The sequence below is a fragment of the Nesoenas mayeri genome (genome assembly GCF_963082525.1).
Source record: "Nesoenas mayeri genome assembly, chromosome: 19".
NCBI classification, from domain to species: domain Eukaryota; kingdom Metazoa; phylum Chordata; class Aves; order Columbiformes; family Columbidae; genus Nesoenas; species Nesoenas mayeri.
The window spans coordinates 3,966,327-4,110,505 of NC_137568.1; positions in this window are offsets into that span (position 1 = coordinate 3,966,327).

Sequence of the window (144,179 nt, forward strand, 5' to 3'; positions counted from 1 at the left end):
TGGTGTGGGGCTGTAGTTATTTCCCTACTCTTCCCGCTTCTATGGATGGCCTCGGGGAAGTCCCTTGAATTCTGTGCTGCAGAAGGCACATTTCTATAAGGAAAACTGACTCCTTTGGGGTGGATGAACCATCCTTATCTTCTGGTATAATGCTTATTTTATAGAGGATTCGTGACAATAAACACAATCATAGTCTGGCAGCAAAGTGCTAGAGATGTACAGAAACAATTCTCCTGGTTAAGTTTGGATGCTCCAGGTCATCTGCCTGGATCCCCCATACTTCTAGGCAGACCTATAATGCCAGGTCCCAACAAGAGAATATGCCTCTCCAGAATTAGGCAGCTAATTCATAGGAGCCTAAGGATAGGGAGGATGTTGAAGACTCATTTGTTGCATCTCTATTAATTTTTTCTCAGAGCACAATTAAAAATGTGACATTATTTTTAGAAAGTTATTGTTAACTGTTCTTTTCAGCAGTCACGTTTTCCATTTTCATATTGTTGTGACATCTCCTGTATGGCTATGGCAGTTGCATGAATTAAGTTAAGTGCTGTTGTTCAGCTTGATTACCAGGAAACTGAAATATACCCCTCATGGGTATCATCTGTCACATCGCTAAATACAAAACCAACATAAAGCTCTGCTTGTTTGTGTAAAAGCCTTTCACACCGTGCTCTGAATCTGCTTCTGTGAGGAACTGAATGTCTCCTCCTGCTGCCAGAGCCCTCTTGGTGCTACACTGATGTCCTGCGATACAGGAATTTTGCTGTTTTGGACTTCTGAGGTTGCCAAGGTCTTTCATAGGAAGTCTCCTCAAATTCTCAAATTCATCCATCTCCAAACCTAGAAATGACTTTTTTGTGCTTCATCTGGGGAGGAATGCAGAAAGTGTAATTCATAGACTCTTTGCAACTACAGACACATGTTCCTCTCAGTTGTAAAGCACGACAAATTCATAATCCAATTGCTAGAGCAGAACTGAACTTTTCCTATAATCATTAATTCCATTTATGCCCCCAAAGTCACAGTATTCATGTTGGTGAAACACTTGGAGGTAAAAATAGAGATGAAAATATTGTGGTAATTCTTTAATGTGCCACATCTCTTCAAAACTTTTGTGACATTATTTCCCTTCTGTCCTCCTTGTGTCATCTTCAACATGGCCTGTATGCTCGTGCCTTCTGTGCATTGTTGATTTAATACTTGTCCTTGTTTCACTTTTATGACTCAAGTGCCTATTTTAGGCTTCTCAGAATCTGTTCTCCAAGTGGTTTGAGCTGTGTTAGTTTGCATGCCCTACTTTGTGAACATGACTCAAGAATGACTCAGGGTCTTGAAGAGTTAGAACATGGAAGAGTCTCTTAGACTTAACGAGAAAATTGGCTGCTATCAACTCTAAAAGCATGCTTGTACAGAACACACACGCTAACATCACCTAGCCTTATATTCTAAAAGAAAAAAGCTTCTATATGTTTAGCTATTTCTTTGAGAAGCTCCAATATCTCTTTTATAAAAGATCTGCATTTTAAAGAGCATACAAGCTTAAAACAACAGATAATTAATTCTTTTCATCTTAAATCAACGTTTGGAAGATTATTTTATTTCCTCTTCCATATCTTTCCTCTCCTTCCCCAATTAATACAGTCGTGATTTCACACAGTCCCCTGATCAGGCACTCATGATACCTTGGGCATTGTCTGCTTTTCAGGGTAGGACTGAGACCTGAACCCTGAGTGACTTTTATGTAAGTGTTGACTAAATTAGTTGACCCAGCCTGCCCTCAAGAATGCTTCTGAGGTGCTCAGAAAATACAACAGTGTATGTGACATACATAATAAAAAGAGACTTTTGTCCCTTCAATGCTAGGATTCCAGGAAATGAAAATTTCACCGTGACCTGATTAGAAGCCTACTTCTTTATTTAAAGAAGTTGCAATTCAAACAAGCTTTGAAATGAATAAAGAAGTTCATACTTTGAATTTTCTGTAGGAACTGCTTTCATTTTTGATGTGTATGGTTAATAATAGCTGGACAGACAGCAACTGTGCAGTTATATTTGAGAACTAATGGCTAGTTGATAATCATTTTTAGTGAAGAGCACAGAGGTATTGCTTTGTTTGTAAATCAGCCCTGAAAAAGGCTATACTGAGAGAAGTTTCACGTCTCTGCTTTCCATCTGAAAAGGAGGGAGTAGCAGCAACAAGTTGTTGCTTCCTCTGCGTGGGTACATGCGTGTGTACGTGTTTGTCTCCTGCCTGTTGGTAAGAGGATGGCACCAAGAACTTGAAAGCTGCTCCTGAGTGCTTCTCAACGTGTTTATCTTCAGAACGTCCCCTGGAATTAGGCTCGTGGTTTTGTTCCCACTTCCCACCCAGGCTGACTGGTGGTCTGTGCCATGCAGGGCTCTCCAGTGGTACTTGAGCTCCCTGGAGTGCTGGGGGCCCCATCAGAACAGTGATTCAGCCTCTTTCGGAGGAGCGGGGCACGCTGACCTGACAGACCTATGCAGAACGACTTGTGCTGCTTCTGAGGTGTCTCCCATGGCACGGTGCTAAGCTGCTTGATTTGCCCCAAAATCACACTGAAAGTCTGCACCAGTGTAAGAAACTCAGCCGCGTCCCCAGCTCCCTGGGCAGTGCGTGGATCCCAGAGCATCCTCCTGATGCTCCTGTCTCATGCAGTCTTGCAGCCCGGGAATGCTGCTGTGGAGCCTGTTTCTTTCTCCATGCAGAAAAAACAGGCCTCAGTTCCTCTGTGTCTATGAAAAAAAGTCCTCACACAGTAGCAGTTATGGTGTTGACTTCATGAAAAGGTTTTCATCTTACCCGCTTACAGAATTAAGTAGGAATCTTAATGGCAATATATTTCAATAGGTGACTTAGAATACTGGTGTTAGTTTTCTGAGGAATAACCCATCGATCCTCCTGAAAATCTCTCATGCATTTAATTCATAATGACCTGTCATTTTAGAATGGACTTGTCCTTTTATACAGTTAACTTGACATCTTGAAAGGCCTTTTAGAAACAGCTATGTTCTCACTCTGTGAATCAGTCTTCTGCAGTGGCTTAAGTTGGACTCTATATAATTTCAAAAATCTAAATGATGATCCTCAGAATTTGGGGAGTGTTTCTACAGATGTGTCCTTTTGAGCCTACTTGGAAAACACTGCGGAGAGCCAGCTATGAAGCTGAAAAGGAAACTAAGTAAAGGACTGTGTTACAGCTATTAGCTACCTTCAAAAAGCATAACAAAAGGTGAAATAAAACACAAAGTGTTTTATAATACACAGCATAGTTTCTTAGCCAGTCACGGATATTTACTTAATAAAAGGTGTCCTTGATGTGGCAAAGAAACTGCTGTATAGAGTTACATATTTTTAGACTGTACCCTGTGCTTTAGTAGTTTTAAGATAAACTGTTGAGGAAGAAAGAGATTATGAGAAAGCTCTTATGCCAAAAATTAATCCGGTGCATTATGATAACTTCACATGCCTCGAGTTATGCTTTTTGCACACGAGTAGATGATCGAGATATTCTGCTATGCAAAGTGCTTTATTTAAAAATAAAATAAAAAGAACAACAAAAAAAGTTTAGGGTGAACATTAAATTTCTGCTTGACATACAAAGGTTTCAAGGCAAGTGATAGGCAAAATTTATGCGATTAATATTCTTGCTTTCATGCTACACTCTCTGTCCTGTGACCAAAAAATTGGAGTACGTGTTACACACCATTATGCAGCAACACAAGAGCAGGGTCTACATTTTTTTGAAAGCTTGTCTATCCACTCGGCATTTAATATTCCTTTTATGTAGTGCTCTGGGACATAAAACCACACCATATTCCCGTAATAGTTGTATAAACACTGAAGGTTAAATTGTACAAATGGTCTATGTCTAAACACTTGATATCAAATCTATGCAGCTGACTGAGGAAGACGCTTTAAAGAACCAAACAGATCTCTCAGCGTGCAAGAGTATTGTCGATGTGACATGTAAAAAATATACTGAGCCTATGATATCTTCAACAAGGAAGGAATTGCTACTTTCTGTACTAAGGAACTAGTTTTGCCAAATGAAGAGGAATCAAGATCCACGGAAATTGGACTTTCTCATCAATGCACTTTCTTCACAACTTGCAAACTTGTTTTTAGAAAACATCTTTCATTACATAATGGGAGAAGAAACTTCAATTGCAGCCACTGTCAAGAGTGTAGAGTAATAGCAAAATAAAATGCAGCCAATGTCCATTCTGGTCAAGAAAGAAATCCAAAGATTTACTGTTATTTGAGTTGCAAAAATGTTCCTCAAAACTTTCTCTCTGTGGGAAATACCATGGGGAATATATTCTTTAATAGTTCTTGGTATTTTTTGTAAAAGAGTTGGCATTGGGTTTCAATGACAATTTATCTTCAGTGCATAATTATTTAATAATTTGATTAGTTATGTTTTATTGATATATTTTCACATGTAAAATCCTTTTGTTATATATATCTTCCCAGCAATTATATCTATATAATTACATTATGGAAGATATAAGCTGCTACAGGACAGCCTTTTGTCTGCTTGAATGTTACTATTTTTTCAAAACAACTGCACATACAAGCATTAAAATAATTAAATTGCCCTCATTACAGTGGGACTCTGGTTAACAATTTTCAATTATAAGACTAACAAATTCAATGCTGTTACAAAATCGTGGGTCAAACATAACTGATTTCAGTTGTTTTACAAAGTAATTTGTATGCTCTTTTTAAAACAAGTAACTTTTTCATAATATTAATAACCACACACAGAATCTGACCTTACAGTAATTTGCTTTACTTGGTTATGGATTATTGCAAACTATGACTTGCAGTACACTAGCAAATTAAAACTACCTAATGTAATCATTTATATGTACTCTATAGCAAGCTGCATTTTCATTTGATTTTAATTGGTTCTTGTTGTCAGATCAGGAGCAAACAGAGCCCAAAATGTGTAGATCTTGGAAACACTAAGCAGCGAAGTTTCCAGCTCCAGCAGATTCCCTTTGATGTCGTTCAGAACTGGGTTAAGGGCGTTTGCGCGCATTCAGAGCTCTTGGAAATCTCCTGGTGCTCGAAATCCAAATCCTGCTGCAAGTAGTTAGCAAATAAATCCATTCCCTCCTCAGGTAAAATATGTGGTGTCTATATCCTTCCTTGTGGCCAGGAAGGCCAATGGCATCCTGAGCTGTATAGAAGGGGGGTGGTCAGTAGGTCAGAGAGGTTCTCCTGCCCCTCTACTCTGCCCTGGTGACGCCACACCTGGAATATTGTGTCCAGTTCTGGGCCCCTCAGTTCCAGCAGGACAGGGAACTGCTGGAGAGAGTCCAGCGCAGGGTGACAAACATGATGAAGGGAGTGGAGCATCTCCCGTGTGAGGAAAGGCTGAGGGAGATGGGGCTCTGGAGCTGGACAAGAGGAGACTGAGGGGTGACCTCATTATGTTTACAGATATCTAAAGGGTGAGTGTTAGGAGGATGGAGCCAGGCTCTTCTCAGTGACAACCAATGATACGACAAGGGGTAACAGGTTGAAACTGGAACATAAAAGCTTCCACTTAAATCTGAGAAAAAACTTCTTCTCCGTAAGGGTGCCAGAGCCTGGCCCAGGCTGCCCAGGGGGAGTTGTGGGGGTTGTGGAGTCTCCTACTCTGCAGACATTCCAACCCGCCTGGACACCTTCCTGTGTAACCTCATCTGGGTGTTCCTGCTCCATGGGGGGATTGCACTGGATGAGCTTTCCAGGTCCCTTCCAATCCCTGACATTCTGTGATTCTGTGATCTCGTAAGTCAGGATTTGGCCTGTCATTGGATCTTTTAAACCACAATCCAACTGCCCTAATTGTGAGCAGCAGTTTGCTACAGCAACTGTAAACTTCAGTGTTTTGTTTTGTTTGTTTTTTTTTTTGTTCTTCACTATTGTTGATTCGGTTTGTCTGTATAAATGAGCCCAAAAATTCAGATTCAATAGTCAAAAAAAAAGCACAAACGCATTTCAGTATCTGAGAACATCAGGCACCAAAGGGTGGTTGAATCTTGGTTCAAGAGGGGCGCTTATGGCTCTTGGATTCAGCTCTTGGATACATCCTCTCTTCATGAGTTACACCAGTGCGGTTGTTGGACTGTGGTGCTGCCACTCGGAAAAAACAATTTAAAAAAAGAAAAAAATTGATTTTCCGTGATTTTGAAAACAGGGCTGAGGATAAAGGTAGATGTTGAAGTAATTCGGTGCTCCAGGTGAAGTTTCAGGGGGAATTACCCTCTCTTTCCCTCTTTGTAACAATGCAGATTCAAACACATTATTCTGTTTCATATGTGAGTTTAGCATGACACAAAATCCAACCAAAAACCCACAGCGCATCTATGATTTATTTAGCTGAGATCAAAGACATACAGCTGCAAAGAATCTAATTAAAATTTGATGATGCAGCAGGCAGGCTACATCTATTATTTAATTTGGAGGTTGTGATCTTATACAAAATTAGCTTCCAGATTTCACTTGCACTCTTGGGCTGCAAATATACTTGTACTCAATCATTTTGATATGAAGTTGAATCACCAAAAATTTCACAACAGATCCTTAGGGTGTCCTATGTGGAATTCGTTGTGAGGAAAGGAGCTAATAAATTCCAACTTTGGAGCAGCTCAAGCACATTTCTGCCCACATGGTTGCTTAGCACTAGTAGTTAAGCTCGTTTTGCTTGAAGGGCCAAGACTGGTATATTTTGGAAATTTGAGTGATTAGAGAGGCATGTTCAGGGTGGACACAGACACAGCTTTTGACCTTCTCAACCTACTTAATGAATTCCTGAAATAAGCTTTAGATTTTTTTTTTTTAAAGGTTATTGGCTTTCTGAATAATTCTGTTTGTTTCATGAAACAGAACAGTACAGAACTAAACAGTCTAATTAAAGTTTCCTTTTTCTTGTTTAAAAGAAAAGAATCCATGTCCTTTCTGTCATCTTGTTGATAGAAAATTGGGTAAGATATTACTACAATAATTAATTTTAATGGGAAATCGTTACAAATCAACCAGGTTACGCAAAGTCTCCCTTATAAAAGTCAGAATGCCTTAAGCTGATGTTTTTGGCTGATCTCTACCTTGCTGGGTGCCCATGTTCATAAGAAATGATTTTCACATCAACAATGGAATTTTATCTGGAGCTTAAGACTGTCAATTTTAATTCTGGTTATCTGTTCCACTGCTATTTTAGTTCTTTTATAGTACTTTCAACTATTTTCAACTGCAGACTTTGACTTTTTCTGGATAGTGGCGGTGAGGGCCACAGAGAAAGAGTAACAGGACTCTTGGCTCTGAGATTGAGGGAGGAGAACAAAAGTAGGCTGAGAAATATTGATCTCACTTTCTTTAATGCATTTACTGTTTGGTCTGGGAATCAGTTGTGAAATACAGAAGATGTACACTGCCAGAATCCACAGGGTTTACTTGGGATTTGGTATCTTCACTAAGAGCACCAGGGGAGTCTGGAGAGAATGTCTGTCCTTAATTATGTGCCGAGATACTTCTCCATCTATCGTATTTCTTTTATGACCACTGGTGCGTTTGCACTTCTTTTTTTTTTCTAAGGTACCCAGTGGTCTAATTCTGGCTTTTTTCGACTTAAAAAAACAAAAGACAAAACAAACCCAAATATCCAAATATTTTTTTTTTTCCTTCTTAATAAATAAGGTAGAAAGTTCTTTATGCTGTTTTTAATTGTATTTCACTACAGAGAATTTAGCCAAAATATATCACAGACAGATTAAAAGGTTGATTACTTATATCAATACCATCAACCTTCAGATTTTGGATTCACCTGCTTTGTGATGAGTTTGGATGTGAATATGGCTTGAAAGTCATTGAGTTCTCAGGATTAAAAGTTTCAAACTGGAGTAGAAGGCAGAAATAAACGTACATGAACTATGGAAGCTCCAGTTTTGAGGAGGATTTCACTAACTGGCAGACCAACTACTTCTAAGTCAGTCTACTACTGATGAAGTATCATGCAAATGATTGAAATGAGAGATTTTAATAATGCAGAGTGGGCCTAAGATGATACATATTTTTGATTACTGTGCTGTCTGTTTGGATTTTTTAATATTAAGCTTAATCAAAGAAAAAACAAATTTCAGTTAATGAAAGGGGAAAAAAATGTGATCCAAATCTTTAGGGAGATACAGCAGTTAATTGGATTTCAAGTACTGTAGCTACATGCTCAATAATGTTCCATTTTCTTTTCAGGATTTGAGTTGTTTAGTTCCATTAGCCTTAATGTACAGGGTCAGCTTTTAAATTATGCTGCACTAGTCTACTGATTATTTCTTTTGCCTCATTCTTTCTCTTTTGCCTACCTGGCTTCTCAAAGCCATGACCTGCCTTGGCAGAGGTCGCTTGCCATGGCCACCAGAGAGCCGCTCTGGGATCATGGGTCCCTTTCCTAACGATCCCATCATCCTTCCGAGCTCAGAGCTGTGTCTGTGGCTCTGAAAACAATGAACCGAAGCTACTATTTTCTTCTTAAAATCAGCGTTTACCAATAAACCGAGTCTTCGAACTGCAAAAAAATTTGAAGAACTTCAGTTGGCAACATTCACTGTAACTTCTGAATACAAATGAACAGATCCTGAGGGTTTATTTTAAATTTCAGGTTAACAAAAGAAATTACTGCGTGTGATGCTGGGATAAATTCATATTCTAGGGGAAGCGTTTTCAGTGTTGGGAAGGAGAGAGGTTCTGAAGCAGGGCAGGTTAGGTTGTCAGGTTGTTTTTATTCACACAGGATCAATCTCCTTCCTTTCTTATTGACTGAAATTTCAGCATGCCACTATTGTTGCTGTTTGTGTCTAGAAAAGCAAATGTTAATGTGGCTTTAGCTTAAAAACAGACTTGCTAAATGTAGGTGGAATTGGGTGACAAAATTTAAGTGCCTATTATGGCTTCCCACATAATGGGATTTGTTAAAAGCATTGACTTCACTTCTTTGAAGCTTGTTGGCATTTGATTTTGATGGGTTTAGGTAGACAAATACCAAGTAATTTGCCGAATCCAATTTTTGACATGTGTTTAAAATCTGATGTGTTCTCTGGGTTTGAATTGTGAATGCTTTCTCTTTACGGAAATAAGCCTTTTTTCCAGTGAAAACCAGAGTGACAGATTAGAGTGATGTTGGCCATTACATCTATATTACTTGATTAATTACAAAACAACGTGACAATACACATAGCATTACTTTTGCACTCAATTCTACCCTCAAATTTCCATATCCTTCAAAGAAGAAAAGCGTTCCACCAGTATGACTAGGAGTAAACAGAGGTAGCGATGAGAAGTTCCAAAAGCACTATGGAAATGCCAGTCTCCAGAGACAACATTTAGTTTACCCCAAGTTTTAAAAATGTGTCAGCGTTGTTTCTCTTCCAAAGAAACACACAATGCTTCAGTGAACCTGACATCTTTTGGAGCTGACCCTATTAATTATTTTTGACTTACAGTGTACTCTACATCCACAGGGATTTGCTGAGGATCAAGTACACTATTGTCAAGGGCTTTTATTTCTCTTTTAAATGTACTTGTGTGTGCTAGAGAGTTTATATGTAAAACAGTCTATTAGTGGATGCTATGTGATAGATAGGTTTAGAGAAATGAATGCATCCATCTTGAGGGAAAAACATGCATCGGAGATTATTAAAACACACTGTAAATATTGTATCTATACTGCTCAAAAATTCAGCATATAACTACTACGCACGGTATCTGATTTTCCTGCAGATCTTACAAGAATCCTGTTCTCAATTACAAAAATATCACATTTGAATTCCTGCACTAAATCTGGAAGACTTGCTCTGCATTAGCACTGGTGTTACAGAGCAGATTCTCAGCCTGTACATTGTTTGTTCCTTGGAGACCACAGGCAGTGAGAAGGTGATAAAGGGAATGGCACGTTAGTTACACAGCAAAAAGAAAGGTACTGACAGTTGGGGTGAGCAGTGTGCTGAGGAGAAGACAACATAGATGCTGAGAAAATTCATCCTTTTTCTCATTCTTTTTCATTCATCCAATGGAGAAAAGATGTGAATGATAGAAAGGATGAAGATAATAAAAACGTGCCTTTGTGCAATGAACAGTCATTTCCCCATTGCCCACCCATGTCTTAAGTTTTATGGAATTATTAAAAAAAAAAAAAAGACAGAGAACAAAGTTTTTGGTTTGTGGTTTTTTTGTTTGTTTGTTTGTTTGTTTTTTAAATAAACCCATAACTTCTCAATAATTCCAATAATTTTGCTTTTATCAAAAATTCAGCCGAGGTCTAAGGCTCCATGGTAAAGCAGCTGCTACCCAGGGTGATTCTGAGTTTAAAGCCAAGCCAGACACATCCGTGCAGGTCTGGTCTGAGACAGACCCTGCCTGCACAGGAGCGTTTGGTATAGAAGGTAGCAAAAAACTTATTGAAAATCAGGAATCACAATGAATTGCCTTATCATTGTCAGAGTTTTATGTTGCAAGACTGAATTTAGAAGACAGTGGGGGGGGGGCACAATTACCCTAGAAAGTGGTTTATCTCTTGCCCATGGTAATACGCCAATCTCTAGATTAGACCTTGCAAACTCCGGTCAGAACTCTTGACTCTTTATTTTGCTCTATCACCTTAGGCAGGACATGCCAATGTCTTGTACCTCTGTGGAGGCCATTCTTGGTGTATGAAATACTGATGTGAGACAGATGCAATATCTACAGAAAACCTGAAAACATTTACAACTTCAGGGTGCACCTGGAACCTAAGGGCAGCCTAAAAATGCATCTTCATTGCCCCTGAGAACGAAGGATCTTTTCAATGAATATGTAAAATGCAAATGCCGTGACATGTGCAAGCAGAAGCCAAGCTGGTTGCTCAAATTAGTTTAGACTTCACATACTCCACCCCCACCTTCTGTTTGACAAATGGATGCATAGATGGTAGAAAAAATAAAAGTTGAACCCCCCCCCCAACCCTGAAACCAAACACCCCCCCCACCCCCCCCCAAAACCCAATCAACCATGGGAATGAACTAATTCTCCTGTCACTCAAGTAGTTATAAAACAAGCCAAGCATGTACTGAAGGTGAATGTTAATGACTACAGAGGCAGACAGATGGTCTGAATTTCTTTAGGTGGTTCATCACACTTTATTATTCTCAAAAAAATTGTCTTTGATAAATGGATGCAACGTTAAAAAGATATTCAGGCAACATACGGGTCACCTTTTGATTATGGTCAAAGAGTACATTTGAGATGTTTCTGCTACTTTCTGATTGGTTGCAAATACAGGCTGATTTTTTTTTTGGTGGTGTATTGTTTTTGTGGAGGTTTATTTGGTGCATTTTTGTTGTTTTTGTTGTTGTTGTTGTTGTGTGGTTGTGGGGTTTTTTTTGTTGGTTGTTGTTGTTTGTTGTGTTTGTTTTGTTTTGTTTTTAATGAGAGGTAATCAGTATGAAACCCCATTTCTTTCCTGAACTCACTAACATAGTTGCTGGTACCTCCCAGTCCCTGCTGGGAAGTCCAGTGTGTTCTGGATCCTTCAGGAAATGCTTTTGTGTCCCAGATCCCTCAGCCAGCCCCAGGCAGCTGTTCCAGGAGCAGGAACTTTTTCTTTGCTATGTTGAGTAATGATTATGAAAAATATATGCACATCCAACTAACCGAAGGAGAATGAAAATGAGCTGGCGAGACACCAGCTGCTCACACTGATATGGTAAAGGCTTTTCTTTGCTCTACAGACAAATCGAATGGTGTCTCAGGAAGAGAAGGCGGCTTGTCCCATGACATCCTTCTCTTCCTGCCCTCTCATAGGAGAAACAATTTGTATGGACAATCTGTATTTGCACAGGGGGATACCAAGTCAGCTCTTTAACTCGTATCACCACATCCTTGAGTCTCCTCCCTACTTGATCCAAAAATAAGAAACAAACACCAACTCAGCCAACCCCAATTTTGCAGAGACACAATTCTTTATGTTCTCAGCAGTTGTGTGTTATTCACCAAAAATATTAAAATACTGCTGCTGCGTAGTGTGTAACTTGTATTAGGCTTCCCATTAATATGTAATAGTGAATCAAGCACACTATGCCTCGAATTCCATTATCAGTTCACCTGTGTAATTGACCACCATCCCATGGGAACAGATACTGCGTTTCAGAGGAGTTGAACTCCTGCAAGCTGGACAGTCAGATAGTTCTGGCCAATTTAATTATGCAAATGGAAATTCGGTTTCTCGGGAATATATTATCAGCATTACTTCAAAGACTTGCATAGAATTCTCTCCTATCATCTTTTTATGGGTTCTTTTTCTTTGTTGCACAAGTGAAAATGAAATATTACAATACATGGAGGAAATTTGGTGAGAAAATAAATGAGTTAGATACATTTGCAAATGTCTCTTGTTCCAGTTAGAGGCCGGTAAGCCAGGAGTAAGGAGAAAGAAATTCATTCTTTCTCCCTCTCCTGTCTTGCACAAAATGCTTTTACAGAAAAATTCTGTGGAATTTCAATGAAAACAGCATTACAGGTATTTTAAATCACATCAAAGAATTTAATAGAATGTCTAGCCTGTAGCATTCTAATATGTATAAAAAAACCACCTCATTGTAAAAAGGAAATTTTCTCATAAAACCTTTTATTTTGTAGAAATGATTTCTTTACAATTTTAAAGGATTCTACATAACGCTCTAGGGGTATCATAGCTTAAACATTTTATGCCCTTCAAAAGTTAGCGTGGTGAAATTAGTCTAGGAATTGAAGAACGGGTGGCATTTTGCACTCTACTGGGAAACATGAAAGTTGTATGTGAATGCGTGTAAAGTTCGAGGCACCTGAAAGACTCTTTCCATATGAAAGTCTAATCGAGAACCTCAGCACACTCTTGGAGTCCCTCTAATGCAATTATATTAAATAAATAAGGGTACTTAGACAGTTATTTTATAAATTCCTTTTAACATTTTGATGAGTTACTCTTCTGTTTCCCCACTTTTGGTCTTTTCTTGGGTTCACTAAGAGGAGACCCCACAGGAGCAGTCAAGTACAAGACTTTCTACCCCCCCATCTCTTTTTCGGCGTTAGTATAAGGCAGAAGCACTGATCTGCATAAACATCTTCTCAAAGCAAACTTATCTCTGGGACTGGCTTTTAATTTTTAGAGTTTTATTTAATTAGTGCATAATTTCTTTTTGAAAGAGAATTCTTTGAAGTAATTTCTAATCTCTCATAGAAGTGGACATATTTATAACTTCAGGTATCATTCCCAAGGAGCGATGGTAACTATGACTGTAAGTGCAGGTCAGAGCTTCTAACATATCCCAATAGCTTTGAGTGTTAAAAAGCCATAAAATAGGTTCACATTTCCATTTTTATAGTCTGAGCACATCTTTCTACGATGCAGGACAGCTTGTGGGCAATCAACCTGTCTCATGATCTCAGACAAAAAGTCGACTTCTGGAAGTTCTTAAAGGGCAGGACCAAAATATTAACTCAGGGCAAGAGTTTTTTGCCATCATGAAACCTACTGCAATAGTCCTGCCATTGAGGCTGAGCTGGCTGCAGGCCTCTCTCTTCTCTTCTCTTCTGTTTTCACAGTTAACCCATTTTTGGCCAACAAAGTTCTGCACTGAAGTCAATAATTACTAGTAATATTAATTTCCTTTAATTTTAATGATGTAAAAATAAATTATCTGAAAGAATTGTTTAATCTACTTTAATTGAGAAAGAAAAATTTACACCTCCAAAGCATGGATCATCTCTACCTAGAAAAACACCCCCATTAGTGCTCTCCATTAATTCCACAGAGAAACTAGATGAATAATGTGCAGTAGGATGCTCTAGTTAGGTGAAGGAAATAATCTCTAAATGAGCAGATCTCTGTGCTTTGGTTAAATTACTAAACATCAATATCACACGAGGTCTCTAGAATTGTTTCTGGCCCATCTTCACCTTCATGTATTGGCATTTTATTGTGGTTTAGAATCAGGAGAAATTAAGAAATATGTAGATAAGTTTCTGGCATTAGATATTTCATAAAACAGAGTAAGAGAGAAGTCATTTAACATGTGATTTGCATCAAGATTTGTTCCTTATATTGATCTGTTTAATCCTTACTTATTGCTTTAGTTCAAGTACATATAGATGCAACTACTTGGTTATGTAGAGACCTACTTGGTCTGTGTCTCTAATGTGACAACCAGGTCTGTTTTGTCCACATGACAGCCAGTTTTCCAGGTTTTTGTGTTTTGTTTGGGGTTTTTTTGTTTTTTGTTTGTTTTGGTTTGGTTTTTTTTTGTTTTTGTTTTTTTTGTGGTTTTTTTTGTTGTTGTTGTTTTGTTTTTGTTTGTTGTTGTTGTTTTCTGGTTTTTTTTAATGAATAACAACTTCCCAATTTCTGCCCATCACTTAGTGACTAAGTCACTGACTTCTGGGTCCTTTTTCTTCTCTGCCACTGCCTGCCTCTTCAATCCTGCATTCCTTTGTCTCTTTTGTCTACGGAGCATGAGACTTGTCAGCACAATGAATCATCTGGAGTACTTAGGTCCTTGTTGGCTTTTAATCAATCTTCCCATTTTTATTTATTAGCCCATTTTCCATTGACACCGTACAGCATAAGGCCTTCCCCAATGAGCTGGTAATGAAACCAGTAGGAACTGTGGATAATCAGTCCTTGGTTGAGAGGTAGTCACTGTCTCAAAGAACTGTGCTAAAAAAGTAATTATAGCCCAAACTGTGAAACTCTCAAAGGCTTTTTATGAACACTCTATTCTACATGCACATTTCAATTTACAAGGTTCATTTGAATCAGTGGCTAAAAAGAGTAATGCATAACATGGGTGATGGACACCCAGCACTTCAGATTTACACATTCAGTTGATTCCTTAATGTCACAATTCAGTGACACCATCCATTTCTTCATTGTCTAATTCATTGGTGTAATACTTTTGATTGAGAGACAGTTTGACACTCTTGCGGGTTCCATGGTATGGGATTCTCTTAGTGTCTCATACTCCCTCTTCCAATTTCACACCAATAAGCAGTGCAAAATTGAGAGAGAAAAGCACAAAACGAAGTCTTCATGAACGCATGACTGAAAATGTTGACGATCCAGTCACAGCTGACAAAAGCTTGCTGGTGGGCTGCTCTTTAGCATTAAGAACACAGCCTGTGCCATATCCATTGTATCAAAGAAATTCTATGCGTTGTCTGGCAATTAATCCTCTCAAACCACTGCTTGGTGGTTTATATGTTAAAACAAGATTTAGAAGCCAAAAATCTGCATACCGTTTCAAGTAAACTGCATGTGAAATAGCATTGCTGCCAGCCTTTCAATTGGCAAACATACCCATCCAGTTCCTGTTAAATGTCATTAAAAAATTATGCTCAATGCAAAGTATGCACGTTAATACTTCATGATAGCAGCTACAAGTGCCAGGCTGCAGACTGAACGTCATTTGCCAAGGCTGTCTAAACACAGACCACAGAGAAAAACCTCTCCAGAAAGGCTTACAGACTAGGAGGCGGGCTAAAAAAAAAAGCAGAGAGAGAGAAGAGAGAATAGGTAAATCAAAAAAATAATATTGGTCAGAATAGGTGATCTTCACCCAATAATTGTTTGATTTTGGTGGGTCTAAGGCATAAACAGAAGAATCTTGAGCTGAGAAATTTTACTCAGTTTGTTGCTAATCAGCACAAACTATGAAGTTGGTCCACTTGGGTCTGAGGTGACCACAGGCCTCAGCCCCTCAGGGCTGTCGCTGCCCATCGTGGGTCCCTCAGGCCATTGTCCCTGAGGGGTGTCTGCACCCATCATGGGTCCCTCAAGCCATTGTCCCTGAGGGGTGTCTGCGCCCATCATGGGTCCCTCAGGCCATTGTCCCTGAGGGGTGTCTGCACCCATTGTGGGTCCCTCAGGCCATTGTCCCTGAGGGGTGTCTGCACCCATTGTGGGTCCCTCAGGCCATTGTCCCTGAGGGGTGTCTGCGCCCATCGTGGGTCCCTCAGGCCATTGTCCCTGAGGGGTGTCTGCACCCATCATGGGTCCCTCAGGCCATTGTCCCTGAGGGGTGTCTGCACCCATTGTGGGTCCCTCAGGCCATTGTCCCTGAGGGGTGTCTGCACCCATTGTGGGTCCCTCAAGCCATTGTCCCTGAGGGGTGTCTGCGCCCATCGTGGGTCCCTCAGGCCATTGACCCTGAGGCGTGTCTCTGCCCATCATGGGTCCCTCAGGCCATTGTCCCTGAGGGGTGTCTCTGCCCATCATGGGTCCCTCAGGCCATTGTCCCTGAGGCGTGTCTCTGCCCATCATGGGTCCCTCAGGCCACTGTCCCTGAGGGGTGTCTCTGCCCATCATGGGTCCCTCAGGCCATTGTCCCTGAGGGGTGTCTCTGCCCATCATGGGTCCCTCAGGCCATTGTCCCTGAGGGGTATCTGTCCCCATCATGGGTCCCTCAGGCCATTGTCCCTGAGGGGTGTCTCTGCCCATCGTGGGTCCCTCAGGCCATTGTCCCTGAGGGGTGTCTGCGCCCATTGTGGATCCCTCAGGGCACTGTCCCTGAGGGGTATCTCTGCCCATCATGGGTCCCTCAGGCCATTGTCCCTGAGGGGTGTCTGCGCCCATTGTGGATCCCTCAGGGCACTGTCCCTGAGGGGTGTCTCTGCCCATCATGGGTCCCTCAGGCCATTGTCCCTGAGGGGTATCTGTCCCCATCATGGGTCCCTCAGGCCACTGTCCCTGAGGGGTGTCTGCACCCATCATGGCTTCCTCAGGCCATTGTCCCTGAGGCGTGTCTCTGCCCATCATGGGTCCCTCAGGCCATTGTCCCTGAGGGGTATCTGTCCCCATCATGGGTCCCTCAGGCCACTGTCCCTGAGGGGTGTCTGCACCCATCATGGCTTCCTCAGGCCATTGTCCCTGAGGCGTGTCTCTGCCCATCATGGGTCCCTCAGGCCATTGTCCCTGAGGGGTGTCTGTCCCCATCATGGGTCCCTCAGGCCATTGTCCCTGAGGGGTGTCTGCACCCATCATGGGTTCCTCAGGCCACTGTCCCTGAGGGGTGTCTGTGCCCATCAGGCCACTGTCCCTCAGGCCATTGTCCCTGAGGGGTGTCTGTGCCCATCATGGGTCCCTCAGGCCATTGTCCCTGAGGGGTGTCTGTGCCCATCGTGGGTCCCTCAGGCCATTGTCCCTGAGGGGTATCTGTCCCCATCAGGCTACTGTCCCTCAGGGCTGTCCCTGCTCAGCTCAGCCAGAGCCCCTGCAGGCCATTGTCCCTGAGGGGTGTCTGTGCTCATCGTGGGTCCCTCAGGCCATTGTCCCTGAGGGGAGTCCATGCTAAGCCCGGGTCCCCGCAGGACACAGCCCCTCAGCACTGGCCATCTCCCTCTTTCAGCCTGGAGTCTCCCCCAGGTGTTTCCACAGCCTCGCACAGCTGGCAGGTTATTTCTGAAATATTTTTGCACAGGGAGTCCCTTTGCTTCTAATTCAGGCCGAGCTGTGGCCGGCTGAAGCTCTGCGTTTTCACCCTGCTGCGTGTGGTGGTCTCAGATCCGGCGGGAACCGGTTCTGACCGGATCCCCCTCAGCAGCTCCCGCTGCCCCGTTCTGCTCAGGGGCGGGACTTAAGGAGGAAATTGCACCAGGGCAGTGACAACACGGACTCTCAGCTGTCTAAATAGACAGTGGGGATTATGAGAGATTCTGAGAGGCTGGCTAAGAAATAAAGTAGAATTGATTATGGTTAATTTTGGTAAAGCAGTTTCCCAATGGAAAGAATTGTCACTCTGTAAATGTTGGACTATTTAAGGCTTTTTCTTCTTGCTTTTGGGTTTATTTTGGCAGTACTACCTTAAGTACTATTGGCTTGCATTTGCAATGCCTACTTTAAAACACATTAAAGCAAGGAGCATACAGTCCAGCAGTGAGCAATTAGTACAGTCGTGCCCTACTGGTATAATGCTCTGGCTCAGCTAATACACAAGCTGCCATTATAGTGACAGGCTGTATACATGATAAAATAATCCACATTTTGACAGTTACTTCATGTAATAGCATCACACAACATTAGGAGTCAAAGGGAGAAAACAGCCTGAAAATCAGCAGTAATTACTATGAAGATTTTAATACAGAGCAAGATTTTTCAAGTCTTTTTATTTCCATCCTCACCGCGTTATTAGGTTAACGTTGAGGATTTTTCGATTGGTGTTCATTTCAGTCACTCGCTCCTCATGATGCTTGTGGTGAATACTGTAAATACCACAACAAGAGGATTTCTCTTTAATATGTGTATTTTGCAGTGTGTTGAGTGACCAAAGTCAGCTGTAAACCAGAGGCAGTCCAAGGTGGAAGGGGTGGAAATGGTGAAGGGGAAACAGCCACAGTGGATCTGTTTAAATCATTTCTTTCCACTGCGGTAGTGCCAGGGACCAGCACTGAGCCGCATGTTCTTGTGGCAGGTGTTGGTGTGGGCACAGATCATGAGATTGTCCCTTCCCTGCCAAACTTACCAATTCAAATAACAGTAGAGACAAAGGGTGAGGGACCACACATTGTATAGGTGCCGAACTGCAATGCAGAGATTAAATTACATGCTCTTTACTGTCTGGGCAGCAATGGGGTATTTCCAGTGCAAACTCAGCCTGTGCTGGGACCCCTGGGCTTTCCTGAGCTGTGTAAAGCATCCGGAGCAGACACATCCACGTATGCTGCTCAGATAGAAAGGAAAGCTCGTCACTGGTGCTATGATTCAGAATTTATTTTAAGAGAAACTGTAAAAGATACTTTAATTATATTGGTATAGATTAATATTAAGTCATCCAGTGAACCATGAGACAATTACTTTTTATAGTTTTATCACTTTATGGTGATTTTTAAGTACATTTCAGCAGCATCCACTGGCCCCAAGTGTCATCAGGCAACCACTCAAGACATGTGCCATATACAGGAGTAGCTAATTGGTCCCTACTCTGAAGACCCTCTGTAGTAAAATACAACATTTTGTAGGTGTGAGGAGGAAAAGAACCACAGGTTGAAGTGGTTGTGCTGTGGCCAACAGGTGTTCTAACACAAATAGTTACATATCCTGGTTCTGGCACTTGCACATTCTACTTTCATGAATCATTTGCTCCCTAGTGAGTAAAACAACTTTTCTACAAACGCATTTGTCTCTTACAACCTATTTTTGCTAAATAGGTTTCAGCTAAAGAAGTGCAGTTTAGCTATGCGTTTGAAAATGGTTTTCTTCACGTGGGATTATGTATTAGGCTGTTTGATATCACATGATTCTGCTGTGTGTCTGGATCACTTTAACAAAAATAAAGTGTGTGTAATAAATAATATGCTTTATTCGGGTTTTGAGCTAAATTATATGTTAAATTCAAGTGTAGGAAAGCTTGGAATTTACTAATATTTGCATACATGTTCTGGTAGTATTAAATAATACAAGCAGTGAGTTCACCACTTCTGTTCATAAAAACATAAATGAATCAATCTTCGTATCATACAGCCAGCCACAGTCCTGAAGTTCATTAAGGATTTCTGATATTTATTTTACATTAAAGAAGAAGGAGAAATTATGGAAAGATTTTCAATAGAAAAGAAAAATACAGGAATACATACAAGAACATATATTGTGGCGTTTTTCAAGTGTACAGTTCTATTGATTTAAGCAACTTGTAAAAGGAAAATGAAGAAAAGTGATACACGAGCCCAAGCAGTAATTATATACTTACACTGAATTGCTTGTATTTGCTTGTGAAAATTCATAACCTGAGAGAGAACTGGACAATGAAAGAGAAAAATCAAGCATATAAAATCAATTGATATGCTGGCCAGCTACCAGAACAGCTTTATTTTCAATAACCACGTTCAACCGTGGTTTATATCTATTTATCACTGAACTCATTGGGCAGAACAAAAAAGGTGCTAATGTTAATACCTCATGAATATGCACAGAAAATGTTCCCTTTTGGTTAAATATCAACATTTATACTAACCTTTTTGTTCTTTTGTGTTTAATAAGAATGACAGATAGTGGGTGCTGTGGGCTAAGACTCTTCATTAACATTCTTCTCTTGGGTATTCTTGACATTTAATTTCAAGACACATGTGAAATGAATGTAGATCCCGTATTCAGTTTTTCCATATTAAGCATTTCTAGAAAAAAAAAAAAATAGTAGCAAATGTGGGGCATGTCCTCAGAAATACCATATACTTTTTGAAAGCAGACCCTCATATTTAGGGAGAAATAGCATCTCATGATTGAAATGAATCCTCACAAATGCTTGTTTGCATTCAGAAGAGAAGATGGAAGTTCCAGATAAGTGAAGTACCTGTTCTGGCCGTGAACATGAATGTCCCATCAACATCAAACCTACTTAGCTTATAGACGTGATTTATGCCGTTCAGTTTGGGGTGAAAAACCTTCTGAATATATAGAAAAGATGTGGATTGTCCTTCAGGAGTGGAAGACAGAAGGAGCAAAGAGACAATGTTAAGTAATTTAACATATTACAACAACTCAGTTGTAGCAGTTTTGTGTTTGATGAGTGTAATTTAAGCTTATTGTATCAGCGCAAGTACATATGTCTGCCTGTACACATATATTTAATGTAAGATGTGAAGGTTGTTTTCATCTTGGAATATTTTGGTCTATTCCAATGCAGTGCCTACAAAGCTTACAGCTACCAAAGCTGATTACATTGAAGTTAACCCTATCCATCCATGTACAGAGACCCCTTTCAGTTCCATCAGCAGAAAAGCGTCATGCCTTGAGACAAGATACATGTAAAACACCTACTTGCAAGTGATGTTACTGTCAGAAAGGTGATGAGTGGGCCCAGAACGTCCAGTTCTGTAGATAATAACATGCTTATTCTTACCTGAATTTGCCCAAAGTTCCTCAGTCTGTTTTATGCAGAGCTCTTCTTTCATGTGCTTAGGTACCAAATACCTGTTAATCCGCTTTGTCTCTATATCTTCAGTTTGATTTCTAGAGAGAATGGAGCAGTTCTTTGAGGAACAATGCAGGACAGTAATCACTTATAAAAGTTTATGTGTATCCCAAGGTCATTAATAATTTGCCTTGACCCGGGAACCTCAGAACTGTTTTTTTTAATCTTATATAACAATTGTGGATTTCAACCATGTTTTCAAAAGAGCACTGGGCATTTAGAGTAAGCACTGGTTTCATCTGTATGTAATAGCTGTGCTCTGGCAAAATTACTGTTCTCTTAGCAGAGAAGATAACCAACATTAGTAAGGAGTCCTTGCTGCAGCAAAGTTTGTTTTTATGAGAACCCAAGTAAATTTAACAGTTCTGCAATGTAGGCAGAGAACTGTTATCCAGAATGCCCCAATTCTTCTCTAGGAAGACTTTTTTCTTTTTCTTTCCTGAAGTTATAAACTTTTGTCATTACGGTTATTTGAACAGAATAGACTGGGAAGAGTTTTTCTTTTTAAAACACACATGTAGTTGGCAGGAATTTTTTCTCTCCTAGTGTTTAATCTTGGGTTTAACGGAAAGAAGAATGTTGACACTGACAATGTCTTCTGTGTGGGCTTGTCTTGGTTGAATCCTCTTGTGTTCTTGCATCTGTTGTACAGTCTGCTAGTTCATATAAAAGATTTTAAAACACAATCACAAATGACATTGTGTTTTTAACCTTTCTGAAGAATCTGAAGATCTTGCTTGGCGTAAGCAGTAGACTTATTTCTGATATCTTGGAGAAAAACAAAAAAGAAATCTTAGAAAACTGTATAAAGCACTTATAGGCAGGTGAATAAAAATGTCCTTAGGTGACACAACATGTATTGTTTAATTTCAAAGACAGCCATGTGTCATCATATTCAGATATCAGCTTTCAGTGATGTTTGTATTTTCAAGCTTCTATATTTGCTTTTCCTTGCAAAGCTTAGCATGTTCTCTAGAGGAGTGAATATTACTAGTCTCATCGTATACCTGAGAAGGTGAGGCATGAGTTGGTGACAGTTGTAGTCCAGAATGAAACATACTGTTAGAAAAAGAAAGGAAGATTAATGAGATGGTGGCCTAGATGCCTGGGTTTTGCTATCAGATTCCAAGGTTCATATCTGAATGAAAACATCAACATTAAGTGTGGAAATATCCTTCCTAGAAAATGAAGCCAAATGAACAAGGTTATATGGGGTAGGAAGGAGAGTGTTTTTCCTCGAGCTCCCCCAGATAGTCTCTGTATGGACCAGCAGACTGCTGGTGTAATTTTTAAGATTGTGAGTTTGCAAGTTAGTGATTAATAAGATGAGGCTCTTAGGGACATAGTGTAAAGGTGGACTTGGAAGTGTTAGGTTAATGGTTGGACTTGATGATCTCAAAGGTCTTTTCAACCACAATGATTCTGTGATGCTATGAAGAAGGGATAAGGGGGTTATTTTTCCAGTGGGAAATAAAAATAATTTACCTCCATATTCTCTCTTTGCTTCCAGTTCCTTCTTCAACTTGCAGCTGAGAGTTGATAAATATACCTTTGTCAGGAAAACGAAAGAGGAAAGGAGCAGTACTGTAACTTTTAAATTTATGGTAGAAATCTACCCAAAAGATAATAAAGTATCAGCACAGAGAGGACGAGACCATGACTACTGTATCCTGCCATGAAAAACAAGCCTTGTCCTGTCTGTGGTTCCAATACTGAGTGAGTTTGCATCTAATGTGCCATCAGAGCTTCCTGTGTGAAAAGAGATGGTTGTTGATGATCAAGTGTTTGAGAAACACGAGTGCTCAGCAAGTTTTAAAGGAAATCAGGTGGTGTCTTCCTCCAGATGCCACTGCTTCTGTATATGCTGAATCGCAGTGAGAGAATACAGTGATGAATCAGCTGTCATGTCAGTGGATGACACAATATGGTTGTGATGAGTGATGTCCTGAACACAAATTTCATTGCACCACAGTAGAATTTATCCATCTTATCCTCCCCTTGGCCTATACATAGTCAAACCCATCAGGCGTGATTTTGCACAGTGCAGAGGCGCAGCATTGATCCCGTGTTACTGGGATCAGTGCTCCGTGGCCTCTGAATTACCATGTAACAGGATGGAGGCTCAAGAGCTGGAAAGTTCATCACAACCTGAAGCTCCAGCTGTGATGGGAAACTTGGCTAAAACAGAGCAGCTGGTTCCAATGGCCCTTCATTACAGAATAGATAAGTAGAGCATGAGGTAGGGACAGCTGGTGAAGCTCTGGAGTGAAATAGAGTAGGAGCTCTTAGTGTTGAGCTCCAAGAGTGAGACTGTGAAAGAGCAAAAGGTTAGTGAGAGGCTGAGCAGAACCTAGGAAACACATGCACCACATCAGAAAGAGGTGGGTGAAGCACTTTTAGAAGTTTATGTGTGCAGCTGGGTTCACTTGCGTGGTCAGCAGTGCAGCAGGATCATGAGAATTGCTTCTCTGTGTGGAGGTTAGCACTCTGTAGGCACCAGTTTCTGTTCAATGGCTAATTTTAGTGAGCCTTGCTAGTCTAACCAACATTTTGGGTTTTGTTCTCTTTAGTTGATGTGGAGAGTATAGTTTGGGAAGGTAGAGGCTATGTCATTGTATATAGCTGGTTTCTATGGGACAAAAATGTTTATCATCCCTTTTCTTAAATTAAATAACAAATGTGGACTAGGGAGCATCTTCTGGGGGAAGGTGGGGAGGTGTTTTTGATGTCTTCTATTTCTTAAGTGGTTTCAGTGAGCTTCTCATAGGCCTGAACTGTCTGTTCCTAGACAACAGATACTATTATGCCCCAGTCTCCTGCCTGTTCCTAGCAGATGTAGTAGGTTGTCTTTGTGCCTTGGTTAAGACTATACTAGATGGGAATAACAGTATCTGAGTAAGGGGGGGGGGGGGGGGGGGGGGGAAGGGCTGGGCTCGGCTCTCCTCTCTGGGCTAGCAAAATTTTTTGTAAGAGGAAATAGGGGCTGTGCAGTCTCATTTCAACTAATTCAGCCACTCACTAGAGGAGGATTTGGGACTCAAAAGCCAAATGCAAATGAATTTTACCGGGGGAAAAAGGGAATTAAAGGATAAACTGGAACTGAGGGAGCAAGAAGCAGCCACAATTTCAGGTTGCTCCCTTTACCCTTTTCCCTTGTGCCAGCAACAGCTCAGAAGGCAAGGCATTTTACTCCCCATAGCTCAAGGCTATGCCTGGAGGCACCTTTTAGTATTATCCATTTCTACTAAGGCTACACACCTGAGACCAGCCACAGTAGCTGTAAAGATTTCATTGAGGAAAAATCCCAGACTGCCTGTGGTTCTCTAATAAAAAAAAAATAAAAAAAATTCAGCTGGCTTTGATTATAAAGCAAATGTGTCTCATAAGAGTGACAGTTTGCTGCCAACCTGGGTTAACACAGGCTTTCAAAAGCATTTTTAAGAACAGTAACATATTGCCACACCCAGCCTCCCCCATTCTTCAACAAACAGGTGGTTTGTGTGTATTTAAGTTCACTGGACTCCTGATGTTTCTCCTCCTGTTTTCTGATGTGTGTGGGGTGTTTTTTTTGTTAATTTATGCCTATGTAACAGTATACCTGCTAGTGTGGAGATAGTAGAATTCTGGGATGCTTCTTTAGAAGGACATAATGTTAAAGTGGCAGAATGATGGTAAAAGCTATCTGCTTTAGACAGAGTCCCTTTGATGGGGAGAGAAAATTCAATGTGATTCTTGAAAGTGCTTTAACAGAATTCTGTTAATTCTTTCTTGCATTTCTGCCATTTTCCTGAAAGTCTGCAGTTGGCATTTCTTTGTGCTTCTGCTGTACATGAGTGACTTGGGAAAGAGAAACCTACATGATAGTGTTAATTTATTTTTATTTCTTTTTTAAACTACAAAAGTCACATTACCCACTGAGAAACTCTATCTTGGTATAGCATTTTTGTAGCTGAGCCCCATTACAAAATCCTGTGTTGTATGTGAATGACTGGGATCCTGTTCTCTCTGTGTAAGAAAGGGTAAGGTGCATAAACCTGCAGCTGCAACAAATCAATCGCTAAGATGATTGGAAACAGCAGGTCAGCTTTGCAGTCCAAGCTTAAATTTGAAGGTAACTCTTGCTTCAAACCTGGACAAGGTTTCTTGGAAACTAGTTTGCTATTTAATATCCTATGTCCCTAAATAAGCAGTGGTGCAAAACTAGTAAATGTTGGCTGGGAGAACACAAGACCATGTCTGTGCAACATAATGGTTTCCCAGACTAAAGTTGGGAGTTCTTGGTCAGAATAACTTGTTATTGTTTCTTGTCCAGCTGTGATTAATTTGTGCTTTATTACTGTTTCCCCTGGGCTATGATGAGCTTTGGTCAGGGCTTTGTGCTCCTCCATGTGCAGCAATGTTAAAGGTATTATAAGAGGATGGGAAGGTATTGGCCTCTCTTTTTGGGAGGAGCACAGCTGGGTTGTGAGTATCTGAAATCTGCCACAGGCAGGCTTTCCTCAAAAAAGACCATGAACCTGAGAAGCTTCACAAGTTGATTCTTCAAGTGTGTGTGTAAAGGTTCTTTACACCCCTGCATGTTGAGATTGCTAAACTGACTCTTTTCTACACTGCTCATTTTTTCATATCTCTCCCTGAGCAATGTGAACCTCCCAGCTCTGATGTGGCACCTTTCCCCTGCCTGGAGCTCAGCATCTTCTTACCCTTTGGATGATAAAACAACAGAACAAAATCCCTTTATGCAATGCAAATGTTTTCATGCTATGTAGTAACTCAGGGCTATTTTGATAGGAGGAAGGTGGTTGTAAGCAAATTATGTTCTACAACCTAGAGCGAGTTTAATATCACTGTTATTACTAAAGAACTGTGGTTCCTTTCTCATAGGTGGTGCCCAAAGCACATCTCAGCATTACTGCAGTTTTCATTGGGGTTTTTGCTACAAGTGAAAACAAGGTGGAAACTTAAACAGACAAAACCAAAACCAAACCAAAGAACCTTAAAAATCCAAATGCATAAGGAAAAATGGCTCCCTTTGAAGTCAACAGATAGGTTTTAAAGGACTTTCACTGTTTTCTGAAGTGCTGTTAGCACAAACAGTAAGTGGAAATACTGTAGTCTCAGTGCATTAATCTTAAAGTCACTGATTTTTCTTGGCTCAAAACAACAGAAAATCTCAGGTTGTGGCAAGCACAGGATTACCTCATTTCATTCCTTGTTTGGCTTATCCAAGTCCTGCCAGGACAGGGTCCACACAGTTCCTAACTAGTAGATTAAAAAGGTTTTCTTTCCAGTTTCCTCCTTGTATTTAGGTATTGGAAGAGCAGTGATGCCCTTTCCTGGTACCCACTTCAGCTCCTTCGCTTGTCATGTCTGCAGCCTCTTAATGAATCAGAGTATTGTATCTCCTCTCTGTTGTTATTCCAGGAATTCCCTTCAACATTTGATAACCCGCAATGCTCATCGACCTACTCCAGTAGTGCTTTGTGTGTTATTTATTGGTCACTGAATGTGTCCTTTGTGGTTCTCTAATTTAATTGGATTTTTTTCATTTTACCTTTGTTTGTCTCTGGTAGATTGCAAACATAGTTAATTGCATGCAAAAGTATTCCTGCTAGAATAACAGTAATACAAACTAGAATATTATGCCTGTTTTCTCTATCTACTTATCATACAACAGTGTGTTTATATACTGTGTACTTTTTTATTAAGCACTAACACAGCATTCTGTAGGGTGTGGAGATGTGCCATAAACACAAATTGTCTCTATTTAGATTAAAATTTCCTTTTTGAGTATTGCCCTTGTTTTTGTAGTTTAATCCAAGCTCACTCAGCTTTCTGCCCCTTTTTTCACTTTCCAGTATGTCTGCCCTATACTGCATCACAGAAGGTATTAGATCAATGAACTGCTACTTGATTCATGTTCACTTGATGATTCCATTCATAGGAAGGAGGTAAAAGGACCTTTCCATGTTTTGTGGAATAAATCTTGCTCACCTTGAAGCATGTCTGTGGTGCTTCTGAATCCAACCTACAAAGTTCCTCAGATATTGAGGATTGAATGGAAATAACTGGGATTAAAAATGGTAATTTTACGTAAAATGGTTCCTTTTAAAGGCTATGTGAAGGGTAAAAGGGGCTGCTGTAACTACTTGATGGTTTAGCAAAGCTTTTACTATTGCAAAGGGAATTGAGGAGTTCTGTTGGTTGGGGTATTAGAGTAGGACCCTGAACTTTGTGGGAGAGGATGTAGGTCAGGAGACTGGACACAAATATTTCCAAAATGCCTCTAAAAAGCTGCACACTGATGCACCTACATGGAGATTCCAGCCTGTCTTGGTAGGTGCTGCTTTGGTTGAGTGTCAGTAATGGTATTTTTAAGAAATCTTGAGCAGGATGGACATGTTTCTGAAAATGCTGTTGGGCTGGTTCTTTGTTGTATGTAGATGCACAGTAGATGCAAAGAACACAAGACAGGCTCGGCAGCTGGTGCAGTGGGATTAGAATAGTGGAACAAATGTCGGAATGTATTCACCTTTTGCCAGAAGGTGCGATTCAAGAGAAAAATATTATGGAACTACTGTCAGAGTCTGGTGGGCCGGGGACTTGTAGCGTTTGTCATTCAGCCCTTTTGGTGTTTCTAAATGACAGTCAAGAAAAATGAGGCAGAGTAGTGCTTTCACAACAGAAAGAAAATTTGATTTCTTCTTTTCTGAAAAAGCAGGGTAGTGCAAAATTATGTACTGCAGGGCACCTGCACATGGGCTATATGTCCTGATGCTTTTTGAGTTTTTAAACTAATATTATATAAAATGAAGTTGTGTTCATTTTTAGATGGATTGACTGGATCTCAACATAGCTGGGAATGGCTACTGATTAAATAATTCCTATGAAAAGAACAAAACACTGGAAAAAAAAATCTTTCATTAAGCCCAAGCATCACAGCAGCCCAGAGGTGATTGCTCAGAGTTGATTCATCTAGCAAATCCTCTTATTAGGAATGCCCTTAATCTGACAAATGGAAAGATGTTTGGTACTCTGAAGTCTTTCTACCACATATTCCATCTGCTTCACATGAGGAGTTGTCTGGAATTCTCTGAAGGTTTGAAGACTTGGTTAATATGCCTCAAATCAACGATCTGTAAACAATAAAAAGTTTTGGAAACTTTAGACTAGATCATCTGCTATCGGAGGGATCAGAAATAAAACAGGCTTTGGATTTGAGCCTGATAGGTAATAAGGCTTTATCTTAAAGAGAATTTGAAGTCACAGGCCCTCTAATCTGAAACAAAGACAAGCTCAACTCCTTTCCTAGGCTGTATCCACCCTATTGATTGATTCCAAAGCAAAGTTTGCTAAGTCTTCACCAGTTGAGTTAAGATAGAAAACTGACTGCTCTTAATGATTAGAAATTTCTTCATATGGTTTAAGAATGTTTGTTTTAAGAAGAAACTGGAGAAATAACTTTTGACCCTTGTTCCAGCCAGATTGGCATAATACCCAAAACTACAGAAGATCAATCCCTGCTTTGAACTTCTGGATCTATTGATAGAAGGGCAGACATTTTATCTTGATAGAAGACAAGGTCAGCTCTTTTGTAAAACTTGGCTCCTATGTAAATACAAATCTAAGTGGAGCAAAGAATGGGTGGGTTTTTTTCTTGATTTATGGTGTGACCCAAGTCCTGTAATGTCCTTCAGGTCTGATTTAATGCTGGCACAGTCTCTGGGTTTGACTTTCCAGTTATTGGCCATTCATCAAGAAAATAGATGAATTTGATCTATTGTTTTCTCAGATGGGCCACTGCTCCTACTGTGTGCTTCACAGAAGTGCAGAGGGATTCAAGCCAAAAGGAAGGATTTTTCTCTTGATTTCACCTCCCCCTACTTTTGCCTTAAAAGTTTTCAATGTGAAGGGTAAAAAAAAAAAATCAGGAGAAACATTTGTTTTCTAATATTGAGTTATCATTCACATGGACCAGGCTGAAGATATGCTGAACCATGAACACTTTGACACTTCCATACGTGTCTAGTTTCACCACTTTGAAAGAACCACCGGGAAGTAGTGAAACAAAAAAAATAGGAAAAAGACAGGGATTTTTAGAAATATCTTCTTCTGTCTTTCTGAGCACATAGATGTGACCTTTGAATAGTATGAAAGATGTTGAAAGGGCACATGCTGATTTCTGTGGTGAAAGAGCCATAGGAATCAGCCAGTGAAGTGAAGCCATTTCCAACTGTCGCCTTTGAATTAATCAGTTACATCCTGATAAATATGCACAACCATGACGAGGCTACTAAATTTGACACTTAGGTTGAATTGCCTGGGAAATTACCTGCTTGCTCTACCTGGGTTTAATTATAAACATTTAAATGATTAAGAAGTTCACTCCACTTGTGAGAGGGCAAGGGAGAGTTGGGAGCAATGCTTTTGCCTCTTGTTGAAAAGATGGCAGCTCATGCGGCTGCTGGGATTGAATACTCAGCTGCTGTGATTATTCCAGACACTGCTACAGCCAGCAAAATAGCCAAAGTGAGAAGAGTTCCCATACTAGACTACCTAAACTTGACTGTAGAATTGACTGCTGGTGTGCATCCATATGAAGTAGGGATGTAACCTGGGAGAGAGGATCAGTATAATTTCAACCTCATCAAGGAGAAATCTGCTAGATCTGCAATTTAGAGGTCCTTCTAGTCCCTAACCAAGAAGCCTGCAAAGCTCAGTGCTGACAGACTGCATATGTTTAAACTACTAAATGTTTTCACCTCCCACTGCCTTGATATACTTTGACATGGACAACCTTGCAGTATTGTGCTCTAAATCAGCTGGTGCGTTGTCACAGCTCCCTGAATAGATGGCCAAGTGGTAGCTGAATTTTATTAACCTTGCCTAGTTTTAACCATAGGCCAAACTCTGCTTGCTTTGCTTCTGTAAATGATCCCATTGGTTTCACCTCATTGAAATTACTGGAGTATTACTGGCCCTTGAAGTAGTAATCTATGAGAATGAAATAATTGATTATAATTAAATAGGAAGTATAGAAACCTTCAGGAAGTGAGGGGATGTGTAAGAAAATGCATCTGAAGCAAATAACTGCACTCCTTGAAACTTGCTGGAAAAGATGCTTGAACTTTTCTGCTGCTTTTGAAATGCTGTTAGTGTATGAGCTCTTGTAGTGAGTGCTGTGATACTCCTTCAGTAGCCTGGTAAATCTAAGATTACAAGCTTAGAAGGCCTCAGAGATTTAGGAACTGCACCATAATAGATTCAAGGATTAACAAGTATTTTTTACGAAAAGAAAAAAAGTTCTTTGACTTAACCCAGGGCTTGGATATAAAGTTCTTAACAATTTGACAGAAAGCTGCGTGAGGGACCCCTCTCAGCTGAACTGAGCTAAGTGGCAATGAGAATATAATACTTTTACCTGCTCCCTGTGGTAGCTTAAATTACCTTCATGTACCATCCATGAAAATACAGAAAATATTGGCTTGCCTTGTATTAAGAAATGAAAGCTATTTGTCTGGCTTTTTTTAATGCAATTTGACCCCCTTGTGTATATACAGAAAGAAAAGCATTTAGTCTCTTTGCTAATGCAGTCAAGCAGGTATTACCCGCTGAGTCAGAGGTTTACAATCTGTAGTCAAAATTCTGTGATAAGGAGCAAGCTGCACACAGATGGCACAAGTTAATAGTCTGATCCTGCCATCAGGACACATAAAAGAAATTATCATCCATAGGAGACAGAACAGTTCTGATGGCTTGGAATAGATCTGTGCTGCCCTGCACTTTGTACCCTCATTTATATAACAGTGTTATCATTCTGCTGCACTTGGTATTATTTTTAAGATGGCATAAATAATTCCACAAGACTGAAGATACCAGGGGACTGCAGGACGGACCAAGGCAAGGAGTCTGACTTAATCTTTAAAGGAAATTCTCCCTTTCCACTGATTTCAGCTGCAATTAATGAAAGTTATTAGCATGGCTATAGCAATATTTTATTCTGGTCTCAAGAATGATGTTGCCAAGCTGTAACACGTGACTGGTAACCAAGTATTTTGTAGCATGGAGACTTGGAGTTTGTTCCCTTTTTCATATTGCAGGATACTTGCTGTGTTTTACAATTAGAAAGTTCCCCATAACCCTTCTGATCATGTTGGAATCCTGAGGCTGATCATAGTGGTGGAATTTTTTCATATTTGTGTTTCAGTTAAAATATTTTGTATGGGGGCATCACCTAAACCAGATCTCAAATTGCCGCTATTTTAGCTTATCTGGTGATGTTCTTGTAAATAAACTCTTACTTGTCAGACACATTAATTAAAGTCCTAGACAAGTTGCTGTTAGGAAGTACTGCTATGAAGACTTTAATACATATAAAAAGCTTTGCTATTAATAATGCCATAAAGTCAAGAGACAGTTTTGATTTGAAAGAGCACATGTAAATGTCTAATTTTATGGTTATATAAAGATTGGGTGTTGTGATCACTACCATGTCGTCGTGAGATCCAACACCAGGATGCAATCCAATGAATTTGAAAAATTTAGTAATAGTATACAAACCACCATGTGTTCTAGTATCTTCAGTGTGCTCAGTCTATGAAACAACCAAGTGTCTAGATAGTTATTTTTATCTCAGGGACAGAAGATGGGAAGGGAACACTCTAGTTCTCAAGAGTGTACAAAGCCAGTGGAAAGGCTATTCAGTCCAGAAGGATCCATGTCTGTGCTTAATCTGCTTAGTAAGACTGCAGTATATTGTGTAACTTCTAAATAGCAACAATAATTGCACTTAGGAGAAGTCGGTTGTTCATTTACATAATTTTTAAATGATTTTTTATTTATGATGCCAAATAGGTGACAAAAACATCACCAAAGATGGGCCTTTAAATTACTAACCTTTAAATTATTAGTAAAAAAAATTATACTAAAGGCATCTAATTAAAATATGGCAAGTTCATAAATATGAGTTAACTAATGATGCGATTTAGTATGTTTTGTACCATGCTGAAGCAATTTAATGATATGTATTCAAGGCAAAAATAACTGAGTTTAAGCAGCGCTTAATGGGTGCTGGAACTCCTGTTGTAATAGTTGAGGTTTTGGAGGATGCCAGCTGGGAGTCAAATGTGACTTTTCACTTGGAGTTTTGACTGCAAGGAATGGCCCTGTAGCCAACACATCAAATACTAATCACAGACATTTGCATCCCAAGTAGCCTTCAGTGAGTGGAAGGAAAGGTATAATTTCCAAGCTGAATATAGAATGTAGGTATGTTTTTGTCAGGAGGTCTGATCTCCAGAATGAGTGTATGCTATAAATGGAATTATACAGGTGGCTGGGAAGCTGGATAAAAGCAGATAAAAGAAAGAATTAAGAGGCAGATTAGAAAGAAATCTTACAGGCTACTTAAAATGCAAGATTTGGGATGGTTTCTAGGATGAAGTGCGAGGGTGAAATGACGAGCAAAGCCTAATGTTACAAAAATCAGTAGAAATTCAGGAGTTTTACCCAGTATGCACGTGAGGGATATATTGATGCACTAATAGACATCTTTCTGATGTCGGACCAGCCTGTGTTCTGTCTATAAGTATGCCCGTCAGGCAACACTGGCACAGATATCGGTCAGCCAAACAGATGTTCTCTGATAAATAACATTCCTTGGTTTCAGCTTTTACTGGAAGCATTTGCTTCACTGATACTTGTAATGCAGTGAGACTTCTCTTGCTCTTGTTTCAATTTTTATCCCCCTTCTCCCCCTGCTGCTTTATAGAGTAGTTTGTCTTGTAATCCTTTCCTTATTGCTGGAAAATTGGCCATTTTAAGCCCTGATTCTGCTATCAGCTATGCTGGATCAAATCAAGAGCAGCTACCCTGGGGAAGGACATTCCAATCTGAGCACTGCAGTTGTCACATCAGGGTTACGTTCTGTCCTTTTCATCAGCAGTGCCAACCAAAGTCAGTCAATAAAAGTAATTCTTAAGTATTGCTTTTCTCTTACTGGTTTTGTGAATTATATTTAGGCACCAGATTGTCAGAAAAACATGTTTGACCATGGCTCACAGCTGTCCCCACTATTTGCTTAATAAATGCTGTTGCGGGGAATAGCAACCTGCACAACTGTCACAAAATGTGAAAATAATTACAGTAGTCTGATTTTTTTTTAATTGAAATATTTTGCAACATAAAGATTGTTACATCATTTGGAAAACCTGTGTTAGCCATCAAATTGCAAGATAATTTGGGTATAAACCCTAAATTTTTGCTCTTCTTTTGAATGATGAAAATCTGACTTTTCCCCTACCAGTTACTATCTCAGCACTGTAAGCTTGTGTCTCCATTTGGTTTGGCAATGCAATTTGTAGGTCAATTTGAAGGCATGCATTTGCTTACATAGGTGTAAAATTAGTATAACTCTACATTTTGCAGACCTGTAGGAAATAAGTCAATAAATAGGTGTTACTTCAACATCCCAAATGATGTAACATATGAATTTTGTTTTGAATAAGAAATACATTGCAGAAAATCATGCTCCATTCAGGTACAATTAAAAGGCAGACCACTGTCACTTCTGAGGGAAAATATTCATTACAAAGAATTTGTTTGGCTCTCATTAGTACAGAAATGGCAATATCATCTGCTATACACTGTGAGTAAAATTAGCTTAGGAATATTTTTAGTGCACTGCAAAAGTATTTCTGATAATGAGTTCCTAATCATACGGTGGTTGTTGTAATCATTGTGCTTCTGAGTCGCCAACACAGGATGGTGTATCCTGGAAATAAGCTCAGCTGTTTAAGAAAAAATACAGTCCCATAGTGAAACCCCTTGAATAGAGATAAAATCACTGTAATGTGGGAAATGTTTGGACATGTTCCTGTACAGTTCCCTCAGTGTAGTCATTGTAATAATTTGGTATTGAGTTGCCAGATTGGGGCAAATCTTGTTCCAGTCATGCTTTAATATTTTTTTCTTTCATGCTTTTCATAGATGATGTACATCTGGATCTTAACTGCTAAGTTAGGACTCATTCTTGCAAGGCTTCACTAACAATTAGAATGAAAACAGGTTCATTTAAATAAATATTTAAACTTAGGCATTTTGGTAAATTAGGCAAGTGCAGATATGCTGCTTGCAAGATCAGAGTTGTCCCTCTGTGGGACAGCAGGTGTGCCCAGCTGAGATACTTGTTCTGGGTACACAGGCAAATAACCAAAACTTTTACCAAGCCAAATGTTGCGTCTGTTGGTCGTGACAAAATGGTGTTTCTAATGAGGGGGGGGAAATTGAAATTTAAATGGCAATTTTCTCAGGGCTGACAATGCGAAGGAGAACTTGTAGTTCACACACTCTGTGGCAAGAACAGAATTTTCCTGAGATGTGGGGTTTTGATTCATAATCTTATGCAATATTTTAAACTGGTGTTTCAATGTATGGCTCTTGTATTGCTTTCAAAAATCTGGTTTAGCATAGTTTGGACTTCCAAAATAAAATAATAATTATCTCTGTTTCTGTTTTACGTTAATTTTTATTATGGGTTACTGCAAACACTATTGGAATATATGGACAGTATAATTACATTAGTTAATAGCTTCCCAGATATACTGTAAATAGATTGTAAAATAGGTCAGAGAAATTGCTGAAACTTGACTCTACAAAGTATTTTTAAACCATTTTTCTCAGTTATGTAGTTTCAGTGTTATTTAGTTCACTGAAATTTTGGGACTCTGCTCAAACTTGGATGTGTAATTTTAGTGCTGTTTAAAGACCATCATGTCACATAGCACATATGTGGGACATGTTTTAGCTGCAAAACTCCAATACAAGACCAGGCACTCTTATAAAGCACTTCTCAAAGCCTCAGGCCAGAAGATACAGGTGAATTCTTAGGCAGACATGGATTAAGTCAGCAAAACAGACCGGCTTAATGAAGTAAAAGAGAATGAATCGTTATTTATCAACTTAATCAGATGATGGATATTCTGATTCACAGTCACAAGGAGATGAAACATTACAGAGAAATATGTCAAGTGAAGAGCAACAGGAATACAAAAGCAAGAATATTGAAGGGAGATGGTTGTTTAAAAGCACGGAAACTAGTGGAACACCTAATGATCATAAAGCCAAGGATCTTTGTTCCAGTCGTGTTGACAACTCTAAACTATGTGCTTCAGTAAATTGCTGCTGCTGCTTTGTGAATCAGAAACCAGGGCCAAGCGCAGCCTGATCTGTGATGTTGTGGCATCCAGCATGGAAATGGGGCCTTGCCACAAGATAAATGCTAATACTTGATCTGTGCAAAATCACAAGAAGTTCAGTTAAATGGGATCAAAACACCAAAGTCTGCTTGGACTTTGAGAATTTGCCCCATTTTAGGTAGATGATATAATCTAAGGCTTTCTTATGCATTCAGGTGGTGCTGCAGCTGGGATTATATACCCTTGTTAGTGTTGGTTTAGGGGTTGGTTCATTATTTTAAAATAACTCTTAAAGAGTATCTTCACCTCTTTGACAAAGCTCTCTTAAATTTTCTTTCTCCATAGTGTTGCAGATTTTTTTAATGACTTTAATGGTCCTGCTGACAGGAAAAATCAGTTGTTAGTAATAGAGGAATGTGAGTTGAAGGGAAGTGGCTCCCTAAGATGGGCAGCTAATTAGGAGCTTTGCTGTGTTGCATTGAGGATTGGACTGTGGGAAGAGTGATGTACAATAGCTTGTTATTGACACAGATGATATTGTGGCTTTGTGTTAATTAAGGAATAGAGATTGTGGCCTTATGTTAATAGAGTAGTTATGATAGCTAAATTATTTGTCTGGAACATATATAGAATGAATACTGCAATTGTTTTGGTACCGAGGCTAAAATATAATAGTGTAACCATGGTGATGCTGTTGAATTAGGATTAATATAATGTTAAGAACTAAGACTGATGTAGTATTAGATGATTAAATTTCTAACCAACAGATAGGTGTTCTTGGGATATACTACTGGGTACTCTGGTGAACGATGGGCAAATTCCTGTTTTTCTTTTGTTTTCCTCTGCTTTTTTTAGGTATGGGGTGGGGCAAGGGGGCAGAAGGTTTGAGGTTCTTTGATCCTTCCTCTGCTTTGTGTGGGAAGTTTTTGTTTCAGAGCCACAATAATATTTCAAGTATTTTACAGCAACATATGGGTTCCAGGAGAGGGGTTGAGCCTGTTCCTGAATATAGATTCTACCGTGTTGCCTTCACCTCAGAAATCCCATCTTTGCCACACTATCAGAGTGTCTTATTAGTCATGGCCAACTACTTTTCCCCCCAAAAAAGAAAGCTGTAGCAATTAAGTACAACAGTACTGGCTACAGAAAACAAACTCAGTTTAATTTACATTAAAATGTAATTTATTTTTCTAATAAACCTACTCTGCATTAATTTCATATTTGGCATTTTATAGTCCTACTTACCTTTAGAAATGCAGTTTAATTAATCAAACCCTCATATTTCTCCTTATTTCTTCCTGCATTATTTGTTGTCTCTTTGGTTCAGGGTACATCACCACAATTATTTACATCTTTAATTAGCTCTGCATCATTAATCCCTGCTGCTTCTCATCTTTCTTTAGATGGAGTAGCAGTTTGCATTGCTAGAAGAGCGTAACAGTTATAGCTGCTGGAGTTCCCTTGACATCTTATGGCCAATATCTTATCATGTGCTAAGACTTCTGTGCACTTCACTGCACATGCATAGGGGATGTAAAGTCAGTGTATTGCAGCCTAAGGATTTTCTTTAGCATCTCAAATAAAATCATGGACAATAGATAATGGTGCACTTGCATTCATGCACGTTAAATAATGCGCTATCCCTTTAAAGCTACTTGAAGTCCATTTTACTTGGTTAAATTTTGAGTTGGTTTTAGGCCAAAGAAATTGGAAAAGGATGCGGTATTAAAAACTCCACTTAGTTTAGCAGCTCTGTGGATACCTCTTGCTGCAAGAAGTTCCAGGTTCCAATCATGCCATTGTGATGTCCAACTGTGGTGTCAGGTTCCACACTACACTAAGCTTGTTCTGCTCCAAGTGTAAGCCTGAGCTTTGCACTAATGCACAGAAACGGAATTATTTGTTTGGTGCAATTGGTTTCTAAGGAGTCAACTCATGCACACTGGGCTGGAAACTCTAAAGCAACACACAGCCTGTCTGTCTGAAGTCTGGGACCATCTCTGGGTGCTCCTCAGCTTCCCTCTCCCCTTTTACCCAGGCCTGCTCTTCCCTGGGGAGGTTTCTCTTCATGCATTCATGAGAAACCAGGCTCTGTGACACAAGTGTCATAGGTTTTTTTCTCCTTGTGTCATCAAAATAGTTTCTTGTGGAGCTCAACTCTTGTTTGAAGTCTAGTTAGGAATTTTATTTGTCTCTTAAGATTTTTACTTGGTGAGCTGTGCCCTTTTCTTATTCCTTGGTGACTTCAAACTGAGGAGATGGGTAAGAGATCAGTTTTGCTTTTTTTATTTTCATTTTTATTTTTTTCTTTTTTAAAAATCAGACAAGTGCTTTCCTGTAGGGATTCTAGACATCCAGCTGAGCTCCTACCATGGTGGGGTATTTTAGTGTGAAACTGCTGTTACACACAGTAATTAGGCAAAAGAGCATTCCTGGCTCTTATTTTAGAGTGTGACAAACCTCCCTTCTTTGTAGTGAGGAACATGCTGCTGGAAAAGGGCCTGGTTGTACCTACAGGAGAAAAATTTATGCTATATGAGAAACAAAGTACTACCAACAGCTGGGTGCTGTTTTGGTCCTTTGAAATTATTTGCATATTGCAGAAAGAGCATATTGATTTGTTCTGAGACTCTCAAAGTGGTCTCAAGAGGATTAAGATGCGGAGTTCCCATTAATTTAGATTGAAATTACCAACAGTTTAATACCTTAAATGGTTTGGGAAATTGCAGGGTTGGGTTTTTTTTATTATTATTATTGTATAACATTATTCAGTGCAATTAACCTGCAGAGCGGGTGATGCTGAGTGTAATGAGCAGGTGAAATAGTGATTTGTGTTGGTGCCAGCTCTTTTATTTTGACAGTCCTGGCTTGATCCAGGTTTCAGGAGTTTCTGTGTGGCCCATGATGAGAAGCAGCATGTGCAGCAAAGGGTGGCCCAGGAGGGTCAGTCACAGATTGCAAGACCTGCACTCTCAGCTAGAACGATTTCTTTTAGAAACTTCATTTGCCTATTATTTCTAATATTCCAGAATAAATCTATGGAGACACTGAAGCTATGTCTGTAGCTTGATGTGAAAGAGCAATGCAGTCATTATGTTAATAGCCAAGAACTTTAAAGACCCCAATTACATCTCAGGTTTCCTGTAAGATGTTTTGTAAATCACGTGCTCTCTTATGCATTCCTCACAGAAGTTGTGCGTGTTCCATATATGCATATAGTTGAAAGGTAAATTAAAGCTGGTGTGCAAAGTTCTGACTGGAACTGGAGCCAATGTCTTCATCTCCACATCTGTGGGAGTGCATTCTCAGAAGTTATAAACAGTACTGTCAATCTGATACTTAAATGTGACAATAGCTAAATTATTATTTTGCCTTTCAAGTAGAAGTCTGAATTTGAAGCACTTTTAAATGGCAAATTCTTCATAAAGAATACATTAAAACCAGTTTTTGGTGTTAATTTAGTATTTCAGGTGTTAGATGGTTTGAAAAGCATGAGGAGCAGAAAACTACCCTTTTTCATGAATTAACTCAATCTGTCTTAACCCAGCTGAGTAAATTGTATAAGAGGAAAAACATAATTGTGAAGCCCTCACTAGGCATTAGTAAAAAATGTCTTGGAAGATTAGGAATGTTTTAAAATGGAGTTCTCTGTGAGTGCTGCTCCAAGCAAGTCCATGTTGACATAATCTTCATCTATAAATTACTAGGGGAAATGAATAGTGTGAATAAATGGTCTATGGGAATGATCAGAGTGCATTATTTCCACAAAAAGGCAGGTACAGGCTAGAAGCAAATTTTGCATCATGGGTATGAGAGCACTACTCTGGGAAATAAGTACATCAGGGCATGCAGCTTTCTTAGCATCGGCTATTATATCCTTAAAAGCCGTATTTCTGATAGTACATTTCCTTCTTGAAAATTGGGAATTTGTTCTATTTTTGCAGAAATGAGCTTATTGCAAATTGGCATGCTCTGTGGTGTACACAGCTTCCTGTGCCACGCAGGGACCACAGGGCAATTATTAGCAGCATCCATTGAAGGACTTGAGTAATTTGCCAAATGTTATTTTGTTTTCAGATAAAGTAAATAGCTTTAGTACTGAAGGGCATTTAAGCACTCTAACTTTTTGCTTAGTTTATTTAAATTGTTTTGTTTTTCCTACCCCTCTAAAAAAATCCCATCTGAGTTTTCTGTTTTTATGTGCTGGAGCAGGGTTATGTGACTGATTGCCTTTAATGTCTTCTGTGAATCTGAGCATATGGGACCTCATCCCAAGATGTGGCTATACAAGGATGTTAATTTAAAGGAGGAGGTCAGTTAGAGACTTCATTAATAGTTTAAAACACCAGGTCCTCTGTATGAGGAAACAGAATGTTTTATTTTTAAGGAGAATACCATAGTTGTCAAAAACATCGTCTGATACGAATGGTTTCACAAAGGCTTGTCTTCTACTAGTAGTGGATTATTCCCTATATTAACCTGCTGGTACACTGGAGAAAAGGCCCACAGTCCCGCCTATTGCCCATGCAGATCATCATAGGATGACTGGGAGGGTGTCCCTTAATCTACCTAATTTTTTTCTGCCTTCAATAATAATGTGGAGAATGTACATCACAAGCCTTGTAATGCTACCCTCTGCTTGCTTCTGATTTTTTTTTAAATGCTCAGTGTTCTTTTCCAATGAGAATAAGTGCTGCCATGCGTTGCTTGTGTTTTAACGTATGTCTTCAATACATACCAAGCTGTTCCTTGAACAACAGAACTAATAAAGCTTGGTTCCCTCTGTACCCAGACCAGTCTTATCCCAGATGGCTGGTCAGGCACACACTGCTAAGCTGTAGGTAGGTGAAACATCCCTCCCTTTCTTTCAGAGCATGCCTTATCTCTCTCCAGCTGCTGTTTTTCATGCAGCTGTTAGGAATGTGACACCCAAGACCTCCACTGCTTTGTTCCATGTCATTATGGTTGGGCAGGTTCAAAAGCTGTTGCGGAGGACTGGCTGACATTGTGATCCCAGCAGCCTTGTCTCCTTAAGGAACCCAGGCTAAAATTACCTTCCCATATTACATGGCATTGTATCACATTACTTAATGTGTGTCTTCAGGAAATGATAAATGCCAGGCAGCTTTCATTACCTGCAGCACTAAGTGCACTCATTGTCCTTGTTGCTGTGATAGTGCTGTGAATTCCTAACTTCGCCTGCTTTTCGGAAAGCATTGTAGACCCTCCTGTGCTGTACAGCTCTGTTTTATCAGAAAGCTCACTTCTTTGCCTTTTAAGTTCACTTTCCTCTTCTGTTTTCTTTTGCCAGGGGACCATTAAATCTGTCATGACAGAATACTTATTTGTCGCTGCCTCCCAGCTGGTTTTCCGAGAGGAGCAGGTCTGTTTTCTGGGGTGGAAGTGATGCAAACACTTTCTGCACTTGACTTGCTCTTCCCTTTTGCTTCTGTGCAGAGAATTCTCTGTGCTGGCTTCTTCACTCTGTTATCACTTTCAGCAGCAGCCTTACCTAATCCCAGCTTGTGTCAATCGATGATCACTCTTCTCCTGCATTTATATCTTTCCATACTTTCAACTTTTCACTGTTTTCAACACCTCCTTGTGTCCATACTGCTTAGTGCTTTTGAACGGATGCCACACCGCACCTTGTCAGATCTGTTCAGAAATATGCGTCTGGATGACTTTTCTGCAAGCAAGAAAGAGCACTGGCATCCTTACTTAGTCTTCTCTGTATATATGAAATAATGAATTTGATGTAGTTTAATTTGGAACTAAAGAAGTGGTTTGCTGGTGGTCTAGTGATTGAGTTAATTTAGCAGTGATATCTGGTTGTGGTTTTTTTTGTCTTCCTTTGTTATTTTGGTTTGTGCTTTTTTAGAGAAACAAAAACCAAAATGCAAAATCTTGGATTCAGCTTTGGAAACTGAACACAGGACTCTTCTGTGGAGCCCAGCTTAAGGCAATGGGGTTATTTGTGTCCATTTGCATGGAACAGCATTCAAGACTGGGCATTGGTGTAGTCCATTAATCCATAAATAAGTGTTACAGATAAGTTCTCGGGTAAAATCAATGGTACTGTTCATCAGGAAAAGCATTACTTAATGACTCTAAATGTTCAGTCTAGGGGTCTTGGTCTGGGTACCAAGTTTAAACTAAATAAGTTTTTTGTCTTCCTCCCTGTATCAGCAATGTGGTATGAGTAGTGCCCTTGAAGGCAGCCAGCAGACAATCTGATTGCTTTTCAAATTGAATGCCTCACCTGCTGTTTGTAAACGTGTTCTTCTCTCATTTACCCTGTTACTGAACAAACAGGCATTGATTTCTGTTGCGTGTGTTTTTTAAAGCAGCAACATCCAAGATTGGACAGAAATGTGGGGCCTTTCTGCTTAGTGTGGTATCCAGCTTAAAGCTGCAAACTACTTAAACTGTAGCCGGTCCTTTTCCTTGTTATTGATTCTGTTCATAAGGAAAATGAACACAGCTGAAGAGAACACGCAGGGTTATTAATGCACACCTGCCCTGGAAAATGTCAATTTGGAAATTAGATGTGAATTGTTTGAGTACAGGTGAAGGATAGCTTTACAGAAGAAAAGTGGTTAAAACTGTATGTACGTGTGCATGTCATTTCTTCCATTAGAACAGAATAAATTGCAAACCTCCTGATGCTGGTGTTGTGACAGAGGGCAAAGTTTGTTCGTTGTTCTAGAATAGGATGAGTTTTCAGTAAGAAAAAGGAATAGTGGATTTATCAAATGCAGACTTTATATTATGTAGGGATTGTCTATACCCTTAATGGTGTGCGTTTGTTTTTATTTTACTTGTTTTTCATAATTTTTACAATGTGTTTTAGTTATATTGATTTAGTTATGTGTGTACCTGATCAGTTTTCCTGTCCCTGCATCTTTGATTTTTGTAGTAATACTAGGAGGCCTCTACCTCATCCTGCCTGCTGCATTGGATACTGTGCAAATATATAATGGCACATAGTTTTAGTTTCTGCCTAACGTCATTGCTGACACACAAGGTGAAGTGTGGGTAAAAAAGGTTTAAAAAAAAAAAACAAAGAGAAAAACAGAAGTGTAGGCTGTGATTTTTCTAAGGAGGTCCATCTCTTTTTAATTGTTTTTATTTTTTTTTTTTTTTAATTTTGAAGTATCCTTAGTAATTGAAATATGAGTACAAAGGAAAAATCTGCTTCAGGATGAGATTAACTCAGGTGCTGAAATTAATTCTACTTTACCTTCAGATTCCAGAAAATGAAAGTCACTTGGCATTCTGATCTGAACTGTCCTCTTATGTAGGGGCCCAAAATTTCCCTGTGGCTCTCCACTAACTGTGTCTACTATCTACAACTGGCTAATGTAATTACTACCTATAATCAAATGCAAGACCCGAGTTCATCTAGTAATGAGCCTTTTGCATTCTTATGGTGCTTTAATTTATAAATGACAAGATACTGGCATGAGACAGAGCAGTATGACAATATGTTTAATTGCAGCATTAAAGGATGACTTGATTACGCTTGTTTGTAGTTTCCAAGTATTTGCTATTCACAAGCCTTGTGCAAATATTGTAATTCTAAGTACTTCAAGCTAGTATGTTCACTCATAGATGTATCATTTATAATTATTTTGGATATGGGATTCCTGATGATTTAGATTGATTTTTATGGCACCATTAGCAGAAAGAAAGGATGAGGAGCCCTGGTTTGGATCATAAGGCAGACCAAGCAAATCCGAAATAAAGCTTTAAGGGAAATCATACTATTTTACTATAAGGTTTTCTGAAATGTACTATTGAAACAAGTGTCAAAACAAGCATCACTTTCTTTAGTCTTGCACAAAGATCAAAAAGAAAACCCAAACAGAATCAGAATCAAAGAGGTCTGTTAATGCAGCGGGACAGTGAGAGTTGGGGCTCATCTTCCAGCTTCAGCACTGCTTGACCGTCACAAATTGTTGCTGTTACCATGTTCAGTAACACCTGAAATTGTGTCTTGTTCCTTAGCAATTAAATATAGAAGTTTTAGGTATGTATATTATTTAGGCACCATCTAAAGCCACCACTGGTCCTGTTATAGATACTGATTCTGTTGGTGAAATTCAGTATGGATGCTCTCAGGGAATGAGTCAGCGGATGAGACTTGTGCATGTATACTTACCTCCTGGGCTAGCCGTTTAATTGAATCTAAAATCAATTTTCAATTAGTGGTGGTTTGACACCTCATATTAGCTGTTAGAATTGTGAATAAAGGTAAAGAGCAAAGCATGTGAATCTAGAATTACTTTTCCCTTAATGAAATGGACATTAGCAGCATTAGGAAGAGATGTGCTGAGTACTTGAGAGAGTTCAGAAGAATAGTTAACACTGGCATGCCCAGAGATGCTGACCTGTACCAGACTGATCTGCTTGATGTTCATCATGGCCAGGACAGATAGAATTTTGATTGTTTTCTGCTGTTTGAGAAGCTGTGCATCCCTGTGTAATGCACCTATGTTTTAATTTTTTTCCCTTATTGAAATGGAAACAAAACCTCATAGTATGTCAGTCAACACTTATGTCTTAAGCCAGCCCTGCTGCCAGAAAAAAAATCACTGGAAGCCTCAAAGTGCATTTATCTCAATGAGAGACTTGACATGTCTGAATTAGATATATATATATGGCATCTATGTCTGAATGTGCTGGAGAATATAGCAACTACAAGTGGAGTTTCTACTGCTAGCTGTCTTGAAAGTTTCTAAGATCTTCTCCATGGTTTCCAGTTGGTGGAGAATATTTATCTGTGTTTAGTGCAAGAGGCTTAGCCCCTTTCCTATCAGTGCAACATCATCACCTAACAGTTGAGATCTGGTCAATATTTTCTTTGCATTCAGTTCCACACTGCAGGTCTGTTCCAGAGTGACCATTATTTTGCAACCATTGCCTTTTAGGCTATTTGTTTTAAATTGTTGCAACATAAAATCAATACAGCAGAGCAGGGCTCAAATGGTAAACACGGAAAATAGGAATGCTGTTTCTTCTGCTAACCCTCCCACATGTGTATTCATTATTTTTAGCATGAAGGATTGTGTGTTTCTCTTATCCCCAATTTCCAACAAGTTCTACTTCTGTAAACAGCCTTGGTGATTTTCTTTCAAGTGTTTCAGTAGAAAGGTCTGCCCGGGTCATTCACAGGCTTTTGGGAGAAGTTTGATAACTAGTAGTGGAGAAGTAGATGGAATGTTGTAAGGATAAACTGGATGGTCTTCATATTTCGTTACCCATTTGTCCTGCACAGTCCATGTACTACAGAAAAGTATCGTTAAAAAAATGTGCACCACACATGCAGTTCCCGTTACTAAATCACTAGTTATGGAAGTTATTTAATGATGCATGTGAGGTATTTCAAGTATGAATTAGCAACATCTTTTCACTTCAAGCAGGATTGTCTCAGAGCTGTAGATTTTTTTTTTTTTAATATTTACCCCAAACTCTTTAACTACAGTAGCAAGAAAATCCCCAACAATATCTGAAATTGCATAGTCTATCTTACGTAAGTCTGTCTGCCACCCAGGCAGATTAATATTGCGATTACCAACTGCGGCAGCTAGACGTTATTGCTGATATGATGAATCGCAGTATCAATAACAAACTAACTCTCGCTAATTGCTACCTTAAATTGTCATTAAACTAAACCCAAACCTCATGGTTGGTAAGTGGTTTCTGGACAGTGTAGCTAGACTGAAGTTTGGGTCTTTACTCTTTTTCCAAGAATTTGTCTGATGAATACTCTGCATCTACAGTGTCCTGTGGTGAAGAGTTCCAGTGCTTACATGTCTCTTTAGTGGAGAGGACAAAGCATCTCCTTTGCTTTCAGTCTGCAGTCCCACTAGTTCATTTGATGCCTCCTTCTTACCTACAGTTGCTTTTCCTTTTTATCCTTCCAAAGGTTTTCTGCCTTCTTGGGCATTCCTGATGTTAAGTAGTATCAAGAACATCTGTCTATTATGTGTTTTAGGGCTCTTTGACTACTGAGCAGCTGAAAAGGAACCTGGAAATGTCTGGGCAAATTGAGACAGAGGTGCCTGCCTGAGAACAACAGGTTGGGAGCACTTTGCCTGTCCAGTGAAGGAAGCTGGGTTATGTAGATGCCACAGGAGGGGAAAATAGTGCCTGTGTTTCAGTTTTAAATTACGTTCATCTTTTACCACATTTTTGGTAGGATACTGGACAAGGTGCTTCAAAGAGTCTCCTTTACTTTGCATATAGGTGACTGAACCCTGATTTACCAAAATGCTTGATACCCCACTGCAAACAAAAATCTGTGCTACTTGACATGAAACACAAAGCCAGGCCAAGTCTAAGGGACCTCAGTTGATGCTCAGCACTAGATAAGAGTTGAACAGTGGCCCAGAAATGGAGCATCAGGTAATATGGGTGGTGAGTTGGTTTGTTAAAATCTCTTCAGGAGGCTGTAGGGTAGTGCAGCACACTGTGGGGTGGAATTCACGGTTCCTTAGGTCAGCTTACTTCTGGCTTTTTCTGACCTTAGAGTGCTTGGCTTTGCAGCTTTGATTACACTAATTAAACAGTGAGTATTTGTGTATTTGTTTTTCAGGAGGTTCAATGGATAATGATGACTAGGGTTGTTTTGTTTTTCTCCTTGATTTTGCACAGTTGAAGGAATATATTCCAAGAAAGCTTCTGTAAATTATTCTTGTAACTTCTCTTTGGCTTTAATTGGTAAATTACTTCTTGCAAGTCTGTGAGATGGAGAGTCTTGTTTCCTGGAGTGATTTGATTGGCAATTTAGAGATGATTTGTTAAACTGAAAGAGTGTATTTCATAAGATTAAATATGAAATTGCAGAACTGCTCAAGGGCATAATTGCCCTGCTTTCTCCTCGAAACATTATTGTGCTGGAAATGTATACACCAAACATGTTTTCACAACACCGGTGTTGAAAACAGAAACAGATAAGTTCCTTGGAGCTGAGAGCTGAGTACCCACTCAAGCCTTAAATCTGTTCTCTGCTGCAAACCCCTCAAATTCTATCATAAATAAGCCCTGAGCCATGATTTCAGCAGATTTGTGATTGGTCTCTGTACCCCTTAAGGTTTTTATCTGGTTAATGTAAATTCTTTCTTTGTTTCTTAGCTTGTAAACTCATCTTTTTAATGCATACAAAGATCTACTTCATCACTTTTTTCACTAAATAATAAACACCCAGGTCTAGTTGAGGGATTCTAAGACATCTTTAGTTTCAGAGGTATCTGTCGCTGTGAGTTTGTCTCTATTGTTTAATTCATTGTACTTCAATATCACTCAAAATCCTCTTATGTTTAGAATATTTAGAATACATTTATTCAGTTGACTGGTGGAAGATGATGATTTAGGGTTTTTTTTGGTGGGTTCCCTTCTACACCAACCAGCCTCTCCATTGTAATTCTTAATGTATAAAATGCTCAGACTAGCTGAGGGAAGTTTCTTTCTTCAATACACGGTATGGGAATTGTTGTTGTTGAAGTGTTTATGAGTATTTGTTCTAGACAACCTGTTGACTAATGATGTTTATTCCTGAAGGCTGCTCGAAGCTAGCACAGCAGTGCCTGGGAGACTTCGATGCAGATACATTTCTCACATAGGGGTTGTATAGATAAGAGTCCTAATTCACCACTGAGACTCTTTTTCTGTGCTATTGCAACTAGACCAAAATGGAAAAATACAACGGGGAATCTGGCATGCCATCTTGAATATTTTGAAAGCCTACTTGTGCCTAGTACTAAAGTTTGAGTCATTTTTCCTTGCCAAAATATTAAGCTCTGCTAATGTTTCTGAACAACAAAAAATAGTTTGTCCAGCATGGATAACTTGGATTGTTTCTGGATATGAACTCACAGCATCTGAGGCAACATATTAGAAATAGTGTGTGAGAGGATTCTCATGGAGCTGAATATAACAAGGTAGAGAGGAGTTTGGGATGGTTGGAAATAAAGCTCTGAGGGTGCTCATCTGGCTTGATGCTTGGGGAGAAGGCACTGTCACTTCTTGCCTTTAGCACTGGATTTCTCATTGTGTATGGGATGATTTCAGTAAGTGCGAACAAAGAGCTATTAAATCTTGGCTCGCTCAAGGGTTTGGCTGTTTTGTAGGGGCTTCAAAAGAAATTGGAAAATGAGGTATGAACAGAGAACTTTTTATGTGTTATGGGATTTCATCTTGGCCCAGAAGCCACAAATCTCATTGCACTTATTACTGAAGTCCCTGTGGATCTGATAAATAATTGATTTAAGGGGACTTTTCTTGGAGCAAAGGGGAATGGAACAGCAAAGAGGTCAGCGACAGGTTTGCAAATACTGGAGCAGTGACACCTTCAGTGTTGTATTGATCAGTACTGGTGAAAGGGAGAGATTTGTGTGGGGTTGGGAACTACGTTATGAAGGGCATAAAAGCCTCTTTGGCTTTAGCCCTGTGAGATATGGAAGGAAAACACACAATAGGTTTGAGGAATGGCCAGTACTTGGGGAAATGTGGACCTTGGCATTGCACCCAGAAGAAAGTGCATTTATTTTTGTTATAAGGTAAAGGGGAGGATTTGAAGGGGTTTGAAAGAGTGGCTATAAAACCATTTAAATGAGTGGAAAACAGGCTGTTGAAGTCTAAACTATTGCAGTTGTTTTCTAGGAATATTTTCCGCTGGCCCATGTATGATATTCAAATGAGCCTATGGGGTGGCAGCCAGCTGTTCAACTCTCAATGCAATGAGTCCCAAGGTTAAAGCCACATTTTCAGTGAGATTTAAATGATGTTATTAGCTTAGATATCCGTCTTATCCATAGTGTGTGTGGGTTTTCTTTGTGGGGTTTTTTGTTTGTTTGGTTTTCTTCTTTCTTTTTCTTCTCTGTGGGTGAATAACTTATAAGCTAGGACAAGCAAGCTGTCTTAGCATCTGGAAGCTAAAAGCTTCAGGGGTTCTTCCCTTAGTAGCCCAAGTATGAACATTAAACACTTTCCAGTGTTTCCCAGCCTCTGTTTTGCTAGTGGAGATTCATGCTGTCTGGCTGCACTGTGCTTTGATAGTGTGAGAACAGAAGAATAACCTCTAACATGCAACATTTGTTTGGTTTAGGTTTATTATACTTAATTGCAGCTGTTTGTTCTTTAAAGGAATCTGAAAGTTCATGCAGCAAATAATCTTAGGTGGTCAGAAGTCTTGTTGGGATGATCGCCCGGAGCACCTATGGAACTTGTCAGACAGGTCAGGGAACCACACAGTGCAATTTGTCATTATATCTGGTAGGTTGATTGGATTTTCCCCCTCCCCCAGAGAAAATAAGGAGCTATGGATAAAACTCAGAATGGGATGGAATTTGTCAAAGATTGGAGTTATGAAATGTTCATTTTAAATGTAATTTGAGGCAACTGCTCAAAGACTGCACAGTGCTGGTTAAAAATTTAAAGTAGAGACGATTTCATACTTTTTCACAAAAATTATACTAATTTTCATCTAGTTCTTGGAATTCTAAAAAAAAAAATACACTTAGAGAGAGCAAGAGCTGAATCAGAGAAAAACCGTAATAGTAGCGTATAAACTAGCACAAGTTCAGTGTAGCTGCACAAAGAATTACCCTATTAGCAGTGGTGACTGGCAGCCAGTGTCCTTCCCTCCATCCACGACTGTGCAGAGTAAATCCTCCTTCACTGCAGGAGCATTGGGATCTGTGCATTAATTCCTTTATTGTCTTTGGATGAATTTGATGAGAACACTGGAAAATAATAAGCAGGGACTGTCTTGGTTCTTAGAAACCTCTTGCAGTTTTGTCTGTATTTTCTCTCCCTGAACTCTGCTGTCTTGCACACAATCTCCCTCTCCGTTTGTGCCTTGTGTCCTGCACAATATGAGAAATCTTATCCACTTCTTTATCTTCCCCTTCCCTCTCTTTTATGCACCCAGTAACCATTCACTTTCCTTATGAGCAAAAAATGTAGCAGTTATTATATGACACTTGTCAGCATATTTGCTCTGTGTGTTTTGCCACTTCAAGGCCACATTTCAGCTTTGCATTGTAGTTTATAACTTCCTGGGGTCAGGGACTTGCACTGCTGTGCATGTATATATTTATATAAGAGTAATGGTAATATGAAAGGAACCTTTTTGTCAGTTTTGAAGTTATCCAGAGCATCATCTTCAGTAAAAAGTGGTGTAAAGTTTCTAGTTGATGAACTTGATCTGAACTGAACAGCTAGGGAGAGATAATAACAAAAAAAAACCCACCACCACCACTAAAAACCAAAAATAACACCCACAAAACAACTGTAATATTAGAATGTTTTTGATTCTGAAACTGGGACTGTGCAATTAATCTGGTATCCCAGAAGCCAGCAGATACTTCTAAATGTGAAATTATTCCACGTCTGTGGAGATGAAACTATTCAAAAAGGCAGCCTCAGCAGTTTCTGCTGGGACTGTGCCCAGGGTATATCATTTATTTTGTAATTTTTTTTCAATTAGATTATTTTCTCTTTTTCAAAAGAGAATGTCTGACTATTTAATCTAATCTAGTTCATTTTATTTTATATTTTTTCTTGCTGAGCCTCTCACTGTAAATCCAATAGTGCAAGCATAGCACAGACCTTGGTAGACCTTCTGGAAACTTTAGTAGTTCTTTTTGAGTGGCAAAGCCCACTGGGGTCAGCATCTTTATTTTAGTTGTAAAGAATATTTCATCCTTTTCTTGCTAGTTGGCAAGGATTTGGGTGGAAGACAGTGTCGGAATTGTAGATATTTTCAAAAGAGAGGAGCATTTTAGATAATTTCTTGAAGGAGGTCATCTTCATCTGTTCTTTAGCTAATTATTCTGTAGCTGTGTGGTTGGTGTGGGGCTTTTTTGTTGTCTTGATATTCAGCTGCTTTAGGGATCCTTGTACAGCAATGGTGAATATGTCTGGAAGATGATGTAGTACTGGTATAGCTGAATATGTGTCAGCAAAAGATAAATCCTTGCTTACTCTCTGCATTTTGGTGTTTCAGGAAGATCATTAAAATCACAGCGTGCTGTAGTCCTTTTTTGCTGTATGTTGTAACAAACAAGTAAACTGAGGATAAATCCAGACCTTGTGCAAATAAATTGAAAGTTTCCTATTAGCTTCTGTGAGAAGTGGATGAGTTTTTCGTGAGAAGCCAAAACATCTATTGAAAACAAGAATGACCTCCAGATCAGTGTATAACTTAAATGTTCTGTGTAACTTTATCACCATCTGCTTGGAGTTCTGTTCACGCTGCAGAAGGTCACATACAAAATCTTACAGTAGATTTCAGCAGTGCCCTGCTGCCTTCTGAAAGAAAATGTGGTGCACGTAAAACAAAAGGTGCTTGCATTGCCAACCGTATATTGATATGAGTGGGGGAGTTAGTTATCAAGAAAATGCTAGGTATATATTTTTTAATTTGTTTTTTATAGTCATCCTACTTGGAAATCTATATTTTTCTTATGGTTACTTTAGAAGCAAATTGTTCCTGGTTTTGATTAGATGAACAGTAAAACATGCAATAAATGTATACAGAAATTAGACAGGAATCTTCTTACCCGTTTGGGAATTACCAGTGCGATAAGCAGTAATGTTGTTTGCTGCTCTCTAATTTTCAAATAAAATGTTTAGTACATGCAGATCGCTGTGTTCAATAATACACCGTAAGCAATCGCACATGTTTGGCCTGATGCTCTCAGGCCACATTAAAAATTACAGTTAAACTTTGCAATGCTTTGTAAGTTAGGAGAAGGCTTGTGATGCTCGCTTCTCTGATAAGGGAAACACCAGACTCCTCTTGAGTGGGTTATTCATAAAATTGTGGATACATGGAGCACTCACTTGATTCCTCAGCAATCTGCTACCTTGTTTTGGATGCTGAAAAAATAATTAAAATCTATAAAAGAGAATTAAATTACATGACCAGGGTAGATATATCAGTAGTCTCAACACCATCATTATTTAAATTATTTTGTTTCAGGAGGAGGTGACTTTGATATTCTCATAACTGTGTGAACAAAGATGTTTTGTCAGTAACTGCTGATCATACATTGCAGTGGCCCTACAGAGTAAATCTTGAAATCTAATGTCTGCTAGTATGTCAGTGGCAGAAATCTTTCTTTTCCTTAACCCCAGTGATCTGGAATTCACTCATGTTCTGTGTGGAAGTTGGTCATTGGTATAGTATGGGGGTTGCTAAGTCTCACAGTTTATAGAGGAGGAGTGTTGGAATAAAAGGATATGGGCCCTTTAGGGTGGACAGGCAGGGGCGTTGAGGAGGGGATGTCACCTAAAGGGGACCTACAAGAAAGCTGGAGAGGGAATTTTTACAAGTTAACTACAGTTTTGCTTGCCTTTTAGTCCTTAGTTTTGTAGCCTAAAACTGAGAAATTATTTCAGAGATGTGGGGCTTTTTTTTGTGGAGGGAACAGGTGCAAAATGTTCCTTTTGTGCTATTCCTTCCCCTTTTGATTTCCTTCCTTTCATTTTTCTGAGCAGGTTTCACATAAATAGAACATGAATGGAGTTGCCTGTTATAATCCAGATGGGGGGATACAGAGCTGGTATAATTTTAATGTGAAAGATACATTAGCTTTCATTTAAGTTGTGTAAATATGCATGCTCTTCACTGAATAAGTGAAGACAAACTGGGAGGCGTAGATGATAATTGTATATGGAAGGTGTGAGCCCTTGGAATTAAACACACATGCAAGCTTTTCAATTTTGAATGGCTTAATATTGTAGATGAATCACTGACCTGATCTTGCAGACAATTACCCATGTGCTTAGTTTTACATACTTGTGTAGTCTTGTTGCAGGCAGCAGGTTAATTGAAATTTGGAGTAAGTGTACAACCGATAGATTGGAATGAAATTTTATGCCTGCAAAACAATTTCCCTGTTACTGTATATATTTGAATTCAGCTAATTTAGGATCCATTTTATGAAGTTTCTCCAATTATTGCAGACATTTGTCCCCCTCCAGGTAATAGTGTCATTAGAGAGCAGGTGGAAAAAAGCATCCTTGAGAATAAACTTAGCCCTGAAAATCAATCAAAACTTTACCAAGGCATTGAGCCTCTGGAGTAATTTCCTTCTTCTGCTGCCGACAAAGTCCAAACTGAGCCAAATGGATGGACCTGACAACTATACCCCTGTGCTGTGTAGTATTTACTAACCATGCAATACGGACTGAAACTGTACAGAGGGCAATTAAGATTATTTTGAAAGAGTCAAGTCGATGCACAACTGTAACGGGCTTTTGAATTATTACAAAGTAAAATATGATACATGAGCTGTAAAGGGACTCGGGCTCCATTTTGAATAGCAAGTATATTTTTTGTGAGGGCTTGGAGAGAGCTGTGCACAGGTGTGTGTATTCATGTTCCTCATTAGAGAAATCAAATGTGCTCCTTTATTTTTAGCTTGTTTATTTTTATTGTTTGGAACAATACTATTCCCTAAAGAGAACTAAATTTAGGGAATAGGAATGTGACTTTGTCTGCACGTCAGCAGTAGTAACTCCGTTTTGTTTCTCAGCTAGGCCAACAGTATGAACATTGCATGTTACCGTGGCCCAAAAAAGATAGAAAAATCAAGTGATTAATCGAAATAAAAGGGAATGTGTGGTGTTTCCTCTTAACCAGTGGTCTAACATTTGCATGAAAGTCACCTTCATTAGTTGTGGTGAACTTGAGAACTACAGTGTTAGCAGCTATGGAGAAGATCTTGACTTTTCTCCTTTACGGGCACATAAGAGGGAAAAAATTTAAGTAGTCATTCTGACTTAATCACCTTTCAGATATTGATGTATTCTCTTTATGTGTATAAATCTGCTTAGACCAAATACCCTCAGAATCAATGATAGTAATGCAGAGATTTTCATCTTTTTATAGAAACTTCCTTGTATTAATAATTAGAACAGGCTTACTGTTTCTTGCATATTTGGAAGCAGATATGATATTACCCTACGAAGATTGTACAAAAAGCATAATATAGTCTTTCATTAAATATTTATTAGGAAAAAGATATTTTTGCCTTCAAAAATACATGTTTGGAATTAAGAAATCAGTCAGCAGTAGAGAAAAACAATTGCAAAGTTTATTCTGTGTAGTGTTTTTTCAAAATACAGCATTTAGAGCATGCAGCTTGGAATGAAAGACTTATTAAACAATTACACTATGTCAGAGACCAATATAATTGCATTTATTTTAAAATTTACTTGTTTAATTAGAAATTGTTTCCTGAACATGTCTGGAAACTTTTATATTTATAGTCACTTGGTTATTAATAGTTTTTAAATAGTTATAGCATATAGTTAATGAACATCTGAAAACATTATGCATATTTTATATGGCATATATAGTCACCCATTTATAATTTATAACGTATGTTGCTAAAACATTTGTTAAACATTGATATCTGGTTTCATGTTACTACTACTTTCTATTATGAATACCATAAAATCACTCAAACATTCCCACCACCTTTCTATTAACATTTATTAATATTTTTGCAATCTACGGCAGTGTTGGAATGGCCATAATATATCAAATTATTTATGAAGTCATCTCCGCCTTTTCATTTGTCATTTTGGCCATGCATTGCAAACCATTGTTCAACCTCTATGTGAAATAGAGCAATCTGCAAGTTTCAGAGAGAATCCACTGTACTTCAAGGAAATACTGGGCTTTTCAAACAAAACTTAATGGTAACCAAGTGAGTGATTGAGCTGCAATGACCTGGGTTCATCTCTTAAAATGCCAGTTTGTTCAGCAAACAAACCTCATACTTTTCTTGCCTTTGCCTTTCTGCTTTGTTTATAAACCTTATTGCTTTGCAACTGCATCTTTTCTCTAGCCATTTTTCTGGATGCTCCTAGTCTTTCATTTCGTGCTTTAGTTGTGTTATCATTTTAGTCTCCTCCCTGGCAGGTTGGGGAGTAAACTGAAGTGAAGGAAGTTGAAGCTGTTCTGGTGTGAAGTGGGCTGTTTGGACAAAAAGAAATGTGGTGGGAGAGCAATGTAGAGGAGACATGGCCTTGTACCTGGGTGAGCAGAGTCCTTCTGGAAGAAGAGAAGAGCAATAGATTGCTGTTCCCTTCCTACCACTACTTACACAAAAAACCTCTTTAATTTCAATGCTTGAGCAGTTCTTGAAGCAGGGGGTAGAGTTTAGGGCCATGGAATTCTGAGTTGCATGGACAGTGACTCTTGCCTCCATCTCATTAATGTGAATCACAATCACAAACGCTTCTCAAGCCTGGCACATGTGAGATTAACGATCTTCCTCGTGTCTCAAACTCCTTCAAATCTCTCCTTTAGGTAGTGCAGTCTAGCTTGATTTGTGGCCTTTGCCCACGTCCATACATCTCAATTCTGACGGACAGTTTTTATGATCTCTGCTTTAATGTGCCTTTGCAAGTTCAAGTTGTTTTGCTGCACTTTTGATTTTTATGCCTGCAGAGAAGAGAGAGCTGCTGAGGCCTGTGTAGGTAATTGGTAAATGCTGTAGAACATGCCTTAGTTAACTTGCAGTAGAGCTTTCCGCATTGCCTTGGCATCCAGTTGTTTCATTACTGCTGGATCACCTGCTGTGATGCCTTTGCAATGCTGAATGTGTGTTTTGCAAATGGGGTCTCTGGACCATGGGATGTCTACCTCTCCCTTTTGAATATTTAAACTTTGCACCTGAATCAGTACCAGCCATTTTGTGATATTTCATATTATGCTGGAATTCCTTGAGATACACATGGCATGTTACTATTTTAATAGTATTTTGGTTGATACATTGACTTTTTGAATATTACTTATGATTGTGTACACTTAACTCTTCCATTCTATGTGTTCCTAATTCAACTAAACTTTGCTGTCTGAGAAAGGCTTTGCAGCCCTTATAGGTATATTACTAGAGCTGGAATTTATTGAAAATTATGTGTTCAGATATATCACTGTGCAAATGTATGAATTAGTCTATTTTTGGTACTACAATGATAACTAGAATTAGTAAGGACCCCATGTGGTGTTTGAGATTAAAGGGAATAATTTTGGTGCTGTGGATTCTCCCTAGCTAAGTGCAAATTAATTGTTCCATTGTTTGTATCCAGTTTGCAATCTGTAATTTGCCATTCTGAAGGATTTTTTTGTTTTTTTTTTTTTAATAGAGGAGGAGAGTTTGACTTTTTTTTTTTAAAGCTATGGTAAATCTAGGCAAGATATTAAACTGATTTTGCAAGTAAGAGTTCCTACATTTTATGTTTTCATGTAGAGTCCAGAATCTACAAAGCCCATGATTCTAGACCTTGCACCAAGTCAACCTACATGGATTCTCCAGTGTTATCCCAGAGACAGCTCTGAGGACTGAGAGAGTGGTGTTTGTTTTATTCTGTAAGCATTAACTTCTTTCTCTCTGGTGCTTGATTGATGGATTGGAATGCAAAGAAACACATACAGCTGTACTGGCTGATGCTACTAGACTCCATTTCTTCGTCGTTACTCTGTGTAACTAGATTACAAATGAAAGTAATGCTGTTGCTACTCTGGCCTTAAGCACAGAAGTCGGTGTATGTGACTTGAGTTTGCACACATAAATTATACATAAATCTGTTCCAGGATTAAGGAGATTAGGTTTTTAGAAGTTTTAAACAGAAGAATTGTAAAGGCTTTTAAAATGTGGTTTCTAACAAGTTGCTTTACAGAATCTCAAGGCCAAGGCAAGCGATGAAAAATCCATAAAAACAAAACTTCAGAACCAGAGACTGGTATGATACAAACATCCTGAGGCAGTGTTCATTTTGAAGTACTCTCGTTTAAAGTATTTGGAGTGTTCCCAATGCATTCAGATATGTAGTTTGTGCCATCTTTCACCTATTTGATGGAGTTTTTGGTGCTTATACTGTACTCTTTCTAGGAGGAAATCATTGCCAGTGAAGTTTTCATGGTAACTCTCAAACTTCTTTTCTCATATGAGGGAAGATAAATCAAAAGATGACCTAGCAAGGTCTGTACAGATCTGATATGAATCGCTCACTCTAAAGAGCAGACAATTTAAAAAAGGTCCTAATAGGAACCTGGGAACCTTAGAGATATTCAAAAGCTCTTTGGACATTGTCCAGCTACTTGCTTTAGGTGAGCCTCCTTGAGCAGGGTGTTGGCCAAGGTGACCTCTAGAGATTCCTTCCAACATCAAAAATGCTTTGATTCTGTGATATTTTATGAATTGAGTCCCTGATATCAAACCAATGCTTTTTTTTTCCCCCAGCCTTATTTAACAAAGTGTTTGTGTAATTAGGTGCACTGAAAAATCAAGGTCCATTGTAGAATCAAGACCCTTTCCTCTTCATCTGTTTAAGGAAAAGCAAGTGAAAATGGATAACTTTTCCATAGAGGCAAATAAACAGAATGTGGGTAACATCTACTTCAAATCCTATAGGAGGAAAATAGTTTGCATGCCTCACAAATGGTAATTGTGGGAGCAGGCATTCCTGAAGCTACTACTGAACTCTGAAAACACATGGGATACTCTGGTGAAGAGGGCACCTATGTGTGATTGCATTTGCTTTGTTGATAACATGCTGGGAAATCAGTGAGTGCATGGAACAATCAAGTTTGGGTGTTGCTTTCTTGTCACCATTTTAGCTAATTAGAAACTTAAGCTCAAACAAAAGTTCAGTATCAAAGAGCATCTCCAGCGAATTAGAGAACTGAAACCCAGAAACACTGTCTGGCATGCCTGTCTGTTGGCTTTCAACCAACTTCTTTTCAGGTTGGCATTTCTGTTGCAAAAAGGTTTTTGTACTTTTCCTGGGAGGGGATGGTGTTGAGCTGCATTTCTTCAGTTAGGGAGGAAACCACTGACTCATGTAAAGCTTTTTTTTTTCAGTAGATCTGGGTAGTAATGTGCACGACATGAAGCTCTATAAAGCAGGAGCTCTTGAGCCCAAGCTCTCTCCATAACTAACAGCACTCCACTTACGCTAATAGAACTGCTGCGATTAAAACAGCAGTAGCCCACTTTAAGCAAACCCTAGACTCAAGGCTGAGCAGCCATTTTGTAGCATGAAAACTGGCAGTTTTTCAAAAGTATATCTGGGGTGCATGTCTGTCTGTCATTATGGTGAATTTGCAGCTTCAGGTTGACTTCTTAGCATTGCACAAACTGCATCACTCTGTATTTAGCATATTTTCTCAAGCCCTGTTGTTACAATGGTCTCTTGCTGTGTAAATGTTTTTCTAAAATACTAATGATGATTTCTGATTTAAAAACAAAACAAAAGCACAACAATTCCAGGAGGGGATGATGAGTGTGTGTTCTTTGTGTAAGTTGTTAAATGAAGTACTCTTGCTCTTCAGAGTCTCTTTCCCCACCCCCTCCTCCTATTGAGTGCATCTCTAACAAGGCTTCACAGCTTCTGGGAAACTTAACAGCTTTTCACAAGTTAAGACTGCAAACTAATTTACTTGGGTATTCCCTCATTTGGCAAAGCACTTTGGCATGAGTTAAGTTGTAAGCATGTGCTTTTGGTACTGAGGACAATGCAGCCATCGCCATAGTTAACACAAAGTGTCTTCTCAGTGATTTATGGAATCAGTAACAGAGCTCAAGGATAGGCAATACAAGACTGTGTCCCCATGCTGTTTCACCCTTATTTCTAATAAAAGTTCTGACCGAGAGGCTTGTTCTTTCATAAAAATGTAGCATACGTATAGCTTTATATAACACCAGAAGGGGGCAGAAAATAATGAAGATGCTGTTGTAAGAATGCAGCCCACCTGGGTGCAAAGACCATAATACAGCACAGAACTGGGCAGAGCTGACCACAAGAAGTTCATGACCATTGTTGGGGCATTCAGACATGGCTGTGACCTTTCAGTACAAATAATGTCACTGTCCTGCTGGGTGTACCAGATGTTGTAATTTCTTTTGATTAGAGCTGGCTGTTGGACAGTTTCCAAATGCTGAATTTCTCTGTTCACTTTTAAGCCACTTTTAAGCGCATTCTTTGTTAATCACATTTAGCTGGCACATTGGTCACTCACTCCTCTACAAAAGGTTGTGGGGGGGAACTGGCTGTGCTGATGTGATATTAAATCCCTTCATCTGTGGGTGTCTGTGGTGATTTTGACTTTGACTGTGGCTTTGAACATCTGTTCTCTACAACTTTGTAAAGTCAACACTCACAGGGAGCTGCTGGTTCTGGCAATGGGGGTTTTGTGTCCTAGAGTAATTCCTTGCTCCTACTGCTCTTCCACAAACACAGGCTTCTGTGCAAGGCAGAGAGCTTTAAATAGTTTCTGAGTTTTAAATGTTTGTTTATTTTCTTTTGTCATTTTTTGACAGGTTATCTGTGATAATTGTGTTAATTGCCACTTGCAAGGAAGGATCCCACTTACTCTGTTCTCTGTACTTATTCCACATGTATAAAACATCATTTTAGCTTTATACACATTTGCATGAAACTCTCCTGTTGCTTTGCAGGAGGATTAGCTCTCACTGCTTGACAGAAGAGACTACACTAATGTGTAGTATTCATGACAACACATTTAAACATCAGAGTGGAGCTGCTGAGAGTGCGGAGCTGCTGTCAGGGTCGGGCAGGCTGCTCTGCTGGATGGTTGGATGTGAACAATGGGGCACTGGGGCCGCCTGGACCTGGCAGCTCTGGGGACTGTGGCCACTGCGAGCGGGTGGATCAATGTGTCTTGGGAGGATGTGATTCCCTGCCCTGTTCTCCCAGGTTTCTCACTGGTGTAAGGGACTAATGTTGGCAGAAGCTGGAGTGGTGGTAGACTTGGAGCCGGCACCTCCTCTCTTCTCTTTCCCTTAAAGTACTGGGCAAGGAAGTGGAGGGGGTAAGCAATGCATATACAATTAACCTACTGCCTCTTTATCTTGAGAGAGCTCAGAGTTGACAACAACAAGAAAAAGTGCAATTGTGAGCTTATTTACTACATTTGTTAACCATCTGGGACATAAAGCCTCTGAAGTGAAGGAGCTGTCAGATTTCATTCTGGTTTGCTTCCTGTGGAAGTAAAAGACTATTTTAATTTCTTTCATGAGGCGTTCAGTTTAGTAACAACTTCAGACATAAAGCAGTACTGATGGAGGGTGGTCTGTTTTTTTGGTGGTTGGTTTGTTTGTGGTGTGTGGTGGTGTTTTCTTGTATTCTCTTGATATCCCCACATTGTCATAGCAGCCGATTTCTGGCAGAAGTTACCCATGGTCAGCCAGGGCTCCTGCTGGAGGGCAGGGGAGGGAGGAGATCATCAAAAGGGGAAAAACTCTTCTTTACCTCAAGCTGTTAGGTGCTGTGGAAGGTGATGGATCCCATAGCATGGAGGCTGCTAAACTGGGAGAGATGCAACACTCTCCTCCTCCAGTTATGGGACTATGGGAAGCAAATGACATCTGGTGGGTGACATGAATGTTATGTAGCAGAATAAATCTGTTGCGATGCCTGTGGTAGATGGAAAGTAAGGTGCTAATTTGGCCTCTTGAAATGGAGAAAGTGAATACTGGAGAACTCAAAGACACCAGGAGGGGCAGAATACATTGAAAGTGCTGTATCATGCCCTGCAGAATGTTGTGAGCTTTCCTTGAGTTTGCATAGAGAACAACCAGGCTTCATCCTTAGAGCTTCCTGAATGAAGTAGAAAAGTAACAATGAATAATGCAGTAGGAATGGTAAGGTTTGCTACATAGTACTGAAAAGTCTTGCTTTTGTTTTGTGGGGAAAATGGGCTGTGGCTTTTTTTTAATTAAACAGATTAGAGCTATGCTAGTGAGGTTGAGAATTTGTGCTGCTTTTCCCCCTGAACATTAATGAACAAAAGTAAAGAAATTAAGGAAGAGAAATGACTCGAAGGAAGAAACAAATAAGAACAGCATCTTACAGCAGGGAGACAAATTTTACAGTGGAGAAACATTGGCTCCAATGGAGTAAATCCAGTCTAGAGGAGGAAAGTGTGTGTCCCTGGATTCTGAAGGGAACAGGGAGAAAGATGATCCAGTACAGATCAGAGAGAGGGGTGGAAAAAGCCAGTGTCAAGGACAGGACACAGAATGTGTGATTATATAAAGCAGCTGCAGGAATTCCCTGCAAAGCAGGTCCATTACCTTAGTGGGAATATCCTTTATGATGTACACAGATTGGGCTCTGGTCTTTAAATGCTGCTGTTAGGTGTTGAATTACCTCTCAGGAATGTGTATGTTTGCGAGAGGAGTGGTTGCCTCCAGGAAAAATGAATAGTGGAAACAGTAGCCCCTTGCAGTGTGGGAGTTCAGTGTTCTGCACTACTGAGAATCAGCTTGCTTTGCCAAAATATGGATTTAGTTGCTTAAAATTAAGTCTGCCTGTGTCCCAGTTTCCCCATCTGCAAAATGTATTACAGCAATTTCACCTAATCCTATTAAGTTGTAGTACTAGTGTTTCACTATTAATATATCTACAAGGACATGCATCATAGTAACTTTACCCTATGGTGACTAAAATGTCTGTAGTAGCACAGTATAAAATAATCAGGGCCTGTGGAACTCTGGAGCTATTCTTCTTTAATTGGTTGACTAGAAAGAAATTATGCCAATTCTCTCCAAGTAAAGATCTGATCCACCCTTGCCATGAAGGAGGGAAAGCAACCCATTTCTAAGACTGTTTTTTGACTCCCTCTCAACCCTGCTGTTTTAGGGTAATAAGCAAGAAGCATTTGGCGAGAAAGCTTAGTCTTTCCTTTGCACGTTAAACTTGAAGTTTTTTGTGATCTAGCATTGTTCAAGGAAGGACTCAGGTGCCTTCAAAATGCAAAGACTATGTGTAATGAAAAGACTTCCTGCTAGGCAAGGAAAAAGCTTCAGAGGTAATTATAGCTCCCTTTCTTCAGCATTTTGTTCCATTTAGTGTTTTATTAAACCTCTCACCTGATCTTTGGTGTGTGTATGATAAAAGGAAGTTTGTAGTACAGCCACCTCTGATAGATGATATAATCCTTTTAGCAGGCAGGATGTAAAATAGGTCCCATAACGCATCAGGATTTCCTCAGAAATCTCTGGCAAGGCTAATTATTTTTTTCCTAGCCACTGAGCAATCACTAACTCTCCCGCAGTTACTAAGTGCTTCTGACCTTCAATATTTCTTCTTCACTTGTGCAGAGATTACGCCCAGAGTCCCTCAAGGACACGACACCTGGGCTACTGTTTCAAAACAGAGCTCCCCATGAAGGACACAATTTTTGACTGATGCAGTTTCTGCTCGCTCAGTGCATCCCTAGGGGACATAGCATAACATGTTGCATTGTCATAAGACAAAATAAAAAGTCAGTGTTCTTAGAAGTCCATTATATTAATAGAAATCATTAATACCCTGTTGATTGCAGTGGCAATGCAGCACTTATAATATATCTAATATGCCACTGTTGGAAGGATTGTAAAGGGAGGTTATGGCATGAGGTTGGAAGTAGGTGCTTACAGTGTGATGCTTGAATAAATCACTAGAGAAAAGGGGAGGCAGTGTGATCTGGAGAAATACATCCTAAATCCTGGCCGAATGTCCTGGGCTTGCACTGAAGCCATGGTACAAGACCACAGGGTACAGCCTTGGCATTGGTTCTAACCTGGGCTTGTGATCCTGATGATCTGTCGGTGGCCACAAGTCAGAGGTGCTGGGAGAACTGGTGGGGAGGGTGTCCAGAGGCGGCGAGAGCCTGATGTTCAATGTCTGGTTCTGCTGGCTGAGCATGGGCCTCTGTCCCTTCTGCACAGCCACTTTCAGTTTTCTCTGTTTAAGAGCTGAGGTTTAATTAGGGTAAGGCTAAGTAAGTGTTCACAAATGTTCACACTTGAGATGTCCAGATTTTTTTCTGGTTATCTTGAACATGTTCTATTCTTCTGACTGCTTATGGATGCTTGGTAATTATGAAGATTAGTCTTAAGGTCTCCAGAAATATTTAAAATCAGCACTCGTTTGCAAAACTGTGAGGCTTAACCTTCTTGCAGATTCATTGTTTAATAAAATTAATTTGCATTTAGATATCTTTACTGTAATTACTTTAAATTATGTACAAGGGCTGAAATCTGAATGTGATGGGCAGGTGCTAAGAGCTTAAGACTCGGGTCATATCTAATTTAGAAAAGAATATTCTGCCTCTTATTTTTAATAAGCTAAATGTTACCTGTTGTAGTGCTTTATTTGGAATTGTTTTCACTGGAGGCAAGTTCAAAACTATTCGTTCCACCACATCCTCTGAACAAGGAGTTCATCCAACTTGAAGTCTATTCTCTCTACATAATGTTTTTCTACTTCAAACAGTGATTATTACTGCTGGCTTCTCCGTTCTCTCAGCATCTCCAGAAGACAAGTGATTGCCTGGAGCACAACAGTTGGGGTTCCCAACCCCGCATGTACGTTTGAGAACTTCAAGGTTCCTGTAGAAGGGAAGCCAAGATTTAAGCATGTTTCTTGCTGTTGTAGACAGAAATGTTGTTGTCAAGTGTCTGGCTGTTCCATTTAAATAAATAATCACCAGAGCCACATTTTCATTCACTTGACAGCCTGTTTATTATCTCAGGAATTTTTATGGTTCCCCAGCCAGAGCTCAATATACCACATATACAGAATAATTACAATGAAGCAGAGTTCTTTTGCTTTCTTTGAGGGGTACATTTTTCAAATATTCCCTAGGAGGGAGTTTTACCTAACCTAGGAACTTTCAACACTGTTATAGCTGTAACTGAAACTGTAATGATGCAATTAAATATTAAATAATTGATCAGATGCTCTGTGGTGCTGTTTAGTTAGATCAGGAACACCCAAAATCATATGGGGAGGAGACAGGGGGAAAGACAGAATAGGTTGGTAGATGTGTTTAATGATTTGTTGGACTGAAAGTGGAGGAAGCCTCATGCGAGTTTGCTGCCATTAAATGTGACTATAATGAGAAACCTTCAAGAAACTGTAGGGAGAAAACAAAATAATCAGCAACCTACATGCCTGACGTGATATTGTCCTTTTCCAGATGTGAAGAATATAAGTGTTTCTTCATCTCACACAAATAATATAGGCCTCTTATAAACTCATTTGTAATGCAGAGTAGAACAACTTCACAGATGGGAACCTGCAGCACAGACAGTAAATGACTTTCTGAGACTTGAACAGGAAACTTAAACATGACTGAGATTCAAAGCAGGGTCTTGTAACTTCTAGAGATTTTCTAGAAACTAATGGATTATCTTGCTGTTGTGGTAATTCCAATAGTATTTTGTGACAGCAAAAAAGCCTGATGCTCCTGTAAACTATTCCAAAGGCATGTCTGGGATCCCTGCTAAAATGATACTATAACACCAATATAATAAATGTTCTAAATATGTTTCCTGTCTAGCTGCGAAGTTGGCTGCTTCGTGTAATGAAGCTATTTTATGTATTCTGGAATACCTCTTATATTTATAATTTGGGTTTTTTTCCCTAATTGGGGGAGAGTAAAGCTAGAGGAGATTCTCTGAAGTATTACACCATTCTTTACTACTTTTAAGGCCTTTATATTGCTGGAATAGCACAGTAAAGCTCCTGCATAATGAAAACCAGAGTTACTCAAACTATGATATTACTTCTACCAAAGGTAATTTTTAAAAGTGCAGATATGCTCACTAGAGCATGATCCTTGTAACTAATGAGATCCTTCCCTTTCTTTGCATTTACCTGGAGTTTTGTGGTTCTGAGATGCTTCGAGTTCTCTGTAGAGACCTGCTTTACAGGCTTTTACACTGGGGACAGTCTGGTCTTCTCCTTTTTCTCTGACAAAAATTTCTTTCATTATTTTTTGCGTGTTTTCTTTAAAGTAATTCCTGGGCTGCAAGTTCATGTTCTGCACTTTTTTAGTAACAACTTAACTGTTATGACCTCAAAATTTGTCCTCTCATCTTATTTTCATGAGTGCTTGAGCTCCTGTTGCATTACAAATGAGGTAGAATGAATGAAGGCTTACTGCTCCCAGCCCTACTTTCCTGTATAGTTTGCATACAGTAAATGCTTGCAGCTGGATACTCCAGTGGCTGTTGCATTTTAGAGATTCTTAAGACTATCAATTTATAACTGAAAAGCCAGTATTTTGCTATAACCCCAGGAAAGTGTGTATATTGTGATATCAAAATTATATGTGCTGGCAAGTGCATATGTCCTGTATGCTTTTTCTCTACAGCAGAGCTTATTTCTGTTTACTTCTGTCATATTGTGACTCTGGTTTTTGGAAATCTTTGCATTTGGTCAATGTGCTGGGTGGGTATGTGTGACCCGTTACTGATTTCAGGGCTGTTGAAGGTTAGACTGGATCATTCCAATGTATCTTAGCAGGGATCTGTTGAAGTTAAGAGAGCCGTGACAAAGTGAACAATTGATGTTCTGGCCCCAAAAAGTGATCCAGCCTCTTGGAGTGTTCTGGCTGACAAACAGGAGTGGTGTGTTTGTTTTCCTGTTTTGTAGAGTGAGAGCAAAGCGGGCTCTGCAGGGATGCTGAAATTGCTTGCAGCAATATTTTCTGCAATATGAATCCAAATAAATGAAGACACAAAGCTTTCTGTAAGCTTTCCATCTTTCAAAATCCTTTTTTTCCAGTTAATACTTTTTTATGCATCAGTGCAATATGTATCTCTGTGCTTGAGGTGGATCCTCAGCTTGCTGGATGTAGGCTTTGTTAAAGAAGGAACTGAGAAATAGTGGTAAATAGATGTCACCATGAACAGAAATAGTTTCCCATCTGTACACTCCTACAAACTGCTCTGTCTTCAGTCTAGGGCATCAGGTTATGATCACTACGATTAAACTGCAGGAGTTAAAGAAATCAGAAGCTCATAAGATGCAGGAAATAGTCTCTCCATACAGTTTCAAGACTTATAGGTGTCAAAACTCAATTCTTCACATCGTCTTCCAGGGGGAAGGACAAGTACCTCTCCTAAGCCTTCTTGCTAAATTTGGGCTCCTTCAGTTAAGAGCAAGGTGTCAGCAGGAAATTGTATTTCCTCAGTTGTGTGCCAGGTGTTGTATCCTTCTTTTGTCTTTGTTCTCACAGCTGTTAACATTGGATAACTACTTTTTTTGTTGCTTACCTCATTGGGTAACCTAGGAGAGCGATCCTAAAACAAGTGCCATTGAGCAAAGACAGTAATAACACATTGAATTTCTCCAACATGGTTTTATCTCCAAAATGCTTTACAGACAGTAATTGAAAGTAGCAAGTGAATGGAGAAAAATATCACAAGTGTTCTGATGAGTCCCCTGCAAGCTGCCGGTTCAGTGCCTGCGTCACAGCTGGCTGCGTCATCGTGTCACCAGGTGTCAGCCAAGGGCCACTGGTGGCTGCGCAGTTGTCACCTCCCTTGCAGGGCAGAGGAGGATCATTTCAGATGGGGAAAATGTCAGGCTTCTAGATACCAATTGAACTCGATACCTGGGTTTCAGTGGCATGAAGATGTAGAGATGTAGAAAATGTGAGTGCTGCCTTGCAAAGCTCTGCCCGTGGGGTTGGGGCAGGCGGAGCGTGGCTGCGTCACACCGCGCTTGAGTCATCTTAGCACTTGCCCATTGACAGTAACCATGCTGAGGTTGGATTCTTTCTCAGGTGGCTGATTTGCTTTCTACGGCCTTAGGTACAAGGCAACACCAATGCCTATGTCTGACTATATGTGCTTCTGTGATGAGCTGGGTGCCAGTAACCAGCTGCTGTAGTTATCAGTGTGTTCATAGCATGCCAGGGATCTCCTGGGGCTTCTGTACCTCTGAAGATAGAATCAGGGCTCTGTGACATCAGCCTAGGCTCAGACTGCTATAGATATGAGGATGTTATCTGTGCAGTCAGATAGGGGAAATAATGGGATTGAACTCTGCTTATGTTTTATGGACTTCATGTCATGAAGTGTGATTCAAGCAGCTTGAAAGGCCAGAGCATGTCTCGGCATGATAATTTTGACATGCGCTACATCTCTGGGGAGAGAGTACATCTGTTAGCTGCTTCTTTCATGTTGACCCTGTCATAATCAATAAGAATAGCTCATTGCATAAAAATTATTTGCACAGAGGACAAGGATATCTATTTCTTGTAAAATGCCCCCAAAACATTAAAATAATTTCCTTCTGCATTATAAGCAATCATTATATAGTAATGTGCATAAAGCATATCTAACTACAAACTATTGCTATATCTGGTGATTCAAAGATATCTGAAATGCTACCTGGAGACATAATAATGAATCTGATAAAAATTTAGGTTTGTACTGTTTCCTGCCAACATTTAAAAAGTACATTCCACAACAAACAAACCCAAACAAAACCCCAACAACAGCAACAGAACCAAACCTGCTTGTATCATTGTTGGGTGGGGTGGAGTGTGGGTGTGTTGTGTGTTTTTTGTTGGTGTTTTTTCCAGTTTAAACATATATGAAACAGAACCCTTTCATGAATGGTTTTTAGAACAGAGATGGAAATTACCACTTAATTTATACGTATAGAGAGTAAAAGGAAGATTAGGAGGTAATGAAAGTAAGACTGAGTCTTTTGGGTGAGGCTGTAAAAGTGTTCTACAGAAATGTGTAATTTTGAGCTGCAGTGGCACATTCCTTTCCAGTGTTTAGATATTCAAATGCCTTGTTAGGATTTTTTTTCCTGTCTAATCTTAATTTTCTATACCAAAAAAAATCTGAAGAAAGACCTTGTCTCTGTATTTCAACTTGCAAAATAAACACCCTTCAAACTATGGATTCTGCACCAGGCTCCAGCTCCCAGTAGCACCCCTTTCCTGGAGCACTTAGTGAGTAATTCTTTCAACGTATCTCGGTAATGGACCATTATTCTGAGACCTTCAGCACGGGGAAAGAAATCCATCCTTGAGCAGTGGGCTAGCTCAAGACTGATGCGCCTCTTAAATTCTCAAAATAGGTCTCAAGCTTGCTATCCTTCTGTCCAGCAGGGAATTTCAATTCCCAAAGCACAAGCTCCTCCTATTTTAATACAAGGGATGTTCCTGGAAATCAGAACTCCATCCTACTTGTGGCTCTGCTGTTGTGTTTCTCTGTTTAGACTAACAGAGGTTATCTGAGCCTCTAATTAATGTCTCAACTCAGATGCTATTTGGCAATCAAACCTATGATCCTATGCCCGCAGATCCCATGTGTTGGGGTGGAGGTGGATCACAGAGCTCAAATATTTTGTGTGGCCTGACTTTGGATTTCACACTGACTGGGATAGTCCATTGAGAATCATTTGTGGCAAAAGACAAAAATCTGTCATAGTATTCTCCTATACTGTCTCATGGGAGAGCCTGTCATCTGAATACAAATTTATTTGTGAACAAAATGATCATCTTGGCTGAATAACCATTACACCTGTAACCCAGTTGCAGAAGGCAAAGCTAGTGGAAAATGTATTTTAAAATATACTTGTAGAAAGTTGTAGTATATCTAAACTTTATGCACTTTTTGGAATATGGGTAGTACAGAAAATTAAAGTAACGAGTGATCAGACATTGCAGTGGAAAGGTTGGAGGCAAGCAATCATGAGCAACATAAATTTGTTTAAAGACCTGAATGATTTCTAGTGAAAAGTGCTTCATGGTAGTTTGGCTGTACAAAGTGTATAGGGGAACCTAATTGTGCTGTTCTGGCATAATGAGATAAAGGACTTGGATTATTTTTGCATTCAGTGTGGGAATAATCATAATAAAACTCTAGAAAGCATTTTGCAAATATTAAATTAGAAATTATCAAAATACCCTTTTCAGGAAGGAAAGTATTACAGCCTCAAGAAATTGCTAGGTTAAATAACTTATCTAAAGCCAATGAAAAAAAACCAAGGGTCAGACCCAGCTTATTATTGCAAAATGAAAAAGCAAATAATGTTTGGAGTTGCAGTGGAGTTCATAGCCTTAAATTCTTGTTCTGTCTAGAAGGCTCTGAGCTTGATGGCAGCTTTGTCCACAGGACACACGTCTTCAGGAAAGGTCACAAAGACAATGTCAGCTCAGTTGTCAGGGGGATGGAACTGCTTCTGTAAAGCGGAGTTTGCTGCAGTGTTGCTTCATGGCAAGGCAATCTTAGCAAAAAATCCTAATGGAGGCAAAGCGCTGGGGTGGGTTTCCCTGTGCCAAAGCTGGATGGGCTCAACCCCATTTCTACAATCCATCTCCTGTAGCTGCTTTGTGGTGCAGGTTGCAGAACTGCTGCTCCATTGGGATTTGCAGCATGAGATCTGGTGAGAGTTACCCACGGGGATTTGACTCTTTTTGGCAGCAAGTATACAGGGAGGCTTTTCTGTCTCTTGGGGAGGCTCAGTGGTAGCAGTGGGGATAAATTAGTAGGTTATGAGAGTCTGTTACAAAGCTGTCCAATGTTAATCTCATTGGATGTATCTGTATTTAGAATTAATTGTTTCTGCTGATACAAGCTCACACAGGAACTATGTTTGTGTACCTACTCATTTGCATGTTAATGGGGTTCTCCAGGGTTTTTCCTTGATCTTTAACAATAGGAAAGCCTGGCTAATTGAAATTTATTTGAAAAGGGTTTATTTGCCTCTTGGTCTAGGGACAATAGGCTTTAACAGCTGAGGAAGGCTGCAATGCTCATGTGAGCAAGTTACATTTTAATACCTAAGCATACCCACACTGACAGGATAAATTAACAAAGGAGGTGAATGGTTTACACTGATCCTTCTCATGCTAACACCCTAAATTGGTCTTGGTCCAGCCTGTTCATGTAGTGACTGCTTCACAGCAGATGAGGTGGGAACTCATGAATTTTAGTGGAACAATTGACCTGTGTGTAGAGCTTTCCATGTGGCATAGTTGTGTGCTTCTAACAGATGAATCTGACTCAAGAATGTAGGAATGGCAGTGCACAATTATCTGTCCCAAATACCACCACTAACACTCAAGGACAATTCAGATGTTCAAGATCAATTTTATTTAAGTGCCACACATTGAATTCTGGCTTTGTGTATTCTGAGATCTTTGATTCTCTAAACCCCTTATTCCACTGGCACTGGTGCAGGACATTTCTATTTTGGATCTTTGTGGGGTCTTGCACACATCCCCTTGTTCAACATGACTCCTGGCCAGAAATGCTGGGAAGTGCTGGTGAAGCATGACAGTTGCTGTAGCAGCTCGACGTACTCTCAGAATTACCTCTAGGCTGGGACTATAGTGATGGCTCAATTTATCAGCGCTCTCTTTTGCCAGCACCATCAGTCAAGCTGGAGCTGGAGGTCAGGATTTCAGTGCGGAAATAACATTTTGGGTGAATGATGATGATGATTTGTTGGGGGGAAGGCTAGTGTATTTTTACTACTTATCCTCTGTGGTCTGTATTTTCAGAGAGCTGCATGAGAGCTGTTCCAATGTGTACCCTCTGGGGTCCTTCATTTTTAACCCAAATTTTGTGGTATCTGTCTGTCTAGTCAGTGACCAAAACCAAAGCAGGGCCTGATTAACACTTCACTAGTCTCTGTGTTTTAGAACCTGCCTATGATCTGGTAGTCTCAGTCCATCTCTTTGCAAATGTTTAGTTGCCTGGTGTTATATTGAGGTTTTTGGGGTTTGAAGAGCTCATTATATGACTGATAGCACATTTCCTAGTACAGAACAGAGTATAATCACAGCTGAAGCACAGCTGTCAAAATGAAATGAACACAAAGTGCAGCTATTGCTTTAATTGTGTTTACATACTCGTTAACTCTGAAAACATCACAGTCCAAAGTGGTTCTTCCTGCTGACAGTGCAGTAAGCAATGGGCTACCATGCTTCTGTAACAAGAGTCCAACCGGATTTTTTCTTTCTGTTCTGAGACAGAGCTGATTAATGCTTCAAAGGGAGTTTCTCATTGTCTCTATCTTATTTTTGGCTTTGTACAGAAGAAAATTTCTGAAATCTACATTCCTTAAAAGTAACCATGTACGTTTCTAGCAGCAAATGCAGGAAGTACTGTTTAGGGAAAACTCTGGAAATTCCTTAATTGTTTTCATTTGTATTCTGGAGATGTGCATGTGCAATGCGCAGCTCCTCCTGTATGTTTTAAAGTATATTATTTCACAGATAATGTCATACAGGAGAAAACATCCTGCATGAAGAGGCATGAGTATTGCATAGCTACCAAGAACTCACAGATCTAGTTGAAATCAATAAGAATGCCCAGGAACTGAGAATCTCAAAAACATTTATGTCCTAGGTTAGGAAACAACTGACTGGATCATCAGCTGGCAGAGCTCTTTGATGTGAGACCTGCTGAAGGTGACATCAAGCAGGTTGCAAAGCTGGTCCAGAGGCTCTTGAGCATCACAGGATGAACAGCACAGCCATAGAGGGTGGCCAAGTGTTGTGCTTGAGGCAGGGTGGGCTCTAATCACAAAAGAAATGTTGCTCTGCTGTCCTGTTTCTTCTCCACATCTGATAAGTTGAAGAGAATGACAAAGATAAGAAAAAAGTAAATTTGCACTGATGGGGAATGGTGACCAAAGTTATTTGACTTTGAGTTTATTTGCACTTGCCTCTGAGGGTAACTCTTCTTAACCAGGCTACATAATGCATCTCAGAAAAAACAACCAAACAAATAAGAAAAGCAGATACTGAAATTGTCCTGCCCACAGACTTCAGCTTCAGGCTAGCTGCAATTCTTTTATGCATTTTGGCAATATAATATATCATTGCAAATGTCTGGTCAGTCTTTGTGGAGTATAATGGGGGAAGCTCAGTTTTGCTGTAATTGACAGCAACAATGGCAAAGTACGGCACAAAAAGTCTTAAATGCTCTTCAGGTGTAAATCCACTGTACCATGTAAGCAAAGAAAACTATCTAGGAAATGCAAAATAATGTTCTGAGATGGATTTTTTTTTTGCTTATCTCCACATCTCTTTGGCAGGTGTTTTTGCAGTTGACTAGAAATGATGTTAAAGTAAGCAGCAGATGTGCATCCTGAAATATACTGAGATACTCTTAAATCAATCTTTGTTTTCAAAGCCTTTTGGAAAGTTGAGGGAGAGAACTAGAATATTAAAAGCCAAATCGGTGGGTAAACTCTGCAAACACCTTAGAAGTACCCTTCAAAGAAAGAATGTGGTAAACTTTAAATTGGTCCTAAGGGAGCTACACAGGGCCACCATCAAATACAACATTTAAATGGAAGTGTGTCAGGAATATTTCTATTTTTTTCACCAGCTGGAGCTTAGAAGCATGGTACTTCTCAGTATGAACAGGTCTTGCTAGTTGGAACTGGACCATATACTGCAACTCTGTTATTATTTCTATGGTTTTAAGCTGGTTGCCTCTATGTGCTGGTGCTTAAAGTTTACAGCTCCTAAAGGATCTTTCTGAGAGTGTTTTAATGGTTGCAGTTGCGAGGTACCATGTATTACCCTGAATGTCCTGTTTCTCACATTCTTGATTTCAGTTTTTGACCCCCACCTTGCTCCTTAAATCCAGACTATATTTACTTATCTTCTACCTTGTCAGGTTTTCATTGATGTACGTTTTGTTTCCTTGCATGTTGCCCCTTCATGCTTTAGAAGCTTATCACAGATCTTCAGAGTTTTCTTGGAACTCTTCAAATCCTTTCTTGAAATCTGTTGCTATGATGTTTTGTAAAACCTCACACTTAGGGAGCCGCTAGATGGTATCAATAACCGTATCCATCATGCTGACTAAGGATTTGTCTGCCCTGCATGGGGGAGTGTGGGGTGGAGATTTCAGAGTCCCTGTTGATGCAAGTGGCTGTGCGTGTTCCCACGATGTGTAGCATCACACAGAGAAATAACTTTGGGTCCAGTCACCATCTGGCTGCTGTGTCTCAACTAGCATGCCCTGGCTTTCTGCTGCACGCTGATATTTCTTGATGTAGCAGCTCTGCTATGGGATTTAGATCTGTTGATGTTTTTCTTTTTGTGATTTCTTGACTTGAACTAAAAGCTTTTGCTTTCTTTGTTCAGTGCATAACAGAGAATTTGATCCTGCTTAATGACTGGAGGCTTGGGGGTGGCTGTAAGAAACAAAACTAGTGAGGGAGCAACTTGGCTCAGGTTCTGGACATTGGAAGCTGCTGAAGTGGGATGTCAGTGAGATCCTGTGCAGGCAGGAGGTTTAACTTTAGCATTTAGTTCATCACATACTTTATGATGTTTATTCCTATTTAAAAAAATTAAGAATAAAACAAGATTAATACAGCAGAGAAAATATTTCCCTGTACCCCAGAGTTTTAATGAAGTATTGGGAGAAAAGAAAACGTGGACTAGACTGATTCTACTCACCTAGAGTAATGGATCTGGCAGCTGAAATGAGTCTATTTTTTTCTTGTCTCAGTATATTAAGAATAAATGGAGGATTGAAAGCATCAAGAGTCCTTCATACAAGCATTTCAAAAGCCTCATAAGGAAATCTTCAGAGGCATATCCTGCTACAAATTTTACATGAAGTGTTTGTGCATCTATTCCAACAGTTGATTTTTATGTATGTTAGAGTTCATCTATTAAGCAGTGGTTATTATGAGCATTTGCACCTGGAAGACAGTGAAATAGAAAGTTTGACAGGCTTGCTGTGACTGATTAAATTCTTTCCCACTTCCATTAGAGTTCTCAATCTCACCTTGAAAATCTCATCCTGCGCCATGCATGTGATTTTTAAATGGCATTTATACTGTGCAGATGAAACACACCAACTTCTGTAAGCTCCTCATTTAATGATGAGACTGAGGAATACTTGCAGGTAGTTCCTAGGAAATGGTAATGAAATTCCCAACAGAAACATCTAACACTGTCAGACTCATGATGGTGGTGCTACTCACTCCTCTGCAAACACGTGAGAAGCAAACCGTGCTATTTCAGCACAGCTGTGAAATGGAAAAGACCCATTTTTTAGAAGCCGTTTCATGGTCACCTATGCATGGATCAGCCCTTCTGGTTCAAGTTCCTAGAATCTGATTGAATGAATTTCAGAACAGGAACGACTTGCTGAGTGCTGGTGCTGGGTGATCTGCCCATAAAGAGTTGGTGTCCTCAGCATCCCAGACTCTCACTTCCTAAAGGCACTCACTCAAATTTTTGTTTTAATTGAAATGTAATTTGATTGCACTAAAACCACTGTATTTTCAGATGTTCCTAGATGTAGAGCATGAGCAGGGTCTATTTCTCAATAAAGGCTAGGTGTCTATTTTCCGATACTATGTTTTAATACAGGAATTCTCTCTATTAGCTCCAAATGACCTATGGAGGCAGTTACCATGTGCTTATCATCACAATATCTAAGTAGTAGATGATGTCAGGATTGACTTTGCTTCTTATTAGAACAAAAGCCATAGAATCCAGAGGAAAGAACTAGAAATACATTATCGTATCATTTTGCAGCTCTTGCTGATAGAAAATTTATCTTTCTGATTCTCTTCAGAAGACCTGCCAGAGATTTATTTTTTAATTGAAATACTGCCTCTGATGGTATATTTAGCTGGTTTTGACACAACTCCTGTTACTGGTTCAAAGGTCAGTTGTTCCTCTCTCTCCCCTGACAACATGCTTGAATAAAATGTAAGCCTCTGCTAGCTGTAAAATTTGAAGTGGGAGAAAATGCAGATGCTATGTGTATTTCCAGTAGTTTTTAAGTCCTGTTCAGGGAGACAGCAAACACAGCAGTGTGCAAAATGTGCCTAAAGCTGCAGTTCTTTCATTTTCCTGTGCAGTGCCCTTGCGAAGAATTATTAAACATGATTTTCACAAGGCAGGCATTTGTTTTTAAAATCAGGATTGGAAAATACTCTGGGGCTTAAGAGATTTATATGCTATTGCCTCTTTTATAATTGTTTCTGTAAATGAATGTGAGAGTTGAATCACTTAGCATCATTTGCTTTACTGGAAAACAACAAATTCTAAACTGGGCTTATTTTCATAGCTAGGCGAGTGATCTGTTATTCCTGAGAACACCTCAGTGTTGGGGTTTACTCTGCTGCATGTCTACTGCTGCCTTTTCTGTGTGAAAGAGGAAATATACAAGGAGTAGCTGATGCTGTCAAAACTCCAGGATGTCTAAATGTCTTTGAAAATGTGAATTCTCAATACCTGAGTAAGGTTTATATTCACAAAGGCTGTTCAGGTACTCAGTTCTTACTAATTTTGCCAGCTCAGCTGAATTAATTGGTGCCAGTTGACCTGGCACCAACCATGAAAATCACGATCCTGGAAGTTTGTAGTTGAAATAGAAAAATTCTTGAAGATTTGTTGTATAGTCAAAAGTATATACTGTGGCCTAAACTATTGGCCAGCCAGTAAACCATTCTGCTGCATGCAGTTGAGTCTTAACAGGTTTTTCTCAACAAACTTTTCGGAGACGCTTTTGGTCCTGTGTCCCAGGGAAAGCTGCTTTTATTGCATGTGGATATACAATGTTCAAAATACTGAGGTTGGTCTCCTTGGAACCTGGAGGTACTTCCCTGGCAGAAAGATAATAAAGGCATTAAGATGCAGCATTAAAGTACTGTTGTAATCTCACAGTAAAATAATTAAATCTGCAAGTTCAGCAGTTTGATATAGGGCAAAAGGTCTGTTTGAAGAATATGGCGTCAGTAATTACTTTTTGTCATTGTATCTATTGATATTCCAATATTGAGTCAGAAGACAGCAATCTGTCACTGAACTGTGTTACTGGCAGACTCTGGGGAGAAATCTCAGGCTCATGGAACTCTGCACTGAAAATCCCTGTTACTTCTGTGAGCCCAGAATTAACACGGTTGGGCAATTACTATCTCTTTTGGCAGAAATCTGTTTCTTTAGAGCTAACTTTTGAATAAAATCTCAAGACTCTGAAGTAATGAAAAGCACTGGTAGTCCTGGGTAATAATGAGGAGAGCAGAAGGAATACTGTTCATAATAAAAGTGTGGTTTAAGTGAACAATAATAGGCATCCACAGCTGAAGCTGAGGTAGCCCTTGGCCCTGTACCTCATTGGCTTTTCACAGCAATGTAAAACAGGTTTTCAAAACATGCTTTTAATACTGGTTTAACATCAGCACTGTCATTAATGTTCATGTTCCTTAAATTCCCTGTCAAACTGTGTGGTGCCAGTGTCATTGAGGACACCTCTAGTTCAGCAGGAATTGCTCCGTTTTTGACTGAACTTGTTTTGACCTCTCTGAGTGCAGTATTGCATAAGGCAGGTAACTTCAATACTAAAAACATATATTTATTTATTTTTTGCTATATCTTGCTCCAGAGGCTTGTTTTCAGAGGTCAAGCAGCCTTTTGGTTTTGTAAAGCACTAAGAGGATGGCCCCAAGTTCACATAGCAGTGATGTGTTCCTGACAAGCTCTCTTAGGGATACCATTATAAAACACACTCCAATCTCACCCAAACCTGATAATTAAACACTGCTTTTACTTCATATGGTATAATTTTGACCCTTTTCCCACTTATTTTGAATCCTTCTCTTTCTTTGTGTGTAACACCTTATAAGAGGTTTAATATAACGGTCATTAACATTATTAAGGGATGCTACAGGTGAGCATGACAGTGTACATCTAAAAATAATGTGGCTTTTTAAGAATGGAAGGCAAAATTCACCAGTCTCATTAGGCTAAAGAGTGAGGAAGAACCGTCTCAATTTGGTAGATGTATGTTCATTCCAGTGATATGTGGGACCGATTAAATGTGTTTCCTATAGCACAGCAGGTATATTGCCTATTGTATCAAACTTGCAGCATCTAGCTTACATGTTTTGGAGAACCATTTTTAAGATTCAGATGTCCCTAAATAGAAGTTCAAATGTTAGGAGGTGATGCCTTAGATATTTACATGTTAAATTCAGAGAAAAGTGCGTACTGCCTCTTCTGCAGGACAATCTGTGTAATCGGAAATGTTTTGTACTTATAAATTAACAGAAGTATTGTATGCAGTAAAAAAAGGTTGGGAGGGTCGAAAGAATCTTCTACATCTAGAGATCTGTAACTCATGGGGAATCTGCAGGTAGCTGGTTAAGGCTGCTCTCTGCTTCTGGATAGTCTTGAGAGTATGATCTGTTATTCCTGCCATATATATCTGAGCCTTCTATTTAAAGCTTTTTCTTTGGGAGTTGTATGCATCAGTCTTATTATTCATTCATCCTTATTTTTAAATGGAACAAACTATTTCATGGTTTGGTTTTTTTCTTCCTTTGCTGATTTGGTATTTTGTAGCCTGTTAAAATGTGCATGTAACTGACAGTGAAATGCAAGGCTGTCTAAACCAAAATAATAATTTAGATAAGCTGTGTCCTCAAAACGTTTTTTTCCCTTTCTATTAAGAACGCAGTTATTTGAATATTGCTGTGCTCCTGCCTGACACATCTCTTTCAGCAGCTTGTTCAGAAGCACTGTAGACACAACACAGTGAAAGCCGACCAGTGATTTTGCCATTTTTCATCATTGACAACGTAGCTAAACCTTCCATGAAAGCTCTTTCTCTGGAAGAACAGGTGCCTGACAGAGAAACTGCTCCCGACTGAAATGAACAGAATTACTTTCTCAGATCTGCGGACTTTTATTAGGACAAAAATTCAATTTCCACACATTTGCTGAGGGATCTTTCATAGCCTTTCCACAGCTCAGTGGCCATAAAGAAGCCTGTAGTGTGTGGATAAAAGCGATGGTTATGACTGACAACTACCCATAAGCCTACCTTTTCATTTAGGATGCACAATGCTGGAGTATCATTCCTGTATGTGCTGTTGCTTAAGAGCTGTTCTTCCAAAATGAGGGTCTTATGTGACCATAAAGTGGAAGAAATTCTTTTGTGCCTATAGGAGCCCATGTACATTTTATGAGGCAAGGGAGACAAACAGGAGAAAGGTGCCTAAGTCATACTCTGCTTGTTGAATGTGGAAGAGTTTTCCCCGTCCTTAAGGAACACAAGTACGTGTTGGGTATGAGAGTGGAATCGGACAAAAATGAGCAGCTGTGGACTTACACAGCAAGTGTACAGCGTGTACCAGAGCCATATCAACTACCAGCATTTACAGAAGGTTCAACATCATTTCAAGGGTTAGAAATTTATTTTCTCCCAAAATGTAGGGTCAGAATTGGTCCTTGTTTAATTCCATAGGGTTTAGAGAAGTCACGTGGCTGGTGCATTTGGCAGGTTCTTGGGCTTGTAATCTTAACGTATTAGTTTGTGACAGAGGAAGGGAACAGACTGTATCAGCATGAAGCTGGTGGAGAATCCTGTGCTGTCATTCACCAGCATGAGGCTGGGGTCTCCTTAGCAGTAAACCTGCTCATCATCTTTCAAGAGCAGACCCTTTTAGTGTCTTTGGAGTTTACAGGTTCTTGCCCAATTGAATTATAAAAATAGCCACAAGTTATAGTCCTGTGAAATGCTGAATGTCCTTCTCAGGCTGCTGAAGGCACTTGGTTCCCATTGACCTCCAGCTGAACTAAATAAAAGCTGATGTCAAAGGGAGTTAAATGCACTCAAAACATTTCCTTCTCTTTGAGAAAGTTTTGAGTGGCAAGATAAGGTATTAGGTATCTAATTAGGATTTTCTTTACTTCTGGTGCTAATTTGTATTTGTGTGTGGATGTGTGTATATGCATCTTACAGGTACATATAAAATATGGGAGAAAGAATGAGCACCAGAGTAATGAATAAATGTGGAAAAATCCTAGCTGACAAAAAAGCAGCTGTTTTCATAGGGAAATCACTCTTTTTAAATTATGTACTCAACTCTGAGCTTAAATTAACTAATGTGTAGATCACTTTTTTCTTCTTGAGTCACATATCTATAATCTAGATATGTTTGTCTTAACACAGCAGGATCTTTGCATTCAGTAGCATTGTTTGGTTTGGACTTTGCTTGTGTGACTGTGTATGTATAGACTTTGGCCCAGGACATATAAAAATAGCTTCTTAAGTGCTGCTGAACTGGGATCTTTTTGCTGTAGACTGGGGCTGTATTGGAGTCCAGTACTAGACATGGTGTCCTTGAGTCCATGTGTGCACCAGTCTGTATGGCCCAGTGTCTTCTGATGGGGAATGATTGTCTGTACCAGATAACAGCTATAATGGGTAACATGTACAAACCCACAGAAATCAGCTTTGGCAAGATACACACTTGTCAGAGTTTATAAGTTAAGGTCTCAGGAGTTGAAATCAAGCTATGGTTACCACCCAACAGTTAAAAGCAAGACTTTGATTAACAAACCTCACTGTGCACCTGCTTCTCTGTCACTTCTGTTCTAACACCCAGCCAGGCTTGTGTTCTGAACCAAGTAATCCTGAGATGCAGGGATGGTTCTCAGGAACTCGCTCTGTACAGCCTGTTGTGTTAAGGTGGAAAATTGCTGTGGAAATCCCTTGAGAAGAACTTGTCACACACCATTTTCACTGCGATGTAAACCTTCCACTACTGCCCTTGGTGTCACTCAAATTGAGGGGACTGGCTTGATGCAGGAAAGCATTTCCTTGCTGGGGACTGGTTTAGGGCTTTGGGTTGACTCATAAGGGGTTGAATCATGTACAAAATTACCACCCTCTGTGCTGATGCTGTCTGGGCACCAGGATTAGTGTTGGTCTGGGGTGGATCTGTGTACACAAGAGGTGCACCAGGTGAAGAAATACCCTTGGTGGGATGGTCAGTTGTCCACAGAGGGCTTGTCTGACCTGTTCAACTCCTTTCACACAGTCCATGTACTTCTTTCATTTATAACATAAAATTATTTTCCTTTCTTAAATGTTGGGATTTCCCTTTGTATTTCTGCTTCTGTGTCATAGTCATTTATTGTGGTTTCTTTGTTTATACTGCTTTTATTATACCTTATTAATGCTAATTTTTTAGATTCACTTGGCATTTCTAATTGCTGGTCCTCAAGCCCTAGTAATTTAGATTACCCACTGATTTAGTCTTTCCTGTTTGCAGTATGTGGTTTTTTATATGTATATTTTTTTGGCGCAGTCCCATATAATTATCACTCTACTCACATTACAAGGGGTACGTTTTGCAGTTCATAATTCCAGAAAATGTCACCACCAACAAAAGCAGCAAGAATATTGAAATATATGCGTTTGCTTGGAAAAAAGAAATGTGCCTCCCACTATGCAGACCACAATCCAATCACAGCTGGGACAATGCTGGGTTAGAGCTAGACAGATGCTCCCAGTAGTGTCTTCAATGTCTGCAACTATCAATGCGAAACAAAATGTGCAAAAATAACAAAACTTGGTGGGGTCTAAAGAGAAACCCTTCAACTTAGTGACTCGGAACACAGTATTTTTCAAATGTGTTAAACATAAGGTCTGTAGAGGAACCAAGGGTCATTTAGAATGGATTATTTAGAGTAGGCTTTATTGTCATAGCTGATTTCTGGAGGTATATTTATTGCTGTAGCTGAATTCTGCTTAGCTGGAAATACATTCAATAAATGCAGGAAGCCTTACAGGAAGGGTGAAAAGTGAATATATTCCAATTAGTATATTAAAAGAACTCAATTTTTTAAAATTGTTCTATTTGGTATCTTTTACTGATAATTCACTCAGTGAAAATGCATGGATTTTAGATGTTTTGCAAGAGTTGCTCCAGATAATTTTTTTATCAGCAGAAACTGCTCGAGGAAATACATTAAGTTTCCTTCGTTTGTTGATAAGATGTTTAAGAGAGGGAGGAATAAGATTATTTGATAAATTTATTCCTCTTTCTTAAAGCTTTTAAAGAAATTGATTAATTAAAAAATATATCCTGCAAGATGTCATTTTTGTGGAATAATGCCCAAGAATGACTTAAATAGATTTATCTGGGATATGAGGAAATCTTCACTTTCTAGTGTGTTTTCAGTTAAAAAGTTCATGGACACACACTCCTAAAATCTCTAAGGGATGCTGAAATCAATAATTTTTCATGGTGAAATGAAGTGAATATATGGTACTTGCATGTGTAGTAAAGTGACTTTTTATATGCTATTAATTATCAGTTACTGAAAGTAGTTGAGGAATGTTTCAGATGCTTAGATTATCTGTCTGGGATGCTCTGGCCTGCAGTACTGGGCTGTGATTTATCTCCTATCAGCCAGGAAAAAAAATCTCTTTAAGATCAAATGTTAAATTTCCATGTAAACGCTGTGAAGAAACTGTTACATCCTACATTTCTCCTGTGTCCATTTGCTTTCTGTAGTGCCCTCCTAAGGTACGACATAAATATTGCTCGGGAACTTCTCTTTCCAGCCATAATTCTTTTCAAATGTTTCACTTTGAGCACATAGAAAAACAAACAAGCACTAAAAGTGATGTTTTAAAGATGATTAACAATTAGGGAAGGTGCGTTTTTTATATAGTCAAGAAATTTTCTTCTGTTGCTTGACATGTGGGATTTTTGCAGGTGTAGTGAGCTACTGTACTTTTTATTCTGTCCAAAATTACATTTCAAGTCCAACCATGCAAAATCAATATATTTCAGTCAATCGCATTTAAAGCTTTACTTGATAGCACATGTTCTTCCTGTAATATACTGGGTGATTGCCTTCCAAATTTGATAGAGCCAAGGCTTTGGGATAAGAAATATTAATGCGGTGTGCAGTTTAAACAAATCAATGCAGCAATCTGCCCTGAACGCTGGCAAAGTAAACAGTTGACTCTCATTTAACAGGCTGCGGTCCCAGTACTTAGCTTGGCCACAGTTCCTGCAATTTGTTTTCATTGCTGTTGAACCACTGAAGTCTTTTGCGCTGCCATTAGCACTTTGGAAGCATTAAGGAGGAAAGTGAGATGGATTCAAATCCATATAGGTACAAAATCAAAGTAATCTTCTTTTGTAGCTGAAAGTGAAATTCGGAGAAGCTCAGAATTCTTCAAAGTCATTTCTCCAAATTCATTGTAGAAGTCATCAAAGCACTGTTTTTCTGCTTTATCTTAGTCTGAAAAGGAGAAGTTTCTTTTCTTGACAAGGCAACGCATTTTATATTCCAAATACAATCTGGTGCTTGCTCAAACTGTACTTATTTATTCTTCAGAGCTATGTATGGGAGAAGAATATAGTCTACAAAATTACTACATGAAATAGCAGCTGTGGGAGAGTAGAAGGTAGCTGGCAAACCCGTTATTTGAAATTTACCACACAAATATAATTAAATATTATTTCTTTAAAATAAACAGATTTTCTTGGGGCTAGCAGGAAAGCCCACACAATTCTCTGTCCTATTTTGCTTTCTGTGCATGTTGTCAAGCTTGGTAAATTTTTTAGCAGCTGTCAAAGTAAATTTATTACAGAAGAGGTCTAAGTCCTTGTGTAATCCAGAAGGGAAAAGCCCTGCTGACTTGGTTTTGCTTCATCTTTTGTCTTTACAACACTTTAAAAGCCCCATGTACTTAAGATTCAGGAACAGCACTAGTTGTACAAAATTTTCAATCTGCTAAAGAAGTATGTGTTTGTGCATGGGTTTTTTTGTAAAATGTGTGTATTTATATCGAAATAATTTCCTAATAGCTCACTTTTGAACAGGTTTGTTTTAAGCACACAATCTGCTGAGAATCTAAGTGTTAAACCAATGAAATGGAGTTTGAAAGGTGACATGAGCACGCTGTGAAGCGAGCTGTTCTGAAACAATGAATTTCTGCTGATGTTTGGCTGAGCTGGGTTGAGGTTGAGCTTGGGTGAGGTGTGAAAGCTCCCAGATCCATGAATGAAGGATCTTTGGTTGTGTGTGATATGAAGGCTGCATCCCAACAGCTGCACAGTGAGACATCACACTAGGTGTTAGCAAGGCCAAGATGGCTCTTAAAGAACCATATATAATATGGGACAGAATGAGTAAAATGAAGGGAAAACGTTCCTGTGTCTTACAACGTATTCAAATTTATAAAATATCCCAAAGGTAGTGGCATTTTGGGCACAAAAAGCATGCTGAACTTCATTCATGAGCCTGTTTGCTCTGAGGCAGGCAGGACTGTGGATTCCTTCTCCCTCCTGTTACCTTGTTCTGACATGCAACCATCTGCTCGCAGTCTGGGAACTAAATTCTTTCCTGCTCTGCAAGTCTGGGTCACTGGCAAAGCACTTCTGTGTTGTCACTCTGGAGAAATTAAAGTTAAGCAAGTGCCGCTGCGCTTGTGAGGGAACAATCAGAACTATGAATTATAGCAACTGACAGCGAGAGGCAGGAGGAAATTAGAGAGATTTATTTTTCAATTCATTCCTACGGAAAAGTGCATAACTGTGCTCCTAACAACCTTCATTTAGATGAGCGTGTCTGTGTCTCTCAACTTCCCCTCAAACAAAACAGCCTAGACTTCACTTAAATTAAAACAAATTAAAAGATTTTGAAAAGCGCCAACAAAACAAACTAACAACCTTCTTCCCCTCAAAACAAAACACCATGCGTAGAAACAAGGAGTAATTTGACCTTGCAGGAGTGATGTTTCTTTGGTATTTGGGGTTTGTGTTCGCAGCTCTGCACATGCCGAGAAGCTCCTGAGCAGAGTGAGTAGTTGTGTGTCATCTAGAATCTTTCAGTTTAGAGTCCGAGGTCCTGGAAACTTGCTGACCCTAACTGAAGTCTTTTATCATTGTGTGGTTACTCTTTGAGCATCTGGATTCTTTTTCTTAGCGTTATTTACATTAAAAAAAGAATCAACTTTAGTCTTTCATAACTTGAAACACATAAGAACTAGCCTCCCTGCTCCTGAATCTGTCTGTGATCATCATGTCTGGATGACTTGAGTTTGCCAATTTAGTTTTACAGCAAGTTTAATTTAACTGGAAGAAGGTCAATACAATCAATCTGCCTCAAAATGCTTTTTTTTCTCAGCAGGATGTATAAATGAATGGGGGTGGGGTGACACTAATTCAGCATGAAAGGTTGCATAATTTGCCACCTAGTTTTGCTAATGAGACTATCATTGTTATTCTATTTACTACCTCTGTTCTTTATGAAGACTGGATCAATATGGTTTCAGGTTAGGTTTTAGTAGTCATAATTATTACATCTTTTTAGGAGAACAGTTATTTGCATAATATCTGTATTTCTTTATTCTTTGCCTGTGTTTTCCAGATTTGCCTTGTCTTGTATAACTGATATTACTGGTGTGAAAGATTGACCTATATTTGCTGAAAATATTACCTTGATATACACTTTAGAATATTTTCTATGTTGGAAAAGTATTTGATTTTGCAGGGGATGTGAGAACAGAAAATTACCCCTCTTTGCACAGCCTCTAAAATAAATCTAGTCCTTAAGAAAAATACTATAGTATCATTCTCTAGTGGTCTCAGACTTACATGGTGAATATTTTAATTGTCTAAGTTTTGATGCACTAAGGTTGGAATGAGTTAAAGATGCCAGCAGTGACCCAGCTTTGTTCCTCCTGAAGTCAATGGAAAACAGCACTTGATTTCAGTGGGTTCTTCGCTGTTCAGGTTCCGTGTGTGACCCATCCATAAACTGAGGTCACGGTTGCATATGTGGATTTAGAGATCCACACGGCTTCTTACCCACTCAGCTCAACAGCTCTTATCATGCAAGTAAGTGCTGTCCAACATGAGCAAGGCTGTCAGGATAATTAGTATTGCTGCTTTTCACAGTGTGGCAATTGGAAAGCAGAAGGCAAAGTGGCACATGAAAGGTGATAAAAATAAATTTGTGCATCAGCTGGAACTACAGCCTCAAATCTTCTAATCTTCCAGGCTGAAACCTGCAATTTCTTCTCATTCAAAATTCCTAGTGAAGTCACAGGGCTTACTTCAGTTCTTTAACCACTCCACTGACTGCCACTGTAGATTCTCAAATCCAAACAAAAACCTGAGCCACTAGTTCTGATTGGCATCAAGTCCTTGTCCATGGCCTGAGTGATTCAAGGGAGACAGAACAAGGATCTGTAACATTCACATCTACACTCGAATCCTTTTATTATGTGAAGGACCAGATGTGAATAGGAGTCAGCGTCATTCTGATGTCAGAACGGCAAGTTTGGGGATTTTCTTCACATAGCTCCTAGCATAAACTTCATCTTCTGTTCCAGTTTTGCAGCATCTGACTTAAAATTCCTGTAGTTTTCTGTGTCCTTGTTATCTCCAGGATCACTATATTAAATTTGCAGAACCACTGCTCCTAAGTTGCTCTAAATATTACTGATTTTTTTGCTCTCTTCTGACTTCAGCCATTCCCTCACCCATGTTTGCTTCCACTTTTCCATCATCAGCAAATTTAATTCCTCTGCTTCATGATCTGTCTTCCATTTATTAACATATACAGTGTGCATATGTTGGGAGGGTCTTGTTCACCCCTGTGGCATCGATCTGTCAGTTCTGAGAGTCTCAAATTGCTTCTCTGCCAGCTACCTTTTTCATATCAAACTAAGATAATCTGGAGTGGAAGTTGTGTGAATTTTTTTCCTTTTCAAAGGTTCAGCTTCTACATAAATAAGATGTGTGTTTGTGTAATAGTTTTCTGCCTCAGGCGGAGATGCTGTGGACATTAGTTTAGTTGCATAATATTCTTGTAAAGTAAATAAAATATTATTTTCACATATAGAAAATCTGAGAGGAAGCTAAGACTTCCTAGGACAATGCTAGAAATTTGTGTACAACTAGCATTTCAATTCTATTGGTGGGGTTTTTATTCAGATCACATTGCTTCCTTAATTATAACACCAGCTAATCATAGATATCCAGTATATCAGCCCAGCAGGACTAAATTAAAGAGAGAACAGTAAATCACTGTACCTTTCCAGAAGAATCTGCTTTTAATATATTAGGTTCAGGGAAGATTTTTCAGAGAAGCCTGTTTTCACTAAGGTTGTATTTTTAGGAGCTGTGTAACATTAACTTCCCAGAATGTCAGGGGTTGGAAGGGACCTGGGAAGCTCATCCAGTGCAATCCCCCCATGGAGCAGGAACACCCAGATGAGGTTACACAGGAAGGTGTCCAGGCGGGTTGGAATGTCTGCAGAGAAGGAGACTCCAGAACCCCCCTGGGCAGCCTGGGCCAGGCTCTGCCACCCTTATGGAGAAGAAGTTTCTTCTCAAACTGAAATGGAAGCTCTTGTGTTCCAGTTTGAACCCATTACCCCTTGTCCTATCACTGGTTGTCACCGAGAAGAGCCTGGCTGCATCCTCCTGACACTCATCTTTTTATAAGGCCACCCCTCAGTCTCCTCTTCTCCAGCTCCAGAGCCCCAGCTCCCTCAGCCTTTCCTCACACGGGAGATGCTCCACTCCCTTCAGCATCTTTGTTGCCCTGTGCTGGACTCTCTCCAGCAGTTCCCTGTCCTGCTGGAACTGAGGGGCCACAACTGGACACAATATTCCAGGTGTGGTCTCCCTAGGGCAGAGTAGAGTGGCAGGAGAACCTCTCTGACCTACTGACCACCCCCCTGCTAATCCACCCCAGGATGCCATTTGCCTTCCTGGCCACAAGGGCCCAGTGCTGGCTCATGGTCATCCTGCTGTCCCCAGGACCCTCCAGGTCCCTTTCCCCTACACTGCTCTCTGATAGGTCATTCCCCAACTTAGACTGGAACCTGGGGTTGTTCCTACCCAGATACAAGACTTTACACTTTCCCTTGTTATATTTCATTACATTTTCCCCTGCCAAACTCTCCAGCCTGTCCAGGTCTCTGATGGCAGCACATCTTCCAGTGTCAGCCACTCCTCCCAGCTTGGTGTCATCAGCAAACCTGCAGATAGCACACTCTATTCCCTCATCCAAATTATTGATCAATATTTTGAATAATACAGGCCCACGTACTGACCCCTGAGGCACTCCACTAATACATTACTTATGGTAATGAGAATTGTAACTTCCTTTGCTGAATTACCACTGCAATTTTGTTGGAGTCTTGAGGTGACCACATCAGCTTAGGCTCTGTGATGCCTTGATGGGTGAATTGAAGAAAGAAAATTGCAGGGTTTTTTGGTAATGCAATTTTTTTCTTATTTTTTCCTAGGAAGTTAGTCTTTAATACCTACTACCATTTGTACAAACAATTTGTAAATAGGGAAATAGCAAAATTCATCAAATAAATTATTTACAAAGTAATTATTCACTCAGCTCGAGTATTTCCTTTAAACAAAACTAAAAGCTGTCAACTGTTATGTCTTCTTGTAAGAATTGAAAGTGTTTTGTTTAAAAGAGCTCTTTATGACAAAATAGACAAAAGGACAACAATGCATATGAGAGAACTGCAGATACGGTGTTTGTCAGCTAGTTTGGGATATCAACTCTTATGAAAGCAGAGCAATACACAAAGGAATTAGAGGATTCAAATTCTAATGTCCTTTTTGTGCCTCTTGAGACTATATAGTCACATAACATTTTCAGGAGTGGCCAGTGAGTTAGAAACACACATTTCTTTGAGAGGTGAGCTCCTTCAATAACTGTGGTGCATTTGAAAATGATGCTTTTGTAGGATGGGTAGCAATCCTGCAATGGAAAGGAATAACCAACAGGTCTTTCTGATAGTTTTTCTCTATCTGTAAGTCTATAATCTAGAGAAAAATAATATATTGTTTACTTAAGACTTGATCCAAACTCCTTTGAAGTCAGTGAGGTATTTTACAAGAAGATATGGTATTTCATTATGTTCTCTGTTATTTTGAGAGGTTGTTTTATGTTTTTTTCTTCATGCTTTGTACCCTGCTGTGTTTTCCCCTCTCTTAGACTTCCAAAACGTAGTGTTTTTTGCATCACGATAATTGTTTCTTGATAGCAGAATCTGACTTTCTTATAGCTCTTCTGCACCATTTGTGTCATAAACCACAGCTCCTGGATTTCTGTTTTGTGTGTTTAACATGTAGATAGCTAGAAATAACTGTCTTTGAAATTTTGTAAATACCAAAAGTTAATTTCAGTGAAGTATCATTATTCTTTACAGGGAATTCATATTTTCACAGTTAGTTTGTCTGTTCCTTGTGCTTTGGGGAGAAAGCACTAAACCTCAGTCAAGATGATTGCTAGGTAGAAGCTATGAATTTCTGTGCTTCAAAATCCAGCTTTATCATATGCATTAATGCCTGAAACTATTCACTTGAAACAGAAATATGTGTATCTGCCACACTATCCTCACTTCTTATCCTAAGAAGCAAAACTGAGTAGGATTCATCAAGAGCAGTAAAGAAAAAATGCTCTTTGTTTCATTCTGGGGGCCTATTGTTTGCCATACATCATGAAAGGATGCTAGTGATGAAAAAAGTTGATAGTATTTCTGATTTATTTCCAAAACTGCCCATTCAAATACATTGCTAGAAGAGAAGTATGTTCACCTGAATGTATAAATTATTTGTTCATATGATTCTTATTTTTTTGACTCTAATACATCATCCCTAATTAAAGGGCATAAACCTGTTTGTTGTTCAGTTGTGCACAAAAAAATATATACAGAAACATCATTAGTGAAATGTTCAGTTTTTATGGACTTCTCTGTGGGATGTGTTCCCTGAGCTGATCACAAAAGCATTCACAGATGCAGCTATTATATCCAAACCCCCTGCTAATGGGTCTTAAATTTTCCATAGCACCCATCACTGTTACATGCAAGTCCTGAATCCAGACTTCCTAAGAACACCATATTGAGGTTGATGGCTGCTGAGTTCCTGATGGGAGACATTTAATGGCTTTTGTACCATACCTACTTTACTACACAGAAATGTTTAATTGTATAGAAATATTGCTTTTGGTGGTTCTGATCTTAATGGTGCACATCTGTGGAGGCAGATGATAACCTGGGAAGATAAAGCTGGCACACAAAGGGGCTAACTGACTGTAGCAAGAAAAGAGCCTCTTGCTTGCAGTTCTATAGAGTTGTTGAGCACTTGCTGTTTCTGCTGAGAAACTTTCAGCTGATCTGAAAGCCCACACTTAGAAGAAATATTATTTCCAACACTTTTTTTTTCTGTTAATAGAAATACGACTGAGCTTTAGACCAGTTTGTCTGCATGTAAGTCATATTAAAAGAAACTGAGCAAGACGCATAATCTGTAGCAGTAAAAGAAAGCCCAGCTGAAGTGTAGGAGAGATATTACAAGTATAATACAATAGAAAAGAAAGCATGTTAGCTGTAGGGTGGTCCTTTTAGTTGTATGAATCTTTAGGATCTATATAGTTCATTAAGGTGTTAGGTTTTTTTGTTGCTGTTAGGGTTTTTTGTTTTGTGGTTTGTATGTGGGGTATTTTGTGTGTGTTTAGTGGTAGTGGGTTTTGTTTGGTTTTGTGGTGGTGGTTTGTGTTTTGTTTTTTTCTTCCTGCTCACTGCTATATCAAGAAATCGCTTGTGGTCACATAATTTGTCATTCATAGTTTTTAGAGGCTTTAGATGTTTTTCCAAACCACAGAGGTTTCATAGTACCAAATTGTAGTGGTATTGATGATAATGATGCTCTCTTCACACAGTCAGTCCAGCTTAGAGGTGGATTCTTAGTGCCTTCAAAGTTTCATAAGAATCTTCTTTAAATTCAAAATGTATCTTTAGCCTGTTAAGGGTATCAGATTGAAAACTTCTGAAGCCTACAGGGCTCTGCTTTTTATTGAGGTACATATACATGTATGTCTCTGTTTATGGGCAGCACATCCTAAATCCTGCTTCACTTTTCTGTGGTGTGGTTTTTTCTTTGTAAAATGTGGCAGCTGAGTATCTGTTAGTGTATGGGATTTGTGTGGAGAGTTAGCAATCCGCAATCAATATTCATTCATGGTAATTTTATTTTTTGTTGTTTTAAAGAAGCTTATATTATCTTTAGTCTATTAGAGAGCTCGAGAGGAAAAAGTAGTTGAAACAAAAAAATAGGAAAACTTATCCGTCACTTGATCTCTAAGTTTTCCGATTACTATATTGTTGCTTTTTGTTATTTCACCAGCCCTTTGACAATTCATGCTTCTGATGACTTTTCAGGGCCTGTTTTTGCCAAGAGTCAACTAAATAATCCATGAAGATCAGTCAGCAGACAGCTGGTGGTGTTTTTTAATTGTTCATATATATGCCTTGCAATATTAGTTTACAGGCAATGTTTACAGTTTTTGCTTGTTCTTTTAAAAACAACACAGTCCTGCATGGAAATGTAGTCTGAAGGAAAAGTATTTGTTCTAATGGAAGTTTTTCTAAGCTGCCTTTTACTTTTGTAGTTGTGCATAAGGGTGCTGGGCAATATAAATCCCTGCTGCTTGTGCAAGCAAGTGGAGAATTTATTTTCTAGAACTTGCACAAAGAAAATGGCTCAACCAGCTGCAAAGCAAATGAAAATCCATGTTCCAAACTTTGCTGTGATCTAGAGAATTTTAATTGTCTTTATCTGCTTTTAAGATTTTGAAGGAAGTGATATTCTAAAAGATACAAAAATGTTATGATATAATCACTCATGTTTTGGTTGCTTTTCAAAATAAAATATGCAGTTTTTCATGTTGCCAATGAACCTTGTTTTAAACAGCTTAAAAGGAAGATTTTGCCACCCAAGAAGCTCCTTTGGCTTTGGGCATTGTCTCAAATGAGAAAAGGACCATGTTGCTTTTATAGTATTAGATTTATAAGCAGGGGAAAAAATCCTGTAAGTAGTATGTAGTGTTATAAAGATGACACTCCAAGATTTGCAAAATCACTTCTTTTATCCTCAAAACATAAGCAGCACTTTACCAAATAATTCTGTCAAGGGTTATCCATGTTTATCATCTAGCTATTCATAGATTTATGAAGTGCATCTGAAGTCCTAGATACCTGCCATGAGCCCTGAATGTGATTTGTGCTTTAGATACCACCCTTAAAGAAGCCCAGATTGTCACTAGCTCTGAGAAGGACTAGTTTGGATGATTGGGGGGGTCCTGAGATATCTATGTATCCCTATAAACTGCTGCATGTTGCAAGATTCCTTTGTTATGTTGGTATTCCTAGCCAGCAGCACAATCCCCATTTCAATTTTCCCAGAATGGCTGGACAACATCTGAGATCTCAAATGTCTCGAGTGTTGTGCCTGTTTCCCACTAGGTCTGGATTCCAGCGGGCAGATGGTTTAGCTCCGGTTTCATTAACACCTTGAGGATTCCTGATGAAGCTGTCAGAAGTGAATGGGCAGATTTCTCCCTCCCTTCCTCTCTAAAAATTTCTGATTAACTCATTCATACTGACCCTGAAGAAACCTGAAATATATTTGAAAGGAGTACTCTAAGTGTGATCAATGAGTACAATTCTGTCTTTCAATTTCCTTATGAATACTATGGGATAAAAGGAAGAGTGTTTTTTTTTTTTCTTTCCATAACAGCAATTCTTTGACTCTAGGAAGTGAAGCTCAAACTTATTTTATGCGTTGCTTTCATGATCTGTGTAGCACCAGTCATTTTAAATATGCTAGACTTACATCTCTTGTAAATGCATAACAATAGGAGACTAAATCTGAAGCCAGAGATAGAAATTCTATTTCTTACAAATCAAACTATATAATTTTTTCAAAAGAGTTAGGCATAAAGTGATAGTGACATTCTTATCTTAGTAATTTAACAAGTTATCTTTTCTCTGTCATAGTAACCATGTCACTGACTGGGTGTGATTGTGCTCATAGCGCTGGGATGGGGACTGTGGTCCCCACCTCCTTCAGCAAGAGGAATGGCACTGGAAATGATCCAGAGCTTATGGATTGCTACAAATCAGGAGAAAAGGGGGAATGAACCATTTAATTTTTTGTTTATTTGTTTGCTTAAGTCCTGATCTAAGGCCCAAATGGTACATGGTGGGGGAAGACTCTGCTTAAGAATCTGCTCCTGAGAAGCAACTGCTCCCTTTGGTGCCCAGTAGGAGCCATTGTTTTCAGTGGCCTTTGGTTCAGGCCCTAAATCCCACAGCAAAAGAATTGCGATTTGACTGTTCATATAAAAAAGTATAATTCCATCTTTTTAACTTTTTTATTCAGCTGAAATCACTGATACGTACCATCTGCTTTGCACCACTCCACAGGTACAAAGCAGCTATAAACCAGGTGAAGTTGGGTTTATGGCTGCAGCATGTTGCCAGATAACACTGAACACACAGGTAGATGTGACCTGGTGTTAATTGTGATACAGCAGTAGTTGGAGATGCTTTTGCTTATTCATCTCATGGACATATCATGTCCAGCTAATAGTTCCTGGAACACATGCAAAGATGGTGAAAAAATGGTTTAAACCTTGTATAGTGCATGTTGTATTTGAGAAAGTTATGGAAAGGTTATGGCTTAAATTGGTGCAAGCAGTAGTTTTAGAAACAAAACCCACTAATGATGGAAATTCAAATTTGGGTCAAATATCAACACACCAACTCCCACTTGTAACTGATAGGAGAAAAACAACTCTTTGAAGAGCTAAGGATTTACATGTGGCAGGCACGTTTTCTGTGTCCAGCCTGAGAAACATTTTTACTTTAGACTTAAGTTGAGAAGGCACACTTCCGTGTAGTCTCCCCATGTTCAAAACTGATGCACTAATTTCTGTCAAGCTTCCTGTTGGAATATGTTATGTTCTTTCTACTGGGAGCTAAAATAAGTCCATATAAAACTGCTTCAGAACTTTATGCAGTCAATTTTATTTGGAATCCATGAATAGGGATATATCTGCGAGCAGTACTGATGTCTCACCTAACATGTGGATATGTAGAAAAAGTATTCAGGGATATAAAATCCTTTGCTTTCTATTTATACTCCTCTTTTGACTATGCCATTTTCTATTCTGTGATCAAGGTGCCTTTATGGGTGAAAGAGTGGGTTTCTCTCTAGACCGAATACTTGCATTTATATTACCCATAAAATGAAGGAGAATGTTGTTCTGCTGACTTAAGTCTTGATTGCACAGAAAACTTCTAGTTCTGAAGATGCTGGAGCCCCAGTGTGGAACTTGTTTCTCTAGAAATCAAAATAAAAGCTTATTGGAAGGAACAGCTTGTTTTCACCAAGAGAGAAATTGGTTCTTGATTTTGGCCTAATACATTGGCAGATGAGAGAGGCAGGATAACAGCATGAAGTATGGCAGGTATGTTTATTCATATATGATGCATTGCAGACAACAAGGCTTTGGAAGGTTTTCTTCTCCCCTTTACAACTTGTGCCTGTTTATTCTGCTCCACTCTAAAGTTAGTAATTGTATTGACTAACACAGTGGGTATGTACAAAGAGAGATCAGGTAGCTTAATTTTCTGGTGTCTGTGGTTAGGAGTTAAAAGCATATTTTGCAACCCCCTGAGAAGTCACTTTGTAATGTAGTATTGAAGGAACAGATGATCAGCAGGTATTTGTGCAACTTATTTTGGTAAAGAATTAGGACAGAGAACTGTCCATGGAACACATCCTACTGGGTTTAAAATGCAGGATTCACTGAGACAGAAAACATGGGCTGGGTAGAATCCGGAGGGATGATAACATGGGACCAAGGTAATCAAGTCATTCATATTCACCTCCTGCTCCACAGATGATGTTAACACCGTGTAGATTTTACAGTGTTAGTAATATTTGTACTAACTTTTCTCATCCAGAACAACCTTTTATTAGCAACAAGCCTAATTCTGCTTGCATCTCTCAAACAGTGGTATCGTTAATTTACTGTGAAATATGGAATTATATCTTCTATGCCATGTTTAAGAGTTTTGCTATCTTTTGAGGTAACTCTGCCTCCAACCTAACAAGGTCCATGTTTGGGGTCAAAATGCCAAATAAAATGCAAAACAAGAAGGACTGAGCACCTAAACAGGAAATTAAAAATGCTAAAAGGACTCTGTCCTACTCTGTCCTTCTCTGTAACTAATTCTTCTCACAGCTCTTCTAAATATTTCCTTATTGAAGAAATGAGTTTCAAGACAAAGGTGAGAAAGACTCCAGTCGTATGGAACAGAGGTTTCTTTGTGATGAAGGTTCTGATTCACTTGAGCCTTGAAACAAAAGAGAGATGATGTCCCTTGGTGAAATCTGGCTGATTAGGCAAGGGGATGAGAATTTCTCAAGCATTCGATACAAGAGTAATTCATGTCCTTTAGAATAATGTTGTAATATACCTTGATAATTGCTAACAGACTTATCTTACACATCATATGAAACATTGCATGTTAACAGCACCACATGGTAGACTTAAATAGATTAATTTTTCACAGAGAAACTTCCTTCTGGCTTGGGAATAAGGAAAATAGTTCCTTCTGAATGCAGTTGGTACAAATGTCTGTATCCTGAGTTTTCTTTCTGGAAATGTCTGTGCAGTTGGGAAAGGTCCTTTCCAATGGGAGACATGGCTGTGCAATGTGGCTGAAATTCTGCATGTTGTTTAAAACTTCTGCAACTTGTGACTTTCATCTAGATGTTGCATATCTTCTTGGGGGGAAGCAAATATGTCCCTTTTGTGCAGAACCATATACCTTTTATATTAGATTCCATCATATATTGAAAACTTTAGACTTACTTTAGACCAGCAGTCTTGCAAGGAATAGAAACTATCCAAGGGACACAGACTATTCTGATATAGGTAAAATATGTTGTGTTAAAAGTAATTCTGTTATAAAGTGCTCAATCTGTTTTATTGCAAGCTTCATTTGATTATTGTTCAAACCTTAGTATATAGGTTTATATATATTTTCTGCCCCAATTTTCAGAGAAACAGATGGTATATGTCTGACAATCGATCTGTCCTGAAGTGGCAGAGTAAAACACTTTTATTATAGCAAAAATGATTTAGAAAACTCCTGAGCTCACCCTTTTGTGTACAAAATTGACTTTTGGTGCAAAGCAAGTTTTATCGCTGCTTAAACTAGTATTGATCAAACTATCAAAAAGAGTGTTACGGTTTCAGAGCTTGTTCTGGAAGGTACCTACAAGAATAAGGATTTCTGCCTAAATTCTGAAATCAATCCTGATCCTGTGAATATATATTTTTTTTAAAACTATTTTTAAACTTGGTTACTCTTGACCTTTTATAACTTAAAAAGATAATTTGAAATAGTGTTGTCCTTTCAAAAAAATCCTCTTCTGAAAATAACTGATTTAAATGTTAAAAGGCTTTCTGCACACCTCCAGGCTGATTTTAATTTTGCTATTAAAGGTACTGCTTAAAAATCCAGTTATTAAGGAAATCCTTAGGAGTAAATTAAGGGTTTGTTCAACTTAGAGCTTTTAGTAAAATGCTCGTAAAATCTAGATGTAAGCAAACTTCAGGGTATTGTGTGTTTTAGAAATGTAATATAACAAAAGAAAAAAAAATACAATCGTCTTGAATATGTCATAGCTTCAGCAAACTGAATTAATCTACCTTCAGGTCACAGAAGAAGAAACACTGTATTCCCATTTCAAGAAACAGTGTTAAAAATAAGATTCTGCATTACTTTTAATGACTTTCCACCTCCACATGCAGATAAACACCCCCAGGACCTTAATTTCCATTCCCCAAATTAATTCATTTGCTGGGAAAACTGAACTACATTGATATTTAGTGAGACTTTGCACCCTAAATATGTTCATTGATGTTGTACAGCTTCTCCAGCCTTCTCTGTCTTACATGGTTTGGAAGTCTATCCCCTACATAAATGTGCTGGTGGAAACACTTTGACACCGAAGAAAAGAAAAACAAAAACCTAAGTAGAACAGTTTGTGACCCCAGACACCTCCCAGTTGACCACTTGGTCCTGATGAGCATCAGGAGCTGGTGAGCAGAATGGTCCTGAGGCTGTGGGTGGAATCGTTGGTTGTTGACATGGGTCCTGAGTCTGGATGCACTACCTGTGGCAGTGAAGGCTTTTTGTGATTCCACACTGATTTTAGTGCAATTATCACAGTCAGTTTATGATCAATTAGGCTCACAATCTGGCACGAAAGTAGTAAATGAGGAAAATACATAATGTATAGATCTATATCTTGTCTGGAAAACCTTGAGGCAGCTTACTTTTTTTTTTGCTAGTATGATGGAAATGGTTAAATCATTACATGTGAGAAACTAAAGCTTTGGCTTTTTAAAGTGAGAAATCTCACTGCTGAGAAGTATATATGGTTTTAGGAGAGATTTGGAGAGCTTTTAGGCTTGGATCTCAGAGGTAAGCTCTGGGAAGGCTGATTTCCAACAGAAAAAGTGGGTCAGGGAAGGAGAGGTATTAATTACAGTGAAAATCTCTGGAGAACAATTCTCCAAATCTAGGCGTATCAAGATAAGAAAAAGAAGTGAACTGAAATTGTTTTGATTTACATGAATTCAGCTTGCAATGTTGATTATTTTTTTAATATTAATATTTTTAGGCAACTTGAATAAAGAGTGATTTGAACTCAAAGAGCCTTGCTGTCAGGATTCGTTCTGAATGACACATGGTTCACACAGTGCTACTATTGGTACAGGGAGAGGAAAGGTGTATCTCTAACCTGTTGCACCTTCTTTGGTGTCTATCAAAGTACTATAAAAATGTTTCTATATAAATAATTATTTTCTACACATAAATGTGGTAAAACTTTGCTCTATTCTTCATTAAAATACCTATTTCCTGTGGTATTTATTTTAAGTGTGTGAAAGTATCTGTGTAAACAAAAAGGTACCTAAATGAGTAAGTGGATATTTAACAATTCTTTTGTCCAGTTTCTTCTCTTTCTGCAATTGTTGCTTCTCTGTCATGTTTGCAAGGCGGGTGGGCTGGAAATCAACAGAAACTAGTTAAAATTAGCCTGTCTTAATTGTGGAATTAAAATGTGAATCTATGCTCCACACACACAAACACCAGTTGCACTGATGCTGCTTCTGAAATGGGGACCCTGTCTGATGGACACTCACTTTGTTGTGTTCTTCCATTTGTTTTCAGAATAATGTTTCTTAGGATTAGTAAAATTTTATGATGCAAGAACTGTAGATAATTACTGTATAAATATTGGCATAAATTAACCAGTGCAATTTTAGCACGTGATTAATTGAGTGAGTAAGCTACTGGGATGTATTAATCTTCACAGATGTAGACCTTGAAACAGGAAATGAAATGTATATTATCCAAATAAGATTAGTGGGAGAATTCACATGAGAGAATGTGTAAAAGCAGTGGGAAGCTTATGTAGCCTGCATGAAAATTCCCTTTTATCCCTCAAAGCAAATGGAGGCACCCAGTGTCTGACATTTGAAGGGAGAAGTTAGGGAATTATGCCAAATAGTGCCAGATGGAGATCTGCCCCAGATTTGAGTTCAAGGAAGAAATAATTGAACTAAAAAAAAAGTGCTTCTTGTCAAGGGGAAAAGTCTGTGGTTAATGTACCAGACACAACTTTCACCCTCATATAAAACTTCATGCAAAAGTCATGACAAAAGAACCCATGGTAGGTCACTGTGCATATCACTGTACACAGGGGGTTTGTTCCGCTAAATATACATCCAGATGACCTGAAAACAACACTCTTGTCCATCTATGTATGTCTTTCCAGATAGGTCTGAAAACTCCAGGTTTAGTAAGGGGAATATGCAAATGTTTGAGGGGAACAAATGTGCTCTGTTTATTTTCCGTGCTAAATTGAATTTACTGAAGATTTAACAGAGCAGAGCAGCACCTGCTAGTCTAATATTACATTAATATCAGTCATGCAGAGTGGGGCCCCTGCTTAATGACTAGGTTGCTGTTTGCCTGTGCTCAGTAATTGAGATGCAATAGTTTTACTCTGTGCTTTGCTATGGGAGCACTAGGTTTTGTTAATCACTACCTCATTATGTTTGGATTGTTATTCAATAAGCTGCTTGATATAGAGTGTGACTGACAATTGGAAGAAGGAGGTTACCCTGCTAACACATTTGCTCCTGACTTTCAGCTTCTGTAAAATCAACACAAAGAGCAGATATTAACCTCTACGATGAGGAGAAAGGATTACAATTTTACTTTGCTGTTATATTGGTCAATAGGAGTACCAGGATGGCATGGCATGGTGTGCAGCAATGTTCTGGGATTTTTAATATAACTAAATGTTTATTGAAGTTGGAAGAGAAACACTCAAGATGATGGGGGTTTAGGTTTTTTTTTTGGTGTGTGTTTGTGGTGTTTGGTTTTTTTCCGCTGAAGGGGTTGGATGAGAAGGGTTACATCCTAAACACTAGGTCAGTTTTCTGAGAACTACTTCCTTGACATGAGACCTCACTGCACTAATGGGTATTTCCTTAACAGGAAACAACAGTTGGGTAATCTAATCCATGATGGCTGATCCTTTTGCAATACTTTGGGCTGAGATAGGAAAATGTTTGGTACCATGGGGCTATTTACTTCAGCATTGTATCCTAAATCTTTGTTTGGAAGAACACCTTTTTAAGATGAAATGACTGTCTAGTTAGGCTTTTGCAGGGCTTGTCAGTTGTTTTTCTGCTGCTAACTCTAAGTGCTGGGGCATGTGATAGTACAAGGAGGCTATTGAACGTTACAAGTTTTCAATCAATTCTTTTAAAGACTGTACTCTATTGTTCGATAGCAATAAAGTTACCTCCTGTTTCAGTGGATATGGTCATCTAAGTAAGCAGTAGGGTGTTCCAGAGTGATGAAATATTCATTCATGTAATTTTTAAGTACTATGATTTTATTGTCTGGTAGCTTCCTTGTTCATCAAAAGGTTCAAATGCAATGAGACCTGTAACATTTCTTCCTGCAGTGCATTAAGGATAGAATTTGCTCCATTGAAGTCATTGCCACTCTCAGCCAACATTAGAAATGATTACAGATGAAAATCATTTGTTTCCAAACTCTGATTTAAACTACTTAAACCTGAATTTCTGAAGTGTCAGTTGATAGCAAGAAGTTAACATCTTGTAGCCCTTTAAAGGGCACATACAACTCTGTGTATTTTATTCCTGGATGTATGTTCTAACCCAAACTCCATAGAAATTAAATTCTAGCTCTGCAGCAGGGATGTTATATATTTTAATCCATATTTGAGAGAAATAGCTGCATAGCACTCATTAAATGATAGATCAGACTGTTCCCATTAGAAAGGTTTAGCTGTCTCATTGGGAGCAACAAGCCATGGAAATTCAGAGGGTAAAAATATCCTTGTTTGTGAACAGTGCCCGTACTGACAGACATGGGAAGATACTTGAAGTCAGCTGTGCAGGGAAGGTTGTTCCTCAAGAGTAGTTGCTGTTGTGGCAAGTCAACACATTGAAACATTTGCAAAGTGGCAGAGAAGGGGAATGAGGGAAGAAGGAAGAACAATCCAAACTATTTATTTACAGATAATGGGAATAATTTATTTTCTATATAGTCTGTTTAAATTTTCATTAAACTTGAGTCCTTTCTCTCAGGTCTGGATTACTATGTACTTACGGACAGCTCTGCCGCAAGGAAAGGAATCTCATTTCTATGGAAATTAAAACCAGATCTCCTATCCAGGATTAAATAGAAATGCATCTTTGTTTCAAAGACTGCTACAGAAATTATCCTCATTTAAGACTATATTCCCAACTTTTTATGTTAATTACATTTTGGGTGATGACACTATGAAAGTGAATTGTGTTTTGAAAAGATTGCTATAATGTTGTGAGCGCATGCCTACATAAAATGAGCAAATGTCCTATGGCTGGATGTGTGTGCTAAACAGCCAATATTGGTGCCTACACTGTGGAATTGGTAGAAAATCACCAGGCAAATTCATTTTATCCCTAATCCTGTGGCACATTTTGTGTGTCCTGGTGTCCCACAGAACGGTTTGTGCTGTGGCCCTGTGGAGTCTCAGCTGTGGATTTGCGTTGAGATGGAACACAAGGCTTAGCACTATGGGTCTTTCTCATGTGAAGAGCATTATGTTTACAATACAGCCTCAGTTACTCATTATGTTGTTGGCTGACCAGACGTGGGTCTGGATACACTGATGTAAACAGGTGTTGTGCACTTGTATCTCCTCTTGCAAGCAAAATGCCAAAGTTTGGCATGTTTTCCTCTGTGCCACCTGAACAGCTGAGCTGGCAATGTAGATAACAACCTGCATCAGGCTCGGAGCAAGTAGGGAGGAGAATGCGATTCCTTCTCTTCACTGTCCCAGGGACAGCACTGGCAGCAAACCCACAAAATACAGACAGAAAGAAGGACAGATGGTAAAATCCAGTCTTGGTTTCTTCCTCTACTTTTCCATTTAGGATCAATCAGGGTAGCAACATAAACTCCCCTGACTCAGCTGGGCTGCTCTCTTCAGCCAGATGGAATTAATGGCACAGGAAGGTAATGAGGAGAATGCAAACCCCAGACTGCCACCATTTCCATGCCACCTGGGCTGGAAAAGTGGCACCGTCTACTGTAACCTTAACGTTGACTCCAGACTTGCAGACTGCAGCAGTTCCAGGTCCAGACAGGGCTGTTAATTTGCTGTCCTGGCTGCTTGTGCCATTCACCTTGGCCAAAAGAGCTTGGGCTGTGAACATGCTCTTGGCAAAAAGCCTGTCTGGAAACAGTGCAGTTAATTAGACCGGCGCCTGGTTTGTAATCTGGGGATGAGCTTGTCTGCAGGGGAGGGACAGTTCTTGATCTGCTGATGGTGTGGAGCGTCATATGGAGTTTCTGCTGGTTGCTGTCATTTCTGATCACTTACTGTTCTCTAGAGCTCCAGTGATCAGAAGAGGCTTACACAAATATAGTTGGGTGAGAGGGGTTGAGCAGAATGAAGGGTTGAAGGAACAGCCTTCAGGGATGGGACAGCATGGGTGTGTGTGATTATATGCAGCCATGTGAGCAGGTGTGTTTTGGAGCTTGGATATAATCTCAAGACCTTATTTTTCCTCACATTTCAGGTTTTATTAACTAGGTTCTGCTAATTTTGTCCTCACCCTTGTACTTACAATACTACTGTATGAGTAAAGGAGGCAAGATCTAGCTGTTGATGGTTTATAGTGATTGACTTAAAGCGCTGTTATCTTAGAAAACAGCCTTTCTGCTTCCTTCAATTGCTGTAAATAGCTTTCTCTTAAAGCCACTGTATTTTCTGAGAAGGCTAAGATGGTACTCTAGGAGATCATAACAAAAAGATTTTTAGAATTGAACCCTTCAAAAATTGTGGTTTTTTTTCCTAAATATTTCCTTATGTTTATTTCTGTGCTAGTTTACGCTGTTAAATAAATTGTTGTCGTAACTTTTGTACGTATTCATTGTCAAAGTCAATAGCACTTTAACAATAAAGCAGAACTGGCTCTTCCCCAGTTTCTTCTAAAAGCTGCAGTCTGTTCTGCAAAACCAATGAATAGATACAGATTAATGGCGGATGCCTGAAATAGTCCCTGTTTTTCAAAATTGATAGAAATTTTAATTAAACACTCTGAAAATTGCTGGACAGAGCACGCAGGTAGAGGCATGCTACTGGCGCCTGATTACAGTTTTGAGGTTGTGATTAAAGACATTGATGTTGAATAGCTGTCCAGTGGCCTTTCTGCTTAACTTCCTGATGCTATATACTGAGAAACTGGCAGTGATGGTCAGAGCAAGGATTCCTTTATGACAGGCTTTAGATAAAAAACTAGTTACTCCATTATCATCTGTTTGTAACTCCTTTCCAAGACTAAATTTTTATCAAGATTTATTGTTGCTGCCTCAAATGGAAGTAGTTGTTTGGTTAGAAAAACCTATTCCTATCTTTAGGCAGTTGCTGAGGATTTAGTAAATGCATGTGGCAGGGCATTCATGTATTTAGTGGGAGTGTTCTTAGAGTTAGAAAATAAGTTTTGTGTTCCTCTCTCTGCTCAAGTATATTTACAAAAGTCTCCTTGAGCAGAGGTGTTTTTAAATGTTGACCTTGTGAAATAGTTTTCTATTTCAAAGGACCTTTCTCTGGCAAGTGTGGCGAGAGAGGAAGAAAATTTATGGGGCATAGGGAATATTAAAAATAATTTCAGTTTTCAGCTCGGTCTTTGAGTTTTCCTATATGGGCTTTTCCCAGTAAAATGTAGGGGCTTATTAGAAATATTTTTGCTCTGGAAGACAAATGATTCCTGATCAGCTTTATCCCTGAGTATGACTTTTTTTCTTAAACAAATTTGTTGACTTATTTAATTGGTCTGGTTGAATCAATTAAGTGAAATTAAAAAGAAAAAAAAAATGCTGATTGGGTGGAAAATACAATATGGAAATAGACTTACTCTTCTGCTAGGGATAAAAATAAACTGTGTAAATCATACCCAAAGTGGTGAGAACTTCAGGAATATTTCAGTTTAGAGCCCTGGTTATTTCTCATCAAATCCAACAGCTGAAACATCTCTACTAATGCTCCTTGAATATGATGGACTCTGCCATTGAGTTAAAGAAATTTGGATCAATACTTGCTTGCAAATAGACAGGTCTCTTATTTAAATGTCTGTCAGTGGGTGATCCTCTTCTGTCTCATTTCTGCTGTCATTAAAAAGACGTTTATATTATATGTATGTACCTTGTCTTTCTACAGTCTGTCACCTAAAATGTATACTGTAATGTTATAACTTGACTTGTTACCCAGTAGTGTCAAGCATTTATTCTAAAAGCATAGTGTGGGTAACATGTTTGCCTTTGAAGCTGTGCTGTAACCGAGATGCTTGCTTACCATGTTTCTGAGTGTGGCAATTCTGGCTCTTTTAATGAACAATTAAAAGATCGTGCAATCTTTTCCATTAACTGCAATTTATCTGCTTGCTTACTAACTAATAGGCATCTTTAGATAAACTGTCTCTGAAATCAGAAATGGGGATTTGGACCGAGCTCTTTCCTTACAGCATTCCTCTGGTTTCAATTTTGGGCCCTACAGGAAGGTTTTATTCTCTCTCCATGATGTTTTTGCTTCATCTGGAGTTTTGAGGTAAAACTCTGCTGTTTGCTTTTATAAGAAGAATGTTGGGTTTTACTGCCAGTTGAGAAAACTTGACAGTATAAACACTCATTCTGATGTTGCATAGATGGAAGGGTAACCCCACCTTGGGTTCCCCAAACACGCTTAAAGTTTGAGTCCCTCAGGCTTGGCTACAACTTCAGTGTTATCCTGATTCACCACTTCTGAGAAAAGAGTTTCCTAAACTTTTCAGTTTTTATCTTGATTCACCTTGTCCCTGAACACTGGGCAGGTTTAATAGTAAACAAAGCAAAGATTTAACAAGACCAGAGGTCGAGGTTTTGTGGGCAAGGTTGGAAACAAAAGATCACAAGTAAACTCAACGTAAAACACAATCCTGGTTTATACTTGACAATATTTCTTCCAGCCTGTTTTTGTATCTCTCATCTAGAATTCTCTGCCACAGCCTCTTCATGAACATTGAGCTCCCAGGTTCACAGAGTCATTTTACTTCCCAGAGGACTGAATACCTGTTCTCCTAAACCATCCACACTCACGTTTCAGTGGAGCTGGGGATGAATACAGATGTAAACACCCTTGATGCCTCAGTGAAATGGGCATCCTGGGTACCCCACAATAATTCCCCCCATGCCTTGGTTCATCTCTCATTCATATGAGGATGAACTATAAACACTGCTGGTTTTGTTCCGTTGTTGCAAAATTTCTACAATGCCATCCCTCAGTATGGATCTTTGCACTTAATTGCACTGAAAATAACTTTGAAAAAACAAGTCCTCAGTCAAAATAATGAATCAAACTGTGTCATCAGCAGCTTTGGGTTGTCTCCTCCCCCAGCAGAGAAGTTTGACCAAATTTTTACCAACTGTCTACAAGTTTTCTTTTGAATTCAGCTGGTGTCTGACTGACAGTGAGCTATGGGTGAGGTTCTCCAGCAACTTAAGCTAACCTAAGATCCAGCTGCTCTGTTCCTGCTCCAGGTTAAACTCTTGGTGTGCTGAGCTCTGCCCCACTGTGTTCTGGCACTGGTGAGCATGTGGGGAGCTGGTTCAGGGAGATGAGACAAAAAACCAACCCTGCGAAGGGGAGAGATTAGTGTTTAGCTAAGTCAACCCTTGACTATCCCATCATACACACCTTGCCAGTGGGAATATGTGGTTGGGACATAGAGGGAAGGTGGGACCAAACTTGCATTGACTCAAGCTGACTTGGAACAGCATCCTTATAGGGTAAGCATGGAGGTGGAAGGACTCGAACCGTGCAGTAACTGATTAACGATGTTTCGAAGGATCACAACTTACATCAGCCAATCCTACAACTTTGCTTTTGTGTGACTTGTTGCCAACATCAGTGTAGCAATAGAAATTGCAAGCCGTTGCTGTCACAAGGCAGCTTCATGTGAGATACTTCTAGGTGGCTTTGAAGCTTAATTCTATGTTACTACGGGCTAAAGATTTGCCTGTTGTATAAAAAGAAAAGCTTATATTATTGCTATTTCTCTCTTCTCCTGCTCCACTAAATCACATAGCCTGGGACAGCAGGAAAAGCCTTGCTGGTGGAAGAGAGATCAGTCTATGGTAATTTACCCAGCTGATGGGTACTCTGACCTCCCCACACACTTACCCCGTTTACTTTTTAAATGACCAATTTAATCAGGCACATGTACAATACAGAAATGGGCGGATGAATATCTAAATATATGAGAGGGGGAACTTCAGATGTTTTATCTTTCATTAGCTAATAACAGCAGTAATGACCTCAGGAGCACAGGATGTCTTTTGCAAAATTAATAACCACATGAGGGTTAATGGCCCAAGGCGATGAACTCTCTCAGACAATCATTAATCTACCTTGATGATTATCGCTTCATTACTGAACACTGAAACCTCCTTGGTGTACCAGTGAATGCCTGATTTTAGGCCTCTCTACTGATGTTCATAATGTGCCCTCTTAGTTTACTTCTGGGTGTGCAGGAGAACCAGCGTAAAGCTCTGAGATGCAAATGAAGGTAACAAGCGTTAGAGGTATGAAACTCATTTGAATACAGTTTTGGAGAACATGTCTCCCAAATGATTATCTGTTTTCTACCTACGTATTAAATAGAGCTTTAAGGGATGTTTTTTGTTTGTTTTTAAGTAGCTGTAGCCTGGAAAACAATACTGTGGTTCATGAAGCAGAGATTATCTGAGGTGGTTATGTGTATAGACTCTTGAATTGGTTGATCCCTGCATTTAGATAGTGCCCATTAGTACAGAGCCTTTGTTTTCCTTCCCAGCAATGGCATCCTGCAGCTCAGAGCTGCAAACATTTCCCATTCATTGCTGCTATTGATCTGAATTTAGACCTGTAAACCTGATGTGGAGAAATGGAGGCCGAAACATCTAAAAGAAAACAGTGTGTCAGGGTATTTAACACAACCAGTTCCTGCACTAACAGAAATTTTTATGACAACGTAGTCCCTTCTATTTGGAATAGTCTAGTTTTTTAGAACAAGGCCATTATCTCCAGAAGAGAAGAGCTCTGAAAACACATCATCTTGCTGGCTGTGGAATATAGAAACTTGCACAATCCCCCATATAGCCTTTTTTCCTCCTTGTCAACCTATGACAGCTGTGCACATTAACCTTCAGAACCCTTTTTTCTTTTTTGCTGCTTTATCATCTCTGCTGCCAGGATTAGTTTTAGTTGGGCAGTGATTAATATAGAAAGGGTGCTGCATATCCAGCTCAAATTTGGATAGGTAATTAGGACCTCTAGCTACTAGCTCCCAGTTAGGAACAGCTGCAGTTCATTTGGATTTCATATCAGCACAGCCCTGTTACAGAACAGATAGACCTGGAATGTATTTTTGAGATTTCTCTGCTATAGTGGGCTAGAAAACATAAACCCTTTATGCTTCTCTTGCCTTTTTTCTCCCCCCACCACGTTGTGGAATGTGGGAAGTGTAGCTAAGTATTATTGATGTAAGAAACTGTAATGATCAACCATATGATTGAAGATGGTTAATTAGAGATGGGAGAGCTCTGTGAAACTCCTCAGGAGCAGTCTGATACTACACAAGTGTAGCCTGCCAACATTGTGGGAGCTTAGGAAAAAACACTAAAGTGTCTATATCTTGGATATAAACTGGGGAATGGAAAATTGCAGTTGTGAAAATTCATAAGCTCAGTCTGCAAGGTGTCCTCCCTGCACACTGATAGATGGAGGCAATAGATACCTTCTGACCAAGTCTTCAGCCACACAGTTTGTCCAAGATTTAAAATTATTTCCTAATAATAAGCAAAGTGCACCAGGACGTGCACTAATGACAACACTAACAGCCATTCCACTTTGTGCATGGCTTTATAGTTCTGATAGTTCTTGTGGTCCTTGTTTTTTAGGGAGGTTGACATATGCTGGCATACTGGACCTCCACAGACTCACCCTATATCGCTATAGGATCTATTGATCATAAGCTTAAAGGGTGGTCAACAGCAAATGTGATGGGAGATTTTCTCCACTGTACTCTCTAGTGAGTACTCACTATGTGTTTAGCAATTACAAAATCTCATTCTATTACACTACTAATTTACAGGGAGTAAAATTATAAACAAGGTGATTACTGAATGTAATTTATGGTCCTTGTAATTATATAGCTGTCAAAGCAATAGATGCAGTTGAATTGGTTTCTGGGTTTGGTTATGTTATGTTTGTGGTGTGGTGGGTTTTTTTGGTTTTGTTTTTAACAGACTATGTCTTCCACTTTTTTCCTGGTCTACTGAGTTTGTTAATTGTATGAAAATATTTTTTTTTCCCCATTGCAAGATCAGAAACCTTCAATCTAAGAATATAGTGGTAGCCAGTTATAATTAACTGTGGAGCTGATGGTCTTGAGACACTCTCAGGTAAATGAAAAAGGTTTAAAAAAGATTTAAGTGCTAATTTCTGCTTGAAATAAAAATAGATTTGTAAAGCACTTCGTAAGTAATTATGTAATTAACCAAGTCTTTGGAAATATAGACACGTATAATTTCATTCTACTGACCACAGTCCTGTGGCTTTATTACAGAAGGTGATGTAGCCTTTTCATGCAGAGAAGAAGCTGAAGTCTAAGATACTTTATTATGAAGCTTGTAATGCCCTTGTTATGTAACAACAGCAATAGGTGAGAAAATATACCTTTTGAAAGAAAATGGCAGTACATCTGGGTTGATAACATCTAGTGTGAGGGAACTGCAGGAAAGGTTTTCCTTCTTGTGCCGTTGGGTCCCACAGATGGAAACTGCTTTCAGTAAGTGAATTACCCCGTTTAAACTGATCCCTAAGGCAGGTCACTGTCTGTGTCAGCATAAAAGCTGGGAAAACTTGAGAGAAGAACAAAAGAAAAAGGTGAGGCTTGAAAAGAAACTGTGGCTCTAATAACATGGAAAGGCTCTGTTACCTTCAGACTGTCTGTTTGATCCAACCCACACAAGGCTTTGCTGCTCCCATGTGGCTTATGAGTATGGGGCAGTTTGTTAATGAGGTAAAAAGAGATTAGCTTTCTACATTAGTGCTGCCTCTCAAAACAAATCTGTGATTATTTTAAAGGACTGTGGATTTAAGATTTGAAGGTTGTCTTCCCTTTTGGAAACTGCTTCTACATTGCAGTGAATGTGGGGTGCAGACCATGTTCCAAAGCTGTAATTAATGATGGCTCCAGGAGCTACGTGTAATGCTGTGTGAATGAGCAGAGATCTGTGTCTCCATAGGAAAAATACACTGAGAAATTATTGTGTCTTAGCAAGGTTACCTTTATGCCTTTTGTCAAACTACATCAATAAGTTTAATTTTCTGAAAGGAATTTTGAAGCAGAAAGCCATGTTTGCTTTAAGAATCTCTGTTTCTAGTGTAGCCTTAATTTTTTCATATTTTGTTTTAATTCTCATGCATGCCATGAATATAATGCTGAAGTTTTGCATTTGCTTTCCTTCTGAGGGGGGTGGGGAGGATCCTATTTGGTGTTGTGCTCATGCACAATGTTTCGTGCTTTTAGTCTAGTGTAGACTAATGATGAAGGTGGTTGAGTTTTCACAACGTTGCCACTGTTGTCCATCCATGCAAGTGTAAGTGACTCTTGCTCTATGGGCAAAAAGTTCATCTTGGTTTTACTAGCACAGTGTTCCTATGAAGTTTTTCTAGCATGTCAATAATGCAAGGCTGCTTTAACTTCAGGCTAATTGTCAGTGATTGTACCATATGTCATCTGTCATGAGAGGAAACAAGAACATTTGTCACCTACTCACAAGCTTGTGGCAGTGCCTTGTCTATTTGCCACTTTGTCTGCCATGCCTGTGAAAGTATCAAAAAATAAATGAAGATTTCTCTGAAAATATTGATCAGCCACCTCCTTGTGAAAACATACTTTTATGTTCATCTCTGAGCATGCTGAAATAGCTGTCTGTAATGTTCAGGATAGAACCTGTGTAGACGTCCATCCCTACCAGTCATGCTCCAGATGCATTTAATCATCTTGTACAAGATTATATGTGTTGGACTCTGATTTATTCATTTGGCTGGGACCAGACTCTGATTTACCTATTTGGCTTGGGTGTTCTTTGATAACTGGGAGATTTTTAGTCCTTTCTGAGCTTTGTCTATGAAATGTACAATAATAGGGCACCCTGGAGTGCAGTGATATGCAGCTGTAAACTGCATAACCAGTGCAGAATTAACAGGGTGAGTATTCTTTTAAAAAAATACACCACCAAACACAAAAAGCCAGCATAGGTAGGCAGGTGAAGCCTCTTCAGAGCTTGCATCTTGTTTACAGCATATGTCAATGTTTGGGCTAAATGACCTTGATTCAGCTATCAAAGCTGACACACCGTGTTTGCTTATTAACATCCCACCTCTGACCTAATCTGTTTTACCTTCCATCCTACCTGCTTAGAGGGCATTAAATACTGACTTAAGGAAATGCTTTAGTGTGGAGTTTTTAAATTAGTTTCTGAAACAATCAACCTTTTAAGTAAACACTTTCTAGTGTACTTAGCTTCCCTGACTTCTTCCTGCAGGAGAAAGATCGCACTGATTCTCATCACTTATTCCCCTTTCCTCCCCACTTTTCCTACTGCTAATACTAGCAACTAGTGATTGAAGTTTCCTTGAGAAAGGCCTTTTGATGTATCACTTTACCTGATGAGAAAGATGGCAGAAGGTTAAACCAAACAGACTTGCCTGCTTGGTGTGTTCTGCCAGACAAGTGCCATACAAAGGAGCGATCAGAAGTTACTCCTGATTTTCTTTTTCTCCTCCCAAAATGTGGCACAGGGACTGGGAAATGGGGCAAGTTCATCACTCGGTGTCTCTGCTGCTCCCTCCTCGGAGTAAAGACTCCTCATGCTCTTCCCTCACACCAGAATGTGCACATTAATCCCCAAGTAAAGGGGAAGAGAATGCATGTAAGAATACATTTGTTAATTGCCAAATAAATAGAAGGGCAAGATAACGCAATCCAGCGTCTAAAGTTGTTGGAGCAGCTCTTGGAGACTGCAATATCCGAGCTAAAGTTCCTGGGGCTCTGCGTACAGATCACAGTATATTGACAGCAGCAAGCACATCAGTCTGTCCACCTGCTCCTGAGCTGTGTCTGTCTTAGTACATCTTTATGCATGTAGACTTTTGTGTATCTGTTTTTGTTGTTGTTTTCTTTATTTTGCAGGAAATACTGATCCTGCTAAACAAAATCAGATATTCTTTAGTGCAACAGTAAAATTGTGTTAGTGATACTTTGCAGTGAATAAAAATCTTATGCTGTCATAGGGAAGAAAAATCAATCATATATGCCCGTTTTCCTTAAATGGAACCCAGATTATTGGTGTGAAAATGACTGAGTCTGTATGTTGGACGAGTTCAGACTGGGAGACCTTTTGGCTTAAGAATGTATCACTTATTTAAATAAAAAGTCCCTGACAGGAAAAATTAAATCGTGTGAAATAGTTTGTAGCTGTGGAGTGGGACTGCAAGTTATTGGCTGCTTGTGTCACACTCACAAAACCACTGAGAAAGAAAGAGGCTCTTTTGGCCTTTGGGGTTTGTGGGGGATTTTTTTCTTTGCCTTGTTTGGTTATTGATTGAAGGCTATTATCTTGGATGATGATATCTGGACTTTCACTGCTTGAATGTCTAAAAGGCACATTTAAATTACTTTGGGAACATTACTAAGACAATTATAGGATTATAATATAAAGTACCATAATTACGCTTTAATGCTTCTTATCGATTGTTCAGCTTTGCACTTTGCCATAGCACAAAACAGTAAACCTACGTTTTCTTTGGCCACCCAGAAAGTTAATGCTTTAATATCCATTTTATAAAGATAGTTTTTCAAAACTATGCAAGTGGCAACTTCCAAGATGAAGGATGTTTACTGTATGAATACACACACTTCTATACATATCCATAATGCTTTGAAAGCCACATGTCAGTATCTCTCATCTTTCCAGTTCTATCTTTCAGTGGTCCAGAGCAGTGCTGCTCCAAGGTGGACATGTTCCTATATGTGCGTGAGGAAGGACCAAACTTGCCGAACGGAGAGGGATGAGCTGATGTGGGGGGGTGGGTCCTTTCTGTTTGATTTTTACAGACTGAGAGTAGTGAAGTATCGCTTGCGTCTATTTCAAAGACTCTCTGGATTATGTTCTCCCGCTATAGTACTGGAGAAAAAGAGCAATGTGTTATCACAGCAAAAATTCCTTAGCATGCCTGTGTTTTCAGTGGTTATTAGCGCTGTACCCTCCTTAAACTGCCACTTTAGAGTGTGTGACTCCAAGACACCATGTGCTTCTATGGTAACATGAGGTATAACCATTGTCCCCCAGTCCCACAGACAGGAACCTTATTCTCTCCAGTTCCTGCTGTTGGCGAGTGTTCAGTTACTTCATTCATATCCCTCAGGTCTCTGGTTGAACCTTCTCTTTTCCCTTCTCTTTTCTTTTGGTACCTCCAACAACTTGATGATGACTAGTGCCAGCTCACAATGTCATCATCTCCTTACTGGTATCCTTTCTGCTGCAAACTTCTCTATAGTTTGGTAAAGAATTTAACCAATTTTAATGTTTTTATTTGCAGCGATATGCACAGTGAAAAGTTCTTGCACATCAGTATTTTTCAGCCTTGTTACTTTATGATCATTTTTGTCTATGAAATTGTGAGAAATATGAGAAATTCCATCAGGCCCCTGATGACAGGCATAAACAAAGTCTGAAGATTTGTATTCACACGCCTTCCCTTCCCTTTATGAACTTGGTTATTTCCTACCAGCTGCCTCTCGGCCTCAGGAGGCTCATATGACATTTGGATTAAGCTCTGCAATAACAATATTGATTGAAGTGTCTTACTGGTCAGAGGCAAAGTTGTCCTGTTCTGTAAATAGTGTATCATCGTGTTATTAGTATCTTACATTTTAAACTATTCTGATAGAAAGTGGATTTGTCTTTCACTTGCATATTAGACATGCAGAGTCTTTTCTTTATCTGAGCGCAGGCTGCCAGATGCACTTTGCTCTGTGCCATGTTCACCTTTCCTGTGGAGCTGGCTATGAGCATGCTGCCATCTCTTGGCAGGCCACAGTTTAATTAAAAGTGACAAAAGGTACAGGACAAATTGGTATTATTATGTAAATCTGACCTGCATAAAGATAAGTAAAAAAAATAAAAATAATTCAACTTGTGTTTTAAAACTAAGAACATTATCTGATTTTCATGTAAGAGATAAGGAGACTGTAAGTGGCGGAGTCATTGTGGTTGAACCCGCTGTTTATCCTTGTACAATTTTTATACTTTTAGAAGAATAAAGGACCTTGACTACACAGTATTAATATTAAAGATGTTTGGGATGTTGCAGCAAATCCCACTAAACATTACTATCTGCACAATTCACTCCCCAGAAAAATATCTTCCTTTGCTTTCAGCAGAAGTTATTAGTATACATGGTAGAGGAAAACATAATTAAATCTATTAAGGTGACTTGTTACAGAACATGGATGTCTGAATACTTGATGGAAAAAGAAAACATTTTGTCTTTTTCTTTTGAGGGTAGATAACACTGTGTCTTTCAATTGTTTAAGAATTCTCGGTCTGTGAGTCTGTTCAACCATCTGACATTTTGGTGTTCAGCTGGGATTTCTATTCTGCACCCAGCTCTGTGATATCTAACTGCCATCATGACAGATGTGTTACTTCTTAAAACTGTGGTCCCTTAGAGGCTGCAGTTGTCATCAAGGGTATTTGGGCACAGGACCTTAAGGGAAAAACAGTTTTCAGTCTGCATTTTGCTTTTGAGATCTCTATTGCCAAGACCATGGGTTGGCCATATATGGTCTGAATGTCACTGTTCAGAAGACCTGAAATCTGGGACATGACTCAAAAGGACTGTGTAACTGGTGGTCCTGTTTGCAGTGGCAGCTGGGGTGGGCTGGCTGGACTGGTGAGATGTTTGCATCTCCCTTGTGTTCTCAGGTCTGATGGTGCTTTATAGACCATGCCAGCATCTCTTTCCACTTTTTCCATTTTACATTTCTGGGACTTTGATCTCACGGATTATAAAATGTTGAGCACTAATTTGGCTTATCTGTAGTGTGCATCTGCTAACCAGAGAACAGAGGAAAGGTTAACTGGTGTTTCACAGTGATCACTTTTATGAATTTGTGTGCTATACTACACAGCTGAGTTTCTACTTAAGAAGAGACAATGGACGGAGCTTTGCAGTACCTGAAGTTGCATAAATTAACAACTGAAAAACCTTCTTAACCTTCTTGTAAGTTGAAGTCTTAATACATTGGCAAGTATATGTTTTCTGAGTCTTCTAGTCAAATATTTTGACCTTCTTATTAATATAAACTCAGCCTTTGATATATTAGTAGGTGAGAGTATATTTTTCTGAGAAGTTGGTCTGCCATTTCCCAGTGGAGTGTGTAGCTGTGTATTGATACTTGCAACTCCAGGCTGAACTACTCAGATTTGCACCCACCATTCATCTTGCGAGCACTGAATTGCTCTGCTCTTTCACACTGCACTTTTCTCTGTGGATTTAGTGCTGTCTGGCAAAGTGAGCATGTAGGAGCAGCATGAATTTACTCATATTGTATTGGCAGGTGAGGACCAGGTGTGCTCTTCCTGATGAATATTGTGGATAGAAGAGGGATTTTGATTCTGAATTTCTTTGTAATCTCTAGAAATGTGTGTCTGCTTCAACTCCAAAATAAGTATGTTTATTTGTTTTGTTTCAGTTTGTTGTTTTTTTGAGGTGTAGTGGGTTTTTGTTTGTTTTTCCCTGTGATATGAGTGGGAAATCTTGCTAACTCCAACTGATAAAATGGCCTTATTATGGCCATCCAGTGAATAAATTGGAAGGAGAATTTTCAGTCTTCTCATTCTTACATCTATGTGGTTTCCTCTGTGTTGTTTTTAGTGGAGAAAACGGGGAAAGAAAAAAGATAATTCAGTATAATTCTTTGCTTCTCAGCCATCTCCATGCTCTGAGAATTTCTCTGGGTTGATTCAGGTCTTTTGCACACAGCAAACAGAAAAGCCTGGCACTCCCCATGGACTTGTCTAAGCTGCATGCTCATGTTGAGATCCAAGAGAATGCTGGCAGGCTAAGATCGCATTACAGAATACAATCCGTGAAATAAATTTTAAACCCCTCTGAATTTTGACAACTTATGTCTAAAAGGCACATTTTTTTTTAACCTAAAGACCAACTCTGTCAAAACCCAAGACTCTGCCACCTGCTAGTAAAAGACTGGTCGGTCTTTTATTTATTTAAGAAAAACCTATGCAGTCAATTGGATTACAACCAGTGATACTACCCAAAGCAATAGGTAACACAAATGCTGCCTACAACCTAAGTCTTGCCATGGGTGTTCTTGTCAGTGCCAAGCAGGAAGAGATTTTTCCTAGTATGCTTGTGGTAGAGGTATCAGCCCCTAGTAATCTAACTCCCTCACAATGTAAAGGAAAAGATACAACTCTGAAAATTTGTAAATGAGTCCTATATCTTGGGTATCCGTAGTTGTGTTCATTACTGTAGGTGCATTTCTATACAATACTTTGTCTTTTTTGTTAGATATTTAAAGAAAAACTATTCTGATTCTGAGATACTGAATGACATTGTTGACATTTCCCAGTCCAGCTCCAGGAATAAAGAACAGGAGTTCTTAATGTCTTACTGTCAAAGTAGCTGGCTATGCTGGATCTATTGCTCCCAAGGCTGTGGTTGGACATTGTAATTGTGGACCAGACACCCAAAGATTAGAGATTGCAGCAGATTCATGGACTGTATTACTTAACGATTATCTGCAGTGATTCAACAGGCACTAAGATGACCTGTACATCAATCCTTTTAATAGATGCCAATTCCTTCTCTAAATCTCTGCTTAGCCCAGCTGGAAGAAGAAGAAGAAGAAGAAATAAAATGGCTAAATTAGTAGTATTAGTTTGTTGGGGTTTTTTCTGCTAAAACATTCTGCAACGAGATTACCCTGCATATGAATCACAGTGTCAATAGGACAGCTCTGAGATTTTCTCTTAAGAACTGACTTCATTGGAATATTGGGGGTGGCAGGAATGGTGCCGTGGCAGTGGAGCAGTTCATGGTGGGACAGTTGAGCGGGGTTTGGTCAGGCCATTGCCAGGAGCCAGGCTGGAGCAAGAGAGAACTGCAGAATGGCTTTTAAGTATCCTGACATCAAGGCAAATGATGTCTTGATTGTTTTTCAAGATTCATGGGTTATAATTCTTTAATGTTAATAAACTGAGATTGTATATTCATGTCAGGCTAATGACATCAGGAAATAATTTAATATCATTTGCCAGATGTATGCAAATAGTTTCACTGACTTCAGCAATATCAGCTGGGTGAACAGAATGTATAGCATATTACCTCTGATCTCCCCCATCTCCTGCATTTCCTGCAAATTTTTATAGGAAAACCAAGATTGCCTGATGCCAGCTTGCAGCTGAATATAGCAGTGGAAGGAAGGGGAGATGCTAATAATTCACCCACTCTTGACAACATCCAGATTCAATGCTGACCTCCTGCGGTATCTGTCACACCAACTATTCCTTTCCTGGAGCTCTGTGTAGTGAGAGGCACTCGGAGTAGTTTCTGGCTCTCTGCTTCTTTTAGTACCTACTTGTATATGCCAGAGTTTGTTCTTGTGATCCTTACATTTTTAACTTAATCTCCCTAATATCTATCTTTTTTTGTTGTTGAATTTATTGAAGGAAATAACCAATCCATTTACTTTGGTATCCTTATTGCATTGTTTGGTGAACTTCCAGAAGAGTAAAAAATTAAGCTGCTTCAATTCTGGTGCACCAATGCACTAAGTTCAGGTTGCCCAAGCTACAGCCACACAGATAATCTAATTAGCAAGATAATCAAATGGGTAAATCTATGGAGTTCCAGTGAAATCTTAACTAAGTGCCCAATTTACATAAATGAATTGTTTGCCCTCTGTAAGTATTCGCCTTTTCAGTGTTTAGTCATCACTAGTGTGAGCTTCCTCAATTTCACTCAGTGCTATCTTGGAAAATCTAGCAAGTCACTACCATTTTTTAAAGGCTCTGGAGTCTTCAACAGAGTTAAACCAGGCCCTTCTTTAATCCACTTTTTTCCTGTAAGCATGACAAGCTGGCAGTGTTTGTTCTCTTTTGCCTTTAAAGGAAAAATGCTGAGATATATGTATTGGGAATCAGTTATTCTCCAGCTTTTGCTGATGATGCAATTTACCAATTGCCTACAATTAGTCCTAAATTTTCTCTTTCCCCTGACACTACTGTCCTGTAAATTTTCATCATAAATTCTGAATAAACACTACTAGAATCCCCTTGATAATAAGAGGGATTAATAGCAGCAAAACCCAAATTACTGTTGTGTGCTTTATAAATTAACGCAAAGGTGAAAGCAGAAAATCGCTCCGTTGTGCACTGGAGCTGATTCTCCACTGCTTAACAACTTCTCTTGCCATTTTTAATTGTATAGTGTTATGTTAATCTAAATGGTGTATATTCCAGTAGTACAACTTGTACTTAATTAATATCAGGACAGTATGATGCGGATGGAGGCTCAAGGCACAAAACTAAGTAATCTTTGCACCTTTGGGAAGAGTTACATATGGTCATGTTGGACAGGAAGCTTTAAAATTTCTACAGCAAAGATAGCATCTACAAAGCTGTCTATTTTAGAGGAATCTTTCACAACTATATCCAATTGAGAAATATTCAGCCTATCTTCACTATAAATTTCTTTCATGCCATCTTAACAGGGGCCTCATTTCATGGAGAAGCTATTTCAGGAATTCTTTAGTCGGAACATTAAGTGTCCTCATTCCATCCAGAAAATACTTTATTTCTCATATTCAGAAGCCAAACTCTTTCTCTAATTGAATCTGAAATTGCTTCATTAAGGTCTGGCAAGTCCAAACTTCCAATTTTTACCTTTTTGTACCCAACTTAATAAAAATGTGTTGGCAGCAGCATCCCAAGAGTGTCCATGAAAGAGATCCCTTACTGTTTTCCCATGGGACCAAAGTTCATGTGGACTTTACTGATTTTTCCTCGAGTTCATAGAGAAAAACAGCTGTGCTCTCACAAAGAACTATGGAGTCTCACACATACTATTCTCTTTTGCTGTTTATATTTAACAATCTTTAATAACACTGTGAATTCATAATCCATATGAAGTATTCCCTGGGGTCTCAGTATTTCAGTCTGAATTCTACTTATCTGAAAAAGTTATCCTAGTTGCTGTTTTAGAGTAAATTTGTGCAAGTTGGTGAAGAGAATTTGGTCTGCTGAGAGTTTTGTGGTTATTTTTCAGTGGTGCTCTTGGGGAGCATTTTTGGGAGTGATGAACATTTTCTTTAGTCCTTTTCTTGTAGGAAATGGAAGCATCACTATTGATTTTGGGGGAAGCGGGGTGGCTGATGCTGAGCATTTGGCAAAATTCCTCCATCTCTTCCCATACTGCCCAGTATTTCATTCTCCTTGCCTGTGCCAGGGTCTGTGACATTTATGTAGCATGTCAGAGTATCTTGCAGTCACTGATACCTCTCAAAAAGCTTCTGTATGAAACACCTGTGGTGTCATTATTTTCTTCACTCTTTTTATGCATAACAAAGGTACAGCGATGATGATTTATTTGCTAACCCATCGCACATATTGGTAGTAGCAGTACACTGAAAGCAGGTTTTCTAGATTCAGGTTGAAGTCTTAATCACTGCATCATATTTCTTCACCAAAGACTGACTCTGAATACTCTGAATGTGATATTAGTATATTAGTTCAGGTTTTTGTGTGTGTTTGTTTTTGTTGAGCTTTTTTTTGTTTTTTTTTATGTGGTTACACTGATACCTTCTCACAGCCATTTCCAGTGAAAGGAAGCTTGCAGATTACTGCAGAAAATGAAAATTATTATAAAATATTTGAAGTGGATGTCTCCTCACTCAGATAAACCTAAGCACAATCATTTCTCAAATACTCAGTATTTCAACTGTCTAATTGAACTCTTAGTTCTTACCCAAAATGAGAAGAGACGGTGGTGTTTGATCATTCCTACCGTTACCCAATGTAATATCTGTGGGAGGAGGATTGCCAGTCATGTTTGAAATAATATCTTAATTATATTAGTGTATCTTTAAGCACACTTTTTTCTGAAATGGAAGCCTGGGTGCCAGATCAATATAATTCTCTATATGTTAAAGGAAGCATTGGATTCTCCGATCTCTGTGCTAATTGCCTATGAAATATTAGTATGAAGGGCTGACTGGTTCATGTTAGAGCATGAAGTTACACAACATGTCACATCAAGAATGGTTTCTTCCTCTGAAACATGACTCCCAGGGCTTGTTAATACTGGAAATTGTTCTTGGATAGCTAGTCCAAAATAATTAAGAAGTCTTAAGTTTCTCTTTGAAGGCTGATTCTCCATGAAGTGTTTTTCTTTTAATGAGATTGCATAATTCATTTTCAAAATCCTTCCCTGCAAGAGGTTTCCAATCAATGAACTCTGGCCTGTGGACTCTGTATGAGGCGGTGTTGCATGCAGAGAACTTGGTGGAGTGGGCCCGTTATGTCAAACTTCCTTCCTCTCACCTTGCAGAGTAATTCTGAAAACTTACTTATTGCACCGAGCATGCTGGCTGCAGAGACCATCCCACGCTGTGTGCTTTCTCTTTTTGTAATCTGCTTCCCTATATTGAAACAGCTTGCATCCTCAGATCACAAGCCCTCTGGGCGAGGGATGTTTTTTGTTATTTGTTTTGCTCGGCTCACCTACAGTAGTCTTCCTTGTTCCTCTCTTTTGGAATACAGTGTATGGTACACCAAAACCAGTATTATGTTAAAAGAACTTGAAGTTTTGAACATATAGAGAAAAAGCTTTGATTTTTCTTATTCCTTTACATTCTGACTCAGTTATTCTGTTTATCGCATCACAAGACACACGTACATCCAATGGGAAGGCCTCAATGATGGCTTTTCCATGAGTTCAGATCTTGCCTTGGGCTCAGCTGATAGACTGAATCTAACACTACCATGGCATCTGGTAGTGTAATGTTTATAATATATAACATCTTGGGTGGCCCATTTAGACTTGACCCTTTCTGTTGCAAAGGACACACTCTTATTTGCTGTCTGCCATAATACCTTCTTGTATTGTAGTTGGTTGCCATAAGAACATAAGAATATGTTTTATTACATTGCAGTAGCTTGGGTCATAATTTTGTCTGGAGGATGTATGTTGCTATTTCAAAATTGAGTGACTCTCATGTAGCTTTTGTAATTTTCATCATCTTTGTTTTCATGCTAAGGAACTGCATCATGACTTTAGAAATCATATTATTAAAAACCCCAAATGCACACAGAATGGTTTTCTAGACAAGATCTGATTTTGTAACCTTCGTGTATCCAACTGTGGATTTAAGCTGAGGGATCACTTCTTTTCTAGTCTTATGTGACACCCTTTAAATGAGTGAGTTTGGTTTCACCTGGATGTGGATGGGAATTCTTCTGCTTTTGTATATTAAAAATAAAGTTGGTATGGTTTACACATAGTAATCTTTTCAAATATTTAAATCTTGAGACTCCTGAAATGTTAGTATTTCTCCAAATTCATACACAATGACCTGGAATATTTTTCTGGTGTATAGAAAGTAACAAGATGTAATTATGTATAGCTGAACTCAGAATACTTCTCCCATTGTCCTTTCTGCTAAAAATGTGAATTGCTTTTCCCTGTGTCCCCTTTCTCATTCTTTTTTATTTCTTGAATAAACTATTTTTATTATCATCTTAAGCTTTTTATCTAATCCTGTTCACTGGCTTTACTGTGCCCACTGCCTGGTCTTTTTATGGTGGCTCTCCCTCTTCCTAAAATCTTTTATTAAGACAGCACATATGTATATTCTTTCATTTCATTTCATTGTGCTGCATTTTTTCCTTGCTGTCCCCTTTTTCTTGTCTCCTACTCAATTGTGATAAATACCATTTTTGCATTCTGTTTGTGAATCTTAGTCTTCACAGAAGGCGAAGATACCCATTTGACATCACAAAGAGAATGTCAGTGTTTTAAACATCAAGGGCTTCATTTTGTAAAGGTTGAGAGTGTTTACAGTCTCCAGCAGTTCCACACTGAAATATAGGTGCTCACTCCTCTGCAAATTTGGTCTGATTTTTCTTTCTGGCTGATAATAAACTGATAATGAATGCAGGACTTTGCTGAATAAATATATTAATAACTGTTGTACGAGTCTTCAAAACTTGAAAATATTGAATCAAACATAAAAAAATCTTGCATCCTTGAACTGAATTTTCCCTGGGTCAAGTACTAGTCCTGTGGAAATACACATAATGTTACCATTTATTTATAAATGAATGGATGTGAGCTGTAGATAGCATTAGCACAAGAGTCAGTCTTTCTAGAATTAGCAACATTGTCTTCTGCCAATACATGAAAATGAGAACACTTTTCAAATGAAGGAAATACTGTGTTTTTTGGGAATGCCTTTGGTGCTGGGTACGTAGAATTTGTCTGGCAGTAAGCATAAGACTGCTATGCCCTTAGAGTGGGCTTTGATTAAAACTCAGTCATGTAATCTATTGATGGGTGTCATTATGACCTAGTCATCAATTTGAATAACACAGCCACAATACTTTGTAAGGATTATTTTTCTTATCAGTTCCACTGTAGCTGCTTTGTCCTCTATTTTTTTTTTTTAATATATCCCAAAAAGTCATGAATTTCTGACATTTCTCCAGCAAAACAATTTAGCATATGCTGGACTTGAAGCATGTCATTACTCCCGTTGACTTTAATGAGATATAAGCGTGTACTTAACAGCCCTGGAGCAGATTATTAGCTGCAGTACAGTCATTTCCAGTGCTGTGTTCTGGTAGGACCTGTAACAAGGCCAAGACTCTAAGTGTAAATAACATAATAGACATCAGCAGATGTTTGGGAGTCACAGAGAATGTAGAGCTAGGATATTATTATTAAAATATATCTCTGATTTTATTCCTGCTGAAATGTTCTTTGTCTGCAATGAGTATTTACTGTAGCAATCTTTGCTGTTGAGCTCTGCCAAAAATCTTCATTCTTCTCAGTGTTTGTATTTTCCTCCCAGACCTGTGCTTTTCTTGAGCAGAGAGATTAGTTATATCAGTAATAACACATCTGATGCATTTTCTTCCTCAGCCTTGTAGGTCACACTCAGTTTATACTTCCATTCTAGATGTGGGTTTGGCTTACCATTTAACAAAATTAAGATGTTTTATTTCCAAAAAGACAGATAGTTATTGTAAATATGTCACAAGAGCTTTTTTTCTCTTAATGGTGCCTGGGTTAATGAAAGATTTGTTTTGTGTGTTTCTACCTTTGTAAATGGATTAGCTATTGGGGTTTTTTTACCTCAGATTCCCTCACTGTCATACACTTCATTAATTCCACACGTCTCATTCTTTCTAGCTTTGTTCTAAATTGCTGTATCATTTACTCAGATAAATTAAGCTGTCATAGAAGCTTTGCTAAGTATTTGGTCTTTTCATACCCTTTGACAATATATTTCTGATTTTTAAATAACAGCTTCTTTTTCTCTTGTTGCTTTCTGTCTCTTCTTCTAATACATCAGCTTTGACTAGTTGTCATGATCCGAATAGGTATTTTTTCATACTGAGCCATGTGCGGAAGTTTAACAGGCCCCCAGTTTGAGACTACCTAATAGTAGCATCTAAGGTCAGGTAGTGAGGGGGGAAAGGATTTGAAGGCACATTGAATTTATAAAATTGATTTTCCTTGGTGTTCTCTATCTGTTCAACCTATTCTCTACAGATATTAAAATAATTATTTTTAAATTTTTTTTGGTGCCATCGACAGAAAAAGGAATCCTGGAAATATTTGAGCACATAGGATTATGTGAAGACTTAAATAGCCGTCTTTCAGGGCTTTTTGAGTTTCAGTCTTCTTGTTTCAAAAGGTTTTCCATCTGTTAAGCTCTGCTTCAGGAAAGCATACTTAAATCCATCAGTACAAGGAAGACTTATAAGCCTGGATTTAACTAGATGCATATTTCTGAGTCAAGGCACTAAGCTGTTTGCTCAACATGCAGAAAATTCCATCTTTTTAATCACAGTGATAGTGTTCTTCCTTGCCAAAAAGCACTGCCATATATAAATATTTACTATTGAATGAGCTGTAGTACAGATGAGAAGGTATGTTTTCTTCATGGAAAATAACAATTTGTGATGTAAGTATAGACTGATATTTGGTGACGGCAAGAGAAATATGTACCATGGAGGGTCTAATCTTTCATTGACTTTTGCTAGGTAATACAGGATTAAAAGCCCACCATGACCGATTTGCCACTGGAATTTGTGGGTGCCATGGCACAGAAATCGGTGGGATCTGCCAGGGCCAAGGTGCTGTGAACAGCACTGAGCCCCCATTGCTGCCAATGGGGGCTCTAGGCCTTCTATATTTCACCTGTCTGCAAACTGCTTATTTAGGGCAAATTCTTTCATAGATACAGAGGCCGAGTTGAACAACAATTCGTGATTATTCACACTGGTGTGTTTTCTGACCTGGATGTGCGAAAGGGAAGAACAGGGCTGGAACTGCTCTGTGTTTCACACTCGACAGCCGCATAAGAGCAAAGAGCATTTTTAGGAGAACTTTCTAGTGGTTTACGTATTGATTGGAGCCTTTCGGAACATGGTATAGGAGTTAGAATCAAGTATATAACAATCTGTAAATGTTTTATCACAACTAGTCAACTTTGGTTTCCACAAGGTACTGTCTTTTCTAGACGTTGTTTATTGGTCTCAGTTTGGGTCCTGTTCTCATAAATAGTTAAGTCTGTTTCTTGTATGCTGTCAAGAAATCCTGATCCTGGGAAAGATCTTATCATCCCTTGAAGATGGAGAATACTAAAATTTTATGAGAAATATTTGAGTGTAAAAGTGAATAATGCCTGGCCATTCTGTGAGTTGCCTGTATTGCAGATCAACCCAACTGATGCTGGGGCTCCTTGGAACGTCCTTGTCACTGCCAGGCCATGAATCATCCTCAGCAGTTCCTTGCCCCTTTGCTCTCCAAGGCATGCGACGTCTGCCTTGGTCCAGGGAAGATTTAGTTGTGCAGCTTAGAGGATCAAGAATTTTGCCTGTTCTAGTCTAATGGGAAACATTGTCGATGTTAGTGTGGATGTTTCTGTTTTATTCCTTGCCACAGCTATTGCCGAAATAAAAATGGATGAATTAAGTGGTGTTTCCAGATATATTTTTATCAAATTTCATAGTGGGGGGGGCGGGGCATGTGGAAGGTGAGAAGTCATTTTAAATGGCTTTTATTTTTGTCTTTTTTAAGCTATTTAAGTAATTAGCTAAAGAAATTAATGGGAGCCTAAGATGACCAGATTATTTATATTTGAAAGTCTTTTCTGAAATGACACTTTACTCACAAAAGACTGATACCTTTTAAATGCTTTCCTGTAAAACATATTTTACTGTGACACCTTATAAATATTAGAACAAAGGGCTTTGTAGAACAAACAGATCTGAAACCACAGAAATACACAACAATGATTCATTTTTTGTATCAGTCATTCCATACATTATTAACTTCCCTGTGAGGAGGAGGTGGGTTGCAATGCCCGTGCCTTAGGAGCAAAAGTCAAAATATTCCCAGAGCATCAGAGAGGTATGTATTTTCCAGATACTGGTATTGAGTCTATTTGCAAGGTGTCTGAATGCATTTATATTCAAATCTAGAATTAGTTCCAACAATAAACCCTGTTCAGTTTTCCTGTGAGGTTGCTTTCAGCTTCTGTTATAACTTACTGGCTTTATTGGGTTTTCGTGGTGCAAGTGGAAGAGTCATCACAAAGCCTCACTGGCTTGGAACATCAGGCAGTAAGATTTTTATTTTTTCATTAAGAAAAGGAAGAATTGTTTGTAATAATCCAGCATATACTTTATTTTTACTCCTTATATTGAGCATAGAGCTGAACATCTGTGTTGCAATTCAGTGATACAATTCACTCCTCCTTGTACTTTTATAGGATTAATTAGCATCTAAACAATTTTTTCTTGTTGCAGCTCTAAGCTCAGCTTATATAGAACCAATTAGATCTCGGCATGTCAGTCTATTAGAAGCTCATGGCACAGCAGTTGCTCTTATGGAGGTCAGCAATGGTAATAAGTTGTTCTTAGGGACTTTTTCCACTATTTGCATTTTGACAGCTATTGTGCATTGTATTGATGCTGACAGGTCCTGTCAGCATCCAGAGACATTAAACCACCCGTGTCTTTATGCTGCCTGTACTTTGTTGGCATAAATTTGCCACAGGGACCTGCGTAAGTAAAAGCACAGGTACTTGTGTCAGTGCAAAATAAGTGTAGAATCAATGTAGTACCATTTAAATTTGGTGACATTGTTCTTCTTTTGTATCAGTGGAAAGATTATGCAGAGTACAAGTCCAGAAAGACTTAGGGTCACTCTCCACTGGTCTGAATGAAGCTCAATGTGCAGAGAACATTTGAGATTATATTGGATGGTGTTAATATGTGACAGAAATCAGCCAAAGGTGGATTATTAATGGGGCTCTGATTTGCAAATTCTGACATACTAATATGTTACCTCTTCGTTCTTCATCTCTGGGCTAGATTCCTTCTGACCCATAGATCTCTAAAATGTAGTGTTGGTTCTGGTTTTTTTGCACATATAAACTGTAGTAGTGTCCCTAAGCAATTTAGAAATTACATCAGAGATCACAGGAAACGTCAATTTTGATAGTGATTTCAAGAAATCTGCAGGTTGTAAGGCAATCGTCCAACAGCTGGGGAACATGGAAGACTTTTCTCTAGAGCCAGTCTGCAGTAATATTCTGGGTGAAAAAATGATCTTTATTTAGAGTAAGGATGTTCAGAGCATTGGACGATCTGCTTTCTTCTAAAATCTGTATATGCCTAAATAATAAATTCCATTTGAAATGATCATCAATAATTATGCTAGATGTGAGTTTTTCTACTCCTTAGTTATAAGATGCCAGATACCATGGTTAATTACAGACAAGTTAATTACTCCCCAGTCATGATTTACTGTGGCTACTGGCTGCTATTTCCACTTGATTGCTGCCACATCTCAGAATGACAATGAAAAATTATGTTCCAAATTGGATGTGAAAGGAAAGAGAAATCCAGTTTAAAATGCAAAACTGAAAGAGCAGCAAACCTTGGTAAACTCCAGAGTGGAAAAGCTGGAGAAAATTGGTCTCTCTGCTTCCCCCGCAACTCCACCCCTGTTATTGTGGGCACTAATTATCAAAACCATGAATTCAGAAAAGCGCATTCATATTTGTCCACCCCCTGACCCTGTTTGCCTGGTAACAAGCTACTATGTCTTGTCATAAATTATGAAACAGGATCTGTGTGTGTTAGCAACTGCTCTTGGTCCTCCTCTGCCACAACCAGAGTCCCGGTTTTACGCTTCCCTGCCTTTGGGAGCAGATAAAAATACTCTCAGAAAAGTGGGGAGCCAATGTGTACGCTGTGACACAACTTAGAGCGGCTACTGGGGAGCGTGCAGCTGTGGTCAATTGTTTTTGCTGAAGTTCTGGCTGTGCTCCATTTTTATGTCTGGTACTTCAGTTTTGTATGTGTTCCTGTGTGTCTTGAGATTCTTATTCTGGTCTCTCCCTGCTGTGCATGCTGCAGACGTGAGCTGCTGCTCTTGATTTTCCCCTGTGAGGGGTCAGAGTTAGAATCAGTTTATGCTAGAGTAAAAATTTGGGAAATGTCGACAGACATGAAGTGGTTTTGTTTTATCATCAAAATTTTGCAATTCCAAGAGATTTGACCACCGAGACTTTTTGGATGCAAGCTTGTTTGACTTATTCTTTCCTCACTAGGCTTCTTGAGAATTATTTTGATAGCATATTAATAAGAATGTCAGCTCCAGCGATCACTGATGCTTACAATGACAAAAATGTCATAAAAAAAACCTGAAAACATCACCTTGAGATTCATAAGGTTGTTTATGCACACATTCCTTCTTCTAAAATAGACTATGAAATTCATCATCTAACTCTTCTCTCTGCACATGAGCATTCACAGAGAAAATGTGTATATAATGCTTGGAACAACTTAGGCACACTTCATATAAAGAAGGAAAGTTGGATCTTGTTTATTACTTCAAACAATGAAGTCAATTAGAGAAGTGCATCTTGTTAGGTATCTGCTATGATTCTGCTTAATGGCTCATTACTTGTAAGCAAGCAGTCTGATATCATTTGTAGTGCCATGTAAAATAGTGAGATGGAAAAGCATATGGGAGAGCAAACTGTGCTGTTATTAATTTTCATTTTCTGTTTACTTTTCATACTATTGGTAAAGTTAGTTCCTTTGGATATGAAACTGTATTCAATCTGTTCTATCTCACTACTTCTGTCCAACAAACACATGATGTAAATTCTCTTTTTACTGTGTTTGTCTAAGTATGTAGGACATTAGGTTTCAAGAACCTTGTCTTGATTTCCTAACAGTACTCACTCCTTAAATTAACTCCTTGTTCCTTCAGTTATTTCATACTCATTAAATAGAGAGATGGGCATCTGTGAATGAACTGCACTAGTGCCCTAAGGAGTCATGTCTCACTCCCTTCCTCGGGGAAGGAGTGTAAGTCATGGAAGTGATGGCTCATTGGGGCTGTTAGCAGTGAGGAGGAACGGGTTTTCATTCCCATGCAGGCACAAGCACTCGTTTAATTTGTACGGTGTCAGGCTGCGAGTGATTGTTTGTTCAGGCAGGGCTGAGTAGGCAAAGGACACTGTCTTGTTTGGTGGTTATTGCTGGCTAATGACTCAACAGGGATCTTGCAGTTATTAAACCTCTTTGTTTCCCTTTATCATGGTCTCCCTTAATACTTTTCTGTCTAGGCAGTAAGCTACTCTGTTAGGTTTTGTGGTGGCGGTTTGCAAATAACTGACTGGTGGACAGACAGATCTGTCTAACAGCAGCTGGTCCTTCCCTGAAGGCAGAGCTGGCTGTCCCAGGGAAGGAGCCTGGGTCTCCATAAAGGTGCTGTGGTGACTGCAGGGACAGTGCGCTAAGAAGCTAGTTAACACCTGGAAATTTTAAGTCTTCTTGATACTTACCTCATATATATCACCTTTGCATTCCAGGTTTTAAGAGGTGGAGCTTAGTCAACTACCCTGGTATTTGAGCAGTAATTATCCTAAGGAGTTCCAAGATTAGGGTGCAGTGTTCACTACCATTACTGTGAAATAACACCGTACTCTGTCTTGCTCTGAGAAGGCTAGTGATGCTTTAAAATGAATGGCTGCTAACAGGAGTAATCCTATAATCAGGATAATGTTTTATACACAAGACTATTTTAGTACAATGCCACTACAGTAAATGAGCCTGTTCTGATAACAGTGAACAAGTGCCACAATTTTCCAGGTGGGCAACTTTGATTAGACATGGGTCTTTTTCTTTGGGAACTTAAGGTTCTGTGTAATAACATACTGTGCTAAATTATTTAACACATTGAGTTTAAAATAAAATAATTCCTCTTTATAAATACATGTTTTTCTACTATATGCCCAGAAAGACACTTTTTAGACACTTTTTTTTTTGTCTAGCAGTGTGGGGTTATAAATACCTAAGTGCTCTCTAAAAATTCTGCTTTCTCCAGTACCATAAAGTTGAGAACATTACAAGTTTCTGAGATTTTTATCTTGGGTGTAAACATATATGGTTAGTGAAACTTTTTTCACCTGTTATATTGAATTGGGTTTTTTGTTGTTGGGTTTATTGCTTTGTTTTGTAGAAGTTTTGGGGTTTTTTGTTTGTTTCATGGAAGATTCATGTTCTGGAAAGCTCACATTGGAGAGGGTGGCTGTTTAGCAGAGTGCAGGGCAATCATAGGATTAACTTAAAAATGTATATTTTTATGCTTAATGTTTGAAAATATATCTGTTTTCTTCGGCATCTGTAATCTTGCTATTTGATAAAACTGCTTTCAGCAGTAAGTCCTAGAGATGAAGAATTAGCAGAAGCATGTGTGGCCATAGACTGAGCAGGTAGAGCTCAGCATCACCTGCATCGCGGCAGCATCGTCTGCTTCCCGCAGTTCTGCATCGCACATATTTAATAGGACAATGTACTTTCTGGGTTTTGTGGATCGGTAGGAATCCATTCCTGCCGCTCTGGGCTCACTTAGCGCATCAGCATTACATTTTAATATGCATGTATAAAAGGCGAACTATCCATTTTAATTACAGATACATTCAAGCCCAGATTCATTGTCTTAGTTTCCTTTGAGATGTTTTGCTGCTCTTTCTCTGTGCATTATGAGTGTCATTTTCATGGTTCAATCCATAAGATTTCGCTTCCTGAATTAACACCTGAACTTGACATTTTCTCGATAATAAATAGGTAGTGCTATGATGAAAATACCCAGGAAAGCTACATTACTTTCTCTGTCAATTTATTTTAGAGACATGTGAAGTGTGTCCTTCCCAGGCAAAGCTGATGCTATTCCATATAGCATATCTCAGTGCTTTTAAATCCTCAGGGAAATTATCTTTTAAATTACTTAAGGAGAAAAAAAATAAAAAGGCAGCACGACTTGACATTGAGGATTAACTATACCTACATAAGTTAATTTGGTTTAAAGGTGTGATACTTTCTGGATATTGATTTGGATATTTTAGTTCTGCAACTCATAAATTATAGGCAAACTTAATATCTAGCCAAGTATCTTCATAATGTACTAAAATTTTAAAAGTACTTATGAAATAATTGCTGAAGTCATAATTGCTCTGATATTGCACAGTTTAAAAAAAATGCAAAAAGAGAGAGTAGTACAGGAGAAGTGGGAAATAAATACATTTCTAGAAAGACCAGCGTAATTGGTTAAAGCAAACAAACAAATCCCACAGTTGGGGCACACCAGCTGTGACTTTGTCTGTCTCCTTTGGACATGTTACACTGAGTCTGCTACAACAGGTTCCAAAGAGATGTGGGGATATTTGGCATGTAGGAAATTTAAATTTGTGGGATATTCAGCTGTAGGAAAGTAAAACAAAAAGCTTACATCTTTTATAGAATCATTATCAGTAATCCATGGTGCATTTTTTTTTTTTTTAATTAAAGAAATGTGGGAGTTTTGTTAGTTTGTGTGCATTTGGGCTTTTTGTTTGTTTTCTTGGGGTTTTTTTGTTTGTTTTTACTTGAAGATTTAACTTGTTATTCAGTGAAAAGACTGCATTTTCAACAGATAGAGTTTGAGAGCCAATAATGCTTTGACAGAGTGTCTGTAGTGTAAATAATTTCATGAAAATGGCTCTTGATAATATTAGGTAGCTACTGACAAGGAAAAACCAGAACCCTGCTACAAAATGTTCTCATATCTAACATCTCACAGAATCCCAGAATGTCAGGGATTGGAAGGGACCTCCAGTCCAATCCCCCACCAGAGCAGGAACACCCAGATAAGGTTACACAGGAAGGTGTCCAGGTGGGTTTGAATGTCTGCAGAGAAGGAGACTCCACAACCTCCCTGGGCAGCCTGGGCCAGTGTTTTGTCACCCTCACCAGGAAGAAGTGTCTTCTCAAATTGAAGTGGAAGCTCTTGTGTTCCAGTTTGAACCCATTACCCCTTGTCCTACCATTTGGTTGTCACCGAGAAGAGCCTGGCTCCATCCTCCTGACACTCACCCTTTAGATATCTGTAAACATTAATGAAGTCACCCCTCAGTGTCCTCTTGTCCAGCTCCAGAGCCCCAGCTCCCTCAGCCTTTCCTCACACGGGAGATGCTCCACTCCCTTCAGCATCTTTGTTGCCCTGCGCTGTACTCTCTCCAGCAGTTCCCTGTCCTGCTGGAACTGAGGGGCCACAACTGGACACAATATTCCAGGTGTGGTCTCCCCAGGGCAGAGTAGAGGGGCAGGAGAACCTCTCTTGACCTACTGATCACCCCCTTTCTAACCCATCCCAGGTACCATTGGCCTTCCTGGCCACAAGGGCCCAGTGCTGGCTCATGGTCATCCTGCTGTCCCCAGGATCCCCAGGTCCATTTCCCCTATGCTGCACTCTAATAGGTCATTCCCCAACTTATACTGGAACCTGGGGTTGTTCCTACTGAGATACAAGACTCTGCACCTGTCCTTGTTATATTTCATTACGTTTTTGCCTGCCCAACTCTTCAGCCTGTCCAGGTCTTGCTGGATGGCAGCACAGCCTGTCCAGATTGCCTAACTGCTCCCTAACCCAGTCCTCATCAACCGAGGCAAACTCCTCCTTTGTCCTGCCTTCCTCTGGGGGCTCAGCGGTACGGGGCTCCTCAGGACAGCCTCCGGCAGAGTAGACAGAGACAAAGGCAGCATTCAGTAATTCTGCCTTCTCTGTATCTTCTGTCACCAGTAACATCTGTTACAGAATTTTGCCAAACTGGCCAAAATATTTTTCTATTAAAAAAATAAAAACACCACCACTTCTCTAAGCTGCCAGTCCTGGGGCACAGGGCATTCATCAGCTCAGCTGCCACTGTTGCAGTTGGGGATCTGTCCCATCAGGATTGTCACCTACTGCTGGGGCATCCTGGCTTTTGGCACCCGGCTTTTGGGTGTTGTGCCTGGCTTGGACATGGCTGGGGAACAATGGCTGTGCAGCCTGGCTGGGAAATGGTTCCATCAGTATTTTCCTTCTGAAGAGGATGCTCGTGTTTGGCAGCCAACAGCTGAGAAATGGGGTGTCCAGCCAGGACCTGCCTTGCTGGGATGACTGTAGGAGAATGTTGGGGACCAGTACGGAGCCCCAGAACTCTGTACCTTATTTTTTTACCTTTGCAATGATTCTGCTGCTTTTGCAGTCCCTGAGGAAATGAAGTTCAGCTAATTAATGGTAATGAACACCATGCTGTGAAGAATGTTGCAAATAAGTGAAGATTTGTAGAACATTCTAGGACAAATAGTCATGTTTTTCAACATCAACACAACCTAATAATATGAGGTTTTCTCTAGTTATTAGTCTGTCTGTAGGTGCTATCGTGTCCTTGTGCTAGTATTTTGTCAGTTCTCCTATACTGAATAGTTGTAGTCGGTTTTATTTAGCAGAAATCCTTTGATCACATTTGATTTCCTTTGTGTTTCAAGAAGGTAGAGCTATGGTGTGCTCGTGCAGAGCTTTCACATTTCAGACTACTTTTGTACTCCTTATTTTTTAATTGTCATGTGCATACATTACTGCTGGTTTTCTTTCATTTGCAGATTCTTGCCCTGGAGTTATGTAGTCTCCTACTGACGCTTGTTGTTGCTTAGTTTTGAAACACCTGTCACTTTCCCAGGAATTGTGTCAATGTGTCTCAGATTTTTGGTTTCCCTATGGAGTTAATATGACTCTTTTTTTTAATGCGAATAATTGTCTTTCTGTCTTGATGTCATTAATTTCTTTTGCTGACACAAAGGTGTCATTAGAATTCCCTTCAAATTAATCATAAGGGCTTGCCAGATATTCTGGGTGATGCACAGATTGTGAATTAATAGAATAGCAATTAGTAATTTTTTCTTTCTAATTTTCTTCTTTAATTCCACAATATTATCTGAGTAATTGTCAAATATTCAGCATCTTTTCTAGATGCACTGACTTTATTTCTGTCACTTTAAAATATGCTGCCGTTGTAAGAGGATAATATAAGGAGATCACTTTCATTCTTCTGGAATTTTTTGGTTGATGTAGTTTCTACAAAGAAATTTAAAGTCTAAAATACACAAATCCATAACACAAAAAGTCAGTAGTTGTTCTTAATAGTTAAGAAAACTGACAAGTTTTTACTGTTTCTCTTTTTAAGACCAGTTGGTCTATGTAGTCTATTGTGAACATGTAACAAAGATATGAAAAGCTAGTTAAAATAAGCTGTTTAAGTGGACATCATCTCTCAGCACAGCACATCCTGCACTGTGGTACTTTCAGCAACATCCTGAATTTGAATACTGAGAAACCAAAACCTTTTTCTAGAAGTGGGTTTAGTGGAGAGTGAAGGGGAACCTGGAGACACGTGAGCTCTGACCTCTGCTCAGGTTGTCAGGAGATAGAGAGGTAAAATCTGGGTTGATATTCACCAAATTAGTTAATGCACAGTTCAACAATACCTACTAAGCTGATGAACGTAGGGTTTTTTTCTTCTATAAAATCAAATCCAATAAGATCCCAATATTTTAATTAAATTGGATTCCCCTTGCAGTTTAATGATTAAGGCTCCATCAAATGACATTGATCTGAAAGTAGAAATGACATCTTTCACCTTCATTTTATGCGTACATTTCTCCCAGCCATAATTCATATTTCTCACCAGGAAGCTAGATAAAATTTATTAAATAAAGAACTAATATACAGAAATCATTTTGCTTAAATATTTCTTGTTCATTTTCTCACTTTTCTTCTCCTCTAGGGCCTTAATTGCAAAATTGTTTATGTAACGGCTGATATATCTGAACATCTTGTGGCTTTTCTATGTTCCCACCCTTTCAGAACATTGATCCTTTTTCACATACCCAGAGCAGGTGCCCATCATTGTTCCCTTTCTGTCTTCTATGCAATCAAATAATTTGAAACAGACATTTTCTTCTTAACAATTGTTTTGTCACATTTTATTATTTTCCTATTAAAATAATTATCAGCTGCCACTATAATTGGTATTTTCCACTTAGGCTGTTTTAAATAAGTACCTAACACTCTACTTTCAAAGGAGCCTTTGTTGCCTCACTAAAGGTATGTTGGAGTGTTCCCTGAAATAACTCAATTGGGTTTGATTTTTTTTCTTTCCTGCAGCCCTATCCATTCACTTTCAAGTCTGTAGATTCTTGTGCTCTCTTCGATAATTATATCTTCATCTACCAAACTTTTCTTTCTCATTAAAGAGCCTTGAATGAGTGTGATGCTGCCATGAATCTCAGATGGTTTCCATGTTTGTTTCTATTGCAATTTTTGTGTGTTCTCTTTTGAATTTTCTTTCAAGGTAGCTGCCATGACAGAGCTTTTTGGAATGCTTTACAGTGGCCATTTTTCTCCTTTAATTATGAGGCCCTTGATGTTTTTATTTTGTTTGAGAAGGAAAATTACATTTTTCAGAACACCATGCTCCATGCTAGAATATCCAATAGCCCATTATAGACCATTTATCTTGAAAACAGAGCTCTTGAATCAAGCTCTAGCTCAGTAAGACTATATGTTTATGTGGGTCAGAAGAACTCTGGTACATTGAGTAACAAGGCTTAATGGCATTTCCTACCCATTTCTCTTACTGGAAGTGCTGAGAGTTCCTGTGTTCCAGGAGAACACCCTGCTTCTTGCATAATGATTTTCCTTTTACTTTACTAGTAATTCTACTTCAGACATAAAAGAACCACTTCTGCAAACAGAAATTCTGCTTTGAGCCAGGATAAAAACAAAAACAAAACCCATGAAAAAACTCCACACCAAACCAACAATTCTATTTCTTAAATAATGATACTATGATTTCTCTCTGGGGAGAGGGAGGGTTGAAGGAAAGTGTATGCAAATTTGTTCACTTTCAATTCAAGAACCCAATTACTAACATTGTATGTTGGGGCCACTGAACTACTGAAACAGAATTGTGGCAAGGAGATGATGAATGTAGTAACTACCACACTCGGAGAGGGTGAAGCACTTAATGGTGTCTTCTAGTACATTAATGGAGTCCCCCCTGCCTTGTATAAGAGAATGCAAAATTCGAAAGTAATAGAAAAGCAATATACATGTGTTACAGTGACACTGCTGATAACGCTGCCAGTAAAATTTATATATACTGTGAATGGCTTTAAATTAACAACTCTTGGAACTGTACCTTGTAGAACTCACTCATGCATGGCTTAATTTTATTACATTCCTGTTGCACATACAGTGCTGAAATTACCCACATAAAGAACATTCCTAGTGGAAAAATGAATTACCGTGTGTGTTTAACAGATAAGATGATAGCGGTTAAACAATGTAATTATAACAATCATGGTGTTAAAGGTGAGTCAGTTGCTACCACTGTTTTGCATTTTGTTTGGCCACTTTTCTGCTCAAGCTGTCAGCAGCAGCGAGGGCATCTGGGAGAGGATGAGAGGGACAGGGACACGTGTACTTGGCATTGATTAGATGTGTTTCTTATTAATGCCAGTACACTTGCATGGAGGCCTGACACATTCTCAGGCTGCAAATTTAACAAACAAGGCAGGTAAACAGACAGTTAACCTAAAAATGAACAGGACTAATGCATTAGCAAGGGCAGGGATCCTTGCAGTAAATAATTATCTAAGGACAATCTCTTAAACTGGATTTAATTAGTATATGACCAAGCGTGTTTCTTTGAGAAAATATTTGGCTATCTTCTTCCTAAATAAGACTATGTGACTTGAAACTGTACAACTAGTATTCTTAGTGATTTAGCAATAATAATTCTGCACCTGAATATCTGTCCACCTGTGACCAAAATGCTAAGGAAAGATATGCATAAGTATGAATGATGCCTTCAAATAAAGGTTTTATTTCAAAATACAGACTATAAAAAATAAAGGGGATCAATATTTTGTAATCTGAAGGTGCCCATAATATTGAGGTTTGATTATAAGTTTACTGAATTTGATGGCTTTTTGTTTTTGCTTTATGTGCCATAATTTTTGTGAAACTTATTGACTGCATGTTTTGCTCTGCAGAAGCTGCTGGAAAGCTTTTACTTGTGATGAAACATTTGATAAAAACTTCATATATACTCAATAGGATGAAAATTCCAAAATGTAGTGAATATCGCTTCTTTCAAGGAGTAATTTGGGCAGGGAAGAGGAATAATTTTCTCAGTGTTTGTTGGTTTGGTGGTGGTGGTTTTTTTGAGTGGGAGTGGGTAATGAAGCAGGTGTGAAAAAGCTGTGTGGCAGACACACAGAACTTTACTCTTTCTTTCCAGTCACATAATGTCAGCTGTAAATCTCTACCAGGATGGAAAGAGGGAAGGATCAGTCCCCCTGGGACACAGCTCCTGACCGCATGGGCTGAGGGTGATGTGGGGACACTGAACGGGTGGCTCTGCCGGCCACAGGGTCTCTGAAGGTCTTGTTAGTTCTTCGCCAGGAGATAACTTTCTATCCTCTCACTGCTCTCTGCTGGTAGCTCCGATCTCTCTATAGTGTTTTACTCCCAAACTGGCTAAATTGGCTGTTGTGGAGATAATACCCATCACTGCATTATCTATATCCAAAGTGCATTGATGTCAAGGATGGACTTTCATTCTCAGTGAAGTGCTGTATGTACTGATCATCTCTTTGGAGAATCCAAAGAATGTTAACAGGGCCCATCTTCTGAGATAGTGGAAAATATTTTTTCCTTTTATCCTTTTTTTTTGGTGGTATAGTTTTTCTATAATAACCGTAATCTTTATTGCTTTGTGGTATATAGTGCTTGCCATAAGTGGCTATCAGGATTGATTAAATGCCTCAGCTTCAATGTGCCTCCCATAAATGGCAATCGGGATTGATTAAATATCTCCACTTCAATATTTAATCAAACTCACCAGCTGTCGATTTGCTTTATACTACAAAATCATGAGATTATTCCTTAAATGTGATGCAATAAACCATATCATACATAAATCAGGTACGGTATCATATATCTTTATATATTCTTTCCTTTTAACTAGGGAAGATAAACACGGGCAATGTTGACTGCTTGTGATATTTTGTGCTGTAATTTTTAAAAGTAGCACTACAGAAAATGTATTTTCTTTTTCTTAACGTTTGTGTGAGAGAATTACTGTCATGTCTCTACCAGTTAAAATCAAAGATGTGTTAGATGAAACCTACTAAAGATTTTGTGTTCACCAAGGATTTTTTTTCAATATATTTTTTTGTTTTGCTCTAAAACTGTCAGGAAAAGTCTAATGGAAACAACAAACCATTGGAACTTGTTGATTGATTTGGGGTGTACTTAAGAAGCCAACTTCAATGTTACTTGAGATATTTTTCTGAAAGTAGAAGTGTGGCCATGTTGAGTCTAAAACAGAGTTGTTTGTCAAGTGTGTTAATTGGGATGTTTTGGTAAAACAATGCCTATGGATTAGAGAAAAAATAGGGAGCTGAGTACTGTAAACACCCTGGTTGTTTTCTTTGTGTAGTTGATGTTATTCCATGAATAAGTAGCTAAGTATGTATGCTTTATTTAGGTGCCACTGTGTTATAAGTGAATTCATAGCTCATAATTTACATTTTCTGCAAGTAGCTGGTGGCTGAGGATCAAAATGTATTCAGCAAATCTTCCAGGCTAATTCATAAATGGGAAAAAACTAATTGTGGTTTATACAAACATAATTAGGTTAGAAGCAGAACCATGATCTTGGAGTTACAAGGGAAAAAAATGCCAGTAATCATCACTGTCCTCATACATCAGGGTGGCCTGATGTACGTTGTCCAGGCTCTGCACCCGAATTGTCTTTGGGCTAAACAGGAGTCATGCATCTTGGAGGACCAGGTGATGTTTAATCAAGTGGGAAACAGCAGCATCCCTTCAGATGTCCTGCTGGGTGAGCTGCTGATGGGGCACCATCCAAAAGCAATTCAGCAACAGGAGAGTCAATAGCTCCAGTGCAGATTTGATCCTGCAACACTTTGTTAGTCTCACTTTTATTTTAGCCATATCAGAGGCCAAAAAACATCATGTTCTGCAACAGGGTCAGAACAGAGACCTTTATAAAGGAGAGGGAACTGAGAAAATTATTTTATTGGATGATCTTTAGAAGAGAAGTAGATGTCAGCCTCTGGGTATTACTGGTCATGCAATAAAGACTATATAGGTAGTAGGTAATAACTGAAAATAATAATGGAATAATGAAAAATTAATATGAAGAAAACTGTAAGTGAACAAAGGAAACAATAGTATGAATTGCTTAGAGCTAAATTAGCAGATTTCTGGACTAGTAAGAAGGGATTAAGTCCTAAAATAATGGTGTATTGTGCGATTGTGAGGATGTATGTAAAAATTGTAAGATTGGGATTTAGAATGACTTGTACTTTCAAAGTGAAGTTGGAATATCCTAGCAAGACACCAGGGACTGAAGTTGTAAATGACAGAACAGTTCAAATACCTTGGTATTTGTGTAGATCTAATCTCAGCTAATAACTATACCCCATTTAGGGAATTGATAAATTCAAACAAAAGTCATCCTGATTAACTGACATTCTGTTGTAGTGGAGAAGAGATAAAGAGTAGAGAAAAATGAAGAGTGTATCAGCTTTAAAAAAGTAGCTGACAAATGCATTGCAAGATGTTTCTTTCAGGGGGAATGAGAAAATAGGCAGGATGTACAGTAGGAGCCAGAGAAGGTCTCACTGAAGGTGAGCATTAGACATTTTTCTCCAAAGAATGATTTGAAGTACAGGAGGCATTTAAGGCTGTGTGTTAATGTCATTGTTTTAAGCCATTCTGAGTTTCTCCTAGACTTGTTGTCAGCTAAGTGAATGCTTGAGGTAAATGTAGGAGTAGTCTTTACTTTGCAGTGTTTCTTAAGAACAAATCACAAGCATTATGTAAAGGATATATTACATTTCTCAATGTACATTTAGACCCATCCTGGAGAGTAAGGGGAAAATGGAGTTTAGCAACCTATTTTTTTGATGTGAAGTTTAACAGTACATTTTTATTACTCTGAAGTCAATGCATGGTGTTTGAAGGCATAACAAGTATGGCTGTGACATAGCCCCATGCTCCTCACTAAAGGCCTGAAAACCAACCAACCCTGAAATAGCTGTGACACTGCATCATCTTCTAAATTACTCTTTTTTTTAACTATTGGTAAAACGTATCTGTTACAATATGAAAGTTTTACTTAAGAAAATATGGGAATAGTTGTTCAGCTATAAATGTGGTTTATTAGTATTTAGTTTAAGATGGGTTTTACTTTTACTTGATTTCATCAGTTTGTTGCTGTCCAAATCAAAAAGCTAATTAGGTGTAGCCCACTGCTATTTTCAAGAGAAAAACTACAAATATAATGAATTGGCAGCAAATGTTGACTAACTCTGATAAGCAAACACGGTTAATCTCTCCACGTTTATTAGTAAAAACAGAAACAAACCAACAGAAACACACAAAAAAAACCCGAACAATTAAAATACTTGTAAAAATACTTGTAATTGCAAAGTGTGCAGCAGCATTCAGCAAGTTGTCTTTAAAATTCCAGAGATAAACGGTGTATCTGTAGGTAATATGAATTCGAGAGAGCCTATTTCCACGTTATGTGATCATATAGAGATAATGTACTTTACTACTACATTTCCCAACTATAATTCTATTACATTTAGGGGTTCATTTAATAAGACTTATCTGTTTCATGTTAAATTGGGCATGACATAGATAATCCTGCAAAACAGTAATACTGAAGCACAGTTTACTATCGGTGCTTGGAAAACTCAGAACAATACAAACCAGATCTCATTCTTTTTAATTCATCAGGCATTAGAAATACCTTATCTAAAACTACCAAGGCAAAAAAAGGGGTGGGGGTAGCAAAAGGACCATTCTTGAGTCCTTAAGTTCTATTTTGAAAAGGTGCTTTTGGTGTTTGGTTTTGGCATAAGAGACACCAAGATTATAAATATCTAAGGCAAATTCTCTGGACTGAGGTAGCTGAATTGAATTCTGAGACAGCACTAATTAATACTGCTTCACTGGTGACACTACATATGTAGATATTGGGCAACCTCCACTTCATAAAAGCTATAAAGTTTTGGTCGCTTTCAGTGGACTACCAGGAATTACTGCAAAATTAAAGGTCTGTAGAAACACATGCATGCATACACTCCACTGTACGAATTTCTGCTAAAAATAACAAGTATATTTCCAATTAACAAATCCCATGTAAAATAATAGAGAAGTTGCACATGTGGATGTTTTGAAGCTGATGAGCTCTGGATGTGTTGTGCTTGCACTGTAGAGCATCTCTATGCTATGCACATGCTGAAAGCAAATTGAATGTACTGAAGAAAAGAAGATATGTGGTAGCAGAATTAGAGTCCATCTAATAATAATTACAGCTTTATTTTGAAAACCTGGGGACTATGACATAATTTTTATAAAACAATATTTTTACAAAGTTATTTAGGCCATAATTCTGCAGTAGAATGCAAATTGGAGAAGCTTGGACTGGTTTGGCACACGGGCTTTCTCATCTTCCACTTTCCTAATGGATTCGGAGCTGGTTTTAATAATGCAAAATAAATATGTTTAGTGTTTTAAAGCCTAGCACCTATTGACATTTGTTTTAATAATATTTTTTCTAAATATTTAATGTTTATTACCTTTTCGTTTATTCATATGTTACCTTGCTAATTATGGTGGTACTAGGCTGATTAAATTTAATGAATTATTGAAGAACACCTGCGGTATTTTACATACTTAGCCTCAAGAGGGGAACTTTTTTTGAGCCTTAGAAATAACTGTTGAGTCTATGGTATAAAGCCACCTAAAGAAAGGTAAAGAGACTTTTAAAAAGTTCTGAGAATGTGAAGAATTGAGTGTGCTCAAGGATATACAGAATCAGTTATCTCTGGTGTGGATTCCCTTACCCCCAGCTCTTTACCCGAGTGTATCTATGGAAACATGAAAGTTACCCATTATTCAGATATTTTTTCTAATATGTTGGTTTGAAGTATGATTGAATTAGGGACCAGTTTATCTTCTGAGACACCTATAACTTCTGTGGAACCCCAGCATTGTCACAACCCAGTCTGTACTTGCATGTGGTGTTGAATCCCTGCAATTCGCACAAAATTCCCAGTCTAAAGTGTTCCCTCCCTTTTTTCCGAGTGTGATGTAGAGTTCAATTCCTCCACTGTTCCTTCCTTCACTGAGGTTTCCTACTCTCTTTAAATCATCCTGCTTTTTAAAAATCATCCCTGTGGATCTCCTTAAACACAGTCATAGACAGAGCTTTAGGGCCCTGAACTTTTTGGATAAGTACAAGACCAAATCTTCAGATTATACAGCTTCAAGTAGTTGCTTTAAGATCCAAGCAGCTATAGTGGGGTGAATATTTTGCCTCTGGGCTCTGTGAGCTGTTGAATTTTTGGATGATTTCTGATTCTTCCCTGAAACATCAGTTTTGAATTCACCTAGTACACCAGGAAATGTCCCGTGGGAGCTGGGAGGATTTCCCGTTTTGCGCTTGATAAAGTCAGTATGGCAACTGATGTAAAAAAAGAAGAGTGAGAAACAGCAAGTTTCGTTAGCAATATTTCCACACTGTAGGATCGCAGACATGCTTTGAAATTCACTGATCAAAATTCCACTTGTATTCTGTGACATTAAGTTCTCTCTCTCACTATGCACAGTTGACTTCTGCATGTTAATATGACTTCAGATGATGGAGGTTAAAGATGATGTAATGCTGCTTGTACTTGTATGGCAGTATTTTTATAGTGAGGTATAAAATGGCTTGACTTCACAGTCTTGAAACTGGCACCTTAAACTTAATAACTGGGGCTGAATTTTCTTTCTTTGGCTGAAATGTCACCTCCAGACCCTCACACATAGTTTTTCTACCCTTAAAATTCTAGAATTACATATTACTCTTGCTTTTCTGTCACCTTCTCTTTAAATTCACACATGTGCATTGAAGTGTTAGAAATTCAGTGCAAATTCCTCCTCCTGGGGTTATACTGAATGGTGATATTCAGTTACGGTACCTTGATGTCAGCCTGACTTTGGGGGAATCTGCCCTCTCTCCGTGCACAGAATACCCAACTCAGCTATTACCATGAGGATCTGAGGAGGAAATTTTGCCTCCAAAGTCTAGGTGCCACTGGGGTTTCACATGCTATGTATAATGCATGATGCAAGTTGCTGCAGGTGGTTTGGTTTTCTTTTTCCCCACTCTCATTTTAGTCAATAGTTCCAATCCTTTTGGACAGACTTCTGCAGCACAAATACCTATGAAAAGACTGTGTACTGACATAGTAATTGCTAATGAATGGGTTATTTTTAAATATTGTGGTGGAGGCGCTAGGAAGGCTTGATGAAAGCAGTTTGCATTCATGTAACTAAAAGGCCAGTTATAATGGAATTTTGACCATTGGACAAACAGGGTCCCAGAGTTCAGCATGCTGTGCACAGCTAATTAGAGTTCGGAAGCCATATCCTTAAGGATTTGTTGAGTATTCTTTGAGCAAATCATAGCACTTTGACAGGAGCTCGCATTTATAAATGACACTTAGTAATTTATTCATTTAACAATAGATTTCAGATTCTACTGTGGAAAAGATAGCTCAAATTTTTGTGAATAGATACTATATTTTGAATGCTCCAAGACAGTAAAACTAAATAGCTTTCCACAAAGGATTAATTACCTAGTTTATGCAGTCACAGACCTGATGGATGTCATGTATCAGCTATAAGATCTGCAGAACTGGGCTTGCTCACAGCTGATATTTCTGAGGAAGGCATCACTGGAGTTCCTTGGTCCTGGGTTAGAGAGGTGGCAGGATGGAAGAGGATTAACTTGCATCCTGACTTGGAACAGAAAGCCTCAGACATTTGAACAAAAACAAGTTAGCATCTCAAAATGACAAAAGAGATTCTGCTTTTTGTAAAATTTGAAGTTGGAATATGTTTTGGGATAAAACTTTACTGAAGGAAGAATTGCCTAGAAAATAAGATCAAGGTTTTCAGTCTACAAATATGATGCCTGAAGAGAACAACCTCCTTCCTGTCTAAAAAGATGTAAAAAGCCCTTAAGAGTATGTCTATCTTACTCTTTAAAGTAAACAAGACTACTTAATATCCAACTGCAGCACAGCCTTACATTGTGGCCCAGTTTTATATGCTGGAATCAATCCCCTTTAAGGTAATGGGACTACTCGTAATGCATATTCAAGCAGATAGTGAAGCATCTGCAAAAGCAGCCCATAAATGAGGGAACAACTCTGCATGCTTAAACACTTGCAAACTGGGTATCTGTCTCTCCTTAACTTGACAAAGCTTTAATTTATTAGAACAAATTATTCAGTAGCAAAATTTAGCTTTTTCTGAATTTCAGAATGGACTTTCAGTAAAAAAGTGATAATGAGGTAAATGAAAATGTGCAGAGCTTTAAGTATTAGCAATTCCTGGCACAGCTTGAAAAAAGTAGACCTGGAAATTCACCTTTAATTATTTTGCAAATTGATGTTGAAATTAATGTAATTTTAGTCTAACTTTTTTTTTTGGCTGTTGATAATGGTGCTTTTGGGGTCCTGGTGCTCTGGTTGTGTTTTTACTGTGAACACCAATGCAGCTTCTGGGGTTTTGGCTTAACCAGGCATTTGTAATTATAACAGGATGATGTGCCAAACCAGCTGTAAGGCAGCCTAATTAACAAAAGGACATTCCCTGCCTGTTGCTCCAGCCAAGTCTGATTGGTGTCTGCAAAGTGGGATTTCTCCTGGTGAGTCTGTTTTCAAAGAATTCCTTAGTATAAAAGGAGGTGTTTGGTAAATGGAAATACATGGTTAGGGGATTTTTTTTCCTCTTACTACAGAAGCAAGTGTGCTGAACAACTAGCAAGCTGTAAATCATGAGGTGGGTAAGATAGCAGTGGGCATATACCCGTGCTGTAATGATATTAAATATGACTTATAAACCCTGCTAAATGATAAGCAGTATCATTCTTATAATTAAGAAATTAAACAGGAGATGTCTAAGCTAAAAGGAAGCAAAGAGTAAGTGGAACCTCTTGGGGAAAAAAAGTGGCTTGGAGAGGAGCTGAAGGGAGTGAGCTGGGAATTGGCTTGAAGCTTCTTGCAGCACTCTGAGTAGATTTGAGTAGATGTCTGGCAGAATATTTATTTGCAAAGGATATTTATTTGCAAAGGATATTTAAATATTTGGTTTGCATGCTGAGAACTACTGATTTTTAAACTTCCAGTTTCCCGAGAAACATGTTTAAAGTGAGGAACCGATGAATGTTTTTCTTACATAAAATTGTAAAAGCTAAATGTTGTCATTAAGTGTCTACAAGCTGACAACTTTGGTAGCTGGAACCAGGGGGTTGTAGAATAATCCGGACATTAAATACAGAGAGGGAGGAAGAAAGGCTTCGTTGTGAAATGCCAAATCATGTTGCTTCACATTCTGCAAAAATAAACATAGTTCTTGTCAAAATTGAGTGTGAGCACTCAGTACGTGCCTCGTAGAATAGCTACTGCTTTTCACGGAGATTTATCTGAGCTGCTGTGGTGTTTGTTTGCTGTGCCAGCTGTGCTCTGCACTTAGGACCTGTAAATATGGTTAATAATGATATATGCTGGGTGGTTTGAAATAATTACAAGTATGGTTCACCTGGAGCATTTAGATTCCCAGCACTGATCTGGGGTGATGAATTATTAGATCACCTCACAGAGTTCAGATGTTTTCCGGTGTAGCACGTGCCTGTAAGTATTCCCTGACCTCGTCCTCAGAAAACATGAGTTCTTTAGGCTCTGGCTGCCTCCTTAGCAGCTCAAGTAGTTGAAAATTCTTTTTTAAGCTCTTCAAGTAACTTGTTCAACTTTTAGTGCTGGTCAGCTGCACATATAGGGGGAGTTCTTGGATTTATCTTAGACTGAGAATCTGGTAGAGAAAATAACAGGATGCAGATGTCTGTTCCTCATTCTTCTCCTGCCCTCTCGAGAGCAAAAGGAGAGAGGCTGCTGAAATTCAAAGCAAATATGGTGAACGTCTCTTAAGACTGAAGTCTTCAAACTTGGATATGATGCATGCAACCAACTCATGAACGTAAATACTTGTCTGTTATCACAGAGACAGCTAAGTGTTGCTCTTGTTCTTTAACACCTACATCTTCTGTCTCTGCCAAGATACGTTTCCTTCATTTGTGCCCTTATTTAGCATGCTGTCCACCTACTATCTGCATATTCATTATGTATTTTAAATGAGCAATAAAATAACCATTTACATAATGAATACATTTATATTGATATTATGTTATATAATTTAGAGACAGTACTTAATTATAACTTCTTTATAATTAGATCTCTTGCTATGCCAGCTCTTAGGTTATTTATAAAACTTCAGGAATAGGACAAAAACATGACTGCTTGAATGTGAAAATAATCTTCGGTGTTGCCTTTTGTAACCTTTTTGTGTCCATTTCCATTTATTTTGGGGTGTTCCTCTTCTACTGGGATGAATATTCATGGTAAATACTTCAAGTATTTGCCAGTGAGGATACACTGCAGGGAAACTGCTGTTGTAATCAAGTTTAGTTTGGATTTAATTTTCTAGTTGTTTCAGATGAGACGGTAAAACTGTTTTAGGGTTTGTTTGGGGTTTTGTTTAATTAGTATGACTAATGCAATCATTTTGTCACTTCACCTCTTTTAAAAGCCTAAGAATGACATCTAGTGTTACTAGGAGATACTCAGATGCCCAAACCTCTTAAGTTTCTTTGACAATCCAGCTTTTATTTTTATGCTGCCACTGATTGTCATTTTATAAGATCTGCCTTGTGATGCTTTAAATTGGATGGAGACTAAACTATGATGGATGAATAGGGACAATCTTCAAATGAAGATTCCCGCTTTAGAGATAACTGATAATTCTGCATGTCTCACTGTTGTAAAGAATCAAACATGAGACCTTTTGAAGGAATCATGCGTTGCCTCACCACCTTACAAAATTAAGTCTTTTTAAAATGCTGGAAGTGTGCTTCCCAAATTAGTGAAAGCTATTGGAGTGTTCAGTCTACGCTTTCTGCACGTACTGCTTCTTAACCAGAGTTATTACTGAGGGCAAACAGCACTCTTGTTTAGAGGGGAAAATAATTTGAGGTTTCAAATGTTAGCTATTCCAAGTTTATCTTTTGTAGAAGCAGTGACCTACCGTGTCTGTCTTACTCAGTGTGGTTTCCATAGAAACTACCTGACTCGTAGCATGTTTATGTTCTGACAACAGCCTAAAAATGGTCTTTAGCCACATATTATGCTAGGAAGAGCAATAGTTCTGCTAAACATCCATCAGTGGTCCAGTACAGAGGTTCAGTGTACTGGAGTCTGAGAACTGCACTCACACAGACTGTGGCTGGTGTCTCATGAGAAGATAACTCCATATTAGATATGTGTGTGTGTGTGTGTGTATATATATATATACAAACACACATGGCAGAAGTTATTTTTGCAAAGGTTGTAAATATAATCAACAATGAGAAATAAAGCACACCAATATCTTCAGGAATTATGACCAATGAAAAATTACATTTTTAATAAACTGAGGGGCGAACAGTTTTTACTAAAAAAGTGAGTTATGTTTGCTTTGTCACGTGAGGTTCTCTCTTTTGGGGAAAACATGAATTCTGAGAACGCTTTTTGGAATGAATTAGGGTCTGGCTCTGTAATTTTTGTTTAGAATGAAATAAAGCAGGCTGGTCCCTGCAGGTTTTCCTTGGGAAAATGAAGACACTCCTATTCAGGTTGTAAACCACCTCTTCTGCTTCCAGTAGAGAAAGACACATAGTGTAATGTCTCTGACTTCTCTTACAAAACTGCCTTCAGAGATTGACTGGAGGTGTGGGCAGAGCTTGGAGAGCAACCACGCATCTGGGGACCATGTTTCAGAAATAAAATGAAAACATTTGAAAAGGTCTCTGAAGTAGTTTTAGGTTTTAAGGATTAATGTTGGAAAAAGCATGGAAGAATTTTAGATAATCTCACCCTATAGTCAATGGGCCTCCATGTTTTAACAACATAGAAAAATAGAAGATAGTTAGTAAGAAGTCAGTTC